General features: G+C 37.4%; 2 protein-coding genes across 9 annotated transcripts; both read right to left on the reverse strand.

Moving 5' to 3' along the window:
• Positions 1 to 14200: 14200 nt before the first annotated feature.
• LOC134536845 (trichohyalin) lies at positions 14201 to 41847 on the reverse strand. The gene is made up of 8 exons (XM_063376858.1): positions 41636 to 41847; positions 34180 to 34326; positions 32447 to 32582; positions 30769 to 30926; positions 23764 to 27295; positions 20759 to 20879; positions 16651 to 16736; positions 14201 to 15125 (listed from the first exon to the last, which is right to left on the reverse strand). Exons 1-8 carry the CDS (start codon positions 41693 to 41695, stop codon positions 15034 to 15036), a joined length of 4332 nt encoding a protein of 1443 aa, XP_063232928.1. The 5' UTR covers positions 41696 to 41847; the 3' UTR covers positions 14201 to 15033.
• Positions 41848 to 45620: 3773 nt separating this feature from the next.
• LOC134536848 (bromodomain-containing protein 8) lies at positions 45621 to 99129 on the reverse strand. 8 transcript variants are annotated; one of them, XM_063376868.1, is made up of 19 exons: positions 98971 to 99078; positions 96474 to 96685; positions 95920 to 96122; positions 94547 to 94679; positions 93723 to 93856; positions 88294 to 88427; positions 86746 to 86877; positions 85550 to 85745; positions 81611 to 81829; positions 78543 to 78679; positions 76976 to 77086; positions 73935 to 75391; positions 72584 to 72707; positions 71110 to 71264; positions 69725 to 69865; positions 57886 to 58063; positions 55124 to 55333; positions 49341 to 49406; positions 45621 to 45928 (listed from the first exon to the last, which is right to left on the reverse strand). In XM_063376868.1, exons 2-18 carry the CDS (start codon positions 96557 to 96559, stop codon positions 49395 to 49397), a joined length of 3762 nt encoding a protein of 1253 aa, XP_063232938.1. In that variant the 5' UTR covers positions 96560 to 96685; positions 98971 to 99078; the 3' UTR covers positions 45621 to 45928; positions 49341 to 49394. The 8 variants fall into 8 exon arrangements, with proteins under 8 accessions (XP_063232938.1, XP_063232940.1, XP_063232939.1 ...); XM_063376870.1 differs by lacking the exon at positions 49341 to 49406 and having other exon boundaries at positions 99053 to 99129; XM_063376869.1 differs by lacking the exon at positions 49341 to 49406 and having other exon boundaries at positions 98971 to 99114.
• Positions 99130 to 144179: the final 45050 nt, after the last annotated feature.

Consider the following 144179-nt stretch of genomic DNA (forward strand, 5'->3'; position numbering starts at 1 on the left):
AGAGTAAATTAGATGCGGTTTGGGTAATGGAATGAAAGATGCCATAATTTTTTTTATACTATATTGAAATGTTATGTTTGTTAAAAACAGGATCATACATGTTTATAGCAACCATACTCTGAAATTCAGGAATTCTATTAAATTATATACTTTGCTTTAATGGAAACATAAATTAACCAACATAAATAATGGCTTAAAAATGTTTTTGGTTTTTTTCTATCTTCAATAATTCATTGTGACATAGTTTATACTCTATGCATTTTTGGTGATTTTTACATCACAAGATATTGATTAAATGTGCTTGTTTAACTTTCCCACAGGCTAAACCTGTTGTCAACATTATAAAAATGTGAAGTTAAAAAAATACCTGGAACTGAAGATTTCAAAGTTAGTTTGAGGTCTGTTATTTGAAAAGAACCAAAACCACGTTTGAAATATCTTGGAACCGCAGGCCTAATTAAAATGTATGTAAATTTAATTGTTGTTAAAAAAGAATTTATCACGTTGAATTAAAGAATATCTAGTGATAATAAGTTTTAACAGTTTAGATCTATGGTACTTTGCACATAATAATTGATAGGAATACCAAAAGCGAAATGAAACTGAAAATACCAAAAGTATTAATGAAATAAGCTTGTTCCTAACTACAAAGTGGTAGAATATATTTAAGATTTGATTTTATGTTATGAAGAATGTTGTAAGTAGGTTTTTTTTTAAATTTTTAATTACAAAATGATATATTTCATAAATTCCAATGTGAAGTGATATAAAATATCTTGAGACAGCATTTTTTTACATTTACAAAATTCACACTTTCATGTTTTTTGTACCTTTTTTTATAATCCTGGTACATGATCGATTTTATTTTTTTACACTTTGCTGTGAATTAGATAAGTTCCGGGTAAGAACTGTAAAAAAAAGAATCTTTATTGTAATTTTGTTTAATAGAATAATAACTTTAATAATTGCAAAGAGTGATCATAAAAATGTATTTATTTTTTTGCAGTTTAAACATCTGCTGTATATTCCCAGCATCTATGTTGCAAAAATAAATATGAACCAAAATCCCCCCCCCCCCCCCCCCCCCAGTCCTGCCATATATCTTAAGTCTTACTTTAGCTCAAACCATAACTCTTTAGTACAAAATTACAGTGGAAAATTTATATTACTGTTAATGCAATACATACCCTCCTAACATTTTTCCACAATCATAAATTTTAATGCATACAAAGTACAAACAGTTATGAACAACTAAGCATGCGTGCTTTTCTCTCACATAGTTCACATGGGTTTGGAATAATAAAGGTTGTAATAATTAGAGACAATATATACGGTGAATCGCGATAAAGAAAAATTAAACATAAAATCACAGTCGATACATCGTATAACTAGGGCCTGGAAAATTTCGGTGTTTTCAATATGCAAAAAGCGGTAATTTCAAATTAGAAAAGCGGTGGTTTAAAGTCGGTATTTTCGTTATGCAATGGAAATTTTACCGGTATTTTAAATGTTGACTAAATTGTGCAGTTATTGAATATAATAGTTTACATATTTAATAAACAATCCATGTATACTAGGAATAGGCTAATATGCATAATAACAGCCAATTAAATCCAAAACAGTTACACAAAACAGACACGTTGCTATAGATGTTTGCAACTACAAATTTTCTTTCTTTTTTTTTTTTTTTTTTGGCTGCCAATGCCACATGCTTAGCCGACTTTAGGTGTTTGTCAATTAAATCTTTTCTATCCCATGAAACTTTACAGTTGCAAAATTTGCACATCACTGTGCTATTGTCAGTACAATAAAACCCATGTTTCTGATACTGATATGCTCGTATTTAATGGAGTGGAGGAACACGGGGTTGCCACTTGAACAAACCCCAGTGCACAAATGAGAAAAAACTTAGTGTGAACTATACCCCAGATCAATTTTGAGCATCAAAACCATACACGAACACGGCTTATGTAAAAATAAGGTAATTATGCTAAAACACAAGACTTGGGTTAAAGGATACTTTAACCTTGTGTGGATCAAGTAGAAAAAATTCGGCTATAAACGAAAGAAATAAGAACAATGCTATCCTGAAATGCTGTGACATGTTTTTGGAGTAGATAATCACAGCGACAGACCGACAGGATGCGCTCCCGCCCTTGCCGTCAGCGATGTTTATTTTGACAGCTCAAGCAATTAGTATCTTTTCCACGTCCCTTCGCAGCGTAAAAAAAAAAAAAAAGAGAAAAAAACACGCTGACAGTTTCTCACGCAGAAGGTTGAAATGTTAGCTGTTAAAAAAAAAAAGGGGGGGGGGGGTTGTTTTTACATGGTTTGTGGCTCTGGGAGGGATAAGCCTTGAAGAATTAGCAGGGGATGGGAGAGGTAAGCGTCGCGTCGCGTCACGTCACGTATGACGTCAAGCCGCCGGCGGGTAAGATAACATGACAGCTGAGACGGCTTTTCGTGCGATAGTGAAGGCGCCGAGCTCGTCTAGACACTGCCGCGTGGCCAGTCTAGAGGGTTGGTATCTATTTTTAGACGTCTTTTGTATGCCTGGCTGCTTACAGTACAGCTCTCGCCAAGATAAATGTGAACGCATAGAGCCCAACAAAGTGTAACAGACTTGTTTTTCAGCCGATTTTACTCAAATTTTCGACTTTCTCTGCTTAAATTTTTCATGTTTTCTCAAAAAACGGTCATATAAACGGAATGGACGCATCAAAGGGGGCTCGCATCGGCGGGATTCTACTGTAATGGTACTTTTCGGGGATATATTCGCAGTGTAATATAGAAATGTTGTGGTTTTCGCGAATGTACTTACTTTTCGCGTTTTCATGCGAATTTTCGCGCGAATTTTCGCAAAATTCGCAATCGCGAAAAATTCCAGGCCCTACGTATAACAAAATGTGTGTACTAAATAGATTCGGAGAAATTTTGCTTTTTTTTACATTGCAACTGTTGTTAGTGTTAGTAACATAGTAACCAATTACAGTACAGTACAGTACGACATTGTAACGTCGGAAAGCCAACGAACGTGGCCAGAATATGTAAGATATGAATAAATGATGCAGTCAAGCTTGTTTTCTGCTACCACCAGTTCTTATTCTAAGAATCTCTGTGTAAGTTGGCAAATTTTAAATGATTAATTATTAATCTTCAAACCAATAATCTCAGCCAGGTGAACTACTTTTTTTTTAGAATATGATGTGACATTTGAAAATGTTTAAATGTTATTTCTGATGTGGGCAGAAACACTATTTGCTAAACAGTGATGGGAAAACGTCTAAAATAATGCTTACTTGCCATTCTTATTTGATTATAAATTTTTGTAACTAACTGTAGTATGGATCCAAAAAAAAAAATATTGTTCATAGTATACTTCATGTTGTGTGTTTTTCATATGTCTTTTGTGAATAAATTGCGAAAATTACGGTTTTTCAACTGGAGAGAATACAAGAAAGACATGTAATTCATCATTCTAATACGTCCATTTTCAAAAGTGACTTTGAAAAATGTAATACGTAACTTCAATCATGCCAAATTTGTGTTAGAATAACAGTAAGTAAATGTGTTTTTAAACTTTTGCACTGCATTGTATTCAGTCTTCACCAGTCTTGTCTAACGGATTTATTGCCTTACTGTACTGATGTTCTATCTTTACATTTAGTTTCTACCAATGTTGATCAAATAGCATGATGAATTTTTTAAATATTTGGCAGCAGTGGTCTGAGTGAATGTTGCCATTACTGCAGTGAATGTGTGTGTTTAAAACTTTTCTCTTTAAATCGGGCAGAATTTAATGAATATTCTGTTGCTATTAGATCGAAGAAGTGAGACTTATCTGTTTTCAAGTGAGTGTGGCATATGGATACAAAATGTATGTTACCAATTTTTAAGGTAAAGACCATTCTATTCCCCCACATTGCTAATTATGTAATAATTAACATATTTTCCGTAGCCAAATAGAAATAGGAAATGTATTAAATTATAACTATGGGCATGAAGAAAAAGTTTTTTGTGTGTATAATATAAACAAACATACCTTTTTTTCATCTGAGTATAATTATTATAATATAATTCTCTAAGAAGTATCATTTCAGAATACTTAAAATCATACTTAATATTTTGTGGAGTTGAAAATGAAAAATTCTTTTGTAATGCATGTGCATACCCTCTAACTTCCTTTCCATAGTTAATTAATGGGGTTGTGGTCATAGTTATTGGCATCTAAAGATAAGAATATGTTAAATATTTCAATTTTAGTATTATATATTTTGATAAAATTTTGATTTTAAGCAAGATTAAGTGAAATGGGCAAGATCTCTGGTATTAATTAGGTGTAGATTTCGTTATCTTTGGTTAAGAAAAGGATTTTGTCTTGAACATGCATTAATTCATCCTAGTTGTTCTTGATACTAAAAAAAAGTTTATAAATTTATTTTTTTAAGATAAAGAATATTTTAAAATAAAATACAATTGGTATAGAGATATTTGTGTTCAACACCTTTCTGTTTCATCTGACTATAGGTACAAAATTTAAATGATTTTTGCTTTGGTGGATGGTGTTAGGTTTTTCAAAATGCTGTAAAAATGAAATGCACAAATAAAATGAGGGTTATCATTAAATAGTGAGCAGTGGAGACATCTGTTTGCAGTGATAAAGGCTGGTGAATATCACCTATGTTTTTACTTATGTTCTTAGTGCATTTTTTGTATTTAACTGAATTTTCCATTGAAAAATTATGTTGTGCAGTGATTAAAATTTTGTGATAGTAGACCTTTGGGGTAAATATTTCCATAATTTTAGGAAATTATTTCCTAATTTTTATGCAGTTTCTTCAGAAATATTTTGGTTCAATAAGTGTTGTTTACTATATATGTATTTAGTTGTGTGTATGATCTCAGCAGTGTTGTAAGGTACCTTAGGATGGCACGTGGGGGCTGAGAGGCAGGATAGACTAGCTTCAAAGTTTACCGGTCAAATGTTGCGTTGGTTTGCAAACCGAACGAACTTTTCTTTTACTATATATTATTTGTCTAATTTTCTAGAAGTCCTTACATGATGTGAAAAAAAAAAAAATTTAGTGGAATTTATCGTTCTTACTATTTGAATTCAGTATTTGTATTCGTGAATAATTTGGTATTCGATTCGAATTAAAAAAAACTTATATTGGCACCGGCCTACTTAAATAAATCTGTAAATTAGTACAGAGACTAATGCTGTCTTCGATATTATCTACATACACACAGCTAGGGAACAGTTGGTGCTAGATGGTGGGGATGATATAATGAATACTGGAGGTAGCTGGGTGTACGGCAGAACTATTCCGTCTCTTGTGTAAGATGTAGTGTTGGCAGCACAAGGCTCTTTGAGCTTCACACGAGGTTCCCACACTTCTACCAACCTCCCTGACTGTTCCATATCCCATCTTTTGTTTTCCACCCGATATCTTCAGTTCATCTGGAGGGTGTCTACTGGTCACGAAATAACATAAAATGTGCTGGAAGTCACAAAACTTTATAAAATTTCCAGTAGCCTGTCAATAACTTTCATTTTGTGTTTTGACTCCTCAGTTGAGTTTACAGTAGCTCGTTAAATACAACCAGTTAGAGCGTGGCCACTTGAATTGTGTGGAAATTATCTTTGAAAATGTTATAGCTAATTTTTAAAAATCTGTACGTTCTTAAGAATAATTGTAGATCAATTTCATAATACAATATTGATAATGTTACATTTTACTTGCAATCTAAATATAAAAATATATATAATGTTGAATACATTCCTGGAGTATTTGTAGACACCCTGATCAGGCAAGATAACAGATACGTATAATACAACAGACAGTTCGCACAGTTATCATTTTTTTTATGTACCCTACACTACTAGTCTGAAAAATATAGGAAATAATAGTTTATTTTCTTGTTTGATCAAACATTGATATTTTATTGGGTTTCACATCAAAACACAGTTAATTTTTTATCCTCTACCTTAAATTATTCTTTTACAGATTATTAATGGTTCATGAAAATGTAAAATTTCTGATAGCTAAGGACAACATTAAATGATGAATTATGATAAAATGAATTAACACATAAAAGAATGTCACTGCACTATATCACACCGAAATTAAAGTTAATGCACCACAAAGCACGGATATGCATTTAAAATCTTGAAAATAATCAGCATTTTTAATCAAAACATAATTCTGATAACAAATACATAATCTTTTAAGAATTAAATTCAATTAAAGTAATTTATTTAGCATGAAGTTTGTACCGAATTTTTATTCAAAGAAAATAGGAAAAGGTTCACTATGTTTTTAATTTTGCAACCTATATTAGTTACTCATTTACTTTATTTGTTCCAAATAATTATTACAAATTATTATAATGTAAAAGTGCACCATGTATCAGTAAAAATTACACTGTTTGGAGAAATTAGTACTATGGAAATGTCATTTTTGTTCAGTAATATGCTATATTTTTCAATAAATGGATACCATACTCTACTGATAGCTACTGTTTTGCAAATGAGATTTTTTTTTAGATTATCCAGGTTTTAAGACATCTTTTCAATTCCTTGAGATTTTCTTGGTTTCCGTTTTCTGGAATCCTGTATGTATAGACAATATTTTATGGTTAAATTTGGAGACAGATTTTGTTTTTAAAAGGGGGGGGGGGGGGGAGTTTGGTGTTATTGTTTTTATTTTTGTGAAAGCTGTTTTTTTTTTTAATACTTACTCCACCAAAATGTTGAGAATTTTACGATGAAATAATTTTTAATATAACGCTCTAAAACAGCTACATTCAGAATAAAAATACATTAGTGAGAATTTGTAGTTAAAAATTATTCAATAAAAGATGCACAGTAAAATAATTTAATTAATTTTTCTGATACATGCTATTTTGTTACAAATTTTTGTCTGTAAATACAGTCAAACCTCTCTGAAACGACCCCTCACGGTTCCCAGGAATAGGGTCGTAATAGAGGGGGGGTCGTAATAGATGTGTTCCAAAATTTTCAGTTGATTTCAACCCACCCACCAAAACCCCCCTCACAAACCGCTACTCGCTAAGAACCTCTCTGAAACGACCCCTCACGGTTCCCAGGAATAGGGTCGTAATACATGTGTTCCGAAATTTTCAGTTGATTACAACCCCCCCCCCCTCCCCCCCCCTCCCAAACCACTACTCGCTAAGAATCCAGCTGCACAATGGCAGGATGCTGTCACTCACAATGCTAGACGGCTTTGCTTTAAACCCACTTCAACCTTCATGACAAGTCCGTCGCCCTACATGCCACCTCTAAAGAAAATACGTCAAAAGACAGTTTATTTTTACTGGTTAGTTTACATGTACGTTTTCTGCTTGCCGTAGTTAAATACACTAGAACCCTGATGTCACGAACCCCGGATTTATCGAAGCAGTGATTTTACGAATACATTCTCGGGAACCGCCAAAAAATTGGACATTTTGACCAAAATGTGAAAATCAGAAAAAAAAATTTAAAAAAAAAAACGAAATGAAAGATTATTAAAATCTGTTAATTTTAACACACAGCGTATTTTTGTGTCGGATTTAATACTTCCAATAATGTTCATGTTAGAATAACAAAAAAATAATGGGAAATTTCCTTTTAAAATATGGCAGCGGTAGGTTCTGCGACGCGAGTGGGCGCACACTAAGCTCGCCCAGCTGGCTGGCGGCAGCGGCTTAATGACGCATAAGCTCACCCCTCCCTCCCCTAGGTAACATTCTTTAAGGCTAGCTCACACAAACCATCTAGTGTCCTCCCTTATAACACCCCAACTTCGCTCTCCTTTGAAAAACCTTTAGTGAGAAAATGCTCATTTCACCCTCCCTTCTCCCGTAAAATTGGGCTATTATGAATGGGGTACTAAAGCTGTGAGGGAGTAAGGGGGGGGGGGGGGGGGGGTGTAAGATCGTTGTAAATACTTTCGGACCCCTCCCTCCCCAAACAAACACGCCCAAAAAAAAAGTACCGTATGTCAAAATATGTCACTTTTCACACCAAGTTCGAGTTCAGTCATCTCTGGCAAGGAATTTACAAGCTTTCAAACTTAAATATAAATGTATTTTAATAGCAAGGGTCCTATGAAAATTAATATACCGAATAAAATCAAGCTGCTGTCACCAAACAAAGCATAAAACGGTCCAATGCGTGGTCGCTTCGTTATTGCTCGCGCGAGAGGCGAGACGTGGAATGCTAGAAGAAAGACGGCAGCCAGTGTGTTTCCTGCGTGGGCAATAATTGGCGTAGCCTTTTTTTTTATGCTGGGTGAAGCGACCTTTTTCTGTCAACCCACGGGGAAAAGATAATTGCTTGAGCTGTCAAAATAAACATCGCTGCGGCAGTTAAAACAAGTCGAGGCGAGCGTGTATCCAGTCGGTATTTGTGTATTGTCAACCGATAGTAATCAAAATCAAGAGAAATCCAGCAGGTAGCTTTGCCTTTAACTGCGTACCACACTAGACACTTGCAAAAAGCTATACGTAAACACGTTGCCACAAAAGCCTTTATCTGCACCCTGCCGGCAAAGGGACGTGGAATGGGGGTTGTTAAAGCCTGCCCCACACGACACCCATTTCCTTAGCAGTTTTCATGTAATTTTTATGCTAGCGCGCCTGCTCCCGTGTGGGTAACATTTCAGCACCCTTCCAAGGGGTCTGGCTCTGGGTATAAAAGTTTTCATAACCGAAGTCTTAGCCAAAACCGTAATAGAACGTGTTCTATTTTTCTGCTATACCCACGAGCTGGAGCCGTCAAGATGGCGGACCCACGTGTTGCAATATAACCCCGTATATAGTCTGTATTGTCAACATTAAGGGACGTAACAAATGTAATGGTATGCCAAATGAAACTTTATACAGACCTGCCAACTCTCACGATTTTGGTGTGAGGCTCACGATTTTAAGGTCCATCTCACACCCTCACGCCAAAATAGTGTTTCCTCACGATTTTTCGGGCCCCAAGATTTTGTTTGTAAAAGTTTCAAAACAAGTTATACGAAAGCTTACAGTAACGAATTTCCATCAATACTCGAGTCACGTAAAGGAAACAATTTTGCGTTTTGTAGCGTGTGCCGTGCTGATTTTTCTATCTCGCATAGTGGAAGAGGAGACATTGTGAAACATGTCGCTACAAAAAAACACAACTAACACATGAAGTGTATTGCTTCCAATAAAAAAAATAATTTGGCTGTGAACAGTGATAATAGTGTTACACGAGCAGAATGTTATTTTACATGTTTTTTAGTTGCGGCCCTGCATGATCACTACACGACAGCGCTAAATTATGTTCAACTAAATTAAATCTGCAACCTATAATTTGTTTAAATAAATTTTGAAGCAGAGACCATGTAACATGTGTACAGGTATGTCACTTAAATTTAAAGATTCTCATTTGTTGTTTTTTATATCTAATCTGTATTTATGGGCCTGAAAATTTTTATCGAGGACCTCATGATTTTTTAAATTTGAATGTTGGCAGGTCTGTTTATAATAGTAAAACTACTATGGAATATATTTGTTAAGCTGAAATTGCCACAGAAAGAAGTAATCGGAAATTTTAAAATACGTTATGAAAATACGTTGCATTCTATATTACCCATTATCTCCTATCACATTCGTAGAAGTTGCGGTAGCGTAGTGGCGAAGGGCACGATGGCAGCGGTAGAAGGGTGATTTTGAATGTGGTTCGAATCCTGATCAGTCCAATTTTTTTTTAGTTTTTTTTAAATAAGAGATAATTAAATTGTACATACTGTGCTTTCTGCAAATATAAATTATTAGAATTAATTTATGATATAATATTAACTACATTTAGGTGTCTCAGTCCATTGATTTTATTCATAGTACTACGTACCTAGATTTATTTTTACTTTTAAAAAAGTAAAGTAAAATCACATGTTCACAAATAATTTAAACCAAAAGTTAATTTTATAATTAAAACGCCAACGTTTATTAAGAAACGAGTGTCCATAAATTAATAATGAATAAACTGATACTTCATAGCGACACACCTGTGAGGGTAAAAAAAAAACATGCAAAATGTTTTTCTTCACCTAAGATTTAAATTTATTACGCGGTATCTGCGTGTTTAAAGTTGACTACGACAGGTTTATCCTCCCCTGATATGTTTGCTTTGGTCGGCAACTGCGTTGGCTGGTTTTCTGTTAGCATTCTAGGTATCGTGTGTATGGAGTTAAGAAATCTTTCTGCGGTTCTGCTATACAAATTTTTATGAAAATTTTTATACCCATGGGTATAACAGAAGTTATAGCAGAAAATGGGCATCGTGTGGGGTGGGCTTAAGCGCTGACAGCGGCCGACAGGAAGTAGTATCTATTTTTAGATATGCACTGCTTACGGCAGTACAGCACTCGGCAAGAGAAATGCAGTAACACGCTACTCACCACAAGAAACTTATTTTCTCTCCGATTTTCGGCAATTTTTTCACGGTTCCTCGAAATCGGGTTGTAATAGAGAGGTGGTCGCAATAAATGGGGTCGCAACAAAAAGGTTTTACTGTACCTACGTAACTACATTCCTTGAACCTAAAACATTTTTTTTTTAATGGTCTGAATTGGTTTTGGTTAAATGCTACTTAATTCCATGATACAACTTGGATGTCGGTGCTTTATGGTGCATTAACTTGCATTTTGGTGTAATTTTGGTTTTATTGGAATCCACCATATAATCTTGTCCCTTCATATTTGATACCATTCAGGGATATTGGGGAAGGAGTTGGCCATTGCATGAGGTGAAGAAGTATCCCGGAAACTGTTATAAACCTGAACCAGGTAGGCCAGCCCGGGACTCGAACCTGGGTCCTTTGGAGGATGGCAAGTCCGTTTCGCTTGTAAAATTCATAAGTTTCTGTAACTCTGTGATTGTAGAGGGTTCCAAACCACTTAAATTCCAATTTGGTGCTCGCAAAAAAAAAAAAAAAAAATTGACGAAAGTCTGGATGAAACTAACTAGCCATGTCACATAAGTACGTGGCTGAATGCTACATATTTGTTTTTTGAGGCAGTGATTTCCTTTCCTGAATGCTTTTGAAGTTATACTTATTTCGGTGTGCAAAGGGTGAAATTTGAGATTGAGATGAAATGCTCTTGCACCATGCGATGGGAATTTAAATTATGAAGTCCAATGCGCATGGTGTATTTTGAAATGAATGGAAAACAGTTGATGTAACTAACAATTTAAAAAAAAAAAATCTCTTTATATATTTTTAATATTGAGCTAATAGCTACAATTACTAGTACCTATTTTGTTTGATGATGAAACTAGTTAACACTGTTTCTGCAATTAGGTTATGAGGTTTACTTATAATATGTAAGCAGAGATAATTGTATCAAGACAAACATGGCATTGATTATATTTACAGCTTTTAACAAAAACTGTGTTACCTCTTCCTTTTGATGTTATTTTTATGTTTTATTTAATCATGTTGAAGAGTATAAACTCTCATGTGTATTAATGATATTTGTTACTTTGTTTGAGAACTGTAAAATCTGCTACAGCATGTGGTGTATGTACATACTTTTATAGTTTTGTTTATAATGGAGCCATGTCATTGTAACATTAGATTACAAAAAACAATTCCTCTTTACTGCATTTTATAAATGTTCTCATCCATTAATATGTTTAAATGCACCAAGCAATAAATGTATTAATTCAATCAGTATAGTACCTATTTCACATTTAGGAAATGTGATAAAAATGTTTCATTTCTTCAATGTATGAGATCTTGGGTATACAAATGATCACTAAAATCTTTATTTCTCAGTACCTGCAGTTAAATGCTGTGAGAAAAACTTATGACGAGAAGCACAAAAGATTTTGAGCATGTGATGATTTTCTTTTATATCTTACATTTATTTCACTAAATAGTTTTTTTATTACTTTTTATCACGACATACTATAAAGGAATATTTTACTGTTTTACATTATTATTTCTGTATTGGATAAGAAATTAATTTCATTTGTGTTGCAATTTTAAGCTGTTAGAAATAATCATCTAAGCCCTGAGTGAGTCATTGTAAAAAGAAGTGGTGTAATTCCAGGGGAAAAGTAAATACACTATGATTGGGCATTAACATACCTAATAGCTGATGTGATCAATAAATTTAATGGTAGATATGTTTTTGCATACATACTATGTGTGCATACAAATTTGAGACAATTTAAAAACTAAAGTATTTAGAATATACATTTGTTTTATTCTCTAGTACAGAAGTGTCTGTAATGCAGTTGACTAAAATTTTGAGCCAGGGTTGCAGTTAAAATAGTTTATTCATTGCATTATTAAACTTGTTGTAATGGGTCATTCATTCTACACAAAATCAACCAATAGTCAAAACATGTCTTCAAATTTTAATGATTGTATTACATGAGATAGTTTTAACTTAGCATATAACAAATAGTTTGAAATTTTTTTTCAGTTTTGGTATTTGAGTTAAAAAAATTTTTTTAAAATTGTGGAACTCAAATTTGTACCATTCTCTTCAGAATGACAAGGACTCTAATTTTATCAGTTGATTTGATATGGAATGTCCCTAATACAATGTTTTAGCTTAGCTGTATGATTTGAAATTAATACATCGATGTAAGGGTGGCTTATATGTGTGCTGCTATAACTCAACCACCTACTGCTGCAGTCCCATGGAGAATATATCCAGCAATTAAGGTTTGTGTTTGGAGTATGTCTTGTGGAAAGTCTGTGAAACAATATACAGTATGTGCCTAAATGGTGGAGATTGGACTGGATCCATTTTTAAATATAAATTACAAAAGATTTAATGTTTGACAAAACTCACAAATTTTTATGGATTCTTTGAATTTATATAAATATATATAAGGATCCAGAAAATGCCATACATTTCATGGAATATTCTAGAAGCTTCAAGAATTTCATGGAATGTTCTAGAAGGTTTGATAAAATTAAATTCCAGTAAATTATAATGTTATGGAATGTTCTAGAAAATTCTAGCTGGTTCAAGAATATTATGGAATGTTCTAGATAATTCTAGATGGTTCAATTATATTATGGAATGTTCTAGATAATTCTAGATGGTTCAATAATATTATGGAATGTTCTAGATAATTCTAGATGGTTCAATAATATAATGGAGTGTTCTAGAAATTTCAAGAATTTAATGAAGTTCTAGAAAATCAAAATTTTATGGAATGTACTATGTTTCAAGAATTTTATGGAATAATCTAGAAAATTTGAGAATTTCATTGGAACATTCTAGAAAATTTGAGAATTTCATTGGAACATTCTAGAAAATTTGAGAATTGTATGGAATGTTCTATGTTCGAAAATTTTCTGCAATTAAATTAATTTCCAGTAAATTATAATATTATGGAATTTTCTAGAAAATTCTAGATGGTTCAAGAATATTATGGAATGTTCTAGAAAATTCAAGAATTTAATGAAGTTCTAGAAAATATAGTTTTTATGGAATGTAATAGAAGGTTCAAGAATTTTATGGAATGTTCTAGAAAATTTGAGAATTTCATTGGAACATTCTAGATAATTTGAGAATTTTATGGAATGATCTAGGTTTGAGAATTTTCTAAAATTAAATTCCAGTAAATTATAATTTTATGGAGTGTTCTAGTTGGTTCAAGAAAATTATGGAATGTTCTAGAAATTTAAGAAATTTAATGAAGTTCTAGAAAATCAAAGTTTATGGAATGTACTAGAAGGTTCAAGAATTTTATGGAATGTTCTAGAAGGTTCGAGAATTTCATTGGATCATTCTAGAAAATTCATGAATTTTATGGAATGTTCTAGAAGGTTTAAGAATTTTCTAAAATTAATTTCCAGTAAATTATAATTTTTATGGAATGTTCTGGAAAATTCCAGATTGTTCAAGAATATTATCGAATGTTCTAGAAATGTCAATAATTGAATGATGTTCTGGAAAATCAAATTTTTATGGAATGTTCTACAAACTTCAATAATTTTATGAAAAGTTAAAAAAAAAAAATTAGACATTATTCCAGATTTTCATAGATATTTCATTACCTGCACTTTCATAAGTACTCACACTCTCTTCTCTTCCCCCCCCCCCCCCCCCTCAAAAAAAAAATATATTAAACAGATTGGCTAACAGGCTGTCTATTAAACAGGCATAAAACACACCCCGGTAAGAGGAACAATAAATCACCTGCATCTTATTAATATATATTTTTTTTTAACTGACCAGTAGTTTGATATATAAACTTTATACATGTATGAACTAAAATTACAGAAATCAATTTAAAAAATAATTGCTGAAACTGTACAAATAAATTACAAAATCTGTAAGCAAAAAATCTGCTGAGCAATAAATACTTTAAGGCAGAAAACCTGCATAAATGCCTGGCATTGGAATCTCACCAGAAATTTATAACCAAAATTCACACTCATATAAACTTTACCAACAAAAAAAATTCTTTACAGAAATGTACATAAATAAAATCTTGAGAGGTACACACATGCTATTTTAGTACACAAACCTGATATATCTATTGATAATACCAACAGCAAAATGATTACTCCTTAGTAAAGAATTCCGAGTTGAACAGCACGTATGCAGGAATTACATAGAGATTTTACTAGTCTCACAATATATGCTTGTACTTTTGAATCAAATACATATCAGTCTTGCATTAAATATAGTGCATGTATTAAAAACAAAAATTATATACCTATGGAAGTGCATGTTAGGGTTAGCACGTACTGTCAGATCATTCCAATACCAACATTTCTTATGATACAACGGTGTCTACCACCAATTGACCCCCCTAGAATAAGGTCTTTGAGTTCAGCTTAAAATCATGAATTAATAAACATGTAACTTACAACTTATTACAATAGTAACTGAAACAACTGTGATTGAAACTCACTGTTATGCATGAATTTAAGTTCACATCTTATAGTGTTATTTTTTTAAATATTGATTAAAAAAGCACCTTTATATATCTTATCAGTGAACACAAAATTTTAGCAGGTTGTTACTTTAGTCTCTTCTTTTTCATCATCATCATCTTCTTCCTCTTCTTCTCGTCTGCCTCTTTTTGGATGTCCTCCAAGTCTTCCATGATACCTGAAATTAGATAGTTCAACAGTGGTGCAAATTCTCAAGTAGAACTCATTGACATCAACCATCATTGAATTTGCATGTCATCATTTTGGTCCCAGAAAATTCCTAGATATGTTAACCTAAGTGCATGTTGCAAATTATGTAAAGTATTGTCTCATGTTTATAACTAAGGGTGTGGTAGAAAACAAATTAGATAAAAAGGCCTTTAATTCAGAAAGTTTGGGGCCACAGCCATGCCACAAGAGCGATTCTTCAGTAATATGCAACATCAAGTGTTTAACAGGGAATACCAAAGAAAAAATAATACATAGTACAATGATACCTATTTAAAATTAGTAATAAGCTGCTCTATTGACAAAAAAAAATGTATGTATTATATAGAAGTTGGCACATTTAAGTGTTTTTTCATGGAGAAGATTTTAGGTTTATTGTTACAATTTATGTGGGGAGAACTATAGATTTGTAAGAGATAGCCCAATTGAGTTTTATTTATTATTAATAGATAATTGTACTTAAAAATGACTGATCAATAATCACTCCCTATTAAAAATCTTTATTCACAAGCTACTCAAAGTCTGTCCAGTTCTACAGTTCGCAATCCTCACTGGAGCTAGGCTAAACAGTGGTTCGCCCCTTACCTCACGCCTGCCCACACACAGAGTCTGGCACCACTCTAGAGGGGGGGGTCTCTCACCCTCTTCGCCAATGTTGCCTTCTATCACGGAACTCTCCGAACTCCGCGGAGGCTGGCATCGCTGCTTTAATACCTGTGGCGCCCTACTCGAACTGACAAAAGTGGCTGTGACGAGTCACGTCATCCAGGGCCGACCAAATGCCAGAAAAGTCGAGAATGGCAATGCTTATTCAGGGCACTCCACACGGCGGCCTCCGTAAGTCCGGAATTCCCAGGCCGATAAAGGTGATAAATAGCCCGAGACAGGACGATGCGCGGGGAGCAAAAGGGAGGGTAGCGAGGACACTTGTAATCTGACATCAATGCACGGCGACGGCATGTGACAGCAGTGATGTGCACGGCTGCCAACTCTCTCCGAACCTGGCACACATTGCGGTCTTGTCTCTCGCCTTTGTAACAATATATTGAGTATATAAAAAAGTTGCTGTTTAATCATTTTTATAATCAGCATTATATTAAGAAGAATTTATATAACCTTTGAAAATTACTAATATTATTGACTAGACACAAATCCTTCTATGAACTGATGGTGTATAACATGGGCTTAAATTGCTGTTGAGGATAATGGTTCTACAAAGACTTTCTACAGCTACAATTTCTACCTGTGCAACTGTACTACAAAGAATTTTTGCAGTTACCATCTATACATTGTGTTGCTGCTCTACAAAGACTTTATGCAGCTGAGCTCCAATCTCTACTCTGTGTTACTGTTCTGCTTATACATTTCACTGTACTAAGTTGCTAGCCTGTATCACCTTCAACTTTGTGTAATGAATTCTCTTAACACTCATCATGATGTGGCAAGTAGAATATTAAAGTGATATAAACATTTACCTGTCTTTGTACTGATGAACTCTTCTTTCAGCTGCTGAGCAAAACTTGACTCCATACATTCATCGTCGTCATCCATGTCAGCATACCTACCACAGAAAACACATTTTACCGAATCATCCTTGATTTGACTTTTTTATGATCCAAAAAAATTAAAATTAAATGCTTTATTAAATTTGAGGCATTACAAATTGGTGCAATGATGTTTATATTAATTACAATGAATTGAAGTACCAACAATTGATAATAATGTAAATTGGATTACTGAAGCTCCATTCTACCAATATAAAAACCAGGAAATAGAGATGTGGCTCCTATTTGTGATTTATATTTCTATATCTGAAAATCCACACTTTATACTTTCCCAATGTTTGAATGCCAATTGCACCTCACTTTTAAACTTATTAGAACATAGTGACATAAAAATTATTTTGCATTATTGGTAATGACATTGCATCTCCTATGATAGTAAAGCCTGTCTTCACTCCACCAGTACCAGTCCCCACTGACGGAACACACCCTTGCATCACATCAGCAAGAGAAAAACTACGAAGTGCTCAGAGCTGTGTGTTAGGCACCTGTATGAGTACCAATGTATTTAATTCCTGTAAGAATTTATGTAAAGTCATAATATTCACAAAAGGAAGTGCATCGCTAAGTATGCGTGTGACCCCTTAAGCATACCTGATTTGATGAACGCCTTAATATCTTTTGCAACCCCAGGCCACAATTAATACATACTGCTCACTGAGCGTATTTAATAATATACGTATATAAATAGTCTGGCTACAGGTGATGGAGTAGTCCACAAGCAACAAAGTCTGGTTTGAATGGTAGTTTTCAAGTAAAAATTCATCATATAGACAGTATGCATATATTTAGACCTTCTGTCAGTCGTTTCCCGTATGGGGAATTTAACTAAGTAAATTGTAAGATGTTTGGACGTTAGTTTTACGTACAACATTTATTAGCGCTTTATGGTTGTGGCACGCGAGGGCACTGTCCCTCCTCTCTCCCGCGGCCCACCTCTTGCGGCAGTCTTCAGGTGTTCACAGTGCAAGGCGGACGTGACCACCACAAGCAGAAGCTGAAAAGCTTACATCTACGAGATCTGCGTGCCGGCAAATCTTATTAATCAACCGAAACCTTCGGTACTTAATTCACTACGAATACCTGGACTTAGTTTGTGGTGCAGGGTGTGACCCTCCCACCGTAATTGATCCTTCTCCGCGCGACAGCACCGTGGAGTTTTATAAGAGTACAGGGCCGACTGATTCGGATCGCAATCTTTCTATAGCAGGGTGGCCGTCAGAGGGCGTAGACGAGTAACGTGAAGTGCAACATGTGTTAACAGTGTTTCCAGTGTAATTTGTAGCATACCGACTCAGGCTTAGTACCTGTCCATCGGCTCGCGTAAATAGAACCACGCCCATCAAAACGTTTGATTTATTCAGTAGTTTGCCGCCCAACCTACTTAGAAATCAACTACCTATGTGGAGAAGGGAGCGCTCAAGGATGTCGTTAGTTAGTAAGGCCTTCACCAACTGGTGCAGCCACCGAGCTTAGTGAGCCACACTGGGACCGACGACCCACACCAACCCTTGGGTTATACGTCAGGGCTTCTGGACCAAGCTCATATTTAAATTATTGTAAATTACTTGTAATTGTAAATCGTACTTCTGCGTCACTAAGTGCAACCCGGTTCTCAGTCATGGGACTGTCCGGCGGTGGCAGTACATAAATAAGAAATAAGTAATGTGGTAAGTGTAGGGTATGTATATCTTGTATTTTGTGACATTAATGATATGGCACAAGAGTTACAGCCACTAACTGCCAAATTAAACACAAGAAATCATACAATTGTACCAATATGGACACAAGAAAAGAAGAAACTATAAATTTTTCTGTTAGTAAAAATTTAATTTTCCTTTCTTACAAACAGTTGAATGAAAACGATGCAAATTGCAACATATGTACCCTCTTTTATCGCATAATCGTCGCGCTCACATAATCATCGCACCTATATTTTAGGGTGTCAAAATTTGGAATAAAAAAACCTCTCTCACATAAACATTGCATGATGTTTTTGGTCCCACTATTAGATTCCGAGCGCTTTGTGTGGGTATTTTTCCATATAAAACTATGTATTTTAAAGTAGAAATCTAATATTTATTCAGACATTACCACTTATTTAATTAATGGAAATTTAGTGTAAATTTTCTTTTAAAGATGCTTTTAAACATAACCTTTATCTGTTCATTTGCATCGCCACACTTTTTGAGAAAATCAAAATTTTAAATTTGATTACGCAAAAACACTTTATATAACAAAGCCTGTTGTGTTGTACATAAAAAGAAAGAGCATTCAAACTGAGTAAAATGACACCACTCCCATCTTTCTAGCTTAATTAGGAGAAAAGCTATGGTGATCTCAAAATATTTTGGTTACATTTTGTTTTTTGCGGATTTTGGGAAACTTTACATAGCTGTAATTTGAAACAGTTTGAGATATTTAAGGAGGGAGTGGGGGGGGGGGGGGGGGGGAGAGAAAAAAACCATTTGGAATTTTTCTTAAACTCTATAAGGACAACCTTCATACCAAATTTCATCAAATTCAGAGGTGGTCAAGTAAATTTTTATTTTATTTTAGTGTGTTGATTTCACAATGGAATGATCCACTCATAAAATGTAACAGTTCTCATAAATATGTTATTTAATAAGTCTGTTGACAGGGTCAATCTGTCCATAGAGGGGAGATTGCATATACCGTGTTTTATCGCATAATCGTCGCACATTTTATACTAAAATCAAGTTGGAAAAGTAGAGGGGCGACATTTATTGGGGGGGGATTTTTGGTGAGGTAAAGTTATTCATAAAAATAAAAGCCATTAATGAAAAGTACGTTTATTTAAAAAGTGGAGTACCTTTACTAGAGCATGACAAACAATTTAAATTAATAATGGAACAAAAATCTTTCTTCAACTTTAAATATAAAAACAATATCTGTGACCAGAATGCGAGCCTGAATGAGCGCATAACTATCGACGTAGTAAACACTTACCACAAAAAGAGTGTGGGCCATCAAACGTAATTAACTCGGTACTCGACAGAGATTGCGCGTTGCATGCAATCGGCAAGATATCAGTACCAGATAAAGGTTATAACGTTTAAAAATGACTTTAAAAGAAAATTTACAAACCAGACAACTTTGTATTTCCGATAAATAAATAATCTAGTGGTAATGGCCGAATAAATATTAGATTTATACTTTAAAATACATTGTTTTATACTGAAAAAATACGCACACAAAGCGCTTGGATTCTAATATCGGGATCAAAAACATCATCCAACGATTATGTGAGAGGTTTTATTAAATCCAAATTTTGACGCCCTAAAATATAGGTGCGACAAATATGCGATAAAAGAGGGTATCTGTACTGGACCAGGATGATGCACAGAGTTCAGGCATCATAGATACGACTTAAGTTCATTGAAACACTACTGCTTTGAACGGAAAATGTTACTAATGCAACACATGTTAAAAATAAAAGTTGATAAAACCATACGTGAAACACATTTCAGCACAATGGGGTCCTTAGAAACAGTGAGAGATAAGAGAACACTGCACTAGAAAAATGAATAGGCAGGAGAAAAAGGAGTAACCAATGTCCAAAAAATTTCCCACTTGTGAAACATTCGGGTTGGTACCAACCTCTGAAAGCTGGACTGGACATTTATAACTTAAAAGATTTAATTAATATCCAGGAAAACATTATTTACATTTACAAAGTATGAGCTACTAAATTACTAAATACCAAATTAAGGTACCTACTATTGTGAATGTTTTGTCATTCCAACATTACAGATTCTGACACAAAAATTGATATTTTACACAGCAGATTTTTTGTTATTCTATAAAATATTGGTAACTTTGAATGTAAGTCATCATATACCTTCAATGTATACACATTATTTTTAATACTTTGAATGTCTAAGACCCAGCAGCTGAATGAAGAAAATAATTTACCCAACCCATAAATTACTATAATGAATAAAACAGTTGCGGTGTAGAGCAAAGAGAGGTACACCATTAGTCCACATAATTCACTTACTTGGACCTGTCGTAGCCCGTGATCTGCTTTATCAGCGATGAGTAGTCCTCCTCTTCCGGCTCGTCCACTATGAAGTCGTCCAGTTCCGAGTCGTGCTCTTCATCCGAGTCCAGAATGCGGCCTGCAAATCCACTACCATGTATTAACAAACGTGCAAGGTTAATTCAGCAACACTATTTAAGTATTGAGTATACATAATGGTAACTTTTTTTATACACCTGCCCCTCGAAGAAACGCCCTAATTTTCTCCAGGAAAACAGCGCTAATCAATACTTTTTTTTCCCATAAGAGAGTATGTTAATCTAATTAATTTGTTTTCCAATCAGGTAAGTGTGCTTGGTGACTACCATTTTCATCTAGATACTACGTCCTTGAAACTAATTTTCAGTGCTAATATACTTATGTCTAAATACACTTGAAGTACATTTAAATAAATGTTGAATAACATTTTTAGATTAAATAACCTAAAATTAAATGTTAAAACTCACATACTGCATTGTTTACATAATTGGGCTTCGGCATAACATTCCTTATTGGGTGCTAACATTTCTGAGTTACAAAATAATAATGTTATTAACACAGGAGATATATTTCAGTTTTAACACGATTTAAAAATTATGAACTTATTATTAGCAATATTATTTAACCTGTTAGTGTGATTCCAGACACTGTTCACTAAATGTGTTTCTGCCATGATTTGCAACTACCACATCCTAGCAAGTGCAAGATAAACTAGCCCTGAAAGCTTCCAGCTTTTCTCTCCAGAGCTGCTGCTGACATGCGGGATGGCGGAATATAAACTTGAAGCAAAATTAAAGAATTCTGCAAAAACACAACCGCATATGTTAACACCAGTACCAAGAATGCTCAATGTGCTGAAGTTACCTCTATCCACTGAATATATTTACCGCCCAATGCATCATTGTACACAGCTTGGGACGACAGCCTACGCGGTTCCACTCAACTAAGGCAAATTCTGTAGTTTTTAAGTGTTTTATATCAAAATGTGCAATGCTGCCAGTAGACGTACGGGTAGCATCAGCCCCTCTGAGAGCCTCCAATGTGTGGTTTTCAAGGTTTCTGTCACAAACATTAATTTAACGCTGTTGTCCCAAGCTCTCTGTCCTGGGCGGCCGGATAGAGCTAACTTCAGCTCAGTTTTTGAACACACGTTTAACGAAAAATTGTTCACAATTTACGGGCTAATCATGGCCCCCACAAGGGTGGGGCTGGGTAAACCCCTGGGTCCAGGGCCCGAGCCCAGCCCTGTTTATTTTTAAATGTTTAACTATTATAATTTTTTACATACTAGAAAAAACATACTAAATATTTTATAAATAAAGCTTAGTTTGGACTTATAAAATAGTAACCATAATTATACCCTGTATTTTCAAGTTAAATAGCAATCTAAAAAGAGTGTAGGTAAGTAACCATGAATTATAATGTAGCAAATGAATGTAAAATTGGGGCGGGGGAAGGGGGGGCCCGTCTCTGATCCTGGTTCCAGGGCCCATAATCAAATGTGGGGGCCATGGAGCACATACGGTATAAGTCCAGCCAAAAAATGAAATCATAGCAAGATGAGTAAACTAAAATGGTCCATCATTACGTCCACCATATAAAATTTTTACGACAGTGCTCAACAAACAATGAAACTGAATTAGCTCATCACATTGCTGTACCAGTTGCATCTAGTGTCACACAATCATGCCAACAAATGGCTAATGGTTTATTTTTGTTGTGTATTTGTCAGACATAACTCGAATGAGGGAAATGGTGAACAGATGGAACAGCCTCACAAAGAATATGAATGCAAGCAGATGATTGGTCGAAAAATAATTTGTACCAGCATGCTGCATGCGGCAAAGGTTTTGATGGTCATGTTTTTTGTTTTAAACAATTGTCTAAAAGTTTAACTATGAATAAAGTTTACGAGTATAAAGATAAACTTAATTACATTATTTTATTCCTGAAATGATGAACGTTATATGAAGGTAGCATCTATAAATGCAAAAGTTTTGAATGGAATAAATTAACATAGGGATATATGAAAATGATCAAGGGAACATTAATTTAAACATTATAAACTGAAAAAAACTTACTATGTGGGAACATCTTATGCGAGTTTTACTGTATTTTGTAAGTTTTTCGATCTGGATAATATAAATTTTACGCCATTAACCACCCATTATTTTTGATGCATTTGTATATTGCTAGTTTCATAAATATACCTATTTTCATATGTCAACACTGGAGTACACAAATTTTTTGCCCAGTTTCTAAATTATATTCTAGGGTCATCAAAGGGACTTTAGAAAACATATTGTAAAACCAAAATTAGGAATCATCTGAGATAACCTAAATAACACCATCTTTCTATATATTAATGTTACTGCACAAAACATTTTTTCCCTTAGTTTTGCCAGCACTTCTTTTGGTCATCCGAAGTTCAAAATAAAATTTTCTACCAAGAAAAAAAAAAGGGGGAGGAGTACGTGCAGACATTAGAAGTTATACTTCTATGGTATTAATACACACACACACACACACACACATAAAAACTAACGCTAAGTACATCTATGTATATTTGTTTTTGTTTAAACAACAGAAATCAAACTGTAAATACTTCCTACAAACAAACCTTAACCTTATTGCGCTAATTCAAAATTTAAGATTAAACAGTAAAAATTTTATCACAAAATTCTTTTACTCAATATGCATCAAATATATGTAGGCTACCAATACACTTAGAAAATCCTCAATGTTTGTGAAAGTTAGTATATACAGATGAGTACGTGGGTCTGCCATCTTTTCTAGATTTCTGAGACTTCCACATATGGCAGCACTGTTTTTACAGGACTTCAGGAAGTTTAAAAATTTGAACTCACAGAAAGGAACCTGGAACATCCCTAGAGATTGCTCCTGTTATGAAGAAAAGAAATCAGCAAAGTAATTACACATAATACCAGCACAAAACCAAATTCAAACAAAAGTGTAGGACTCACGTTTTGCAGGTTTCTGTGGTTTTCTCTTCACATCCGCCGGAGGGAACTGTCGACTCCTGACGTCCGAGGGAGGGAACTGTCGACTCTTGACGTCTGCTGGAGGGAACTGTCGACTTCTGACGTCCGAGGGAGGAAACTGCCGACTTCTGACATCGGACGGTGGATTTGGCCTTGGTCGTGCATCTGCTCTTGACGGCTGTTGACCCTTCATTTCCTTGGGATCTCTCGAGCTCTGAACCGGTGGTCTGCTCTTCACGTCCTTCACATCCAGTGGTTTTGAAAGCTTCTGTGGAGGACCATCTCTGGGCTTGGAAGACTCGGACCTCGAAAACGAGGGGCCGTGGGAAGTTGGTCCTTGCAGCCCACTGGAAGATTTTGTGTTTCCCACGGTAGATCTAGGCTGCTGCTTGTCTTGTGGTTTTGATGGCAAGTCTTTTCTGGGAGTGCTCTTTGGCAATGATGATCGGGACTGATCACTCTTACTTGTGGAAGAAACCCCAGCTGAACTTTTCTCTAGCCTTTCAACAGGCCTGACTGGCCCATTTTGACCTTTCACTGGAGCTGAACCCACCTTGTTGGCTGCTGACTGTTCAAGACGTTCCTTGTATTTGGCTAAAATTATGTCCTGAATTTTTCTGCTATAACCTGAGGGAGTGTTGCCACTTCCTGCACTAGAAGCTTTCTTACTGTCACTAACATTTAAGGCACTTGTATCTTTGGATGACGGTTTTTCAAGAGACCCACCTGTTCTAGCTACTTTCTGCTCCCTCCCATCATTCTTCCCCACTTTACCATCTACTTCTGTCCTCCTCATCCTGTTTTCTCCAGACCCATAACTACTCTTATAGCACTGACTATCCCTAACTTTATTACTATCATCAATTGGCTTCTTTCTATAATTCTCTTCAACAGACTTACTATTTGTGTTTTTATCATCAGGTTTCCAGCGTTCACCTTTCCTTTCTTGTGAATCATTCCTCTCTTTCACTTCCCTCTTATCTTGCACATCTACCCTCCTTTGTTGCAATTCACCTCGTCTCTCTTGGGTTTCCCTCTTCTCTTGCAATCCTCCTCTTTTCTCTTGTAACTCTCTTTTCCTTTCTTGAGCTTCCTTCCTCTCTTGGACTTCTTTCCTCTCTTGAGCTCCCTTCCTTTCTTGAGCTTCCTTCCTCTCTTGGACTTCCCTCCTCTCTTGAGCTCCTTTCCTTTCTTGGACTTCCCTCCTCTCTTGAGCTGCCTTCCTCTCTTGCACTTCTCTCCTCTCTTGGACTTCCCTCCTCTCTTGGACTTCTCTTCTCTCTTGAGCTCCCTTCCTCTCTTGCACTTCTCTCCTCTCTTGGACTTCCCTTCTCTCTTGCATAGCTTTCTTCTCTAGGACTTCACCACTCCTGTCATGAAATCCTCCCCTGTTGTCTTTTACTGCTACCCTCTTGTCTTTATTTTCTGGTTTTCTGTCTTGTTGTTCTACTCTCCTTTCATCCCTAAAGTTTCTTTCACTATTTTTAATTCCACTATTTTCATTTCGAGTGTTTCTACCCATAGTCCTGTTATTTCCATCATCCTTATTGATCTTATGAAATCTTTCCTCCTTTTTCACATATCTCTTTACATCATCTTCGGCACTGCTTTCTCTATAAGAATTGGTCCTGTCATTCCTATTCCCATTCTCAAATCTAGTCTCCCTTTTCCAGTTTCTTTTTTCATCACTCTCTACGCTGCTATCCCTATAAGAATGGTTTCTTTCATCCTTATTCTCATTTTTATTTTCATCACTCTCAGCACTGCTACCTCTGTAAGAATTGTTCCGGCCATCCCTATTCACCTTCTCATATCTTCCGTCCCTTTTCATGTTTATTTTTTCTTCATGCTCAGCACTGTTTTCTCTATAAGAATTTCTTCTCTCATCCCTTTTCACATTATTGTATTTTACCTCCCTTTTCGTAGACTTTTGTACATCACTCTCCGCACTGATTCCTCTATAAGAATTTTTCCTCTCATCCCTATTCTCCTTCTCAAATCTTCCCTCCTTTTTAACATTTCTCTTTTCATCCCCCTCAGCACTACTATCTCTATAAGGATTGGTCCTCTCATTCCTATTCCCCTCCTTAAATCTTCCCTCTCTTTTCTTGCTTCTCTCTTCTTCACTTTCTACACTGCTATCTCTTCTTTTATTTTTTCTACCTTCATCACTCTCTAAACTATCTCTATTAGAATTGTTCCTCTCATACTTATTTCCCTTCTCAAATCTTTCCTCTCTTTTCGTGCTTCTATCTTCATCACTTTCTACACTGCTAGCTCTTATTTTCTTTTTTCTATCTTCATCACTGTCTACACTATTTCTTCTTTTCTTTCTTCTATCTTCATCACTGTCAATGCTGCTAACTCTTCTTTTCTTTTTACTATTTTCATCACTCTCTGCACTGCTATCCCTATACGAATTTTTCCTCTCATTTCTATTTACCTTCTCGTATCTTTCATCCCGTTTCACAGATCTTTGTCTATCCTCCTCCGCACTGTTTTCTCTATAAAAATTCCTCCTCTCATCCCTTTTCAACTTCTCATATTTTCCCTCTCTTTTCATAGATTGCTGTCCATCACCCTCTGCACTGCTTCCTGAATAAGAATTGTTCCTCTCATTCCTATTTCCCTTCTCAAATCTTCCTTCCCTTCTCATTTTTCTCTTTTCATCATCCCCACTACTACCTTCTCTAAAGGCATTATTTCTCTCATTTCTATTTACATTCTCAACTCTTCCCTCCATTTTCATTCTCCTACTTTCCTCTTCCACCATTCGGTCATCTCTATTTGTTTTCTTTAATACCTTGCTGTTATTTATGGATTCTCTACTACTGTAGGATTTGTCGACATCATGTTTATAAGGCCTAGTATTTCTTTCCTCATATTTGCCATCTTTCACAATATTTCTATCATAACTATCATTCCTATTGGCATTGTTGCTGTGTGATTGTGATTTTCCATTATTCCTGTGCTCTAACACTCCTCTTTGCTCCTTGTTATCTTCCTGTCGTGGTTCCTTTTCTCGCGAGCTGATTTTTGGTATCCTCTGGATCAGACTGGCTGGTCTCAGCATGCCCTCCTGCACACTTTTGTCTGGTCTCACAAATGTATGCTGTGGCTTTTCTACTTCCGCTGTCCTTTTAGATAGATTAGCCTTCTCCGCTTCCACCTTCTCTTTCCTCATACGCCATTCCCTCTCACGTTCATACTCAAGTCTCTGTTTCTTTGTCATCGGCCGCTCGTCTTCTTCCGGTTCCTTGACTTTTGGTTCTATCTTCACGGGCTCGAACTGCTTCTTCTCTGCAAGTTTCAGAAGAGAATAGAAGTCTATGGGGGGAGGGGCAGGTCGCTTAGGTTTCACAAACTTCTCAGGTTTCCTTTCTTGTTCTTCCTCTACATCTGACTCTTCCTTCTCATCCGGCTCATCGGGCTTTTCCTCCTTTGCTTTCCGCTTCCGTTTATGAGGCATCATTTCCTCTTCCTCTTCCTTCAACAGAGCCATCCTGACACGATCCTGCAAAAACCAATATACTTAGTGCCCGTAGTTAGGAACCACAGGATAGACTTATGCTTAATAAAAATTGTGTGCATCATGGAGTCCCAGTGTGACAGAAGTGAAACTTCTAGCTCATTAGGTATAGATAAATTATTAGTATATTTTTTGTAGAACAAGAAATAATTGAAAATAGTATGGAAGCTAGTATGATCTCAAATGAAATATTTTATTCAGCAATTTCATATTCCATAAAGTAGTTTCAAATATTGTTGGGAAAGACAATAATTTTCTTACAATTTTCCATTTGAAACCTCACAACCTCTCTCTCTCTCTCTCTCTCTCTCTATATATATATATATATATATATATATATATATATATATATATAGACATAATCCTAAAAGAGGCTTATCGGAGGCTGTAGACATGGATGCTTAAGCCTATATCAGGAATTTCGTGGTTTTTTAGGCAAAACGACTTTTGTGGATTTTCGAAATCCTAATTTTCCCTAGAAACGGGAATTTTTTCCAAGAAAACGGGAAATTTTCCCTCAAAAACGGGAAATTTTGAGTCATTTTTGAGGAATTTTGAGTCAAAAATGGCCACCGTGACATCACAATCCAAGATGGCGGACACCGACACCACAGCCACAGCCTGTGCCAGAAAATACATTTACATACTATTTACATATATATATATATATAAAATTAAAGCTATATTTCCAAATTAACCCCTTATAGTCCACTGTAACATATTTAATATATAATTTGTTTAACCTTATAAATATTATTTTTTGTCCAAATATTCATTATATATCTTTGGTAATGTGTCTAGAAACACTTCAGTGATATTTTTTAGCCAAAAGTTTTTCATACTGTTGTTAGTGTAATCTATGGTACTGTTGTTTTCCATAGCAGCCATCTTGTGAAGAATACTCTCAAATTGACTGAGTTTATATTCGCCAAACAAAGGTAATTATAATATTTCTCCTACATAAAAAAATATCATCTTATAGCTTATACTTTTAGCTAACTGTGTATACCAAGAAGTTTATAATTTGATGCATTTTTATGTTCTGAAATAACAAAAATGTTTATGTATCAAATTAGTTACATTGGGCACCAATGGAAAATGTCCAATTTTAGGTTATGTAAATTTTTAAGATCTAAAATAATGAAATGTTCAAGATATGAGGCGTTAGTTTGATTTTGCATCAACTATTAAGTAATTTCAATGTATTGGTTGATATTTGAATGTAAAGTGTACTCTATTTTGGCTCAATAACTGAAAACTATTTAGTACCTACTGATAAGATCTTGAAACAGATGCATATATTTTCATTTGCTTATGTTATTGACTTGTTTATTTACAGATGAGTCGTGTGCCAGGGAAGATAAAGAACGTGGCAGTTCTGCCTGACAGTTCATAAGACGATAATTTGGACGATAGTGATGATGACAGAGACTGGATTGCTAACCACAGTGAATGTTCTACAGGCCACCAAAACTATTTGTTGTATTTTGACAGTTGGTTTTCATCACCGGGCTTACTTGTAACACTCGGAAAGCTTGGAATTGGATCTCTCAGTACTGTGAGACTAAACAGATACTCTGGTCTATCTTTTTTCCAGTGACAAGGAAATGAAAAAGATAGGAAGAGGTTGCATTGAAGAGAAAGAAACAAACATTGATGATATTGATATCAGAGCAGTAAAATGGTGCGATAATCGTTGTGTAGTAGTTTGCTAAACTTTCAAATCTGCATATTATCCTGTTAGCAATGTGAAAAGATATGACAGCAAACAGAAGGCTTCAACTGAAGTTTCATGTCCTAGAGCAGTTACCACATACAATAAATTCATGGGAGGTGTGGACCTAATGGCTGCTCTAATAGCATATTACAGAATTCAAATCCGCTCAAAGAAATTCAACTTGCGTTTCTTTTTTCACTTTATTGACCTTGTGCTTGTCAACTAATGGCTTTTGTACAGAAGTGACTGCGACTCCCAAAATCTTTGCAAAAATGACTGCCTGGATCTTCTGTACTTCAGAACTTATGTTGCTGAACTTCTCTGCAAGCGAGGCATCGATATGAAGAAGCTTGGCAGATCATCTTCTCAAGCTGCTGTAGACCATGAGTACATGAAGAAGAAGAAGAAGAAGAAGAAAAAATCATCCGCTGTCCTGCCATCATTTGTGTTGAAAAGGTATGGTATCTGTCACTGGCCCAAGGTCCAAGAGTACAGGCAAAGCTGTAAATATAACTTATGTAAATTCTCAAGCTGCAGTAGACCACGAGTACATGATGAAGAAGAAGAAAAAATCAGCCGCTGTCTTGCCATCATTTGTGTTGAAGAGAGATGGTTTCGGTCACTGGCCCAAGGTCCAAGAGTGCAGGAAAAGATGTAAATTTATGTTATGTAATGGCTTGACAAGTTTTTATTGTACCAAGTGTAAGGTGCACTTATGCATCACAAAACATAAAAATTGTTTTGTGGAACTTCATTCCTAAATGGGATTTCATACAAAACTTTTAGATTTGTTTTGTTACAATGAGCCAATGTATCATTTTTCATTTCATTGTGGACTATATTATTGCTGTGTTTCAAATTATGTCCAAGGGATGCCACAATGACATGTTCCTACTGTGCAATATTTTGTTTTCACTCTTAGCATTGTAATGACTTTTAAAAATCTGGGATGTCTTACTAATAAATGCCACAATGGCACGATCCTACTGTATTGTATAATATTTTATACTGTTAGCATTATAATGACCATAGATTTGTTATCATGTTCTTTCTGTTCAGCATTGTTTTTTCTACTATAAGCATTGTTATGACATAAGAAAATCATTGATGTAATACTAATAAATGCTACAACTAAATGTTCCTACTATACACAAATAATTTGCATTGTTAGCAACATTGGATGAATTACTAAGAAATGCTACAACAGTGTGTTCATATTGTACTGTATTATTTATTGTACTGTTAGCATTGTTACAACCATAGTAAATCTTAAAAGGCACACAAACCAAGTTATTCTTTTCAGTGTAATTCGGATTTATGAAAAAAATTATTTTGTGTATTTATTACAATACTTATCTGGACAATTTTAGGAATTTATCTGCCACTAAATATTTGGTGCAACATTTACCACTTGTTGACCAGTGTATCAAATTTGATACATAATTGAATTTTATATAATAAAGTAAGAATGAACTTTGAAATCATATTTTATGTAAATAATATCCCTATTTAACAATAAAAACACTAGTGAAAAATTTTTAACTTGATTTTTTATAATAGTGGTCTTTAAGGGGTTAATTGCTAGTAAAAAAATTGGATAAGCAGCTTAAAAAGGCTAAAAAAATATATAACTCTATCTGATACGAAATACCAAACTTTTATAAGCTTGATAATTATGAAAATTTCTAGTAAAGCCATACTGACTGTTTAGGAGAACGAGGCAAAAGTGACGAGGTTATACCTTGGTGCTGTTGAGATCCTTAACAGAGTGTTTCATGGTGGACTTGAACTTGGGCTCCTCTGGTGGCAGTGTGCTGTACTTATCCATGAGCTTGTTGTAGAACGCAGAGGCTTCCTGCGACACATAGCCGTAGTCATCCTCGTCTGGCTGCGACGGTCCTGGCAAACAAGACCAGCAAACCTAGCATTGGTGTCTTGACAACTGATGGTCAACCAACTTCAAGACTTATTTTCGTACATTTTTACATCACAGGGTCATTTTTATACACAACAAGCTGCAGTAACCGGCATTGCCCGGGCTGAACACAGGGTGATATATTGTGCACGAGTTAAAGCAAAATGGATAGCGCTATATGACAGTGTGGTGGACATAGAGATGTGACACACAATTGCTGTTTGTATGTCTATGATCTATGATTTTCATTTACTCTTGGCGATAGGTTGAATGGGATTGAAGTTGATGCACTGCAGCGCCATCTAGTGGCGAGTTATAGCAAAACGGATACATTGAAAATAAATATTCTCAGTGTTCAAATGTTTATGTATACCCATTCTCATGGAGATTGGTTGAACGGTTTAGAAAGTAATTCGCTGCAGCATCATCTAGTGGTGAGTTACAAAAAAAAATAGATAGCATAAAAACCTTCTCCATGAAAAACACTTTAAAGTGCCAACTTTATTGGCAATCAGCCATCGGTGTTGGAGTTTATCAATGTTATACATACCAAAATCCAACAAAACAAAACACCTCTAGGAACATGCTGATTTTTATGTTAGCAAGCTTTAACCATTTCAGAAATACTTTCCAATTGATTTAGGTGAACAGTTTTCAAATATAATTTTTTTTTCATTTCCACTATAAACTGAAGAGACAAATCAACAAACCGAATGCAAATTTAGTAAGAACTAAACTAAAGTTTCATGGCTTCCAGCACTTTTACTGCTTATTTAGAGATTTTTCCTTGCATTTAATGACAAGTTTTCCAGTTTTGTAACTCTTGTGAACTGCAGAAACCCGGTAAACTGAAAGGATGAATGATTGTCTCATAAGACATCAAGGCCATTAGAGACAGATGAGATGAGACAGTGAGATGTAGCAACTATGAAATCTACTGGTGGTACTTTGTACTTTGGGTGAACATTTGATAAGGCATATGTCATTCATGATGGCACAAAACAATGGCGAATGGAATCCACGCACACTGCCAGCCTGCCGATGACCCCAATGATTAAAGTGGCCATCTCGATACGCACAGCAGGCCAGAGTGACGTCCGGTACGATAAAATTTTAGACTCTGGTAGTATCACGTCTGAGGACCGTCCCATTGTACCAAGGCTTTAAATCGTTTTAGGCAACAACAAAAAAAAGTTTGAAATCTATAACGTAAATGGTGAAAAATATTTTTCATTATTGTTTTTTATCCCTCCATTGATAGAACCAGTTAATTACGCAATTAATTATTTGTGGTAAGAAATAAATTTATTTAAAATTTTCCCATGCAAACTGTAACATAATACTACTGACACCACAAAATCACTTATCCGGCATAGACGTGGCCACACTATTCCAGATTAAAGAACCTTCGCTGTCCAGAAATAATATACTTAAAAAAACTAGGCTTAACTTGTTTAAATTTTGTATGAATATTCATGCCACTGAGCACTCGAGAAAGTCTCACCTCCCAGAGTGACTGCGGTGTTGTTTTCATCCACAGCGTCTTCGATGACCGACTTGTTGGCCGCCTTGGTCCGCTTCAGCATAGCCTGCACTCGCTTCTTCGCCTTGGTGTCATGTGACCGCAGCTCCAGCAGTTCCTGCACAGGGAAACAACCCGACGCTACACGACAGCAACAACCTCCGACACAGCAACTCCTGAACCGCTTCCAAACCACGATTCTCAGCTCCATAATGACTCGACATAGGGTGTCTACTAATACCTAGTGAACAAATTTCACGATTTTTTTTTCAGAACCTTTCAACAAAATATTCTTACAATTTTTTTTAAATCCTAGGTTGATTTTTTTTTTTTTAGAAATTTTCTAAATTTCACAAAAATGTACCCATTTTTAAGTTAGAAAACTAAAAAAATTTCAGAGATAATTTTACATAAACTGAAGTGAGAAGCCAAAAAACAAAATGAAAGGCTGCTGGAAATTAAAAGTTTCGTGACTTTCAGCATCATTGCTGCATGCATATGAACTTTTTCTTAACTCTAGTCTACATTGAGATCTTCATAGACAATGGAAGGATATAAGATGAAGACGGGCATACTGACGGAATGAACGAGTGGTGAGAAAATGAAAGTACCCCAAGAAAACCGACAGGTTCACAGCAATTTCCATCACAAAATTCAGGTTTGACCTTGACGGGAATTGAACTTTGATCACCTTGTTAGAAGGCAAGTGATTTAACAGGTATGTAACCATGACACTTATGTAACCCAGTGAGCAGTTAAAGATAATAAAGAGACAAAATTTAATGGTTTTATTTCAAGCTCTATAATTTTTTCAATCCAAATTTTGATTAAACTATTTTTGGGATCGCAAAAATTTCCTTTATTCTAATTAAATTGAAAGTTCTTTAATCTGGCATAACACAAGTCTTCCAAAACTAACTGAGCTTCTCTAATTCAAATTTTTTTAGGTGGATTCAGCTGTCAAACTTGGCTGCCTGGTCGCGTTTCTGTGGTGCCGACATTTTTACATTGCACAGAATTTATTGTTAATGTTGTTTTCATTTTAGCAGTGTTTACTGTTTTATAGCAGGTTATGTTTCACATTTTAACATTCGGTATTCCTGTTAAAACTATATTCACGTTCAATAATCCGGCAAGGCAGTGGTCCAGAACATGGCCGACTATGCAACACTTACATTCATGTGACTAGATCATTTTACATTGTGAGAAGAATGGAAGGTTAAGACAAAATGTGAACTCATATATGCTATGCATTTCACAGCTATTCTCTTTCTCAGTTGTACAAGTATTTTATGTTGTGATTAGCTCAACACAAGTGCACAGGGCCTTCGAGAGAAACTAAGTGCCAGGGGGTAAATATTTTTATTGGAACCCTCTACCTATTATTAAATGTACATCTTTTCAAACCCCACAGTTAAAAAAAAAAAAAACCTGTAAATGTAATCATGATCAACTGCAAATGTGACTGCAAGTATCGCGTAACTTGTAAGATTTCCAATGGATTACATTAGCAACAGACTTGTGAGTTTTGCCATATCAAGGTAAACACAAGCATTAAAAAAAACATCTAAACTCATCCAAGCCCCTCCTGGTGCCCGGACTCCTGGGGAGTTTGCCCCCCCCCTTCCCTTTCCTATCGATACACCATGTGTGTGCCGTACCACCAATCACGGCATCGGAGACAAGTAGGTACAGAGGTAACAGAGTGCTCTCACGTCTCTTTTCTTCAAAGCATCCGTCTGTTTCCTCTTCTCCTCTTCCTCCTTCCGGGCCAGGAACTTCTGGATGTTTGCGGACAGGCATTTCTTCTCCTCTTTCTTTGGAGGGGCGAACTTTGTCTGGTAGCACTTCACGTTCTGGGACTGAAACAATCATAGACTTGCTGTGGGTTTGAAAAATATCACTTTTTGGACAGGAACTACACTATATTACATTTAACTACACAATGACTCAATAGGGAAAATAAACACTGATAGCCAATCACAATCAGTTTCAGAAAATCAATGGAGTTACATGCTATGTCTTTTAAGAATCCAATATTCAATACTGAAATTTTTGGTGATTTTATAAAATTTTAATTTGGTCATGAAATTCAGGAAAAACTTTCTGCACTAAATACAGTAAACTCATATTAATAACCAATTGTTGTTGTAAGACTGCCAAGCTATGTAAAAAGGTATTTTTTCATAACAAAGAGTTACTTTACGGTGCAGCTTTTCAACTTCCTGAAAACCTACCATTTTGTTGTACAAAATTTTGCATCTGCAGTGTCAAAATAATCATTATGATCAGAGCCATGAAATCAGAGTGCTAACAAGGTGACACAAATTTGACTCACCTAGCATATCTTTGAAGCTCTAAGAAGAAGGTATTCCATATTTACTGTTTATCACAATTAAAAATTACTTAGTTCATTGAATTACATTAGGTCACTGCATTGGGCTTGCAAAATACAGTTTCTTAATAGAAAATATACGTTAAAAATTCTTTTTACATAGGAAATATGTCCAATTTACAATTAATAGTATGTCCACAAAAATCTGTAATAAACTTTATCTGACTTTCCATGACCATAATTGCAACTGTCCTTGACTTATTTTACTTAAAATAATTTATATTTTTAAAATTTTCTGAAATAAATAAAATCCAGCCCCCATCATCTCCATAGCTGGCCTAGTTCAAACAGAACCATGAATATGTCTTTTATAATGAATATGACTATTCACTAACATACCAATAAAAAAAAACACATGCTTTCTGTGTGATGGCAGACTGGAGCAGGTTATTTTCCATTCAAAAACTATTACTGTGGAATTTACATTACTTTTCTAGAATTTCAATTAAATTCCCTGACTTTCCCTGACCAATTTAAACTTTTCTAACTTTTCCCTCATTTTCTCAAGAATGTGGACAAGTCTGATACATTATTCTCAACCCATATTCCTTAACAAAAAAAACTCTTTTTCATATGTCTTATTAATCTATTTTACAAGAGTACATAAATATATTAAACTAAAAATACTTATCAAAACTTGTTCTTGACAACATGCAGCATGTCAAAGTGACCTTAAAATCTCTTCCCAATACAAATTTTGCACTGTTATCATTTCTATCAATGATATGCAATCAATCAATGCTGCAAGTCTAGAATATGTACAAAACCACTAGGTACCATATTTGATAAAACTTTGAAACACAACATTGACTGTGAGCATGTGAATGAAATATTGACATTCGTGCTTCAAATCATTTAATTACTACGCAGTTGATTCAGTGGTTGTTTTTCTAACATTTAAGGGCGTATGTCCCGTTCCAGGTCATGATTTTAGATTTATATTAATCACTGATCAACTTTTAGACATTTTCAATCGTTTAACTTTCACGAAATGAAAAATATATATAGTTGGATATTTTTTGTATAATTAGCTGCCAAAGTTACATTTTTAACCTTTTTGGGTTGTACAAATAACGAGAATTTAATTTATTGCAGAACTGAAACTTTTTAGGATTAACTGCTATGCCACTGGCTACTTCAAGAAATGGTTTGCATTTCTTTCAGAAAATATTAATTAATATTACCTGACATTTCAAAATTCTCAAAATTTGTATGATCTTGACAGCCAAGAAACATGAAATGAGTTTTTGTGATAGAAATGCAAACCATTTCTTGAAGTAGCCAGTGGCATTGCAGTTAATCCTAAAAAGCTTCAGTTCTGCAATAAATTAAATTCTCGTTATTTGTACAACCCAAAAAGGTTAAAAATGTAACTTTGGCAGCTAATTATGCAAAAAGTATGCAACTATATATATTTTTCATTTCGTGAAAGTTAAACGATTGAAAATGTCTAAAAGTTGATCAGTGATTAATATAAATCTAAAATCATGACCTGGAACGGGTCATACGCCCTTAAATAATAATTATAACATATTGGTTTTCAACTACACATGAATTTGTGATTAAAACACATACTGGTTTAATGACATTAAAGAAATGCTAGAATTAAAAAGTAAGTAATCCAGTTTGGTAATCAACATATTTTTTTTCTCTTCATTTTCCCTGTATTTTGAAGGTTTGAAGACACCTTTCAGTTCCCTTAATTTTCCCTGGTTTCCAGGATTTCCCTGTCTGCAGGATACCCTGGATGAACTGAACTTAATTCTGCTCTAGGAACACCAGAAATTTCCAGGTTCTTTGAATGGGTCTTACATTGGGGGAGATTGGTGTACCATATGTCCAAAAACATCTTAAAAAAAATTTCTAGGACAAGCAGAACCTTAGTAGAAAGAAGCTCTGCTAAATATCATCTTCTGTAGTTGTGTGACTCATCAAGATGTATGCCGACGACAGCTAACACACACAGCGATGCAGATGTCGCGAAAGCTCCCATGGTGCCATATTTACAAAGTTGGGAGTGCATGAAAGTGCTTGTAGCATGCAGCACTCAATGTGTTGTGTATCGTGTTACTGAGCGGTCACTCCACACAATTCACTAGTGCTCGCATCACCAAAGTTTTAATAAAATTAATTTTTGGTTTTCACCAGTTGGTGAAATAAAAAGGAATTCTTTCACATCCTGAGCCTTCGCAAGGTTGAAAAATTTCTGCTGAAGTTGTTTAAAAAGTTACCAATTTTTATCAAGCAGATGAAAACAGCAGACTAATGCCAGGTGCCAAAGATAAGGTTAGTGTACACAAAAATGTTTATGAAAAAAGTGCCTAATATAGCATACAGAGAGAAATTTCCTTGTGATAAAGTAAGATTTTCTCAATTCTGTGAGCTGCGGCCAAAATGGTGTGTCACAGTTGGTCAGCCAGGTACACATTCTGTCTGTGTTTTCTCAATAATCCAGAATCCAATCATTTTAAGTGCTATAAATTTATAAAAATCAAGGTTAAATGACCTCATAAATTTACTGGTATGTGATAATGAAAACCGTGATTGCATGTTAAGAGTATGTCCTAACTGTCCAAATTCTGAAAAAATACAAGAATATGTACGAAACATTTTTAACTGACTTTGATGATGATGAAATTCAGTTTTCACAATGGGTAACTACTCATCACAGCCATTTACAAATGCTGGTCCTTCCTTTATGTGAATTTATTGATCTGCTTTTGAAGAAACTGGCGGCTTTAATACCACACTCATTCGTCTCCAAACAGCAGTCAAACTATGTGCAACAGAGGAAAAAAAAACATTCAGCCAAATGAAATAATAGTTTTCATGGACATTGCAGAAACCTATTCTTTTGTTATACAAGACGAAATTCAGTCATATCATTGGGTTCATTCTGCTTGCACATTATATTCCGTAATTCTGTACTTCAGAAATGCCTAACTCTGACTATTGTACTGATTATTTAATTTATATAAACTTATGTACTATATGTATGAACAGTTAACAAAAATTCTATCCACCAAAACAATTCTTTAGGTGGGGTGAGAGTGAAAAGGTAAATACCCACAAATTTTATTTCCCCAATGTGTAGCAAATTTTGTGCTCTTTCTAATGGTACCAAGCCCGAGATTGTAAAGATTAATAGAAAAAGTTATAATAATATTACTGAACTAATGTTTACAATCTTTGGTAATTCATTTTTTCTACTTCTAACATACTGTGCCGGAAATTAGGCATTTCGTCACCTTTTTTAATTTTTTATATAATTTTAAAATTTTTTGGGGTTTCTTATTTTTTTAATTTGTCTGGTTGTTAATGGGGGTGTTTACTTTTGTTAGGCCAGTGTACGCCACGGATTTAAACTTTGTGCCAGTGGACCGAAGCCCCTTCCCAGGGGGCCAATCTGATATTTTGCTGTCTAATGTGGACATGGTCAGTCCGGTTGAAATTTCTCTCGCCTGCAGTCACGTCCCGAGTTTGTAATTTTAATTCCCTGCATGACCAAAACTGCATAGAGCAGCTTCTGGGCTGCAAGCTGCTACTTCTCAGAGAGCTGCTGAGAGAAGTAAGTCTGGTCACGAATACGTATTAGGTTCTCTCCTCGAAAAGCACGTCATGGACGCTTGTTCTCAGCGTCGTTGCACTTTTGCTCCCCCCCTCCTCTTTCGGTTCTAAGAATTCGCCTAAGGCCAATGGCAGGTCAGAAACCCCAGCAGACAGCGACCGTCTCCCAGGATGCCTTGCATAAAAAAATGTGTGTGCCAAGATGGACCACCCCGCGACACCTAGCGTCAAACTCGCTAACCACCCAGCCAACTTACCCTGTAGGCCGCCAGAGTGTAGCACTAGACTGCGCCCTTTAACCCTGGGTTTAAGCAGACGCCTTGGGCGAGTCGATTCTTTTTTTATTTCAGACAGCCCCCAACAGGTAGCGCTAAAGTCGACGCAATGCTACCAGCTTCGAGACTTCAATCAGAGTTTTTTTTATGGCCCTCACTCGGGGAACTTCGGGACCTTTCGGTCCGGACTCGCAGTCCTCCCCTCCACTTTTGATTCAAGTTTTACTTTTAATTACGAGACGCGTTTCTCCGCGGGACACTTCGCGCCGCGACTGCAGACGGACCGTTTGATTATCGGCGAGTCGATGAGACACTGCAAGACTTCCATCCGGCCGCAACCGACTATGTAGTCGCTTAAATAAGGGATGATATCCCTATAATCTTTTTCAAGTAGTTTAGTCCGTCTGCGTAGTATAAAATGTAATAGTTATTTTTTTTATCTTTTAATTTTTTTTTGAAATTAGAAAACGACCGCGCCCAGCCGCGTATTCGCGGGATCCAGTTCCTGGCTGGCGACGCATCTGTAAATAGAAGTCAACTTCCCTGTCTGGTGAGTGACGATCCGGCCTTTTCTTTCCCCAATTTCCCGTTGTTGGCTTTCGTGCCAACTGTGTATGACTGTCTGGACGCAGGTCTAATTCGTTTTGAATTTGGGCTGTGTTTCAGACAGGGTCGAAGTTACGGAGGGAGAAATTGCCCCCGCATGATCTTCGGGACCTCCAGCTGATCCCCCCCCCCCCCCCCCCTTGTTAGAAGAGTTTGGCCCGCAGTCCGAGGTCATCCTGGAAAGACCCGGGTGATATGAGATATATATATATATATATATTTTTTACTTAACTAGAAGGAACTAAAACAAAGATACCAGCGAGCAGTGTTTTAAGGACGTCATCCTCAAGAATCTGGAAAATCGAGGAATCTCTTATATATATATGTAATCGTTGGGAGCTACATTTGAAATTTTGTTAATGTATTCATTTGATTGTTTGGTTGCAATATGAATTGTTTTAAATAATGCCGGGGCGCCCCTTTTAATTTTGTTAATTACTGAGATTTTTATTGTCATGTATACGAAATTCCTTAATAATAAACTAGGAAAACCTATAGACCAAGCTACCGATTTTGTGTATTTATTTATCAAATACCTTCTTCATTGTAACGATCCTCAAACTCCCAAGTTACTAGTGCGCAGGGAGTGTAAATTTTGTCTTGTTCACCGTCTCGTGCCCCCTCTGGTGATTTACTTAAAATTTTCTTAATATTTTGCCCAGCAGTTTCCAAGGACTTTTTGATTAATTAAAAATAATATAAAAATTGGGCACGAGGGGCATTTCAATACATTGCAAGTACTTCTGGGCAGTTAATTACAATTTACGAGTGATATTTTAAATCTACGTAAAATTCTGAGTATGGTGAATTTCACGATTCTACATTAATAACTGTTATTACAAATGTAAGTTGAAGCAAGATGTGTCACTCGACTTTGGTTGCGGAGTAAAAAAATTCCACCAAACAGGGGGAAACTTTAAACTAGAACCAATATTCCAAAAATGAAGATACCATGAATCAAATTTCATCCAAATCTGAGACGGTAGGGTGGACAATGTGTATCTTGGCTACATGATCTGGCATGGAATAAGCCTATTTCTAAAATTATAGTGAATTAGTTAACCCTTGCTGTGTAGCTCATTTCCCAATGTACTAATTTCATATTTTAGGCAAAAAAATAAAATTAATAGGTTCATAACACATAAGTTAACAAACCAACCAATGTAAAATGAATTTCCTCATTAGATAATAAAATTTAGGTCTACACCCAGGAGCATACACAGAATTTCAATTTTGATTTTGATATGCTATACTCGCAACTGGTCAAAAAAAAGGGGGGGGGATCTCTTGTCTGCTGTTTGCTTTCAAATTAATTCCTTTTGTTGGTGGGAATGATAGATTTTTTTTACTACTTCCTTAGTATTTCAGTGGGGATGGGAACACATCCCCTAAAACACCGTCCTCCTCCCCCCCCCCCCCCCCATCTTGAGCTGACCCCTGTCAATATTTAGAGTGAATTTTTCATTTGATGTTTGCAACTGAGGATAGCATTTGGATTCACAGTATGTGTTCCGTATCACGTAACCAAGTTTATCACCTTGATCAAGATGGTTGATCATGTGTGGTACATGATACTTGCTATTTTAATTTAGTACATAGAACGATCCTGGACCCAAACAAAAATATGACAATACAAACAATGTTAGAAAGTGAAAAAATTTCATTTTTTAATTTTTATTTGATTTGATAGTACGATCATAATTCCATGTTTCAACACAGTTTTTGTTATATTCAGGATATTTCGATGTACTAACTTAAACAAAAAAAACGTACCACAGGATCAACCAATGTGTTCAGGATCATGCTCTTAAGATCAAGGGTTATTTGTACTTGAATACATGATAGAAAACTTTTACAAACATAACACCTACCAATTCTTTATAAGGTAAATATACAATTTATCAGACAAGGCATAATAAGATAAAAAGACTATTGGTAGTTCAACATTACAGACTGGAAATACCAGGTGTAAAAACCAATCTGAAGTAGGACCTACTCAGACAATGAATGTATCGTTGGCCACAAATTAGCCAAATTTTAAGCAGTACACTTAAAATGCCATAAACACATACATAATTATTAATCCTATCTGACAATACTCAAGTTATACCAAATTCTAAATGAATTAAATAAAAATGTAATATAAACAAATAGGTACTACAGAATACAAGGCCAGTTAAAACTTCAAAACCTTGTCCGTGACGGAGAAATACAATCAACTCTATATAAAATGTGTTAAGGAAACTATCACCATTCATTACTGATATTCTTAACTTGTAAACTTGGACAAGTGTGTTAATGCATCTAAATTTGAGTGATGTATCTTACCTCCTTTTGTACACAATGCTCATTTCTTTTTGCAGCGTAAAGCAAACGCTCAAAATTCATTGTAAGGGTCAAAATTACATGTATTTATTATACACAAATAGGTACTTTATTCTCAGTGACAAGAACATACTTCCAAATTTATGTAAGTCTAATCTCAATATGTTTTCTTTTTAGGCCACGTCATAGAACATCGAAACAGTTGTAAAGATTGCCCTGACTGCAATACCATAGTTCATATTTTGAGGTTTGGAAGCACCTATTGGCGAAAATGAGTACTAATAAATGAACTTATGACACAAAATAATTTAAGTAAAATAAGACAACACTTAACAACAAAATAAAATACAAAAATAATAACTATTTTTTTATAACTGACGGTAAAACTGTTTCTGATCAGTGATAAATCATTATCAGCCTTTACTGTATTTACTTTTGGGAAAATGAAAGATAAGTCTTCGCAAACTCTAATCCTCCTTTTTTAAGCTTCCGTCATATATTTTTAAATATTTTGTGATTCTTTCCTCAACACATGCTGTCAAAAAGAATGTAAACCATTTTCATCACTTCTAATACTTAATTCTGTAAAACTTGAAAACAACTGTAAAACATTGTGGAAACAATTCATCACAATTTTGAAACATTTATGACAGTATTCCAAGATGTTAGGGTAAAGTAGCGAATATAAGCACTACCTTGCTGGGATAAAACCATAACCTAACCCACATGACAATGTCAGAACGTGTCCAAACTATATTCCAGTAAGGAATAAAATCAGCAGCCGTTTTAATAAATGTTGCCCGACATAAGGCTAGAAACTTTTTTCAACGCATTTTAGCGGACATTGGGCAACCATCGATACAGTTGTTACTGCGCAAAAATTCTAAAGGTAGCAGCACCATCGCGAGAATTAAATGGTATTATTCTAATTTTCTCAAATACTTTTAATATGCAATTGTTTCTTGCTATGATCATTAAAGTGTGCAAAATTTAGTCCAGGATAGTTTCGCTACCATAAACTTTCATTTGGCACACAAATAGGTATGGTACATCCCTCGATACTCACGAAATTAAATATTTACGAGTAAATGGTGCCAGTCACGAGTCAAAAATCACAACGAAATCAACAAGAAGCGAGATCTGCAAATGCGCGAAATTTTGAATATATATATATATATATATATATATATAAAAAATCACAGATATGACACCACAATCAATTCCCAAAAATATGGGACTGGCCATTTCTTATTGTGCATTAGGAATAGGGTTAATGTTCAAGATGATGTTGGTTCCGCTTGTCCCCCAGTGGTCGTCAATGTGGGTTGGGGCTTAGCTCTATCTCAGGGGTAGGTTTGGGCCTTAGTAGTGGGGTAAGGGGATGGCTTGGCTGATGAGGCTGTTCTCACCCTGTAGCTGCTTCTCCCTGTCGACATGAGCCAGCAGCTCTAGCTGTCGATGGCGCCTCCACTCGTCTGCCTCAAGCAACTGCCCTCTGGTCGTTCAGCACTCTGATCTGCAGGGCGACGTCTCGCTCAAAGTGGGTGTAGCGGTTGTCAGACTTCTCTGGTTGTCGGTCAGCACTCTCTACACTTGCTCTCATACTTGCACTGACTGCATTGCCGGTGGGCGTGCAGTAGAGGGCCCTACCCTCCCTCCATTGCCAGAGGAGTGGAACCGCGACAGACGCGCTCCACTGTCACTGTGCGGCAGTAGAGGAAACCTAGTTGCCACAACTTGTAAACAGGCGATTGTCACTTATCTGCACACACACACTGGGCCTCTGCACTGACACTCGCACACTCCCGGTGCACACGGACAAAAAGGACGACGATGGGCAACAACGATCTTAGCGACTTAAGAAGGCACAATGGATGTTGTAAAATGCCTCTTCACCGAGGCCGCTTTGTCAATTGCCACCGCCTAAGATGCACTGACACACGTGATACAGGGGCCCCGATGTTCTGGCATGCACTGGGTAGGGCTCTATAGGTACCACTCCTGAGTGACCCCGGGGTCTGGCGAAGGTTGGAAGGAGCTGTAAGACACAGCAATGAGGCCTGATAGTAGGACGGGTAGGGTTCCGCGGTGTGATTCGAACTGGGACTTGGCCCGCCCATCCGTAGTCGCGCAGGTAACCTGGGGCTTCACCGTGTTGTGAGGATCGGCACACCACCATCGGAGACCTAGGTGGGTCGAAACTCTGTTCCCTCAGCCCATGCTAATAGCGAATAGCTGCGCCTGACCTTTGCCCCCTTACCCACTAAGAAGCTGGATAGTAAGTGCCCCCCGCATCATTGTGTTTGCACCGACATAACGGCGGACTTAAGGTGTGACGGGGCATGGGACTGGCACCACTACCGGCTTCCCCGAGTTCACATCCACTGCTGCAGCTGCCTCCTTAATCAGTGAGGTCGTCGAGGGGAAACACCAATGGCTCAGTTCTAGCAAATGGAGTACCCGGTTCGTCGCCCTCCGAGACCTCGGTAATTTCCAGTCCCTTATTGATGATCGGGGCGTTTGAGACGTCCAGGTCGGGTCACGGGCCCTCGCTGGGCTCTGGGATGTTGTTCTCTGGAAAATGTCTGTTCATGAGCTGCTCGAGACCGGCGAGGGTTGCACCTCATGTCTCGTCCATAGCAGAAGCCTGGCTCCTGGTCCTATCTTGGTTTTTGGTACTGGGTGGAAAGTCCGCTTCACCTCCCGCAGTATTTGCTCAGCACCGGGGTGCCCGGCCAATGCGTGGTCATGGAGGTAATGGAGGATGGTGGGCCTCACCGCTGGGGGCCCGTACGCCTTCCATTCACCGTTCCGGTGAGGGCCCTTCATCTGGAGTAGCCCTTCCAGGCTACAGTGGTCCGGGACCACCTGTGCCCCACATTCGTCCAGGCAGACTTGTGTATTCGGATCGCGGTGCTGCTCGTCGCATACACGTACTATCAGCTTCGCCAGGGTGACAGGCTCTACTTCGGGAGGGGTTGCAGGAGAACTGCGCAATGCATACAAGGTATGTGACTGCAGCGCTGAATTTTTTTTGGTTAAATATTTAGTAGAAAATTCGCACCTTTGGTGGAAGATAGACTTTTCATACAAAAGTTTTTCTTACGACTGGATTTTAACGAATGTAATAATAGCTCATCGCAACAGTGTGCTCCTGTACACACTGCGATAGTAAATTTGAAATGAGGCCTGAACTGAGCTTAAAACAGCAACGGAAAGGATGGAAGAAAGTTATATTACTACCTAACATACTGTTTGTACTAAAGCTACGAGAGAAATGGTATGACTTTGTTGGTTGTGGATAAACACTGTGCAAGGGACTGGTTTTGTGGTGGTAAAAACTAAAACTGCATGCTGTAAACCCCTGGAGTGTATCGTCACCTGTCGCTGCTGCGTTTAACATTGTCCAAGGCTGCGTTCCTAGGCTAGAGCTGTGGACCGAGGACAGGGTGTCTTTGCAAACAATCTTAGTATGCGGACTATATAAGTTTTATGTTTGTCGATGTTGTGGTAACAAAAAGAATGATAGTTTTTGGCTAGCTTAGAAAAAAAAAAAAGAACACATACGGAACAAGTGCAGGGGCCAGCATTGCCACTTTTATACCCATTGGGTGTCTTTCTATAACTGACTGGAGTGGTTGTGACGTGTCGCGTCATCCTGAGTCGACCCGACACTTGAAGAATCTAGAACAGCAGTGCTTATTTACGCCACTAAACATAGTAGGCCTCTGTAAGCATGCAAAATTCCCAGGTCACTAACGAATAGATAACAGCAACAAGGAAGGAGGGCATGGGGGCAGGGAAGTAGCAAGGCCGGGCTGCACCTATCCCTGAAGGTAGCTTACATTAACAGCTGCATTTACACACAGATTATTCACACCTACTTAAGATATCATTTGATATCTTCATATACATTTAATAACTTCACCTTGGATGCAACCACAACCCAGAAGCCAAGCTACTTCAAATAATAAACCATGTCACAATATTCTTGTTTAACATTCTCCAGTTTATCACTTTCAATAATATTTAATTCCACATCAATATCTATACATATGATCAAATTACAGCTTCAGTAATGAACTTATGGTGTACAATAGTTGTTTTGTGTTTGTCAAAGAGAATCATTATTAGTCACTCATTTTTCAATCCCTCATTGGTTTATGATAGGATTGCAAGTTTTTATTCACATCCAACTGACACTGGAAGCTTGGCGTCTGCAGGCAGTAACGCTCGTCTGAAGTAGCGCTGGTTCTCTTGGACAGAGCTTCTAGACTTTGCAACGCACTAACCGACCTGTTGATGATTCACAATACATTACAACAAGCACCACTATCCTTCAAAACATCACAACACAGATTATTATTTAATATCTAAAGCAGTCTTGATTAGCAGAGTTAACATGAACAGCGGCAACCTCAGAGAAGGAAAATGTTGGGTAAAACAAATACACCGTAGCTCCAAAATTATCTGATAGTAGGTAGTTTTTGGAGTACCATTTTCCAAACTTTCATTCTGTGGAAATTCTTCCACGTCTTTTTCGTGACTCACTTGCCCGGTAAATTACATCTTATATGTTAATTTATTGATTATTTATTTATTTATTTATTTATTACTATTACAGCCACATATGCTCACACATCCTTTCAGAAATCATCTCTTGAGCCTATACCGACTATCTTAAAAATAAAAGCTTAAGCCAAATAAAAAGCTTACTTTCAAATTAAAATAAATTCGAATTTTGAAAAGAAAACTAGGTTATACAGAAAATAACTAACCCCTACCACAGATCAAAAGTGTCTTGAGAAAAAAAAATTTAGCTTCAAAACAATACAATAAAATTTTATTTGAAAACTATTTGATATGCAATTCAAATTTAAAAAATAAATCCACAGAAGCTTTCAAGTTTCAAGACTAGCAAACTATACAGTGTTTAGTCTGCCTGAATTTCAATGAGTAAAGTAATTACTTGCTCTAGAGATGAAACTTAGAATTTATGAACAAAAATACCTTCAAAAAAATATAATTTTTTTTTGGAAGTTTTAAATTGTTTAAAATATGTACATAAACAGTTTTAATGAGTGCTGTTAATTTATGAGTCAAGAGCTCAGAAACAGAAACAGCCTTTTTCATAATTTAGAGTTGGGTTGTTCTAAAGAATAAATTTTAACAATTTTATTTACTACATATAGTGAAGGCTCTTTAATCCTGGATGTCTCGGACCACAGCAGTGCCACACTAGCAATTTTTATGGTTCAAGAAAGTGAAATATGGCACGGTTAATCCGCAAAACAGGTAACCCGCACCCGGATAATCGCGAGTCTACTGTATTTTGAAGAAATAAGTATTAAGAAATATATTAGTTTCATATTTTCTGAATAATACATTATTTTTATGAATAAAGATATTGTACAAAAATAAGAACAATAACACCCAAAATTTACCGTTTTAAAAATGAAATTGACCTACAAATAAAACCATAAAATTTTGTCCCTACTCATGTAATCATCTACACGTACCCTCCGAGCCCTGTTCTTAAGGGGACCACCAATCCACTCCACCTCCCTCCTATACCTTACGACATCCTCCATCTTCTTCCTCAATGTCTATTGCCTTTTACAAGTTGATAAAACCGGCATCCCCTGCACCAAATCCTCTATGCCAAGAAAAGACACCCCTGAGAGTTACTGTTAAAACATCTCTGCCTTCACATAAAGCCAAGGTCAACAAAATGCATGAATGCCATTGAATCCACACAAAAAAAATTCTGAACGCGAGTTTCTAGATCGGCGCCAGATTAAAGAATATACCAAACTGTATCATGCTGGACTAAAGAGTGTCGCCTGTACTCCAAAACTAATGCATTGCTCTGAAGATCAGGGGGATAAAAAAGAAGACTAATTTACAGGGTGTCCAGCAAACCAGGATAGAAAAATTCCCTGACTTTTCCAGGTTTTCCAGACAAAAATGAAAATTTTTCCAGAAAAATTCAGACTTTTAGATTAATATCTTTCAGAGATTTCTTAAATGAAAGTAACAAATCATTTGCAGTTGTGCGACCCAGAAATGCAGAGTTGTAATATCGTGTAGCAACAGCTTCCTTTTCCTTGTCCCAGAATCTGACGTAAATATCCATTTGTTGCATTTGAGCAACTTTGTTTAAACTTTCATCAAAAGCAACAACAATATGATAACAGTCAACAACATTATTTAACATTTCCTTTTGAAAGTAAGGAGCAAGGCCTGACACAATTGTGTATGCTAATTTGGTTTTCTGTAATTGAATTCCTGCAGCTGTTTCACTATCTGGAAACATTATTTTGAATAAAGATACACTATTGGCAGCAAACCTAAGAGAAGAATGCTGCATAATGGCATTCAAACACCACAAAATTTTAGAATTTGTAACACTGTCTTTCCTGAAATATTGTTCAACACCTCGAGAACTCACAGACTGGGATCTGCTAGGCAAATCACTATTATGAGCTTTGAGATGATCTGACGTTACCTGACGAATGAAATTGTTCATTAGAGGCTTGTCCATCGAATTTGCTTGTGGTACGTAACTTTAGACACAGCAGTAACCGATTTGAAAAAAATACCAACTGACTTGGAAGAATTCACTGCATTATTTGCACGTTGGTGTTTTTGGCCTTTCATTTGGTTTGAAAGAGCTTGTTTGCCCATATTACAGTCTTGCATAATTTACAAAAAAAATTAAATTTATCACCCGGCACTTCCGCGCACCAACTAAATGCTGGATCAAGTAACCATGTAGGATTGAACGATGTTTTCTTGAATTTAGACATTATTCACCGAAATTGTAGAGGCCTAGTCATAGCTCCAGTAAAATCTAGCAGAAAGACCGCGAAAGATTCGCAATAAACAAAGCGTAAGTTAGTATGCACATCACAACAGTGTAAATAAATATGCTACATTTTATAACTTCCTAAGATCACAGCACTAAAATTCGTAAGTATTTTGGCTATGATTAGAGTACAAAAATTTCCAAAATAATATTTGTATCTTTCAAAGAAAATTATGTTTGGCAATTCGAGAGAACTGACGAAACGTGTAAACAAACGGAGGAAACTGCAGTAATAGCGCCGGTGGTCGGTTCGGCCAGCTTCGGTAACCTTTGGGTACACTCAAGAACCGCCAAAAGTATGGTATATTGTAACCCAAAATATGGTACAGTAGCAATATATTAGGCAGACTAACTATGAACAGTAGCTTACTAGTTTACAAACTATGGTATTATCTGCCCCCTTCCTAACGTTGGGTGCGGTATTATCATCAAAATACGATATGCATGTCATACATACAGTAGGTATTTATAGACTTCATGAAAGCAGCACGCTTGTATGTCGCAAGTCCAGATACGTAAAGGAAAACATTAGTTTAAATATTATTTGATTTGTCAAATAGTAAAACTAAAGAGTGTATTCTGTAAAACTTTGAGAAAAAACTTCATGATAAGTGAGTGGTTAGTGGTTTTGATCATTTCCAGAACTTTCACAATTTTCCCTGACTTTTCCCTGACCACCAAAATTCACTGACTTTTTCAGGTTTCCCAGGTTTTCCAGGTCGCTGGACACCCTGATTTAGTCAAAACAATGCATGGCCTTAGCTTTACGAAACTTTTTTTGTAGGTAAATATTAATTTGTATTTTCACACGTAAACCCATGAAAAATTTCACGCACTTGCCTTTCATTCAATATTAATACACAAAGTATTTTTCAATCCATTTCTCACACCCCATCAGTCTTCAGCCTGAGGACAAAAAAAATATACAGGATTTAATTTCATATCAGTCAATGTCACCATCAAAGAAACTAATTCAGCATCAAAGCACTTAACTGTATGCATCTATATTTGCGTTATGATTGCTTGCCGACGTTGGAAGTGAAAATATCATGTTTACGAGTGAAGAGAAAAGTTACGTTAATGTTGTATTTATTAAATATAGTTATTTTATTGAAATGCGGTTTCAATGTTTCCCCACAAGTACAGAAATATAAAATTACCTGGTTAGTACAGTGTTATGGTTATAGGTGATAAGTGATAAGGTATCAACTATCAAGTCTTTTGTATATTGGTGCTAGGCAAGTTTTGCAAACGTTGTCAGGTTACTGACCAAAAAAATACAGCAATTGCGGCAAGAATCACTTAATTCATGCGAATCTATAATTATCGACAATTCTTATAACCTACCATTCTAAATATAATACAATTCCTTATATGGTATGATTTCTTACAGCTTGTGAATCAATGGTTCTGATTTCAGGTAGAATCGGTGGAATCAAAGCATAGAAGACTCAACATGCTCATCCATACTAAATATTCATATTTAAAAATACCAACAAATGATACTCTATATATCAGTTTTTAAGAATAAAACAAATGTACATGCTTTTTATGATTAAAACCACAAAAAATAAAAATGCTTTTTTTACTTAAAAATAGTCAGTACTGAAATATGTTATCAAACATTAAGTTACAGACTTATTTATAGTAACTCACTAATCAACTGGATTTATCCAGTTGGGCTCATTTGTTAGAAGCTATCTCAGATGCACGTAACTTGGCTGAATCAAAAACGTGGTAACATGAAAAAGCATGCTGATATCAAAAACCACTGTAGAGATTAATCATCAGAAAATCACCACATGGTCAAGTGTAACATTTTGAGAACGCCAAGTACTGCTGTGGTCACTGCTGTGGTTTACATCACACGTCTGCTAAAGCAAAATGCAAGAGACGAGATAATATGCTGCAAAGATGGTGGACTTGTATTTGTGTTCTATCGGAGATGCTGATCATTCTTAGTGAAGAAAAAAGAAAAAAAAGACCTGCAAAGTATGAATAGAAGATGAATCAAGTCACTGAAAGTCTACAAGAAAAGGTTGTTTATTTATAAGTGTGAAACAATGCATTCTGTAAGACATTTTTGGAAACTTTATAAAAGTGTGACACTTGTGTGGCATTTTAACAAAGGATATCTTATAAACGAATGACATTTAAAACTAATTTAGTTAAAAATTTAAAATGAGCAAAATATAGCATTTAAAGAGCAAATAAGGAGGAAAAAAATTTTTGGGGGTTTCCTAGTGGTAATCACCGTTAAGATGTTCCACTTGTGAGGCACGGACCGTTCGTTTGATCTAACACCCAGCATATCAGAATTTATGAACACCAAGTTGATACCCAAAGAGCCCACTAAAAGTAAATAATTGATACACAAATGGCATGCATTTTTTTCCCTCTCAATACACTACTTGAGCATGGTATCAAAACATCACATTCATAAACTGCATGGTTAAATAAAGTAGCCAAAAGCAAAAACCTGTTGACATATTTCCCAAGGATCTAAAAATTTTAAGTTTATTCGTTTTTTTAAGCAGGAAAACTACTTTAAATAGTAAACAATTACAAGATGATTTTATTACCACATATAGAAAATCTTTAAATTTACTAGGCAGGTAAAAGTGGGAAATTAGTTATAGGATTTGACTACCTATACTAATTAAACTACACTAGTTATTAAATTATCCATTCACCCATAATCAGAGTCTTTAGAAAGTGGCAAATAAAATTGACCAAGAAGTCGTATTGAATAAGGTGAAAGTGGTGCAAAATATTAGTACAGTAAACTCCCTATTATCCGCGGGCAGATGATCCGAAAAAATACAGCAAATATGTAAATCTGTATTTTATTACAAGTGAGCAAATTTGAATTCTACTGACGAGTGTATTGTGTGCAGTATACAGTAAAACCCCACAGGCCTTCTTGGAACTCATGCAGTGTCTAATGAAGGCTCTGAGTACGTACAGTAATGTACCCTTATTACGAAGCAAGTACATACGGAGCACTTTTATGTTTACATTACTGAAATGTATTGTATGTTAATTATTCAGTAAAATATTAACATTTTAGCATCATTTAAAATTTTTTACTGTTAATTCTAACTTTTACTGTACAAATTTTTTTTAGATTTTTAAGTTGAAATTAATGTTTTCTTTTTTGTTTCCCATTTTCGGCTATTTTGCGGATTATCCGCGATTTTCACTATCCGTGGTGGCCCTGCCACTAAATTTCGCGGATAATCAGGAGTGTACTGTATTTAAAAAAAACAAGAGGTGCAAAATGTCTGTATAAAAATTTATGTTGGTTCCAAAATTCAATACCTTTTCATTTCTTTCTTCCATTCCCTTCAACTTTGTATTCTATAGTCAATGCACTAAAACTTAAGAAACTGTTTTTAGTGTAAAACATTTTAGGGTTCCAGAAACCATCCTAAAAAATCTACACATCTATAACTCTATAGCCTATAACATTCATTAAATTCAACCAAAAATGTAAAATATATTCCTGTTAAATCATGCAGACACATGGTAGGTACTAGATAAAGTAGCACACCCTTTTCTATTATTTTACATAAACAGGACAGATGACACACAATGTGTACATTTGCAAAAGTTATAAAACCAACAAAATTAAATGTAACCAAAATGTTTGGCTGTCTTCTTATACCATTAATAGGGACCCTGAAAAATGGTAAATAAAAACTACCAATAGCGGTGCAAAAAAACTAGTGAAAGCGGTGTAAAAAACTTAGTAAGAGCGGTGTAAAAAAACCAGTAGAAGCGGTGTAAAAAGTCAAAATTTTTAATAAAGCGGTAAATAAAATTTGTTTCACTTAACACGTAGTACATTTATGGGGAGGGGGGGGGGGGGGGAAAGAATACAGGAAAAGTGACAATAACTTAACTGTTAAATTTTAACTTTCATTATGAGATAATACTGAAAACATCTTGCTATTTTAAAAAATTGAACATTTACACATTTAAAATTGTTGGGAATTTGCAAAATTTGCACATCATTATTTTTTTCTTTGCATCAAATACATAAAATCCGTCAGTTGCAAATTCCTGCTGACGGTTGTGAATTGATACAATTTTCGGCATTTAGATATGGCGAATTGCAATTGTATAACTGATGTTTGAATTACATGCTTCATTCGAGGGCAAAATACTATTTAATTACTGTTTCAGATAAATGTATGAACATATAAATTTTAGAGTAACACTTAAATCCACTTTACAATTAAAAAAATATATATAAAAAGTGCATATTCAAAAATAAGCAACTTCAAAACAAACAAGCCCGGAGTTTCTGAGCCAAAGATGATAAATATGTTTCTCCGAACATCTCAGAGAAGACGAGATAAAGTGTGTAAGTTTTGTTCACAATACATCAAGGACGTTGTTTTGTATGGAAGGACGCCATGTTGGTAAAATTAATGTTCTTTTTGTAAATTACTGTAATTCTGCATTAACTTCAGATATATTGTGAATGTTCTAGAAAATTAAGACTTTTTTCCGTATAAATGGGTTTTGAAAGAAAAAAGTAAAGATTCACAGTGAAAAATTATAAAATTCAACATGGCGTCGCTCTGATAAAGTGTTTATGTACTTTCTTGTCTATTGCTTGCTATGGCCGTTAGGAAACCCGTTGGCCAACGAAAGGAAACAAAACAGTTGTAGTTATTGTTAGGTTAATAAACGTAATAAACCCGTTTCTTGAAAACCGAAGGCGTTAAAATATGAAGTTATTTATATTATCAAATTATAAAATGAAAAAATGATTTGCCTAGGCATCGTTCTGTAAAATATTTTCGTGTAGTGTGGAGTTTTATCTTTGACTTGTAAACATATTTGGCGCAAATCATAAAAATAGTGATTTTAAAAGGACTATTTCGTGCAAAATTTCGTGAAAGAGAGAAATTTAGCCCCATTTCGTGAGAACAAGAAAAATGGCAAATTTTGTGAAATTTCACGGAATTTAGCGACGAATAAACGGTTTGTAACACCATAAAAAATAACATAAATTGTTGGTATGTAGACCCTATGTGCTTGTATAAAAATTTCGTGAATAAACCATTCGCGAAATAAAAGGGTCCCTAACCATTAACAATTACAAAATTTTTTTTGGCATAATCAATATAATTACTAAAATGCAAAGTGCATTCAAATGAGCAGATAGGTTAGGTCCTAATTATTTTTCAGATTTGTTTGCATGTTTAACAGGTAAAAAAATTTACTCCATTTGAAAAAATTACATTTTTTTTTTTTTTGTTTTATGTCATCTAATAAAATAAAGTAATGTAATACCAGGTATAAATATAAAATGCATAATATGTATCTTCTCTTGTAAACAATGCCTTAGCTTTTTCTACTAAATAGTAAATAACCAAACACATGAAGATATAAGATGTCTGGATTTTGTGTTGTATGCACAGCAAAAAGAACACTGTATCATGTTAGTGTTGTTTATACTTTATTGACATTGTAGTAAAAAAAAAAAATACTACGCTTGAGATATTGAAATAAAGTTATTTAAATTTGTTTCTTGAGTTATAAATCACTAATGTACCATGTGCTATTTTCAGAAATGGTATTAATCAAATCATGGAAATAGTTGTGATTTGCGCCAAAATTAGCGTTTTAACAACAATTTTGACATTTTCTAAAAAAAAATTTGAAACCTAATAAATTGTTAATATTTCTTGAATTTTTGCTTCATTACTTTTTTGGTCCCAACCAGTAAATATTAAAATAGAGCATCTTTTCTTGAAGGAATGTATCCAAAATTATATTGTTTTTAATCAACCAACATTATTGTGAAAAATTTAATAAATTTTTGTTATTGCTTCTATTTGGTTATGCTGATGCCCTATACAGTGTGTGAACATAGTCAAACATACCGCAGAGTGCATGAAATGCACGCGCTCTGTCTAGTGCCCAGCAAACTACATTTGATAGCCTGCACTCTTTTGTGATTAGTGTGTACGACGAAAGTTACGTGTCAGTTCCGACTCACGTTCGGGTCATTGTTTTCGTTTGTCTATTTTAAGTTGAACAAAATATGTTTTTGTAGCATGACTTATTAATTTAAAATGTTTGGAGTGCTTTTGCATAATCTACTTTTAAATTAAATGTACTTTCCAGGCAACAGGTTTTGTTTTTATGAATAACTTCACCTGAAGAAAAATGCTTTTCTCGCATTAAAGTCGCACCCCTACTCTTCAAACTTGATTGATACCAACACGGTATGTTGGCAGTAATGAGGCAAGACAGGATCGGGAATGAGATGGTACAAGCAAGAGCAGGAGTACAGGAATTGAATGATATCATTGGAAAAGCGAGAATGAGATGGTATGGCCGTGTCCAGAAGATCAGAAAAGAGAGGCTGCATAGGAAAATTACGGCATTGAAGTATGCAGGGAAAAGTCCCAGGAAGACCAAAAAGGACGTGGGAAGAGCAGACAGTTAAACGAGTGCAGGAGAGAGGAGAATGGAACAGAGCGGAGGAGGAGGAGGAGGAGGAGGAATGGTTTGCGGGACAGAGGAATATGGAAGCATTTTCATTTTGCTGACACGGCTGCAAGGGCTGGAAACATATGTTTACAATGATGATGATGACTCACAGTCTTCCTCTTGGGCGTGTGGTCCGGTGTCTCGGAGGACGTGTCGTTCCTCTTCCTTTTGGAGGGCTTCGTCGGCTCAGCGTCCTCCTGGCTGGATGGGCGCGGCGAGCGCAGGAACTCCCGCTGCTTGTTGGCGTCCCAGGTGCGCGTCTCGCGGCGCGTCGGGGTCTCCCCGACCGAGGCCACCAGCATCTGCGTGGCCACAAACTCCTGGGACACACACCGAAAGATATGGCAGACGGAAACAGTCGCATTCCGGTGAACACACAATGACGCACGCCTACCGTATTTACTTTTATCTTTAAGACGCCTGTTCGGATGTGTAAATAGTGTTTAATTTAACGTGCAGTGTTAAGACACGTGTGGTTACTGAACTCCCCGCACTAAGTTTTGAAGGTGGCAGCCCTGCAGCTTTCGGTGAAGAATTATTAGTTGCTGTTCAACCATCATGGCGGTCTGCTGTGCTAATGTGCGCACTTGCTGCAAATCACATTGTTATCGTTATTAGCTGTTGAGTTTCACATGGATTTTTAACAGTCTTTTACACATCCAGACAAAACTATGCCACTAATATTTAAGTACTGGTGGACAGGAACTGAATTTTTATTTTGGGCGGGATTGGGCCGGGAAAGATATTGTATTTTTGGGATTGGGATTCGGATCAGGAGCAACAGCATTGAATTAATGAAACTTAATTTTCTATACAGAAAAAAAATTACTATTGAAATGTGCATATTTAAAGTCTCTGATAAGATTTCAAAGATTTCAAGATAACAAAAAATTGATTGACACACAAGGAAAAATAAGTAATAAATAATGTAAATAAAAACAAACATATTAAGCCTTATTCTACTTCCAATTATTTTTAAAGAAATAGTAATTATTCAACGTGTTCACGTGTTATTTTGTTATTGACAATATTGTCAGCACTAAACAAAAAACAATCACTGGCAACCTCCATTGCTGGTTTTTTTTCTTGAGGAATGACTAACTCATATTAAGCTTTAGGATGTAGTATTACAGGAAAGCTTCACTATAAAGAACATGAAGGGACCAAAAAATAGTTGAGTTTGTTATACTGAAGTTCTTTATACTGAAACATAAGCATTGTTATAAATATGTATACCGATAAACACATGAAACACCTTAAGTGTACTAAGGTTCAGTATCTCAGTCATTAGTCTATGGCCGCTTGAAGAACCTGTTCACATACTCTCTGCTGATGCTTTGTCTATGGTCAGAAGACATGTTGTAGGCAGAGCTGCCAACCTCAAATCACACCCATCAGTAATGACAATTATATGGAAAAAGTACATGTAAATCATGCACGATAAATTTTTCCTGAGGAATTATGACACACACAAGATAAAATAAGGACAATAATATGCAAAAAAAAAATGAAAAATGTAGGCCTATGCATATGAATACAATGATAATTAATGAATCAAAGAAAAAAAAAAAAAAAACGATTTGAACAATACAATCATCTGAATATGTAAGAAATGTCAATAATTTTACAGGAAATTTTCAACCTTCAATTCAAAGTATGCAAAGTTATACTTTTGAACAATTGTCTTTTTATTTGCTTCTTTTATCCTGGTTGGATAAGAACTGTCTTATAAACAAACAACACAACTTGTAAACAATAACTCTGAGTTAGTTACTTTCGTTTCTTCAGATGTAGCGAAAAAACTACGATATGGATTTATTGCTCGTCATGACTATAAAATATTCCGCATGTTTCTTTAATTCAATGTGCCCTCTACAGTCATCCCTTCCAACGTGTGCAATCAAAAAGTCACACGTGCATACATTACAAAATGCATGGTGTTCCAAAACATTTGAAGACGACAAGCATCGTCATTCTTTTGAATAGTTAGGTCTTAGGTCGAAAGTTTTGATGAATTGCATTTTTTTTTTCTCCCCCATATACACTTTTGTTCTGTCACACGCTTCATTTCTACAACTGGCACTGAAGAACACAACACTATTGAAAAACGTAAAAAATTTCACGCCTGTAGACACGACAAAAACACTATGGACTGTGATGAAAAAAATGACTTTCAAAAAATAAATTAAAACACAGGTTAGCCAAAGTACCGTACAAAAATTATCGTAATGTAAGTAGCCAAAAAACGAAAAATCCGAGAATATGTACTAGCTGTATCGTACAACGGACGTAATACCATTCCAATATTATTTCAAAACACGAGAATTAATCTACTAATTTCGATAGTACGTGCGCACACATACTAGTTCCGTTATTGTTTTTGTTTACGTACACACTGTTACGTTTGAATAAGAAAATTAAAAATAAAGAACAAGTTTTTGGATGGTAATTTTTTTCATAATTTGCCTCAAGGTTGTTCGTTCAAGTGAATATTTTTGTTTCACGAAGAAACGGACCGTCGTAAAATTAGTTAAGATGAAATAAAATTCAAGGTTATTATATACGTTTTTGGCGGGACCAAACAATGAGTTCGGTTAAGTGAAGTGTTCGTTTAACTGAAGTTCGTTGTACTGGTGCTTTCCTGTATGTGCCTGTGCATTCCTGTTGTTGAACCCAAATTTAGAAACTACACATTTTAATTTCATTAAATTTACTGTAAACAACTGTCAACAATTTGAATGTGTCCATTCCTTGGAAGTGTGAGGATTCATATATGTAGGATTCTATTATAAATTTAAATATTTACTTTACTTTTGAGAGATAAAATGTTATTTACATAAGCCAGTGGTAAATGAAAAAAGAAGTTACGTGCCTCAATATGTTGCAGACATTCCTCCTGCATTTCCAAAGCCATGAGGTGAACGTCGTGAAGGCTCTTGTTGTACATGATGGCGTTCTTGAACATACGCATCACCTCCTTCTGGAACTCTGTCGTCGTGCGGATCACGCCCGTCTCTATGTTCTTCTTGATCATCTGCAGGTCGATGGGCCTGCAAAGTACGCCGCAGTTCAAACACAAGCCCAACATGCAGTCATTACCGTCAGCACATATTCCTCACGTGAACTGAAAACTATGACCTCGATGAGGGCCGCCTAGTCATGGGTGTATTTTGTGTCAGTGAGGCGGGACGATAAAGTACAACGATCGCTGATGCTTCTAAGCGCGGTATTGCCTCATTGAGCACAGGGCAACTATGAGATTTGGGTGGTAATGAACAACACTGTATGGAAGAGAAATGAAGATAAAAGTGTAACAAAAGTCCCTTAATTACTTTCAAGAAACTGTACCGGGTGTTTTATGCTCAAAAATTATTCTGAACACACATTTTAGCCATTTTCAATCTTCTAAAAACACAGTTTGCAAACAAAATTCAGAAACAGAAATACTCGTCCGCCCTTTTTAAATGCTTTTCGTAAACAGACCCCACTCGGATATCTTTAACAGTTTTCAAATTGTGTGGTTTCTTCTGAAGCTGTTCAAACTGTGTGTGCCCAAGTATTCGGGGCCATTAATTTCTTAATTTATTTGTTCTTAATTTGTAGGCAGCAAGGTCATTAGATACGTTGCCACACAATGAAACAGACCAGTACTACTGGGCCAGAAATCAGCCCAGCATTTACCTGGAGTAATTACGGAAAACCTTTTAAGGGGCCCGCCTACATAGCCTTGAAATGACCTGCCGCGCTCAAAAATTGTGTTTCTTCCACCAAGTGCCGTGGTGGTTCGAAGAAACATTCAAGCTCCCCCCCCCCCCCCCCCCCCCCCTGCCCTGCTGTGTTCTTCCATATTTTACAACAGGAGGGGTAGGGGTGACTCGGCTTATCCCTCTTCTCCGGCCGTACACGACCTTCGTTCCGTACTGCGAAAGGAAAGGGGCAAGGGAATAACAAAAACTGGTGGCCAGCGTAGCGGGCCACGGCTGGAGTTCGCCTGTCTGCTTGCTACCCACGGCATTTAGTCCAGGAAACAAGGCACAAACATCGAAATTTTTTTTCAAAAACAGAATTTTTGCATAGTGGTAGAGTTGACTATGCTTAACAACAAACCGAAAGTTTACCGCATTAGACCTTGTGCGTATCACCGAAAAAGTGCATTTAAGTTCTAGATGACAGCGACTTTCAGCAGTCCATTAAAATACTTCTTTTTCATACAGTTTGAAACGTAGACTCTCCGTAAACTTATCAAAATAATCTAGAAACGCTATTTATACATTCGTGTTATAAATATTCCAAAGTATAATATTAAAGATAATATATGCATCGATTAAATCATAAAATACTTTTTTTATATCTGTCACCCTTGATAAAAATATGATTTACACAAAGCTGAAAAGCCTAATGCGAAACATTTTCTTATAAATGTTTTTGTGTATCCTTTTAGCTTTAAGGTAGTGTTTTTATAAAGAGTCTAGGTTAATAAGTTTGCGTTCTAGAGAGGCCCGAGTGTCACAGCGTGTATCGTTCTGTGGCGCGGCGGTTGTAACTCTCACAGCGGGCGCGACATAGCGTCACTAATTATAATTGGTCTTGTTTATCTATTTTATACGATAGAGTGTATTTAATTTACATCTATATATATATATATACTTCTATTGGTTTTCCTTTATGAACGAGTCTTTATACAATTTAAAAATCAACTCTTAAATTATTTCTGTTAGCAATGTTTCAGTCGAAAACACTAAGAGACATATGATTTCTATCTGTTGGTAGATATTATATTAAAAAATAGTATTTAAATTTAAAATTATATAAATACCAATTAATTATTGTTTATAATCCTAATTCATCATTTTATTTTCAACCAGACAATGCAAGATTTTTAACCAAGCCTTTATCCGAAAATGTGTTAAGATTTTGAAATATTAAAAAATTAGTTTGATGCTTCATAAAAAGTACGAAAATATAAATCGTTAAGTACCTACAAAGTCAGGTTTTATATCTTTTATTATATCATTACTATAATTCAATTATTTTATCTAAAATAAATAAATCAAGGGGTCTATTGTAAAATATTTAGCATAAATGATTAAGCTATTTTAAGTTGAATTGTGTGCTGGCTAGCAGCCTTCGTTAAATCTCTATAATTAGACCAGGAAACAAAGTATTCATCCTCAATACTTTTTCAAAAGCCGAATTTTTGTACAGTGGTAGATTATACTATGCTTAATAACATACCGAAAGTTTACCGCTGTAGACCTTGTGCGTATCACCAAAAACATGCATTTAAGACCTAAATAATAGCTTCTTGAACGATCCACAATATTTTCAACCCGTAAACGTTATTACTATTAATTATGTTTACTGCTGTCTACAAAAGCATCTTTTTACGTAATAAAATTAAAAGTTAAAAGTTTGTATATGTTTTACTACACATGCAATTCTTTAATAATATTAGGAAAAGATTTTTATCCGAATATATGAAGAATGGAATTATTTATTGCAGTTATATAAATTGACTGACATGAAAATTAAGATGAATAAATTTATGTATTTTTTAAGCTTTAAATTGGTATATTTGTTAAGATGGTTGTATAATTGATTGACTGCAGAAGTGTTCTGAGTGTGGTAGTGTGCATTGTACTGCGGCGATGTTGAAGTCGCTCGGGCCGGGACGATTTTCGTTCCTATGAATTGAAGCTTTTTAATGCATTGAAAAATTATTACAAAACTGAAATTTCGTACAGTGGAAGGATAAACACATCTTAGTAACATATTAAAAGTTTACCGCCGCAAACCTTGAACGTTACACCAAAAAGTGCATTTAAGCCCAAAATGGTAATATTTTACAATGATCTACAAAAAAGCATTTCATAAATGCAATTTATGTAGTGTACTCTCAACATGAACAACAAAATAATCTAAAGACATTGCTGTGCATGGCTATAGTGATAAAAATTACATTATTCTTAGATATTTTTTTGATAGACAAGTTAATAAAACCATAATTATACTATACTAAAGTTAATAAAACCATAATTATATTATTTAATGTAAAAATAAACACAAATTGTAAAATTTATAAGAGTTCAATGGGAAAAAACGCTTTTATAAACGTTGTTGCATATTTGTTTGCCTTTAAATTAGTGTATTTGTTTAGAGTCTGGTACAATTTATCTGGCCACTGAAGCGTTCTGAGCTGCGTAGTGTACCGCACTGCAGCGATGCTATGAGTCGCTGGCGTTGGAAACACTACGCAGCTCAGGACGCTCCAGCAGTCGGAAAAAATCATACCAGACTCATAAAATATATACCAATTTACGCTTATGAAATTCGCAACAACGTTTCATTAATCACTTTTTACGTCGGGCTGTTCATATTTATGTAATTTGTATTTATATTTCCATAAAATTGAGTAGAATATGTTTTCTTAACTTCAATGATTTTAATTGTCTATTAATGATAAGGTGTTACAAAATTTGTGATTTTTATCACTGTCATTATATATGGCAATGTTTTTCGATTATTTTGGTGTCCATACTGAGAGTTAACTATCTATATTACATCTATGAAAAGCATTTTTTTTGGATCGTTGCAGAAAATATCATTTAGGAATTAACTGCACGCTGTTGGTGTGACGCAAATGGTTAACGGCGGTGAACGTTTTATATGTCACTAAGAATACTTTTTAATGCTTCTGTACCAAATTTCATATTTGGAATAATCTTCCATACATTAAAAACCTTTGTTTTCTAACAGTGAAAATCGTCCCAGTCCGTGCGATTTTAGCACCGCCACAGTGCGGTACGCACACCACGCTCGGAACGCTTCTGCGGTCATGCCAGTTGTACCAGTATCTTACAAAATATGCCAATTCAAAGTTTACGAAATTTACAACCACGTCTTTTAAACAATTTTTACGTCAAAGTCAGCACGTTTATGTAATGTATATTTTCATTCCTTATACCTAAATTTTAATGACAAATACTTTTTCCTAATATTATTATAATATTGCATGTTCAGAAAAATATAAAGAGATGTTTTTCAATTAGGTTTATAATGTGGAATTTTTTTTATTTTAATATGGTTTTATTTACTGAATGTTTTATATAATAATGAAGTCTACGGAGTGCAATATTGTGGAACGCTCAAAAAATATTATTTAGGACTTTATTGCACGTTTTCGGTGTGACGCACAAGGATTACGGGGTAAACTTTTACATGTTATTAAAAAAGAATGGTATTACCACTTTACTCAATTTCTGTGTGGGTAAAAAATTCCAGAAATCTCTATTTCGTAAGAGCGAAATTCGTTCCTGCTCTTGCGACTCTAGCACCGTACCCACGCAACATTATTTCGCTCGGAACGCTCTAGAATTGTAATAATTTACGCTAGCGTTTTGCAAAGTATGTCATTTAAAAGCTTAAGTAATTCTCAAAAATTTTCAATTAAGTAGTTAGGTATTACGTCAGACCAGTCGTTAATATTATAATCAGTTTATTATGTCCTTGATTGAGATAAAAAAACTCATTAAATTAATTAATAGATTTATATCACACCTTTAATATTACCTTTCTGACTTTGTTTCAATGTGAATGTGGGTAATAGCATTTCCAGATTATTTTGATGATTTTACGGAGAGTCTACGTTTAAAACTATATGAATGGAAGGTATTTTAATGTATTGCTGCAAGTCGCTGTCATCTAGGACTTAACTGCACTTTTTCCGTAATATGCACAATAACTACAGCGGTAAACTTTCGGTATGTTATTAAGCATAGTTGACTCTACCACTGTGCAAAAATTCAGCTTTGAAAAAAAAATTTTGGAGGTTGAAACCGTTGTTTCCTGAACTGATTTACGCACTATGATGGACACTTAGTGAGCGTTCGTGTAATTAGATTTGACAGAAAAAATAAGTTTTTTTCCCAACGAACATTTTTTTTTGACGATTCATGTCACAGCTTTACTTTGTGAGAAATACAACTTTGCTTATATTATAAAGAAAATATGGTGGGGAAAAATGAACATGTTTACGCCAAACAATTTCTGTTTTATGTTTATGGCTTCTTTGGTTTTTTTGTATCATTTAGTTTTGTATAATATGTGAATATTTGCAATAGTTAATATACTCATGCTTGAATTATACATTTAAATAAGTTTTCCGAAAATCAGTATCTATAAATATGCTATTGAAAACAGCCGATTGCAAGAAATACAAGCAACAGGATATTACTGATTGTTCTAAACATTACCAACTACTTTCTTTAATTCGTTAAAAAATCTGCCTAAAAATAAGTTAAACTGCCTAACTATGTATCTAGATATTATGTATGATAAACCTGTCTGACAGAGAATTGGCTGGAAAACATAGAAATCCCAGCTACAAATCTTCGTGGCTACAAAATAAGTAACTGCTACTGCATTCAAGTATATAAATGCGGAGGAGCTAATTTTTGTCACTTCTATATATTATCGATTATAAAAAATGCACTTCATGTGTACAGAGTTTATAATAATAAAAATTCTATTAATGATCTCACAATAGTAACTTGCTTTTCTACAAATCTAGATGAATATTTGTTTTCTATTGATGTCATAGAAAATTGTCTCAGTGACAATACTACGCAGTTGCTAATTATGACATAGCAGCATAACTAGACAGTACATTAGTAAACAAATTTTTAATACACATAATCATATTCATTTTAACCGCCTTCTGTAAAATACAGTATGAACAACACCAAAGCATAATCATTTTATGGAAATTATGTTTACCGATTTCCATTGTCAGATTTGTTTACATTTTTAAGAATCTGTTCATTGAAAACTGTGAAACATGCACTACCAGAAACACAAGCTCAATTACTCAAGGTGTAAAAACGTCGCCTAGATCTCAAAAGACCTAACATACCAGGAAAGACATAAAAATAATCCAAACTCACTAAATTACGATAATCATTAGAATAATATATGCTAAAAGTGTTTGGAAGCTACAAAAAAATTTTATTTGAAAGATGCTTGCTTAAGCTAATAAAACAAAATAGTTTGGAAATAAATTAAAACTAATAAATGAGTAAAAAAACATTATCCATAAATAAAATTATCAATAACTTTTGTTTAAGCTGAGCTCATTGTATGGTCTGTAATAAAATAAAGAAACACAAAAAATGCCGTAATGACAGTCTGGGCCACTCATTACCAAACGTTTTCTTTTTCGTATTATATGTTTCTGATTGCGTCTTTTACGCCGCTTTGAAACTGAATTTTGTTTACTTAGAATGTTTTGTTTGCAAATTTTCCCTGGGCTGTGTCTTGTTAAACTCTTGTGAATTATACCCTGTGTTCTGCCATCGCTATTTACATTTATCACTGACAAATCACACCTTATATTGTATCCTCCACGAAGACAATGATTCACTCTCTTTCCACTTACATATTTGCAAATAATGGAATTGAAGGACTCTGCCCTGTTTGTTGAAACATTGTGAATGAGGCTAGCTGCGTGGGAAGCAACAATATTTCTGGCTGCTAAAATCTCATCCCAAATACCAACTACTTTCAAATCTGGAACTATATTATCCTCATCTTGCTTTGGACCTGTACAGAAATACCCTCGTTCCTGACACATGCTGTGGTCTCCAAAAGCATGGAATGGGCCATTTTGTATATCCTTCTTCAGTTCATTAATCTTTTGTTGTAAAGTTAAGTCTGCTTGACCAGCCCTGTACTTCATAGCACTTGTCACAGCAGACCGCAAACGAAGTTGCCTATCAACAGTAATAGCTCTTCTTGCACTCAGTGGAACTTGCCAAACAGGATTCTTAGTTTTCGTGCTTATGTCTCTTATTCGCCGAAGGTAATTTCTGAGTATGTGATTAGAACATTCAATTTTGGTTATGGTGAATTCTGGTCCATAAGGCTGGGCTTTTGTGAGTTGCGCCATAACACTGCTGTCTCCATCTCCTATAGGTAAATTAACACATATTTAATGTTAGCATTGAAAAAACATTCATTACGAACTACCCTAAAGAAAGTGATGTAATTGCAATCATGAGCCGTTCTGGTGTATGATTATATTATTATCAATACAGTACATATAGAACAGAAATGTTATTATATTCATGCTACGGATCATGCTTGTTGATAAATATTTTAAGTTATATCACTGAAAAAAGTCGTTAAGAAACTTAACCACTTGGACGAATTAAACAAATTAAACAAATTTAGGAATTGTGTTTGAATACGAAAATCTTCCTTTAACTTATAACTATTTTTTATCTCTTTTACTATGTTTCTTAAAGTATTCAAATGAATTTAATACCTAGAATAGGCAAGTAGCTCTAGCTTTTTAATAATAACATATTGGGTTACATAAAAATAACCACTGTTTCGTATCAGTTTAGTCGTCCGTTTTTAAACTTTCAAGTTCTGAGAAAGTACCTGTAAAAAGGATTGATGAGAATGTGTACTTGTTTTTAAGTAGCTAGGAAGGTTTCTTCAAACGAAGTAAAATAGAGATGTCAGTCGTGTTACGTGAAAAAAATGTAAAAGAATCACGATGCACGAAATAAAACCACATGATAAACGGAAATATTTATGTAAAAGAAGAGTATAGTAATGAAAAAGTGCGCATAACAATGTAACTCCTGTATTGAAAACAAATGACCACAACAAACCGTGTATCACAATTCGAAATATGTTAAAATTTTGAATTAACACAAACAGGTTGTAGAAATAAACTTTAAACAGTATCACAGTTTAAAACAAATTCTGACAAATTTAAAACTTTGGGTGCTCAATATAACGTGAAGCTAAAATATGAACTGTTCTTAAAGCGAAGTTTCGAACGTTAACTCAATATAAAAGTGGTTCGGTTACATGAATAATGAAATTAATGTAATAAAACTTACAGTTCTGCTTTAAATGTTTACCCATATTTTTCCAAAATAGTATATAGTTTTCACATGTTGATAATTGGTAACTGTCATTTTATAGCATATTGCCACTTCATTAAACCGTGCCAAATCTACCCGATTCAAAATTACATAAGATCATATTTTCCTGTTGGAAAGATAATATAAAAATCTAAAAATACATATATAAATTTATTTTTCAAAGTGCTAACTTATGTTCTGACCTTACCTATAATGTACCCATATTTCAAATTGTGCATTGACATGCTGTTTTTGAAACCTTCCACAATTATATCTGCTTCCATCGCTGTTGGTGTTTTTAACCAGTTTTTATAACAAATATGTTCATGTGATGGTTCGTTCTTAGTGGAAGATCGAGCGCATATGCAACAGTAGGAATTTCTAGTGCTTGCAAATAATACTTTTCTACTGCGCGCTCCAATAATACAAGCCTGTAAATAAGTACAAAGTAAGTTTTGACAACAAATGAAATGTTCGCTTAAACACACGCACATTCTCATACACACATATTCAAATGTAATTGTGTATTACTATTTACTCACCATTCCAGACAAGGCCCTGTAACTAGTTCCAAATTCCAAACGATCTTTTGCACCAAGTTCCATCAGTTATTATTTTAATAATGGGTGTGCCATTTTCGTCAACAGTACCTCCAGATATGGCCAAATAATATTTTTCCTTTCCTGCAGCTTCCATTTCCTCCCAAGCGGCATTGTTTATCACCGATGACAAACTCCTTTGGTGCCTCTGGAAAGTCTCTTTGGCCATGCATGGAATTTCTAATGTTGATGTTATGTCCCTCATTTGTGCATAACCTTGTCCCGTTATCAGCATGCCGGTAGTTCAAGCATCATTAATATTCATCTGAAATTGTTTTGATGGGTTCTCTGTATTTAGTGTTTCAACTGTTCCACACATTGAACACCGAAAGTAAAAAAATGCTCTGCATTCTTCGTCTTGCTTCTTTAAAGAATTCCATGTTGCTGAAAGAGCAGTTGGCATATTTTTGAAATTTGCGAAAACAGGCCTTTCACATCGAATATCCTGCGACCATGTAGTTCAGGTTCTAATATATCCATTGAGTCATTGGCTGTGCAATCAGGTTCCCCAGTCCCTATCTCCACTTCTTCTGAAACACCTCTATAGGGAGCCGAATCTTTATTTGGTGTTGGTGGTAATGATGTAATATCATTTGAAAATTCTGATCGCGAATTTAAGTCTGTTATTTCAGATGAACAAGAAGTTTCGGCAAATAATTCTATCAATTTTGTTGTCCCATGAGCACTTCTTTGTGGCGTAGAAAACCATTTAGAGCAGCCCACCCCATCTGCAGGTTTTGGACTTGCGGAATATATTGAAACAACGGGAATATCATGAGACCTAAAACAGAATATTTTTACATAGGTATAATATAAATATTTACATCATAATGTGTATTTCTATAAAACTAGCTGTACAAGAAATGAAAATTTAAAATTTAAATATGATTTAAGCTACAGTGAAAATATCTTTCACCTGGTTACTAAAAACAATGTTACTCGAAACGATGTAAATGAAGTATCTTGTAACTTTGAGTGTAAGGTATACGAGTCGTGTATTCGCTAGATTATACAGGACTTTAGCACAATGGGACGTGCTGTATGCTATGTACGTTGTACACTGTGTAGTTAGTTTTTTTGTTCACCTTCCCTTTCTCTCCCCCCCCCCCCCCAATTCACCCGATAAAATACCGAAGGGAAGGGCTGAAATGTTTGCTTTTTTATTTATTAGTATGTTTTAATGATGTTTACATATATTGTGTATTTATGTCTGCAGTTGGTTAGAATTAGTCTTGCCTGTGGAGATTTTCGCTACTAAAAGTTTATTCGTTTTTAAATTGTATTTGTTATTTTTTTTGTGGTAATGGTCAGTGTCACGAAGGTATTATATTAGTAAATGATGGCATGCCTATGGAGGGTGGAGCATTAAATAATGTTTTTATTCTTAGGATTGTGAAGATAAAAGTAACACATGCTGAGCTCATCAGAAAAGTATTCACAGCTTCCCCTGTAAATAAATAAGGCAACTGTTAATTGTATACTGTTAAAATCATCTCCTTTCTTGTCGTCGTAACACTATCGCGCTATAGCCTTCTTCCCTCGCCTTGGATCATGTGGAATTTTCATGGCAGTGAAATCAGCTGCAGTACTGAGCCTACACTGACAGGGCAGACCGTTCCTCCGTCAGACGAACCCCACCGGAGCTCGCGCACACAAACAACCCAGATCGCGAAGGGAACTAAAGAGGACGCCAAGAAGGGGCGGAAGCAGAAACAGCCCCCCACCCCTCACCCAGTAGAGTGAGAGGTAGTTCTCTCGCGCGCTTTGTCTGCGGGTACGGCGGGGTCTGGAGGGCGCCACATGCTGGTCAGCACATTGACACAAAACATGCGATAGGAAATCACAAATTTCTCGAAATTTAATGCTGTGACATGGTGCAAACTATACATGCGATGGATGACAAAAGAATGATACATGTTCCTGCGGTGGATTTCTTTAAAAATATTCAAAACCACGAGTTCTGTCGGCATCTTAAAATACGTTATTTTGCCGTTTTCAGCATGCAATATTATTATGACATATGTATTCTAGATCGATGCAGACACCGCAGTGACATAGAATGTATTTTAATCTCTTTTATTTATATAAAAAAAATTGCGCAGGTCAAACAGTTTCTTCATAAAACGTAAACTGCTGAACGTCTACAACACATTTGATGTAACATGTAGGCGGGCCCCTTTAAAATGGAAATTATGATGGTTGGACAGAGACAAATCTGGGCCTATCATTGCGAGTACATGATCTAACAACTGCGCCACTTTGCTCCGTACTAAGCAGTAGAGATTGATTCAGTTCTTGGGTTACTAGTTTCATAGATTTTAATAATGTGTAGCTGTTACTACTTTATAATTTGTTTTAGTATATTGGTATGGACAATTGTCTAATTGTCTACCTAATTGCCTGCCTGCCTGCCTAATTGCCTGCCTATTTGCCTGCCAGCCTGCCAATACACCATATAACATCAAAATGCAACTTAATATACCATAAAGAACCAAAATGCAACAAAAAAATCATGAAATTAATCAGCATATTTAATGAAAACACAACTCTCAACAAAAACATAATCTTTTAATAATTAAATTCAATGAATGTAAATTATTTAGCATGGAGTTAGTGTCAAAATGAATGTACTATATATATTTGGAATTTTTTTTGTATTGTAAATGTTATTAGTAATTTAGTTCCCCGAAGTTAGACACGCTTATTACAATTTAATTAAATTGTAAAAGTGCATCATGTATTAGTCAAAATGACACTGTTTGGCTGAAGTAAGTTTCATTGAACAAGGAAGTGTCGTATTTGTTGAAAATTTTGCTATCTTTGTGAATGAATAGAGTTCATAAAAAATAAAATCAAAACACATAAATCTCTTGTTTGGACAACAAAAATGGCATAAAATTAAATACATAAAATCTTGTCCATAATTATCAGTTAGTACATTCTTACGAGACCAAATTTTTTTTGTACGTGCATATAGAAGTTAAACGTATTTGCACATATTATACTAGCATTATGTGCATTTTAATATAGCAGTACTATTATAACATTGAACATCCTGCAACTGCTGCTTCATATTGGCTGGTGAAAAACAGATTCGAAGAAAATCGAAAGGATTGGAAAGTGCATGATTTTAAAACGCGACCTTGAGGCAACGTCATGCTCATTCCCGCACACTGACCTGTATATGTAGCTGCTGTACCCCGGTGCGAGGTCGTTGGTTATGGGTCGAAGGAACAGCGACGCGTACTTGTGAGTGGCCAGGCGATTGTAGAGCAGCATGATCGCCTTCTTCCAGGCCTTGTGTTCTCGCTCCTCATCCCTGCAACAGACAGCGGCCCGCTCTACTGCGCTACACCTTTATTGGTGGTGGGTGTTTGGCTGGAACCAACTAGGACTGTGCAGTTATTACAACAAATTTCTAAACAAAATCCATTATTAACTCACATGAGGTACTTGTTTGTGGGGGGCATTCAAATTATTGGATTCCCACTTTGTTAACATAAACAGTGATAGCTTCTACCATCCCTAGACTAGCCTGAAGAAGGAAACAGATTCTAGGCCCAGAAACACATTGAAATCTTGTGTTATATTTTCTTTTGTCCTACTTTGTTGTAGGCTTTTATTCTGTCCTCTGTATTTTAATTGTGTTATTTATGCGGTTTGTTTTTTTTCACTTGTTTGTCCCAGGTTATTTTTATCACAATCACTACATACAAAGTTGCTATTTTTCTTCATTTGCTGCTCTTTATTTGACAAGGATTTATTGCCCAAAGCTATTTTTTTTAAATTTATGTAGATGACGTCTGTGGTTTTGTGTTCATCAGTACAATTTGTTGAATGGATTTGACTGCTGGAGTATCCGCTGAATTTATAGGTATGAGTCTTTTTATTTTATCCTTGGGGTTTCCATTCAAATGTGTTGTTCTTTCCTTAATGCAAGTTAGGTGATGGAAACTATCTATTTAAATTCATATAGCAGTACAGTAGTACAATCATCATAGCCAGAAAACTTAACAACAGAAGAAAAAAAAGCATTTTTTTTCCTTTCCCCCCCCCCCCCCCCCCCCCAAATTATAACAGGATGTCCACAAATAACTGGTGAACCACTTTTGAAAACTTTTTCAGGACCTTTCAATAAAATTTCTAATAACTTAATTTTTATCACAGTGTCCCTGCTTACATAAGTTGACCAAAATTAAGAGTAATAAAAAAAATAAATGCAATACTCACAAAAAACCGTGCCAACATTTGATGTTAAAAACTAAAAAAACATTGTCAGGTATAGTTTCCCCAATTAAGACATGATTAAAAAAAATGCACAGTCTCCAACTACTTAAACTAAATATGTGACTATAAACTGAAGTTGGGCATAAAAAAAAAACAAATATCAAGTTAGTGTAAAAAAGATGCTGGAAAACAAATGAAAGTTTCAAGACTTCCAGCACAGTTGTTATTTATTTTTGGAACTCCTAATGACTTTTGTATTCTGCGGAGGTGCTGCATGATTTCCCGGGAATGTGACCCGTGAACACGACCGCCGGCAGCTGGGGAACGGACACTCACGTCGTGAAGGAGGCTGCCGGGCTGTTGGGCACGGAGTCTATCGGCGTGCTGGCAGCGGCGCGCTGCTTCTTGCTTGCGACTCTCGACGGCTCCGCGTCGCTCGCCTTGTCGTCCTCGCCGGACTGAGGCTCCGCGCCGCGAGCTGGCCTCTCCTCCTGCGGCCAGCCACAACCTCACGCTCGCCCCAACCCACGCATGGACCGGCAAAAAATTGTAATGCTTCTTTAAAACGATTCATGCAATGGGTAGATACCCGCGAATTTCGCGGATTCATTTCGTGTTATGCTAAAATTCAAATAATTATACCTTAGTGCTGCTTCTGTCATTGGTCCTCTGTTAATCTGGAGGACCGAGGGCCAATTAGAGACTCTCACTCATAGAAATATCGAATCACAGGCCACCCAGTCGAGACGACCCACAAGTCAGCGGCCGATGAACAGTTGGCATTCGCCCGAGTGTGTAGAGGATATTGGAGTCTATCCTGGAGGTCATTGAATCCGCAAAATTCACGGGTTTCTAGCAATGGGTTATTAGCTAGTATAAAATTATAGGTGAATCAAGACAAGTAATACTTTTAATTTACACAGAATTATGGACTTGTCAAGAATATTTACCCCGTTTTGCTTTTATTCATGCTGATGCATACTTGGGTTTTTATTTGTGCACAATACCAGGCTAACCCATGTTTTTTTGTGAGCGGTTTTAAAGAAAAAAAACCTCGGATTTTGTTCGGGTGCATACAGTTGTTAATCTTGCTTCCAGTGATTATCTTTCTGTCACATGAGGAATATTTACACTGAATAAAATTGGGATTTATTCTTCAAAAATCATTGCATCTCCAACAGAGCAAAAATAAAAGCAGCATCCATTTTTTTTGTATTGCTTTTGCCCAACTATAATTCATAAACTTTTTAAAACCAGCATCTGAAAAACTGTACACATTTTAACTCAGACATAGTTGCTATACACTAAAGTCTAGTTGACAGAAAACAAGGGAAAATAGTCCAAGGATTCACTTACACTAAAAGTCTAAACTGTTTTATGTGTGCTAGACAATTAAACATGTTGACAGATGACAGTTATGTGTTTTGTTTTTGCACCATTATAAAAGATAAGTTGAAAAGATACACACTACACCTAATCCATGTGTTGCAAGCAGGGGCTTAATATTTTAAGAACCAAGATGGCCGGGCCTAATCCCTCTTAAATTAGATTAATTATAATTTTTTTTCTAATCACATTTTAGATTAAAAATCCTCCCCTCAGAAGAAAAGTAAACTGGTGCCACTAAAACTGAACTACGAATAATACCAATAAAGTCTTGCTTACAATGTTACTGCATATTATCAGAGTTAAGTGGTTAAAGAGAGGAAAAAAGTTGCAAGGTTACAACCTATTCAAGGAATTATTCCCTAGTTATAATTTTTTTCAATTTTTTTTACAGAAAAAGATTTAACCGCTGCTGAAAACCTACCTTGGCTAAAATGTTTGAAACCAGTTGCAGTTTCTTCTCATCTGCTATCTCAGCAAGTGGTTTTTCGTCCTCTTCGTCGGTTGGTGCTGGAGTCGGTTCCTTCAAGAACCCAGAACCAGTCCCTCTGGGAGAGAGAAAATAAAAAAAAATTGTAATTAATTCAATTTATACTCATGCTAACAATATAGTTTACTTTAGCGAAATTTGGGCTGGTACTGCTTCACTAACATCAGTAAAAATTTTCTCCATCAATGATAGAAAAAAAAAAATGGATCCTGTAACCGCTCAATTTAATTTAAAAAAGTGTGAGAATACAAAAACTGATTTTAGTTTAAAAAAGGGTGGGAATACCAAAACCAGATGAACAATATGACAACACAAAATGACCCTTGTCCATCCATTCCCCCAGATTTCCCTTTTTACATGGTTCTCAGTCACTCCAGGAAATATCTGGGATGGTTACCAACTGCAGAAAATTCCTTCCAGTCACTAACAACCACATTGTCGAAGAGACTTAACACAATAAGGGAAACTCCTTATCCCCCCCCCCCCCCCTCCAAAAAAATACTCATTGTTATGTCTTGAATTACGTAGCTATTTTTATTAGCACAGATGATTTTCAAAACATTTAGTACCAAATCCATACAAAAAATTTTTTATATGCACTCTCACAGAGATTTTATTGCTAGTCAAGAAATGCTGAAATCTATTTCAACACTATTTTACTGATACAACTTACCTACCTATGATACAAAAATTTTTCACATCTATCATATCATGTTATGATGAGTTTAAGACTCTTTATAATTACAAGTGTTGTACAAGAAACTACATACTTCATTTATATATATAATTAATACAAGTTTGAGTGAATTCTTTTTTTATTTTTTTACAAAAGTGCTCTTTAAGTATCAAACAAAAATCAATTCTTAATTTGAGCAGTACGCAAGATTTTTACTGGTTGGCACTCTCGGTAAAGATAATTTTCGGGAAAACTTTTACTGGTAAGAACAGCTGCTAGCCCGAGGGTGAAGAGTGTGAGAGGTCAGCTGGCTAATACAAACAATAAGCTATTGGTTTTAATATTCGAAAATTAGAATAATCACACTTCATGAAGCCCTTAATATGGAAATGCATGTTGGATTCTATTTGTTTGCAGACAGCAAGTTCAGTATATATAAATAAATAAATATAACAAATACTTTCGGTAACCAGTGCTGAACAGTAGAAACTGGAATACAGCCTTTGCCTGCTTTTTAATGAATCAATTAATGATTAATTGATGGATGATTGACGAATGATGATTAGGATTATGAGATGATGATGATTGTGATGACAAAAAACAACTCACCCTTCACTGTCAGAGCTCTTATCAGATTTCTTATGAGCAACATCTTTCTTGTCCTTCTTATCTTTGCGTGGGACCTCCTCTTTGGCAGGAACATCCTCGTTTTTAACATCCTGTCCCTTGCGATGGCCCCGATACGGTTTTTCAATCACAGATCCTTTGTCTTTCTTGGAAGATTCTTTTGAATTGAGTAACTTATCTCTTGAAGAGTCAGTTTCATTTGAAACTGGTTTCATTTCCTTCATCGGTTCTTTCTCCTTCTTGTCAATGTTCAAATTTTTTGTCTGTTTTCCATCTTCCTTCCCACTTCTATTCTTCTGGATTAGATCAGACATATTTTTGCCTTCTTTAGAAGTTTTTACTTGTTCTGGTGAAACCTCTCTTATAATCCCTTTCTTTTCTTCTTTGGCAACCTCTTTCTTCTGAACTATTATTTCTGTTTTATCATCCTTCTTTTTTACACCAATTTTACCATCATTCTTAACTTTATCTTTTGTTACATCTTCAGCATTTTTTTCAACTTCTTTCTTTTCTGATGATTTTGAATCAGTCTTTGAATCAATCTCTTTCGACCTGCTTTTACTATCATTCCTCTTTTCTCTGGAATGTTTTTTCTTTTTTCCTTTTGAGTGTTTCTTCTTTCTGTATCTAACCTTATCATCATCATCTGTTTTTTGTTTACCACTTTGCTTTCCCGTCTCTGCTGCTTCGGAATCAAACCCATTTTTACTCTCCTCGGTTCCCAATTCTGACTTCTCAGGCACCAGTTCAAGTTTTGTGTCGGGCGTTTCGGACAGCCGGCTAGCCTCGACGTCGTTCACGATGACCTCTCGGACCTTCTTGTTCACATCACTGCTCAGAACTTCTTCATCAGACTCTTCGTCAGTATGTTTATCTTTGTCACCGCCTTTGACGTCGTCCTGCTTCTCCGCGAGCTCGACCGCCGGGTCCGGGCTCGAAGCCGGCAAGGCAGGCCCGACTATCACCTCCAAGACCTGCTGCTCCGAGATGTCTCCCATCACCGGAGCCAGGAGCTCGCTCTGGGACTCGTCCCCCATTATCTCGACCACCTCCGCAACAGTTTCGGACATGGGCACCTCGACTTCCTGGATGTTGAACACTTCCTGCTCCATGTCCGCCACGACCATTCCGCTCGGCTCCGCACCGTTCACGGCGTAGCCCTCCGTCAGATCCTGCTCGCCTTTCGTTGCGACTTCCACTTCGCTGCCGACCACCCCATTGTCCTCTTTCTCGCCCTCAGCATCTATGACTTCCACCAGAACCTCCTCATTCACTTGATGATCGCTCTCTGCTGTTTCTGGGGCATCTTCCACATTCTTCTCCTCAGGACTTGTCTCCTTCACAGGTTCGCTTATCACTTGTTCATGCATAGCTACGATGATTTTTCCATCGTGTTTCTGTACATTTTGACTGCCAACTTCTTCATATTGTTCCTTGACCTAAAAATAAACCAAAACCAAGTAATAGATGTTCAAATATACTTTACCAATAAAAAAAAAAAGAAATATTACAAAAATATTTCTAGCATGCTTTGCTGTATGAGTAAAAAGAAAATATGTAAAGTGCTTATGTTTATGAACTAGGCATATTAAATTAGCTGAAAAAAGGACGATCAGAAGACACAAAGATAAACAGCAAGTAGTGATTACTGTCACAACAAGGAAAAAAATAAAATTACAAACATCACGTTCACGTTCTAAGAAGCACTGCAGAACCACAATACTATGCTGTGGCATACCTATTACAGCCAAAGCTCAAAGTGTGGCAATACAAGTGTTGCACTTTCAAAGCATGAGCTCAGGTATGATGAAACATGTTGTATCAAAGATCACAGGCTATTTTCCCGGGAAGAAAAAAACAGCAGGAAAGGTGAGAGCAAGGGCCCCCACAATAAACTGGTGCACACTTTATTTACTTTATGGTGCACATATATACAATTGTAATTTTTATTTTTAAATTGCCTTTTGGAAAACTTGCCTTTGGTGTTAATAAAAATGTCTTATTGAAGCAGTTATGAATATTTGATTATGATTTGCTGAAAGTTTTTTTTTTTGCGGGTAGGTATAATACTTATTACCACAAAAATATAAGCAAAAATTTATCAACAATTCCGATAATTTTTTTTTGCCTCTAAATGAAGATTTTTTCCCTGTGCTGTTTATATCAAAAAGCATCCTAATTTTACTGTGGACATTACTCCAAAGCATGCATGTCTGGCACTGGCTAAGCATACGCGACATTCGTCAATTGTCCCCAGAAGCGAAGTGAAGCAATTCAAACACCCTGTGAATGGTTCACTTGGTTCATTGTCACTCCAGGAATCACATGTGGCAAAAATATGCTGCCTCCTGCCATTTTTCACTGTGTGCACACTTTCAGACTTTGCTGCACAGGGTTGCCATCATCACACATTATGCATTTCCAATGATTTGTTCAAAGTTCACACATCCCCCCCCCCCCCCCCCGAACTATGATCTTGCTAGCAATCACATTACAAAGTTCATCACTCCATAGTTTCTGGACATACTCTACATGCAAGGTCAATTTCACACAATATACGTAACACTTGAAAATTAGAAAGAAAGCTTAAAATTGGCCATTATTCAGATGAAATGATGGCAGCAAGGAACCAGGAATTAACTGAACCCATATAAGTATTTAATTGATGCTGAATATAACAAACAAGGCTTAGTGTTTACTTGATACACAAAATTATATAAGTTAAAAATGAGTAGGTACCATTTTTAATAATTTTGAATTATTGCTAATGATTTTCATGTGTAAAACAACCGATGTTTAAGTTGGATTTTGGGCTTCTGTTTGCTTTAGTTACTGACAGTAGACGATTCCAAAGTGTTCAGATTAGCCTGGAATGTACAATATACTCTCATTCTCATGCTCGTAATGAATAGAATGAATGCAACACAGATTAGATGATGATGATAATAATAAAAGCACCTAACGACAAAACCTATGCAAGCACGCATCTTCACGACTGTTCACATCACTGCTCTTCCACTCACCTCGTTTCCAAAGTCGAGAGCTCTCACCCAGCTGCCTTTCACGTCCACTGCCCCACTCGCGATGGTAACATTCGCCGGCTCCGTGCAGACTATATCCTCTGTGGCCAACACCTGGTGTCAGATCACAGTTTCTAAACTCCATCTCCTGCGTGCCATTTTAGTTATTACATTTTCTTGTCATTGCAATTATTACAAGGCTCTTCCTGTAAAACTGCTCTGAATAGCCTAGAATTTTATACTTCATCACAAATTCTTGCTACCTGTTGTTAGCTAATAACGAAAAATTAAAGCACGTGTTCATAATTAGGACAACAGCTTGCAAACAACATGTGATGAATCTTGCGACCAAAGAACAAAAACAAAGCAGCTAATACAAAGGATGACATAAAAATTACATAATTAAATACGGCGTGTGTTAAGAGGATTGAGTACACTAAATCAAGGGTTTTCTCTGAGAAAACAAATATATATTTTTTTTTGCTGTAGTAGCTACTGGTAGCTAGTGAATGTAATAATTATTATGAAAAGAGTTTACGAATGATTTCATTCTTTTTATAATAAATAAATAAAAAAAAATTGAAACCATATCTGTAAAGAAAATTTGACTATAATTAGTGATGAGCCGAGACTCAAAACCTCAAGCCGAGTTAAAAGAGTAGCTAAAGCTAGAGTAAACTCGAAAGTCCAGTTCTTTATACTCAACAGGACCAGACTCGAAAATATTTATAACTTGTTACATTTTTTACATGCGTAACGAGAATAACATTAAGTACCAAAATTTTGTAAACACTTCCCAATGTTATCTCCTATTTATTTTTGCACAGTTTTCTTTAAGTACAGTTAATTTTACATAATTACATTGCCCTAATAATTTTAAACATTTCTTCCGCTATTTACGTTTCCAAACACTGAAAAAGATGCCATTTTGGAATGGCATGATGTAAGTCAAGAGATTTGTAACACATCAGACAAACTATTACGAGAAAATATCTTAATGTCTCAAAATTACATTTTTTCTACTACATTAGCAATCAATAGTTTTGTTGTTCAGCACAAATAGGAAAGTGTTACACTACATAATTTTAAAATCTTTATCTATGAAAATGGGGGACGCCTAACCTCCATCAATGGTCAGACATAATTATTTTTGTAAACAATTTAAGTTATTACATATTTTACGTACCTATAGTTTAATGTCGTTTTTAAAATAAATATTTGATGTGATGTTTGAAAATGTTTGTGGGTTGCTGTTTTTGAAGTCTGGAAATTCATTTCCATCCAGAAAATGGTAGAAGAAAAGGAAAATTATACCAAAATTTTTTTCGGTTGTTTACATTTTTTCATACTTTATGCATAGGCAAATGTAAATTAAATAAACATTGGAATATTTGGTTATCTAGCATATTACTGTGGTGCAACGTGTTTAAATTACTGAATGAGTGCAATCACTGAATAATATGATGGGTGAAGGAAATGGGAACAAAAAAGAGAGAAAAAGACAGAGAAAGAAAAAATATTTTTTTTTGTAACCATTTTGATAGCAAAATTTGCTATTCATAAATATTACCATTTCCAAAACTGCTTCATCTGTCAGTTCATCACACTGCACAGTTTCCTTCAGATCTTCAAATTTCACTTCCACAAGCTCGCCATCATCTTCCTCATCTTTGTCTGTTTCTTGCTCTGTCTGCAACACTTCTTGGGCTGCAAACATTGAAAACAGCTTTTTGCACCTTCCAAGTTGCTGACTGTACCTCAAAATTGAAACATGCTTTTATGGTCAGATGATTAAAACTAAAAAGAAAAAAATATATATATATATCAAGAAATTATTTACCTAGAAACTTTATTCAACTCTGAAGTTCAGTTTAATTTAAAGCAACTTGTTATCTTTATTCTTGCAAGAACTAGATTTACCAGATTTTCATATGCATTACACATAGCAATGCATTTGGAATAATATTTTCACATACTTTTCTACAGCGTATGTACTTTGCTGAGAATGGAATCACAAACATTTTTATTATTTTTTTTTTGTTTTAAATAAAAACTCTACCAAACTTAAAAACTATTTTTAAGTACGTATCTACAACAGTAAGTATTGAAACGTCAAAAAAAAACGTAAATTATAAAAAATAAATAAAAAACCTAATACCACATTAGCAACACATGACAGCAATTGCAAGTTATGTATGTATTATAATGGCAAGGGATGTAACCCCCCAACTTACCAGAGGTCAGTGAAAATAGGATACACACACAGAGTTAAAAATGATAGGGTAGGGTGGGGCTATTTGGGCCATGGGGATTTTCGGACCAAAATAATAGCCATAAAAGCAACGACGGCATTTCCCGTGTGAGAGCTTGTGACTCGTGAGTGAAGTTGTTAATGGAAGCGCTAGAAGATTTAACTAAATATCTTAAACGTATTTCATGATGATATCAATTGAAAATTTGTGAGGTAACAATTTTCTGTGAATTAATGGTGGTGATGTAGTTTACAAAATTCTTTCATTAAGATCTGACGGGAAAATTAGGCGCAACTCTATGCATGTTAAGTTCGTATCACTGTATGCAAAGACCACTTCACTGTTCTATATGATGACTAGCGAGGCATATGTTACTTGGTCTTGGAACTATTAGAAGTTTAGAACTATGTTTCACATGGGGCTACTTGAACCACTTTTGGTGGGGTTATTTATATCACACTGAAATATTCTTTCGTTTTCGTTTATATTGCCTTTATATTTTAAATGTGTATGGTGAAGAAAACAAATTTAAAGAAATAAATAAAATATATAACAATTTTTAATATATTTTACCAGTAAAAATTGTTATAAATTAAACAGAAGTCAATTTTATTTGACTTAAGGTTTAATGTGAATTGATTAGTTGAAATATTGTTTGTAGTTAACATAAATTTGCATTTTTTAAAATTCTATAAACATTATCTTCAATAATTACTACTAATGCTTACAGATAAATTTAATTTTTGATTTTTTAAGAAGGTAGATTTATATATTTATTTCATATGGAGAGGAATTATAAGAGTAAGAATGTGTACTTGCAGTGGTCTGACGAAAGAATGAACTAACCAAAAATAAATGTCCATGGCCATTCATGTATGAGAGCTGCATCTACATGACCATTCAGGTACGAAAGCTGCAACATCACACTTCGATTTTCCATACACTACTCTGCAGAGGCAAGTCTGTGAAGCTCATCTTCAAACAGAGTTGATGAATGATCCTAACCATGCAAAAAATCCTCAAGAAAGAAAGGCTATTGGTCATCCCACAATATTTCCACCAGGGCAAGACTCTGATCTCGTGGGTAGACTCAAATGTATTTGTAACCAGGTTTTTGGTCACTCATCAAATTAACTTTTAATAAATCAGAACTAAAAACTAGCCAATAACATATTCTCATGCAAAGTTTAATAGAAAACAAAAGCGAAAGTGCAGAATGAGGAAACAAAGTGACACCTCTAAGAGCTCCAAAATGTTTTTGTCAGAATACACTATGTGGCCTCAGGGTTAATTTTTTAAATATTTGTAATTGTAAATTAACAAACACAAATAAGTAATTACATTTGTTGAATAATATAATGGTTTTTGTATGCAAGGACATAAATCAGAAATAGTTTGATAAAACACTATCCATTATGTAATTGGAATCAAAATCGAAGAGTTGATTCTAAGGCATCAGGATCAGTTCATTTCAGGAACTGACCAAACACTAAAAACCAGCCCTACACAATTTTCCCACTGTACTTTAGCATCAGGTGACACAATCTAAACCACCCCGGTAGAAATGACAGTGAATAATGCTAGGTTTTTTTTATAACATCTCCATATTCTGCTTCCAAAACATTTCTGCTTTTAACCTCCTCCTTTGGCCGCTCAAGTCATAGGTTCTAACTTCACTCAGCGAGAACCTGTCTGGTCACCCACCAACTGGCTTGTACAATTTTAGCTTCACAGCGTAATTTATTCCAGCACACCTCTTTTTCTTTCTGCAAAAAAATATGTTCAACTGCAAGTGAATACACCACAAAGTAGCAATTTTAATTGGACATTTCTATAAAAAGGTGTGTGTGTATATATATGTGTGTGTGTACAGGGCCGCAACTAGAGTCTCTGGCACCCGGGGAATGAATGGATTCATGCGCCCCCCCCCCCCTCCTCTTTTTTTTGCACATACCACGCCAATAAAGCGGGGGGGGGGGGGGGGGGATGGGGGGGGTCCGGGGCCCTCCGACGGAAAAAATGGGTGCTATGTTGAGACGTTATATTGTAAATCAGATTAGACATTCCTGGCATGCAAGTTAAAAAACTTTTTACCAGTTACCAGTTGTAGTAGGAAGGAATTAAGATGCAAGCAATTTCGGCGCCCCCACAGCTTTGCGCCCGGGGCGTATGCCCCCCCCCCCCCCCCCTAGTTGTGGCCCTGTGTGTGTGTGTGTGTATATGCACACACACATACATATACACACATAACATTTTCACTATGAATAAATTAAAAAAAAAAAAGAATACACGCAACACTATCAGTGGACAGTTTCATGCACGATGTACACACCCTGGGCGAAGGGAGGGAGGGGGAGCGCAGGGGCGGGTACAGGGGGGTGCTCACCTGGTGTGGTGCTGGGGCGTGGCGGTGGTGGTGGTGGTGGCGGTGGTGGTGTTGGGAGGGGCTGTGCTGGTGGAGCTGGTGGAGCTGGTGGCATGGATGGTGTCTGTGGTGCCTGGATCGGCTGCGGTGCGGGTTGCCTAGCGACGCTGGGCAGCTCGGGCAAGGGCTTGCCCGGCAGGCTGGGCGGCAGCTCAAGCAACATGGACAGCGTGGGGGCGCCTGGAGAGAGGGGGAATGGGGGGGGGGGGGACCCACAGGACATGACTCTGGGGGGCGTAACCGAACACAACCTGCCAACGTCAGAGATTAGGGAAATATACAGATGGAGCTTAAGGGCTCCGCCTACCTGGTCACACAGGCGGTGCGCAGAGCTTCTGGAAAAACAACGCGATTTCAAAACTACTCAAGATATCCGAGTGGGGTATGTTTACGAAAAGCATTTAAGAGTTCGCTGAGGCCCGAAAAGTACTTTTAATTTTGGATCATGTTTTTAAACTGTATTTCTAGAAGAGTTAAAATGGCTAAAACGCGTGTTTTCAGAGTAATTTTTTGTCGTGAAACAACCAGTACAGATTCTTAAAAGCACTTAAGGGACTTGCATTACACCTTTATCTTCATTCCTCCGCCATATAATGTTACGGTCACCGCTCAAATTTCACAGTTATCTTGTGACGACGAAAAGACTATGCGTCAATTCAGAGCCTTGCGCTTAGAGGCGATACCGCGCTAGAAATACCATCGAGCGTCGCACTTATCATCAGGCCTCACTAACACACATACACCCCTGACGAGGCGGGCCCCTTAAGGTCCGTGAAGGGGGTGAAGCCAAAACGAGTGAGGGATATCAGTGTACTACACATACCGATATGGTGGCCGTTTGATTACAAATGTATCAGCTGAAATTGTATTGGAGGTGACAATTGGAGAAAAATATCAACTCACATCATTACAATTGTGTTATGAAGATTTGTTTTGTATTTTTATTATATATATATAAACATATTAAACAGTAATATTTTGATATAATTTTCTCCCGAATAGCTTAACTACAGTCATTAATAAAAGCAGGCTAGAACAGCTGATACAAATATAAACAAACATCCTCCATATTGGTATGTACGTGAAAATCAGAAAAAAAAAAGCTTAATTTCTGACTGCTTATGGTACATCTGTATCCTTTCCTAATCTTAGATCCAATGTAGCCTTACTGGTAAACAATCTTCCATCAGCACAATAAGTAGCACCACTGATAATCCAACCACTATACAAACTACAATTGATTATTCATTTAATTGCTGCAAAAATAAATCATTTTGAGTTTCTTTTCAAGGCTAACCTGTCTAAGGAACTGAAATAGGAGAGTTGAAAACAATATTTTTGAAAGATATTTTCAATTCAAGCTGCTTTGATTCTGCAAAAATGTTCTTGCTGTTGAAAAAAATTGGCATAAACAACGAGTTTCATGCTACACGGTTTGTACTACTATGGGAGAAAAAAAAATTTGAAGAAAATTTAAGGATCTATCAAATACCACTGCATCAAAAATTTAATATACTCAACTGCATAATTTTAAGTAGAACATACCATACCCGGTTACAGTATTTCTGGAACAATAATAAAAACTGAAAATATTTACTTATGATTGCTTTTGACTTCACATAGCAGGTGTTTATTTTTGACAATTGTTTTTCTAATCACATTGAACTTGATAAAGTTAACTCAATAGTGAAAGACTACAGGTGCTTCAGATGCAGCAATGCCTGTATACAAATGGGCCTTCTTTCATTTCAAGTACCAACTTTGGCAACAATCCAAAATCTTTTTCCTTTTAATGTAATAGTTAATAAAAGTGAAGAACTTTCGGGGACCATAGCAGAATATAAGTAATTTTACGGGCCCTTGAATATCAATTAGGAAATTAAGGACTGTTAAGGTATTTTAAGGAACGTACACACCCTTTCCGATGTAACTTGATAATCGGCAACCACATTCAGTAATGATATTGGTACACCCCCACAAAACACATGGCAAGCAAACGTCTGCACACAGTATTCTGTAAGACCGTGTTTACCCGAATAGAACAACATGCTCCATTAAAATTTACACATACATACAAATATTTAGGATTTTATTATAATTGCCACCTGAAATTAGCAAAGTTGATTTTTTCTTATGTAGTACCATTAAGAAACATTCAACTGTTAACAGAATGTTAACATTTTACCTACACAAACTCTTATTTTAATATTCTTAACTTGCTTGAAATGCTACAATACCTTAGCTTTAATATTCAAATTGTTTGTTTTATTTACTTTTCACAAACTACACAGATATATGTATTTAAATGTACTGCTTCCCTAATTTGAATCAAACTGAAAATATATTATCTTTTAACTAATCAAAAATGAAATCATGTAGTCAAGTAAATACGATTAAGTAACCCTGCACAGCCCATAATATATACAACACAACTTACCACAACCACATATTGAAAACACAAGTTTGAAATACAATATGCGGATGAAAAAATAGTAAATACTACATACTACAACATAAGGCTACTTGCAAAATTTTGCATTTTGTAAAAAGTGCACATACATGCTGACTTTAGGTACCAATGCGAAAAATAACTGCAAGAATTACTATTATTATAAATTATTATTATTCTTTAGAAAACAGACCAAATATTTAAACTGAACTTTTTTTTTTAAATTTTAAAATAATTAATTTCAGTCTTTAAATATATTTATTTCACACAAAATATGGTAGAGGCATCAGGCAAAATTTGTTTGATTGTGATGGTAGTGTGAATGTTATATTAATATCTTTTCAAATTTATTTATGCTTAGGTCTATTTTTTTCCCAATCTATATCAATATATTTACAGGATTTAAAATAATTCCAGACAGGTATATTTAAAAATGAACAGTTTGTACCCAAGTGATTTGAAGCCCAATCAAAATCTCAGAGGTTCCATTGCCTTAGTTTCTGCATATGAACATGCGATGTAAAACAATATAAAAAAAACCCAATAGACTACAAGGCCAAGTCTATAAACCATGCCAGGAATGCAACGACACAACCAACAAAAGAAAACCATGGTCATTTATAAACCACGAAAGCCTGAAGACGTTATGAATCCTAGAACTTGAAATTGTTGAACATGAGAAAAAAAAAAAAAAAAAAAAAATTCTTCCCCACATTTCTTTTGAAAATTCATGTTCATCACTAAAACATATGAAATTTTGAACAATTTTATTTGTAAAGGGTATTTTCTTTCACTAAGCAAAAGTTTAACAAGTGAAAATGTGATACATACAATAAAACAAAAGTGTGTGCGTGGATTCCATGCATGACAGAAGTGAAACCTTCTTGCTTGTTAGGTACAGGGAGATAAATTATTAGTATTTATTTATAGAACAAGGGATAATAATTGAGAATAGTAAGGATGCGTATATCATAAAAAAAAAACTTAGGTGTAGAGAAACACAAGCAGCGTTACGAGAATTCCGCAGCATCACTGCCGCCTCCCCTTCCAACCGTTACAACTAGCATACAGAATGCTATGCTCCGTACCTATCCCCCCCATTCGACCGCTAGTGCACGCATTGTTGGAGCGGCGTCGCCGCTGATGCACTTTCCTCCTCTACTGATTCCCCCACAATGTACCTATGTGCGACTGGAGTTTTCGTTATGATTGAAAATTGTAGCCCTTCCAGCAAAGAAGTTTCACTACACAACAAAAATTGTGCCTTCTATATACACTTCATGTGTCTTTATTAGAAGTTTTTTGTACACTTCAGAAATAAGGAAGGCAGAAAGGCAAGCTGAAACGCAAGAAATTCAAAGCTGGCCCAATGCGCGGTTCGTAAACCGGGTGGGTCTAAGCCTTGCAGCGACCACGTGGGCGTGACACAGTAAGCGCTAGGCGGGACCCACCCGCGGACGGAGACGTGCCCTGGGGCTTCAGCTGCTCCTCGGAGGCGTGGGCGATGGCGCTGGACACCAGGTTCTTGAGGCTGGGCGACACGGCGCTGGGCGGGGGCGGCACGGCGCCCGGGGCGGAGCCCAGCAGGCTGGCGATGGTCGGCGAGGCCCCCCTCTGGGCCGTGATCGCCGAGTGGAGTATGGACGCCTGGCACGGCACACACGCACATCTCTCTCTCGGACCCAGCCGTTCGACAGGCTGTCTGCAAATACTACCTAGACCTACTTAGCAAACCAGTTATCACGACTTTTTTTTAAAACCATTATTAAAATTTCCTGACAAAAGTTTTTACATCACATCAAATTACTTTATATTAGAGACAATATTCCATGGTTTTATTTTAGTCCAATTTTGTTTTTATTTTTATAAATGCTGTTTTGTAATACTAACTCCACAATGTAATGTTAATATAATTTCCACTGGACAATCTCCAAATATTTATATTTAATATAATGTATACTTAATGAATTGACGTGAGTTGTGAAGCGAGAATGAGTCACTGTTGCATGGTGTAAACGTGTATGTCTCTAGTTAAAAAAAAATGAAAGGGCCTGACATAAAAGCAATACTTCATTATTTCGAAACATACACAGTTAACAGCAGAATGGCTACGGTTCAGAAAGTAAAAAATTCCGCAATCTGGAATGTTCCTGACAAGTTGAAAACAAGCATACAATCAACAGTTTGCAACCACTACAGAAATGACCCAAAAAATTGAAGAGACTACTTAGTTAATTAGTATATATATAATTTTTTGTTTTTATAACTAGTAACATGAAATATTTATTGCCATTGAAAAAAAACCACGTACAGTACCTAATTTCTTAAATAATGAATTTAAAACTCTCATAAAATAAAAAAAATCCCCACACCAATCCATTTTCATTTGAAATTTATTTTTTGAAATTTTTTTTTTCCCTTAAAATATTGAATCATTAGAACACTAAGGATTTGATGATATTTGAAGATTTGATCGGCACATCCATAATTTAAAGTCGATATTGATATCGAAGTGTATTTTAGAATTTGTATGAAAATTAAAATCAAATTTAAAAAAAGAAAAATGTTCACACAGTTATGAAAATCACACCAAGCTTTGCAAGCGTCTACAGAGAGAGAGAGAGAGATAGAGGGAAAAACGCCTCACCTGGGACGACGGGGCAGGCGACGGGCTCTTCAGCAGGCTGGTGAGGAGCGGGGAGGAGGGGGTGGGCGCGGAGCTCACCGGAGCGAGGACCCTCACCTTGGGCTGAGGGTCCACCGACTCCTCCCGCAAAACCTGCGACACAACGCCCAGGCTGTCCACAAGGGAAAAAATATTTCGTACCAACTTAGGCGAGAAAAAAGTACTAAATTATAATTTGTTATGGTTTTTTTAACAATTTAACAAGTTATTATGACATTGCAATGCTCGAACTTAAATATATCACACCACACACACGCATACATTCCATAGTTTTTTTTAAAAAAATAATTACGCTTAATAATAAAACATATCGGAGTTACAATAATATCATTATATTAAAGAAAAATGTACTAGATCTGTACTAAACCACTAAAAAAGTTATAAAAGTACTAGATCTAGTACGAAAGTACCAACTGTTGTCACCCTGCACACGCCCGGCACCGCTCCACAATAACCACACGCAGAGACAAGACTGCACGGTTTGAATTCCAGCTCAATCTCATTTTCAAAGCAGACTATTTCGGCGTTACTGCTTTCAGCATTTATCAGTGATAGGTCAAATCCTGATTTTCTCGAATCAGAATCTGGTATTTGAATCCCAGAGAGCACCTCTAATACACCCCTCTTGGGTCAAAAATAAAATAATGTACAATAGATGAAAAATATTAATTATGGTGTTGAAACATTCTACCCTTTAGATGGTTTGTTTCACAAATTAAGTTTCCAGAATCAATACATATTGTAATGTTATTTATATAGTTACATGTTAAAAGTGCAATATATTGGGGAATAGTAACAGGATAGGTATGAGGAAAAAAATTGGCCTAGTAAACTTCACAGGTTATCAGTTTTGAACTTTTGACGTGACGTCTAATAAATCGATGAACGCCGGCTGCACGCATGAAAAGGGATGACTCATTGTCCCGTTACGCTCATTGTACGCTTGTGCCGCATGTATCTCTCTTCCACTCGATTGGAACAACCATCAATTTGACTTTTTCGAGGCACATTAAACTTGAAACACTCCCATTCGTTTCCTACTTTTCCTATCATCGTCCTATCCTTATCAGAATAACACAGATTGGAAGAAGTTAAATTACAAACATGTATAAAGTTATAGTTAAAATAATCTGTTAGTTAAAGTAATAAACATATTTGAACTAATGAGTGCAAATAAAAGTAAATAAATCAATTAAATTGTAGATTTCATTTCACTCCTTCTTTGTATCCATACGAAATAGTGATAATTCAATAAAAGAATGATTCAATTTTATTCATAAAGGTATGCAATCATTTCATCAATGTTTTGTTATGACGTCACGTTAAACTATCGTCCGTAAACCAACTTTACAGACCAATTTTTTAATCTACTTTGAATCTTTTTCCTTAAATTTCGAATCCTTTAAATACCGAATTTAATCACGTATGGGTCGCATATTTAATGCCAATTTTTAGTGTAAAAAATGTAATGCAACCCACATGTGAATTTTGGGTGCCGCGTGGACTTACGTCCATCCTGAGGAGGTCCGGAGGGAGGGGGCTGTCAACGGTGGTGCTGTCTGGCTCGCTGCTGGGGCTGGACGGACTGCTGTTGCGTCGCCTGCCCGCTCGCTGGGCCTTCCGGCGCCTCTGGAGGCTCTGCACTGCAATGCCACAGCCCGGCCCGATTCACACACCACGGACCAGTGACTAGAGCAGTGGTTCCACGTCGCCCGGCCCGTTTCACACACCACGGACCAGTGACTAGAGCAGTGGGTCCATGTCGCCCGGCCTCACACACCACGGACCAGTGACTAGAGCAGTGGGTCCATATCGCCCGGCCCATTTCACTCACCACGGACCAGTGACTAGAGCAGTGGGTCTATATCGCCCGGCCCATTTCACACACCACGGACCAGTGACTAGAGCAGTGGTTCCACGTCGCCCGGCCCGTTTCACACACCACGGACCAGTGACTAGAGCAGTGGGTCCATGTCGCCCGGCCTCACACACCACGGACCAGTGACTAGAGCAGTGGTTCCACGTCGCCCGGCCCGTTTCACACACCACGGACCAGTGACTAGAGCATTGGGTCCATGTCACCCGGCCCGATTCACACACCACCGACCAGTGACTAGAGCAGTGGGTCCATATCGCCCGGCCCATTTCACTCACCACGGACCAGTGACTAGAGCAGTGGGTCTATATCGCCCGGCCCATTTCACACACCACGGACCAGTGACTAGAGCAGTGGTTCCACGTCGCCCGGCCCGTTCCACACACCACGGACCAGTGACTAGAGCAGTGGGTCCATGTCGCCCGGCCTCACACACCACGGACCAGTGACTAGAGCAGTGGTTCCACGTCGCCCGGCCCGTTTCACACACCACGGACCAGTGACTAGAGCAGTGGGTCCATGTCGCCCGGCCCGTTTCACACACAACGGACCAGTGACTAGAGCAGTGGGTCCATATCGCCCGGCCCGTTTCACACACAACGGACCAGTGACTAGAGCAGTGGGTCCATGTCGCCCGGCCCGTTTCACACACCACGGACCAGTGACTAGAGCAGTGGGTCCATGTCGCCCGGCCTCACACACCACGGACCAGTGACTAGAGCAGTGGGTCCATATCGCCCGGTACATTTCACTCACCACGGACCAGTGACTAGAGCAGTGGGTCTATATCGCCCGGCCCATTTCACACACCACGGACCAGTGACTAGAGCAGTGGGTCCATATCGCCCGGCGCGTTTCACACACCACGGACCAGTGACTAGAGCAGTGGGTCTATATCGCCCGGCCCATTTCACACACCACGGACCAGTGACTAGAGCAGTGGTTCCACGTCGCCCGGCCCGTTTCACACACCACGGACCAGTGACTAGAGCAGTAGTTCCATATCGCCTGGCCCGTTTCACACACCACGGACCAGTGACTAGAGCAGTGGGTCCATGTCGCCCGGCCTCACACACCACGGACCAGTGACTAGAGCAGTAGTTCCACGTCGCCCGGCCCGTTTCACACACCACGGACCAGTGACTAGAGCAGTGGGTCCATGTCGTCCGGCCTCACACACCACAGACCAGTGACTAGAGCAGTGGGTCCATGTCGCCCGGCCCGTTTCACACACCACGGACCAGTGACTAGAGCAGTGGGTCCATGTCGCCCGGCCCGTATCACACACCACGGACCAGTGACTAGAGCAGTAGTTCCATATCGCCTGGCCCGTTTCACACACCACGGACCAGTGACTAGAGCAGTAGTTCCATATCGCCTGGCCCGTTTCACACACCACGGACCAGTGACTAGAGCAGTGGGTCCATGTCGTCCGGCCTCACACACCACGGACCAGTGACTAGAGCAGTGGGTCCATATCGCCCGGCCCGTTTCACACACCACGGACCAGTGACTAGAGCAGTGGGTCCATGTCGCCCGGCCCGTTTCACATACCACGGACCAGTGACTAGAGCAGTGGGTCCATGTCGCCCGGCCCGTATCACACACCACGGACCAGTGACTAGAGCGTGGGTCCATGTCGCCCGGCCCATTTCACACACCATGGACCAGTGACTAGAGCAGTGGGTCCATATCGCCCGGCCCATTTCACTCACCATGGACCAGTGACTAGAGCAGTGGGTCCATGTTACCCGGCCCGATTCACACACCACGGACCAGTGACTAGAGCAGTGGGTCCATATCGCCCGGCCCGTTTCACACACCACGGACCAGTGACTAGAGCAGTGGGTCCATATCGCCCGGCCCGTTTCACACACCACGGACCAGTGACTAGAGCAGTGGGTCCATGTCGCCCGGCCCGTTTCACACACCACGGACCAGTGACTAGAGCAGTGGGTCCATATCGCCCGGCCCTTTTCACACACAACGGACCAGTGACTAGAGCAGTGGGTCCATGTCGCCCGGCCTTTTTCACACACAACGGACCAGTGACTAGAGCAGTGGGTCCATGTCGCCCGGCCAGTGACTAGAGCAGTGGGTCCATGTCGCCCGGCCCATTTCACACACCACGGACCAGTGACTAGAGCAGTGGGACCATAAAGCCCGGCGCGTTTCACACATCACGGACCAGTGACTAGAGCAGTAGTTCCACGTCGCCCGGCCCGTTTCACACACCACCGACCAGTGACTAGAGCAGTGGGTCCATATCGCCCGGCCCGTTTCACACACCACGTACCAGTGACTAGAGCAGTGGGTCCATGTCGCCCGGCCCGTTTCACACACAACGGACCAGTGACTAGAGCAGTGGGTCCATGTCGCCCGGCCCATTTCACACACCACGGACCAGTGACTAGAGCAGTGGGTCCATGTCGCCCGGCCCGTTTCACACACCACGGACCAGTGACTAGAGCAGTGGGTCCATGTCGCCTGGCCTGTTTCACACACAACGGACCGGTGACTAGAGCAGTGGGTCCATGTCGCCCGGCCCGTTTCATACACAACGGACCAGTGACTAGAGCAGTGGGTCCATGTCGCCCGGCCCGTTTCACATACCACGGACCAGTGACTAGAGCAGTGGGTCCATGTCGCCCGGCCCGTTTCACACACCACGGACCAGTGACTAGAGCAGTGGGTCCATTTCGCCCGGCCCGTTTCACACACAACGGACCAGTGACTAGAGCAGTGGGTACATGTCGCCCGGCCCATTTCACACACCACGGACCAGTAACTAGAGCAGTGGGTCTATATCGCCCGGCCCATTTCACACACCACGGACCAGTGACTAGAGCAGTGGGTCCATTTCGCCCGGCCCGTTTCACACACCACGGACCAGTGACTAGAGCAGTGGGTCTTTGTCGCCTGGCCCGTTTCACACACAACGGACCAGTGACTAGAGCAGTGGGTCCATGTCGCCCGGCCCGTTTCACACACAACGGACCAGTGACTAGAGCAGTGGGTCCATGTCGCCCGGCCCATTTCACACACCACGGACCAGTGACTAGAGCAGTGGGTCCATGTCGCCCGGCCCGTTTCACACACCACGGACCAGTGACTAGAGCAGTGGGTCCATGTCGCCCGGCCCGTTTCACACACCACGGACCAGTGACTAGAGCAGTGGGTCCATATTGCCTGGCCCGTTTCACACACCACGGACCAGTGACTAGAGCAGTGGTTCCATGTCGCCCGGCCCGTTTCACACACCACGGACCAGTGACTAGAGCAGTGGGTCCATATCGCCCGGCCCATTTCACTCACCACGGACCAGTGACTAGAGCAGTGGGTCCATGTCGCCCGGCCCGTATCACACACCATGGACCAGTGACTAGAGCAGTGGGTCCATGTCGCCCGGCCCGTTTCACACACCACGGACCAGTGACTAGAGCAGTGGGTCCATATCGCCTGGCCCGTTTCACACACCACGGACCAGTGACTAGAGCAGTGGTTCCATGTCGCCCGGCCCGTTTCACACACCACGGACCAGTGACTAGAGCAGTGGGTCCATGTCGCCCGGCCCGTTTCACACACCACGGACCAGTGACTAGAGCAGTGGGTCCATGTCGCCCGGCCCGTTTCACACACCACGGTCCAGTGACTAGAGCAGTGGGTCCATGTCGCCCGGTCCGTTTCACACACCACGGACCAGTGACTAGAGCAGTGGTTCTATATCTCATACTGTAGGCACACCATGTATATATTTCTGTGAAATATAACAATTATTAAGTATTGTTCGAGCTAAACCTGTAGACTAAATCAAACACATAATAATGACGTAACAAAATAGAAGTAGTATATTCGTAATGAAATGGTATAACAAAGTAACTTTATTTAATTTTTGCATCCGGACACATATTTCTTTGATATTCCAGGCACACCAGGAAATTTTCTAGGGTACACCAGTAAGCCCTGGGAGACACTTTGAGAACCACTGAATTAGAGGGAAATTTTTAAGGTTTCATTTTATAAAATTTTTTATTAATAAAGGGAGTGTGTTATAAACAAATATGGCATCAAAATTATTCTTAACATTTATTTCACTAGTACCTAAACAAACACTATTTGTGCTATAAATAATTTTTGAAAGCATATGTAGGAAAATTTACTCAGAATAATAAAAATAAGTTATTAAGTGATGTAAGATTGAAGGAAAGTTGATATTTTTGTATCTATTTGGTCTATACATTTTTATACAAACTTTGTGCATTCTTCGAATGATTCTTGCAACTGGGAAGTTTGAATTTCTTGGACAACACCATTACTGGCATATAACAAAGGAATTGTTTGAAAACAAATTTTTAACTAAATAAACGACTTTCATAGACTTTCATACATTGAAATATTATGTTTTTGTGATTTGAGTTCAGTTTCATTAAAATGCTAATTAAATTCCTGATTCTGATTGAATTTCAGTGTTATATGGTTTTCATGTTATTTTGGTTTTATCAAAATTCACCATAAAATATTGTCTCTCCACTCAACTGGCTCGGACTCCTATAAATTCTCAGCAGAAATATTGTGAAGCAACCATTCCCTATTAACTTCAGACATTTAACTTAATTATATATTATGCTTTTAAAAAAGCTTCTTTTGAAAACTAAACAATAGACAATGGTCAAGATTCAAAAGCTGTTGAAAATAAGATGTTGATTTTCGGTTCCTATAGTTTACCACACAGTCCAACAAAAAAAAGCACTTATTGAACTTCACATTATGATACTCAAATGAACAGAACATAGAAGATATATTTTATTACATGATGATTAATCTTCCAGACACCATCATGCATATAGTGTAATTATCGTTTAAAACGGCACAATTTGATAAGCAATTTTGCCTAATTATTTAACTTGAAAATAAAACAAACACCATAAATATATACTAGTATTACAGGTTTCATAACTAATTATATTGTGATAGCAATAATTCAAGGCACAAAGAAATTTTTCTTATATACATATTGTAGGAAAATAATTGAACTGTGAAAAATGCAAATGCATCAAATTACTCTTTTCCTGGACTCTTCCCATCACAATTGGTGGCTTCCATTCTTGTTCTGTCTCTATCTTCCTTTGTCTTTCTTCTCGCTCTTTGAGCCACTGAGCATGCAGTTTGGCTTTATGCTCCTTTTGTTGTTTCTCCCTGGGGGAAAAAAAATAGTGCACAATGCAATTATGTATTAAATGTACCTACAGAAATGCAAAAAAACACATTGCAGATATTTCACATGTACTGTAAGTAAATTAAAACTGATTTCACTATCATTACACAACATTATTACTGTAACTTTCGCGAACATAAAATTGTCACAAAAGCACAGTGAATTAGCAAACAAAACTGCTCTAAATAGCATTTATTAACTAAATGAAACTGAAACTAAATAAAAAATAAAATAAAATATATGTATATCATATAGAAGGATTCATTTTACAATTGGCATTTCTCCAATCCGCAGCAGGTTATTTGGGGGACCCTGAGCTGAAGTAACAACTCTCATCAAAAGATGCACCGAAGGACAGACATCCAAGTAAACCCATCGCACAAGTCAGTTGCCTATGAGCAGATGGCTCTCGTAGTTATCAAGAAATTCTTTAGATTGTGAAGTCCATCCAAGAGATCGTTTGAAATGAAAATTTTTGCAGTTCATAATCTACATTTTCTGTATTTCTCAATACGTTATCACGTAGTATGAAATCCTGATCTTTTAGTGACAAAGCCAAAAAGGTAATTTGGCTTGAAGACACAGGTGTGATAACTTGAGATAAACAAACCTTATAAAATGTAATGCAGGTGAAACCAAGAGCTACAACATCACAGGCTTTTGACACTTACTCTTGAATCTCCGCCCACATGACTGGAAGCTGATCGTCTAAGTACCCACAGTTTATAAGCACAATTTCTTCTTTGTCTTTCAAATACTGCTCTTTTTCCAACTGCATAAGTCTCTTCAGTTCCTCGATGCGTTCTGAAATACAACAACTGCAATGCAATTCTGGCTCTACACTGGACAGGCATGTACTGACTTGGAGAAAACATTTACATGTATCTCTGGGAACTAAAAATGCACTAAACTTTGTGAATATTCCAATGACATATTACACTTGCTTTGGCAATCATTAAGTTCAAAGGTCAGAATAGTGTCTTGAGTAAAACTGAAACACATATTTACTTGTTATGTCCCTGAAAACATGCATGTTTCTAAAAAAAAAAAACAATTTTGTAACAGAATCATTGCTTCACAAAGACAATAAATTTTGTGTTTGTATTTTCACACCCCACTGAATGAAAGAAAGAATGAATGAATGAAGACAGAACCAGGGCTTTTAAGGGTCCCGCCTACCTAACCACACATGCAGTGTACAGAGCTTCAATAAGAAACCATGCAACTTGTAAACTGCTTAAGATATTAGAATGGGGTCTAGTCACAACAAGCATTAAAGAATTCGCTGTAGGCGGATGAGTGGTTCTGTTTGCGTATTTTGTTTATGAATTGTATTTACAGTAATGTTCAAATGGCTAGAACATATGTTTTCAGAGAAACATTTATACACAAGGAACTAATGTAATGGTTACCACCCAGGTCTCATAGTTGTAACATGCACGTCGAGAAGACTGCGCACCAGTTCAGAGGAAATACCGCCCTGGAAGCACCAGTGAGTGTCACACTCATCATCCCGCCCTGACACAAATACAGCTATGACTAGGCGAGCATCTCAGGCTAAGAGCCTGAGTTTCTGCCGAGCGCGAAAAGGAAAGAACACAGCATGCGTAGTTCCTTATGTCCTCAATACATAGCACTAGCTGTACGGTTGAGTGCTGGAGTGGTTTCGTTTTGGAAAGAAGGGGGGAGGCTTTTCCTAGAATTTCTTGTCGCCCAGCGGGGTGACTTGTTTACAAAGTGTTGGAAAAAAAGGGGATGGGGGAAGAACTCAGAGAGCAGTTATCTTTCCGCTGCGACTGTATAAACTAATCCCCTACCTATTTTACCTTCGTAAATTCCTCTATTTTGCCTTCGCTGACTAAGCTATAGCTTGATTTTAATTATTTTGTGTGAGTTAACTTAGTTGTCTAGCAGTAATAAAACTAAAAATTATTTCAGAATAAAGTAAAAAAAAAAAAAAAAATTATATAACCTTTCAATGCCACGACACCCTAGTACACGTTTGGAAATAAAATTACATAAAGCCAAAATATCACACACAAACCATCTGTAAGCTTTTTCTTGATGATCTCTCCCGGAGATTCTATTTTCGCATCTCCTTTATCAGGACCAGAACGCTTTTTGCGTCGCGGCACCTCGACTTTCTCCAACAGAGCATTGTACTGCAGGGCACAGTTACTTTCAGAAAACCAATCAGGCGGCCGGTTCGGTTCTAAAAATGGCTGCAGCAAACGGCTTACAGCTGACCTGTAAAATAGAGCAAGTTAGCAAGTCATTACTGTATGGATTTTTATTGTCCACTTTTATACACACACACACACACACACAAATACATACATACATAAACAGAAAATTGAGGTAAATATTGGCTAATATGAACAAACCAACATGAAATACAAGGAAGAAGTGGTAGAAAAACAACTGAAAATGAGAAAGTAGTAAATGCAAAACTTCCAGAGGGTCTGGTATCATTTATTAACTTCATTACTGTTATATAACTATTGTTTTTACTTCGACACTCCAGCATTTTATTTTTGTCACAATGGAACAAGGATTTTTGCCGAGTGCACTAAATGATGTGGTAAAAAAATTATTTACCAATCCTGTTCGCCTTCCTGCACGACGGCCGATGCAAGGCATAGTTTCTCCTTTATCGACCACAAGTCCATGTGAACTGCCTTCATTGCGGCACCTGCATTCAGAATTAAATTGTGCCTCTTTATATCACTCTCAGGATAGCAACACTATTAGCTGATGGCAGCTGGTAATAGTGTAGATATATGTAGCAGCTGTGACAAATTGCGTTGTAGCTGAAACACAAAGGTTGAAAGACAATCACACAAACAGTACTTACCTACCTAGTTTTAAGATTTACAAAAAAAATACGTAAATAATAAAAAAACACAATAATTTTTTTCCAAAACAGGTCAACTTTAAAAGCTTTTGATACAAAAATAGAATTGTAAGGAAAAAATACATAAAATATAGCAATTAACTACATAATCAAAATAAAATGTTGAGTCAGAATACCATAGAGTATTGTTGAGACATTATTATCATTAGAAACAGTTATCCTGGCTATCAAAGGCCAAATAAAAAACAAGCAAATATGTAACCTGTCAACAATGCAAGAGCAATTTCAGGGCCAAGGATATCAGGATATAATCTAACTCCCCTAAAAAATTCTGCAAAATGGAGATATATTTTCGTTTTCTTGTCACACTTAAAATAACTAAGGTAATTTTTTACTTTAGTGGTGCCACCAGAAAATATCAAACACCAGAAATTAATTAATAATATCTATACTTACAATATTTAGGAAATAGATCCATTTAGATTGTGGGGTGAAAACCAAATGAGACAAATAATAAAAAATACAGTAAAATATGGTTTAGTTATGTCAGCTACAGTAATTACATATTACTTATTCAATATGTATTAAAAAGTTTTATTTTTAATGCAGGTAGCTCAATCAATCCAAAAACATTTCATTTTGCAACCATCAGTAACAAGTGTGATAACCTAACCTCATACACTAAGAACCATAAGACAAGTATAGAAATGAGACAAATGATAACAAAGGTGAAAGGTTGGTTAAGTTAGGACAGTTACATTTATTACATTCAACTAAGGCCGGAATCATAATAGCCCATCAGCCGCCGAGCGATTTAGAACATTCCACTCATCAGTCATGATATTTTTCCATTCAAATGGTGCCAACTATTGAGAATTAAATTCAATCAATTAATTCACTCTAGTATTTATTTGAACATGTTAACAGCTACTTGTACAATGTATAATTAATTAGTTGATTCTGACAATTTTTGTTTGAAATAAAAGCTTTACAATGTAGTCAAAAGTCGGTTAAAAATAGTTATGGAAGCAGCTAAATAATTAAACAAAGATCAAAATCTTTTATTATAAAAAAGAATTGGCCTGAAAAAACCTTGGAGAGTATAATATTTTGTCCATGGTTGCAGATATCCCCCCCCCCCCCCCAAAAAAAAAAAAGCCTTTTCTTTTGATGTGGATCCACTTGCACTTGCAAAATCGTAGTTATGAAATGGGAACGATAAACATTATCCCTAGAGCCCCTCATTCCACTTGGAATCCTACAAAATTTTGCACATGACTTCATCCATCTCTCAAACTTACAAAGTTACCAAACTTTAGACAGATGGACAGATTAATTTTTTCAAGCCATCAGTAAAAGTTCCATATCACATATTCAAATTCATCTCTTGATCCTGATGGCATGATCCCTTCCCTTATATAGTGATCCTGTGGTACATATTTATTTATGTTTTAATTTATTATGTTGACAGATCTTGACCAAATGAAGGTTCAACAATCACAATAGAAACAAATAATGTCATGTATCTAAGTTTATTCCTTAATTTTGATGGTATCATCCTATACACATAGATACTGTGATATAAAATTAATTAAGATCTTAAGTTTGATACCAAAATAAAAATTTCCACAAGAATTGACTTGATAGGTTGATATTTTGTTATTCATTTTTTTTTGTAATGTCCAGGATCTTCTGACGTACTAAATTAAAACAGTCAGCAACATGTACCACAAGTTCAATATATAAAGGTTTATGCCATCGGGATGAAGGGAAGAATTTGTATACATGATACGGAACAATTACTCAGGATCTTTCGACATACTAAATTAAAACCGAAAGCCTTATACACCACAGGATCAATATATACAGGATCATACACTTGGATACTTGATAGAAAAAAATACCCACAAAAATAACATTTTCGGATCAGCACGACTTTTCAAAATCATCGAAAATACCATGCGCAGATGCAATAAAAATTTACGATTGGCAGTCTTAAAATATCCTTCGCGATATGAAAACCTGGCTACACCCCATGCAAGTGTAGCTATTTGTTTTCATTATTGCATTGCATCGAAGACCGTAATTACATCGTAACAAGTCTTTTCTAAAGAGGGTGAATGTTCTTCAACACCTGTCCAAAATCATAATTAGTTGTGGAAAAATTAATTAAAGACGTAATATAAGACCAATACATGAGAAGCCTAATAAATAAAGAAACATAACATTCGTGATTTCTACCTGTTGTTACCAAATAAATGTAGCTTTTAACTTTACATCTTCTTTATTGTCTATAAAAACTAATAAAATTGTCAATACCTACATAAACAAACAATATTTGTTTTCTCTTTCTCTCTCTCTTTTTTCGTACATGTATGCCAACCACGGTCTTAGAAAGTTCTAAGGCCGTGATGCCAACCATGAAATGACCACGTTCCGATATTTTATAATAATACCCACCAATTTCACTTCTTTGTGAACGACACGTAATGATAACAAAAAATTGCCCATTTAAAAGTTGTCTGTATTAAATATATTTTTTCAAAAATAAAGACTCATAATAAGTAACATGAGTCAGTTTATGCTACTGTACAGCAAAACAATATACAATAACATTTGGATAAAAAAAAGAACTAATCAAAATTACATTTTATTCGTAATTTTTCATTCTTCTCTGTGATGCACAAAGAAAAAAATTATTTTGACGTCGTACCTCCTATGGTTACTAAGCCCGGTCCCTAAACCGCTAATATCCATCCCCGCTGGTGGCACACACCCTTGTAGGGCCCGTGGATGACGGTAGGGAGGGCCCAGTGAATGTAAGGAAGTATTTATAATTTTAATCTGGTTGAAAAACTCCAAATAGAAAAGTGCACTGTAAGGATGTGCGTGGCCCCTTCAGGGCATTATAGTAAATCAACACTAGTTATTTGTGGGTACCACCTTCATTGTTATTTTATGGGGGAAGTATAAGTATGTACCTAATATTCAGTGGAATAATCCAAGTGACGAACATGCTTCCATTTGGCTCTAGCAGCCAATAATTATTCACAAACATAAATAATCATGTAAACCATAATACCTGTTAAATTGATTTTCAATGCCATTTAATTATAAAAGAATGCTGTAGGACTCTTATAGTCTACGTAAGAATAGTCAAGATTTGTTTGCATGAAATTGGCGCGAGAGGATGCTCCCGCCCATCTCGTGGCCCTTCACCGTCTCCGGCATTATGCATCCAACCGCGGTCAGTAGCGCATGAGGTTTGTGCCGCGGGAGAGACCTCGGTGTTGCAACTTAGATCTAGTTATTATGTTCAGTGAGTAATTAAGCGGGAGCCTTGGTCTACACTAACCATCGTGGCTCCGGCTGCAGCTCAACTGCCGGGTGACCCTCCTGCGCGCAGTTTGCTTAGATACTTATTCTGGCGGATCGGCACCCCACCAGGGCGTGTGTGTGGCCGAGCGTACGTGTCAGTTTCACCCATAACATGTCCTGGTTTGTGAACCAGTGATAAAAGAGTGTTAAGTGCAACCTAATCTTTGCGCATGGGTTATAACCGACAAAAGACATCTCTGAATAAGGTGCTTGTACGTTGTGTACTGCCCATATTTTAGCCTATATGTGTATGCACGCGATAAACAAAAAAAAATAATGCACAGAAAGTTTTTTATAATGTCTAGGTTTGACATGTACGTTTATCAATTCCGTTTCACAGTCAAGAATTTTCAAGCACAAGAGGGTCCCCTCAGAAAGGGGCTTTTTAATTCCAGGTGGGGCTGGCCCTTCTGCCCATCCCCCCCCTCCTCATGATGTACATCCAAGCTTCAGGAGAATTCAGACACGGCCCTACCATTCTCCATTCATTTGGAATAAGTGTTCTTATATTTATTTAAATTTGTTTTAGTTTTGAATTTGTTTTATGAAATATGAAATGCTATTATAAAGTTTAAAGCCACTGCAGAAACACTCGCTGGTGTGTATTTTGGGGTTTGTTCTGGTTTGATAATGAAAGCAATCGAAATTTATTGCAATTTTTCTGGTTGTTTTGTTATATAAAATGGATATAAACATAAAAATAAAATAAATGGGTTGGATCTTTATTGATTTAAACAGTTCTCTGAAGTGACTCTGTGGTGTTTGTTCATTAAAATCCTTACTGTTAATTTTTTTTCTGTTTAAGTTGGATTTGTTTAGAACTCAAAAATATATGCCTTAGCTAAAAGCAGAGTGAATAAAAATTTCTGTTCGCATGCCATTGTACTGGCTTAATTTTGCCAGCCTTGAAATCATGAAAATAATAGTAATAAATATTTTTCTCTAGTTAGGTAGATTTCAAAGAAAGACAACCTATTTCAGCTGTTACATTGTGCGTCTTCCGAAAAAGTGTCACATTTTTTTTTTCGTTTCATGATCCATTGACCCCGAAATTATCGTCATTACGGCATAATTTTGCACGAATCAATTACAAACTGATACATGAAATAAAGTATTGGGAAATCTCGGCCGACCATCATACTTTACTCTCATTAGCTGTTGTGAAATGTGTTCGTAAAATAAATAAAAAAAAAGTTCATTTCCCTCTCATGCACACGACCGTTAAGTGCGTTACTGTGAATAATTAGGTTCGAAAAATTGGCGACCAAATCTTGTGCACACGACGTACTGTTTCTGCTAATTTTTTTGAAGTGAAACTTCTTTGCTGAGGGAGCTAAAATTTTGGAGCGTTACGAAAATCAGATCACATGAGGGGAATATTTAGGTACGTGGGGGGGGGGGGGGGGGAAACATGTAGAGGAGGAGACGGCAGGGGAGAGGTAGAAATGACGCATCATACTTGCATACTTGTACATTTGCATACTTGTACACATGCACACTTGCACATATGCACACTTGCATTCCGTGGGAGGAACTGGTAAGAAAAATTTCGCATCACAGACAAACACAGCGGGCTGAAATCATCGAGACAGTTGCGACAAGAACAGTAAACACAGACAAACAACAGTCTTGGGCAACACAACGACAAACAGAGGAACCCGGACGATGAGTCAAAAATAATTTGGACAAACACAATGACAATACAACAACGCACACTTAAACCCCAAATCTCTTATTTGATCACTGAATGATGTGGTATATTGAATAGTTTAAATATGTTACATACCGAAAGACACCATTTTTTTTAAAAAAATATTTTGGTGTTATCAAATTTATATAGTTTGATTTTTTAAAATTTGGTTTCATTAAAGTATAGTTTATGGTATTATGGAATGCCAGAAGTTAATGCACACTTGCATTTTTGCCTACTTGCAAAACTGTATACTGCACACTTGCACATATGCACACTTGCATTTTTGCCCACTTGCACAATTTATTGTATACTGCACACTTGCAAAAGACACTCTCGCATACTTGTACTCTTGCATTCTTGCACACTTGAATGATTGCGCACTATCATACTTTACATTTGCACACTTTACACCCGTACACTCGCCTAGTGTGCATGCTTGCATATTTGTATACTTCTACACTTTCAGACTTGCGCAATAGCATATTGTAGCACTCCCATACGTGAACATAATTTTTTTTTTGATCTGCGACCTCAACCAAAGAGAATTAATTGTGTTTCCTATAACTAATAATCAAGGGCGTCGTCAGCCGATGGCCAGCCGATGGCCTGGGGGGGGGGGGGGGGGGGGGGGGGCGGCAAGTTGTGGGAAAAGTATGTATTTTTTTTGCATTTGGCTACATTTTTTTGAATCTCTAGGGCTCTAGGAGGAGGAAACTGCCCCCCCCCCCCCCCCCCCCGTACCACTCTGGCGACACCCTTGCTAATAATATAATAAACAAGAAGTTTCACTTCCATCGAGCGTGGACTCCACGCACGCACATACATATATATATATATATATTTTTTAAACTGAGCACCTAGCTTTAGTGTATGGCGAGGCGGAAGGAAGACGTTTTCCTCGGAAGGGGATAAAGGTGACTTCAACACCCGAAGAGCTGCTGCGACGACCCCTATTGCACGTCAAGCCGCCGCTCTCCCGGGCACCGCGTGGCCGGCTAATTGCCATGCTAATCAACCCTCTCTCGGACGCAGCAGAAGTTTGTGAAGGACCCCTCCCCCCTCCCCGCGCCCTCCTTGGGCCTGCACACCTGGGAAGACAAGTAGGGAGGGTATCTGAAATGCAGATGGCAGGGACGGGAAATTGGTTGGCTCCCTGGAGTCGCGCGAAAATCCCGTCGTGTTCTCAGCGTGGAATTATCACACAAATCAGCCGCCGTAGGTTATAGTCGGTGCCAGGTAACGTTGTCTCAAATTTGACAGCTCTTGAAAAATAGAACATTTGATAAGTGTCATATTTTAGTAAATTTAAACGACACTAGGTGTCTCGAAGTAGGCAGATCAAAAGCACGTACCTATAAATATCCATTAAATAAAAAAAATGTATCCTTCATTTTTAGTTAAAAAAAACATAATGTGAAAACGTGATATTTAATTACAATTTTTGGAAACTGTACACTGTAAGTGAGGTTATTAAAAAAATAATGTGCATACGTATATGTACAGCTCTAATAAAGAAAATGTCAGTAGTATAATCATGGGGAGTCTGCCGCAGTATTCAGTCGAGTGCAGGGTGCGGGTGAATGACTGGCCGCCATCTTGAAAATCGTCAACCTTGACCTCAATCGTTGATCACTTCCTTTTACTTTGGCCTTGAAAGTAATACGATACTTTGAATGAAATGGAACACTTCGAGAGATGAAATTTTTACATATAAATTAAAAAAAATTAGGTTAATATTTTAAATAAAATCATTTTATATTGAAGCGTTAGGATCGCCGCTTCTTTCAAACACCGCGCGTCTGCGCGGGCGGCGGCTCGTCGTCCCCTGCTTCCTTCCCCCTCCTAGTGTATGCCTGCTTGCTTCTCCCCTCTCCTCCTCCGTTCGGCGCATGCGCGCTGCGCGGCACATATGTTATAAAAGCAGACGTTTTCAATTTATTCGGTCTTGTTCTTCTAGTTCTACTTGTATCAACTAGCTCGTCTGATCTCGTTTAGTCTCTTTTGAGAGCTCGAGTAATTGTTAGCCAGCATGTAGTCAGTCAGTTAGTCTTTAACTTTGTACGACGTGCGCGACCTCGGGGGAAAGAAAATGTAAGTTGGAGTAAGGCGGTGGCCCTTGCCATAATGTAAACGTTTATTGAATTTTGTGTGTTTTGTCTAAATTCCCTTTCGATAGCCACCTGGAAAATTTCTTTTGGATTTCATGTAACTTGATTTAATTTAACTTCATTGGTTTGTAACTGTTCTCCCCTGAGTCGTCGACGTACGTAAAACGTATAGTAAATTTTCATTTTAAGATGATGTAACTTACTTTTGTAACGCACGTAATGCGCATAAGGCAGTGGGTTTTCCCTGCATTTTGGCAATCTAGTAATTTGGCAGTTTCAAATGCGTCTACCTTGCGACGCCCTCTTTCGAGGCCCCTTAATGGGACCGCGCATGTTTTGTACTACGTTTCGCCGGCGTAAAATCTAACCTTTTGTAGCCTTGATAATGGCTCGTTAACTTTTGCTGTGTGTGTCAAACTCTTGTTACGTAATGATCACCTTGTTATTTATTTTTGTTAAGTTTTATTAAACCTTTATTATTGTTTAAAAATTGTTGTTGTGTTACAAATACCCGTTCGCAATCCTTGCCATGCTATGGCGTTCCACCCCGTCCTTATGCCTGTAGGCATTACAATATAATAAAAATTAAATGTGAACCAGTGGTCCACAGTTCGAGAAACAGCGAGAGTAAACGTGAAATATTGGTGTGAAAATTAAAAACATTCTTACAATAATAAAGAGTTCACATTACCGACCATATCACATGATGAAACAACCAAAGTGAAAATTTTCAAAAAATACTTGAATTCTTAAGAGGCCACTCCAGTGTTTCAGGGGCACTACGCAACCCGCGTTAACCTCATAAGATTCAATGCTATTTTCATTTTGCTTATAACTTATTAACTAATATAGATTTCGAAATGATGCTTGCTTGATATGTAAGACAACGATGCTCTTATCAAAACCCCTTTCTTCAAAAACGTGCATAAATTATGGTTCAAACCTAGACAATACACTTATGCATATTAGTAAAAATTAGAATAAAACCATAATTTATGCACGTTTTTGAAGAAAGGGGCTTTGATAAGAGCATCGTTGTCTTACATATCAAGCAAGCATCATTTCGAAATCTATATTAGTTAATAAGTTATAAGCAAAATGAAAATAGCATTGAATCTTATGAGGTTAACACGGGTTGCGTAGTGCCCCTGAAACACTGGAGTGGCCTCTTAAGGTCCTGACACTATCAAAATTTCGCCTCCAAACCCTCCAATAAAGTAATGGTCGAATAATGCTAGAGGTTTATCACAACACCGAAAACGTCACTGACGTAGCCATGCTTGTTTCGCAAGTTCGATGGCTTAAGTTTCCATACAAAATATTTTGTATGGTTATAGGACTGGTTCTAAAATATGTTTGAATGTCTGATGAAATCAACCAATCAGAATCGTGCCAAGCGAAAACGGAAATGCAAGCTTTTCCGTCACGACTAATCTCTGAAACGGCGAATAACACATGGGAGGTCAAAGAGGTTATAAAGGTAAAATAATGTTAGTGTGGATGTTGCATGTAACGAAATTTATCTGGAAAAGCGAATCTTGTGTCTGTATCTTTAAAAGATATTCATTTTAATATGCAGTGATTGTTAATGTGGTCATAAATTACAATTGTTTTACAAGTTAAGGCTAGGCATAAGGATCGAAATTTTTCATCCACCTCTGTAATTTTCAAATACTAATAAACTAAAAATAAAACAAAATTTCATTAGTACAATAATAAACTTTGATAGTGTGAAAGAATTGAAAACTTAACCCGTATCACATTGTTTGATGGAGTAAATGGGTAGACATTTATTTATTAAATTTTTCTCCCTTCAAACTTTGTTTTCAAACACACATGTAGACGAAAATTAGACAAGTGCGACATAAAATATTGTAATACAGTATTTGGTGACAATGCCTTAACGAAAATTCAAATTTTTCGACGCGTAATATAGGTGCCTTTACTTAAATACTTTCGCGCGACAGGATCTGCACGTAGAACATTTCGCATTCGCATGTGGGACATGTGATTATTCCAAGACCACCGCAGGACTGCCGAGAGAGTAACGAATCTTAACCCAAGCAGAACAAGGCTAGTTCTTCTCTCTCTTTCATAAGCGTCTCAATTTGCAGTCCGGATTGTTCCGCCCCGAATCACATTTTCTCTTCACATCTCCTCTTGGGATTAAAAATTTCCGAATGCTATGGTTTGCCTGGTTTACTTTTATCGCAGGGCCTTTTCGGCGAGATAACTGTCCTTCTGAAGTAGCTTGTAATATTATACCGCAAAAGCTTACTTTTGTTTCTATCTAGAAACACTCCACGTTTTATAAGCACACCGATAGAAATGTTCACCTTACAATTACAGAAAGAAAAAAACAACCCTGATTACAAACTATCCAAGTATCTTTGAAAATCTATGGATATTTTCGGTGATTTCCGGCCACGGAGTGTAGGCACTTACTTTCAACACTGCGCCCCTGGTATTGCAACCCAGTATTGCGAAACCAAATTAATGACGGCTGAAAGGGCTACTTATACCCAAACCTGCTGGCATGGATGCTTCATATGGTCCGTCCAGCTCTTCTCCCATGGACCTTCTCTTCTAACATAGTAGTAACAATCCTTGCTTTAATTCCATCCCATTAAAATATAAATGTGAAGATTTGGATGTTTTTTCCTCAACCACGTCTTTAATACTAAAACTAATTTGGACAAATATTTGAACACAACTAGTCCATGTCCGGGATTAACACGTAGGCTCCATAAAATTACGTAATTCTACCCCTAAGCCGAAGCCAAATATTTATCTGCGCTGGTAGCAATGTTTGTTTACATTTTAAATACGTTAAAAATTTTTTTCAAGTACAATCAGCAGATATAGTGTTTTTTCATTACTTTGTGGTTATTTTGGGTTTATATGTAAATCCTGTCAGTGTTATGTTCTCGTGACTCAAAATTTTTTAAATTTTTTATTAATTTTTCGAAACTGTGATATTTAATTTTCATTGGTAGCATTTTTGTTATGTTTATGTGAATTGCGGACACGGCAGACGGACAGTAAAATGTTCCGCCTCCGTTTCCATGTCTTGGTAAAACAGGCCTAATGGTACTAATGCGGCTAAGAAAAAAAATTCTTTAGCACGAATTCACAAGAAATCTCTGGAAATATCAGCAACATCTTTAAAGATTGGTTAACGTGCCTCTGTTTTTACCCTGATTACGACAGAACTCAAAAAATGAAAGATCCATTTTTTTGGGGGCTACGAAGAACCCTTAGTTTATTTTAGGCGCATTCTTCTTCGAAAAATCTGTGAATTTACCGTAATTTCTAACAGTGTATAGTTTGCCTGAAAATCTCAGGGGGAGGCGGAAGAAGGGGAAGGAGTGCGATAATCATCACTCCTGAAATACACCCTACCGTTAACGATTTGTATGCAAATGAGAAATGTTCTCCAAGGCGGGTAGAAATGTTTCGTGAGAGCACTCTTTCTTTATCCAGTCCTTATTTATTCCAGTCGATGAAAAATCAGCGTTAAAAATAATGGTAGCTAATATGACTATCCAATTTGAAACACAGAATTAGCTTCGTTTGGAAAATATTAGTGAATTATTTCGTCTCACTTACTACACGAGGGAGCTTACATCCCCGTTATACCGCTACGACGACCACAAATAACCGATAGTAACAGGGAGTGTTAGCGTTGTGTGTGTGTTTTTTTTTTTGTTTAGTAGAAGGAATGTGTCATGTCACCCACCGCTAACGAAAATCAATGGACGTATACTGTGAAATTGTAAGCTAAATTCATCACTGAAGCGGGGAAACGCGAGCTCGCCGTCATAAAACCAATCGGCCCACGGAAACGTCCGCCAAGTTCCCCACGGCCCGCGGCGGAGTCTGCCGGGAGTAAAACCTGCGACCTGACTGCTCTACCGCCGTGCCCACATAACTGGAGACCGGAGGAATTATCGTTATAATGGGCAATGCTGCCAAGCATTACGAATGTATTTTTTATTTATATTTTCGTCTTATTTTTACATGCGGCAAAGTTAAGACGTGGACACCGCTTTGTATGGGTTATTTCCCCCCATGAGTTAGTTCCAAATATTGCCATGTGTTATGAAATCACATTAAAAAAATAATACAGAGAATTAAAAAAAAAAGGTTATTTAAATGGCAAAAATATATTCTTTCATGCCTTGTTCAAGGTTAGTCACGCCAGTCTCCAAATTCTGGTATCTCATGCGTAAGGGCAGGCATTTTGCGCGAAAAGATCTGAACACTTATTAGACTGCAACATGGTATACCCGCACCTGTGGTTTCTTCCTTGTGACTGGCGGCCGTCTGCGAGACAAGTCGTTGCCTTATTTTACCGAGCCACTCAGGACGCGTTTGCTTCCGCACTGAATCACTGTGATTGGTGATCTAACAATCGACATGTACCTGGAAGAAACTCGCCCAATCTCAAAACACAGACGATGCTATAGTGTTTTAACCTTCATCTAGTCTCGAAATCTTTTCGCGAAATCTGCATGCCCCTACTCATGCGGAATGTCCGCCCTGCATTTTATTCTTGCATGTGTTGCGCGCTGCATATCCCAGAGATGCCTACGGTTCATTGATCCCCGATCAGTCCCAAACACATCCATGATTCAAAGCTCGTCCGTGAAACTTAGCTGTCGGAATAATAATAGTAATATCACCATTTAGAGAGTTTTCATACATTTAAATATTTTGGAGTATTTTAAATGACTGATCTAACGGAACCAAACCTTCGTTTTAGTAACGCTCACCTAGACGTTCAAAAACCTTCCATCCCGAGAATTTTGTTAATGTAACGCTCTTAACCTAACCTCACTTTTATTTGACAGTGTAAATTTTTTTTATGTAAATGGAACAGAAACATTCATTTAAAATTACAGATGTTTGTAAATTTGTACATTTACACGAAAACAACTGTACCGCTACAAAATAATGTTCGCAGTATAATACTGGGTTCGGATTCTTAACCGGGAATTTATGCTTCGCGTTGTCCTAGTAACTCCAATAGTTAAATCCGTTCCCTGTATAGCTTTCCAGTATTAACTGCGCACATTAATAAGCACAATAATCGATTATTTTTTTCGATGGATTGAAAAAAAAAAACGAATGAAACATCAATTAAAGATAAAAATTATGCGCCAATTTTCGTGTCGAGTTGGGTGAATCTTGAGTTTCACCCTCTCCCATGGCCTGCCAATCGCAGGTGTCAAAGTGCGGAGGGGGGGGGGGGGTTGTGGGGGTTGCTGGAAAGGGGCAGGAGAGATGGTGCTGTGTAATTACCAGGCCACACAATCTCCGGCTGCGCTTCACGTGACAAGTTTGGGAGGGGGGGGGGGAGGAGGGTTCGGGGAGAGATGCGGTCTGCACCGCAAACAGTCGCCGGGGTCAGACGGTACCTCTCTCCCCCCCCCACACACACAATCACATGCACCCACCCCCTTCCCGCTACGAGGGGGTGCAGTGTCGAGTCTTTCTCACCCCCTCTCCCCATCTCCTCAAATAGTGGCTAGCGGAGGGGGGAGGGCGCATCAGCCCCACCACCATTCCCCCTACTGACACAGTGATGCCAACTGCCAGAAATTCTTTCCCCCAAAACTATTTTAAAATCCCCTAAATTCATACTAAAATCCCCTAACTTCGAACGTGATAATTTTTTAAAACCAATTTAAATGTTTATTATAATTGATTAATTAAATGGAAAAAAATATAATTACAAATTTTTTAAAAAAACTTATTTAGTTAAATGACCCGCATAATTTTTATTTTGACATTATTGAAATGACACTATTAAGTTCAGCAATCGAATCATAGACGGCGGCACGCTTCTTTTTTGTCATATTAATTTTTCTTATGACGCCAATGTCTAGCTCGTCAAGTTGGAGACCATGGGGAACAGAGACCTCCGCAGAAGTCTCGATTTTACATGAGTCAGACGAAAAAAAATTCTGAGTCAAAAATTATTCATTTCCTCCCTAAAAAAAATATACCCTCACGAATATTTCCCCTCATAAAATCATCTTTCTAAAATTTTTTCAACATTTGGCGGGGAAAAAAAACCAAGTTGGCATCACTGCTTGGCGGTTAAGACAGCCGATGTCTGGCAAATCACCGCGAGTGCGTCGCTGCGATCACGCGCTTCTCTCCTCGGCCATGAATCCAGTCACTGCTGTAGGAGGAAAGGATAAGGTCCCCTCTGGTTATAAGAAGCCCCTCACTCAAAAAGGCCCGCTTGCTCTTGCAGAATCGTGATTGTGAAACGGGGTTAATAAACGTAAACATCGAAACTATGTTTAAGGGAAACTTTTTCTGTACACATTTTTTAAAATTTTCTGGTAATTGTATGCATGCACGTGGGCAGCACACAACGTGCTGAGCGCCAAATCCAGAGACGTCTAGTGTCGGTTGAAAACCCACGCTTGTGAATCATGCAGAGTCCAGTGACGTCATCCGTGGTATTATGACAAGCTCGCGTCGAGTTGGAATCACGCCGGCCAGTCCCCACACGACCAGCTTGAAACCAGCTTGCCATTGCGAGCTCGAAAGCTTGAAGACCAGTTAGACTGCAAGCATCACAGCAATCCTATAACATTGTGGGCTAAAAACGTTGTTCAGTCCCGAATTTAAATTGTTATGACATGTTAAAGTTATTTCAATAGTTTTGACAATTGTTAAAGTTAAGTACAAAAATTAAAATTTAGAGGGGCAAACCCATATTTCAATTTTTTTTTCGTATGTTGATTGAAGAAAGAAAATTATTGTATGCTATTTGTATATTCGTGCCTGTGCGTGCGGTTGTGTTTCTGGTTATTTAAACTGAAACCCCGCCGTTATCGAACACCACGCGATATTCCGCTAATAAAAAAGTAAAAGCAACCCTTAAGTTTTTTTTTTTTAAATTTCATTCTCTTCCCACCCCTCGCTTCCGAACGTACAACTAGACTGCGGAAATGAATAATTCATGGACCGTGAGTTTGGCAACACTGCCGGGTGGTGGGGGGGAAGGGGGGGGACCACACTCTCACACAATGTTCGCAGTTCGAGGAACACGCTATTGTTTCTGCTGTGCGCCGACTCATTTGTCAGACGTCCGTCCGCCATTGTGCAAAGCGTGCAGACCTTCAAATGAAAAAAATAAAAAAAAAATATGTCAAGCCCTCCCCCAACTCAGTTCATTAAATACACTGACCCGTATTTTTTTATGGATGATGTTCGCACTCGAAGAGTCGCATAACCACAATTATTCACCAGCGGGCGGATTAATGCACCGTTTAAAGAACGGCCTACACGATCATAAATTTAATGCAGCCACCACAATTACATGTTATCCTGGATTAAACTGGCATAAATAAACATTCTACGTATGCATGAATTTAATTGTTACGGTGTTACGCATGCCATTACTTATTCAATTTGTAGTTCGGACATACGCAGTTGTTGATTACACTGTATGTCATAAGAAATCTCAATAACGGACAAGGAAGATAAATTTGCAAACACACAAAATGCTCCTGATAATCGGAGGCCAATACCATTGCACCCTTCCCTCGCAGCGTGGAGAGGACACTAAATTTTTTTTTTATAAATATTTGCCTTTGGAGTAGGTACTTATGATTTTACATGAAGAATATTAAGGCAGAATAGATTTTAGTTTCATATCTCGTTTGTGTAAAAATTTTTTATTCCATAATATACAGCTCATAATACTATAACTATGTTCAGGTAAAATGTTATTTAACTGACATGTTTACTTATTTGTCTATTGAAAATTGCATTTGAACGATATTTTATTATATTCAGGACTTACCTCATGAAGCATTAAACAGCACAGAAAATTCCGTGGAAGGACTAGGTCAAAATTTATTTCAGCACAGACGGACACAGTAGCAACAAGAATGGCAAATAAAGACAAAAAATACCGACCTTGGAAATCACAAAAAATAAGGCACCTCGCGGACAATGCAAATGTATAGGGGCATACATATTTCGCGAAAAGATTCCGAGACCAGTTGAACGTTAAAACACTGTAGCATCATCTGTGTTTCGTGATTGAGTGAGTTTTTTCCCCCCCCCGATTTATGTCGATCGTTTTATAACCAATCACAGTAACTCAGTGCGGAAGTAAACGCGTCCTGAGTGGGTTTGGTCAAATATGGCAATGACTTCTCTCGCAGACGGCCGCCAATCACAAGTAAGAACTCGTTGGTGCGGGTACACCTTTTTTCAGTCTATTTAGCGTTCAGATTTTTTTCGCGAATTTTTCTTGCCCCTACTAATGTATTTTGCTGTAACCACAAAATGTTTTAGAGGGTCGTTGTATGTGGGCCACAAAACTGTAATCTGAAGTAGGTACAGCGAAATCCCGAGGGAATGTGATTCTATACGCACTAGCCACAACCAAAAGACGACCTTCGAATGTGCGATCGTGAGGCATACACACGAAGTTGCGCCAAACCACGGATGTGTAAATCTCAGCGAAAAAAAAATTGCAGCTCTCGTAAACGTGTTTCCCGTCATCCCTGAACGAAATAAAATAGAAGGTGTGTGGAGGGGGGGATAGGGGGGAAAATACGGCTTAGAATCGAAACCTTTTGCAAAACGAAGGGGGAGGGGAACGCAAAACTAAAATAACCAACGACTTGACAAAAAAAAAATGTCTGGCAGAAACTTGGAATCATTTCACCACGTCATCATATTTCAGTTCAGAGTTTAACGTTTCTAAAGTCGCAACTAGAAAAGCTCAAGCAAAAAAATTCACACACAAAAAAAGAAGAAGAATAAATTAACTGAAAAAAAAATTGAATTATGCGGGGATTATATGATAGTGGAGCGAGCTGATTTTGTTTCTACATGAAAATACAGTAATTAATTCAGAAAAAAATTATTCCACGGCTGAGACCACGTGCATTTTTTCGCTAAAAGACTTCCAGACCAGCTGTGTGTTGGAACTTTGTGGCATTGTCCGTGTTTCGTGGATGGCCGGGTTTATCTCAGGTAGGCATACGTCTGCTGTCAGCACACCAATCATATCATCCAGCGCGGAAGCAAGTGCGTCCTGATTGGCCCGGCGAAACAGGGCAGTGGTGGACGGCCCGCCAATCACAAGGGAACAATTGCTAGCGCGGGCATACCTTGTTGCAATCTAATGAGTGATCGGATTATTTCACGAAAATCACATGCCCTTAGTTGTGGCCGACTAATTTGATAGTCTTCCTGTTCTGCGTCTCTACGCAGGATGGGGAAAAAAAACAACCTTTTTCTGTACTTTTACAAAAGCTTCCTTTGGAAAACATTTGCCAAGAAATAGTTTGTAATATGAAAGATATCGTAACTCGGTACAACACCTGACTATGGTTGTATTTACACATACGAAATACGTTTTCAAGACAGGAGTATTTATTACGAAAATTGGCGCGTAATTTAAACATTTAATTGATGTTTCATTCAAACAAAATCAATTATACCTTAGGAAAATAATAGAATATAAAAAAATGACTTTATTTTGTTGTATCATGCTTATTATTTGCGCAGATAAGCTATTCAGGGAACGGTTTACAAATAATAACTTTAACTGTTGGAGGTACTGGGGCAGCACAAAGCACAAATGCCCCGGTAAGAATCCGAACCCAGTATTACTGCGAACACTATTTTGCAGTGATACAGTTTTTTATTAATGCAAATGTACAAATATATGTAATTTAAAATTAATATTTCTGTTCCATTTGCAAAAAAAAAAAATCAGTTTAATGACATAGATTTCAGCGAGAAATTAAGCCCAGTTAAAACGCCATGATAACAGCAGAACTTCATGTACACGTAAATAGTTATCGCCTGGCCGATCGCACGAGCTGTACGAGCGCGGGGGTCGCTAAGGGCGACACTGAATCGCGCACCACACGCCTCTTCGCCTCTACGCGCCAAGCACAGGACTGGCGCGCTGTCTTGTCGACGGCTTACATACCTCTAATAGATTTCAAGTGGTAACTGCGTAATTTGAGATTGGAATGTTGAATATTCAAACTTATTGCACGTACGTATACATTTCACTTATAATACTATGTAGAAAATTTCTTACAAATAAAATGGGCCGTGAAAACATTCGTTTTTTTAGCCTATCTTAGCTGTAAAAAAAAGTGTTAAAATGTAAACAATGAAATGAAAAGTGCAATGACTCTTACATGTTAATCGCAATCAAACACCTCTAAGAGGATAATATCGTGCACGAATAACGAGAATATACAAATAATAATAGTATTTGATAGACCTGACAATTCGATGTTGTTTGTTTTGTCGGCTAGATATTTTCAATACGGAGATCTTATGTAAAAAAATAGACAAAAGAGTGTATAGTTAAAAAAAAATTGCAAGCGTTTTTCATTAAATAAAAGCTTGAAACAAAATAAAAATTGCTGTAAAATTATTAAAGTCACAAAAGAAAAACTTTTATCATAAAAAAATTAGAGAACCAAATATATTTCAATGATTTTCTTTTACATTTGCTTAATAGTTTTTTATGTATTTAAATTACCTTAAAATGGTAAAAAAAAATAGTCCGGAGATTTGGTTACTATAGAGGTTTTCAACATGTGGTTGTAATATTTTTACAGCCGATGTTGTTTCATATTGGTTTTTTTATTTTTTGGTTTCAAGACCTTATTTATGAAAAGCATTTTTATGGACTATTTCTGTCCATTCAGGTCTCCGTAATGAAAATATCTAGCAGAAAAAAACCCCATCCAATTATGTCAAGTCGTTCAGATTCTGTTGTTTTTATATTCTCGTCATTTGTGCCCAATGCGACCTTTCCTATCTTAATAATCCGTGAACAGTTTCTAATTGACACGTACAATTTAGAGCTCTTCACGCCATCTGGTGGCGACCGCCTTAAATGTCTAGTTATGACGCCCCTGCCGAAGCTTCTGTCGAATCACGAGGTGATCTGAGGAAACGTTTCCTTTGCGATACCACATAGTCGTATTTTGCACAGGGCGATCATGAAAAGACTTCAAGCAGGCCCCTTACCATCATGGTGATGCAACCCGCCCATCTCAGTTTCACAGCGGGTGGCTTCTTACAGGCGTTTCTCAGACGCCCTCCGACTGGCTTGAATATGGCAAAAATGCGGTAGATAGGCCCGAAAACTAGCTGCCCACAAGGAAATGCGGTAGATAGGCCCGAAAACTAGCTGCCCACAAGGAAATGCGGTAGATAGGCCCGAAAACTAGCTGCCCACAAGGAAATGCGGTAGATAGGCCCGAAAACTAGCTGCCCACAAGGAAATGCGGTAGATAGGCCCGAAAACTAGCTGCCCACAAGGAAATGCGGTAGATAGGCCCGAAAACTAGCTGCCCACAAGGAAATGCGGTAGATAGGCCCGAAAACTAGCTGCCCACAAGGAAATGCGGTAGATAGGCCCGAAAACTACCTGCCCACAAGGAAATGCGGTAGATAGGCCCGAAAACTAGCTGCCCACAAGGAAATGCGGTAGATAGGCCCGAAAACTAGCTGCCCACAAGGAAATGCGGTAGATAGGCCCGAAAACTAGCTGCCCACAAGGAAATGCGGTAGATAGGCCCGAAAACTAGCTGCCCACAAGGAAATGCGGTAGATAGGCCCGAAAACTAGCTGCCCACAAGGAAATGCGGTAGATAGGCCCGAAAACTAGCTGCCCACAAGGAAATGCGGTAGATAGGCCCGAAAACTAGCTGCCCACAAGGAAATGCGGTAGATAGGCCCGAAAACTAGCTGCCCACAAGGAAATGCGGTAGATAGGCCCGAAAACTAGCTGCCCACAAGGAAATGCGGTAGATAGGCCCGAAAACTAGCTGCCCACAAGGAAATGCGGTAGATAGGCCCGAAAACTAGCTGCCCACAAGGAAATGCGGTAGATAGGCCCGAAAACTAGCTGCCCACAAGGAAATGCGGTAGATAGGCCCGAAAACTAGCTGCCCACAAGGAAATGCGGTAGATAGGCCCGAAAACTAGCTGCCCACAAGGAAATGCGGTAGATAGGCCCGAAAACTAGCTGCCCACAAGGAAATGCGGTAGATAGGCCCGAAAACTAGCTGCCCACAAGGAAATGCGGTAGATAGGCCCGAAAACTAGCTGCCCACAAGGAAATGCGGTAGATAGGCCCGAAAACTAGCTGCCCACAAGGAAATGCGGTAGATAGGCCCGAAAACTAGCTGCCCACAAGGAAATGCGGTAGATAGGCCCGAAAACTAGCTGCCCACAAGGAAATGCGGTAGATAGGCCCGAAAACTAGCTGCCCACAAGGAAATGCGGTAGATAGGCCCGAAAACTAGCTGCCCACAAGGAAATGCGGTAGATAGGCCCGAAAACTAGCTGCCCACAAGGAAATGCGGTAGATAGGCCCGAAAACTAGCTGCCCACAAGGAAATGCGGTAGATAGGCCCGAAAACTAGCTGCCCACAAGGAAATGCGGTAGATAGGCCCGAAAACTAGCTGCCCACAAGGAAATGCGGTAGATAGGCCCGAAAACTAGCTGCCCACAAGGAAATGCGGTAGATAGGCCCGAAAACTAGCTGCCCACAAGGAAATGCGGTAGATAGGCCCGAAAACTAGCTGCCCACAAGGAAATGCGGTAGATAGGCCCGAAAACTAGCTGCCCACAAGGAAATGCGGTAGATAGGCCCGAAAACTAGCTGCCCACAAGGAAATGCGGTAGATAGGCCCGAAAACTAGCTGCCCACAAGGAAATGCGGTAGATAGGCCCGAAAACTAGCTGCCCACAAGGAAATGCGGTAGATAGGCCCGAAAACTAGCTGCCCACAAGGAAATGCGGTAGATAGGCCCGAAAACTAGCTGCCCACAAGGAAATGCGGTAGATAGGCCCGAAAACTAGCTGCCCACAAGGAAATGCGGTAGATAGGCCCGAAAACTAGCTGCCCACAAGGAAATGCGGTAGATAGGACCGAAAACTAGCTGCCCACAAGGAAATGCGGTAGATAGGCCCGAAAACTAGCTGCCCACAAGGAAATGCGGTAGATAGGCCCGAAAACTAGCTGCCCACAAGGAAATGCGGTAGATAGGCCCGAAAACTAGCTGCCCACAAGGAAATGCGGTAGATAGGCCCGAAAACTAGCTGCCCACAAGGAAATGCGGTAGATAGGCCCGAAAACTAGCTGCCCACAAGGAAATGCGGTAGATAGGCCCGAAAACTAGCTGCCCACAAGGAAATGGACCCGAGGTCCGTTACTAAAGTAAAAGTTTGTAGCCAACAAGTAACTTTTAAAATTGGTTAAAATATACAGTTATAAGCTTTTCGAAATAGCACTTTTGTAAACTTGTAATCACAAGTGATTTTCACTAGTTGTTTACTTGTAGGCTACCTAAAAAGTCTGATTTATTGAGAATTATTTGCCTTCCACCCCCCAAGATCAGTCCCAGAAAATATACGAAGTCCATCGCTCGATCGAGCAACTTCGTGGTCGGAATAGAAAACAATATTTTGCGGGGATTCACACATTAGTTCTGATTTAGACTTTTTTAACTGTCGCTGACTTAATCAAACCAAAAAAAAAATCATTTTAATTACGATTGCTTGGACGTGTGAAAACTACTCTTCACGGGGGGGGGGGGGGGGGGGGGAGGGGGGGAAAGGGGGCAGAGAGCACGTATTTTTGGCGAAACTGAAACAAGTTATACGAACATGGATTTGTAAATGGGTCTGACTCGGGGTTCCATAAATCTTAGCTTCCTCATTTCTGCAGAAACCTCGTGTGGCCATTTGCATAACTAACCGCAGCGGACCACCGGGAGGTCCATCTCGTTCGCGCACGTTCGTTCTGAGGAGTGCGGCAGGAGAGGGGGGTAGAGAGGTAATGGAGAGGGGTTGAGGGAAGGGAGTTTGATGTGTTAAGGTTTGAACCGCGTAGGAGGGGGGGGGGGATGAAGAGAGGTTGTTTGGTCAGGGGCCGAGGGAAGGGAGTGGGGTGTGTGAAATGGAGGGGAAATGGAAGAGGGAGGGGGAAAGAGGATGAGACACAGGTGGGAAGGGAAGGGAGTGGGGTGTGTAAGGTTTATATGGGGAGTTTGGTAGGCCTGCGCGCGCACGCGCCGCCCGCCTGCGCTAATCGAGTAACGGACCACAAACGTCCGCAACGCTGGCAGCGCAGGGTTTCTGTTGTGCCAGACGGCATCTAACTGGCAAAGTACCTTCTGCAAAATTGTAGATGTTTGACGTGACAACGTCTAATAAATCGATGAACGCCGGCTGCACGCACGAAAAAGTGTCCCGTTACGCACATTGTTACGTTACGCTGTATCCCGTTACGCACATTGTTCCGATACGCTGTGTCCCGTTACGCTCATTGTACGCTTGCGCCGCATCTATCTCTCTTCCACTCGACTGTTTATAAAGTGAAGTGAAAAGTTAATGTGGTTTTTATTGATTATTACAACAACAATTTAGGCAATAAAGGTTAATTATTCTTGCATTTTAAAAATCTGATTACTAGCATAATTTCAAGTATTTATTATTTTATTATTAAAATAAAAATGATTCAATTATATTCATAAAGTATGGAATCATTTCATCAATGTTTTGTTATGACGTTGTCACGGTAAACTATCGTCCGTAAATCGACTTTACAGACTACCAATTTATTACAAACGTCTTTGCAGTTGCTCTTGGCAATCGGAGAAGTTCCTACGCTAAGCTGGATTTTTTTTTTTTTTGATATTTGAAATCTTAGCTCTCGGTATACGGCATTTAGTAGGAGTAATTTCGTGAATGAAACGGAAGTCGAATGGGACGGAAATATTTGTAACCGCGGCGGTGTCATCTGTGGCCGATGGCGGGAGCCAAAGTTCACCAAAAAATGGGAAAATGTATGAATTGAATTATTAAATTAAATTATTATATACTAATTGTAACTGTTGAATGAATTTTAACAAGTTGGGCAGTATTTTAATAAAATTCATTGTCGAAAATCAGATACAAAACAGGGGTTCAGTATTTTTTCAAGTTTTTTTTCTTTTTTTTCTTTCGCTTTTATGATTATATAGTTTAAAAATTCGGTCTGCAAATGGAATGATTCGATAGTCGACGTAGCTGTTCCGGCTACGAATTCTAACGACGCGTAGTAATGTAGTTGAAAACTATATTATATATATGTATATTAATCTCGCTCGGCCTTATTTTAAAGAATTCTACATTCAATGTCGTGTGCAAGTTTCGTACTTTCACACGAGAACACATTAACTTTCTCGTTACAGAGGTTAGATGTTACACATCTATAGCTAGTACTGAAACACTCGCTCACATTTATTTTTCTCCCAAAATGCCTTCCCGTAAGATTTCCAGTCTGCAGCGAACACGTTTGTTGCACACGTCGACCAGAAGATTTCCTTGGCCAGGGAGGAAGTTATTCCAAAACGCATTGCAAGTGCTTGAGTTGGAAGTTAACCAACTCAGAAAAAAAAATTGACCATCTATATAAAATAATGGCTGCCAACGGCGATTAACCAGTTAGAAGGAAATGCTGTAATATCCATACTAATATTATAAATGTGAAAATGTGCTTGTCTTTCTGTCCTTTCACACAGAAACGTGATCGACATGATGTTTTTGCATATACATAGTTTATGGGCTGGAGAGTGACATAGACTACATTTAGTAATGATTCTATCCATATGGGAGAGAAAAAGGGGTTAATTCAGTTCAAAATAGAAACTCACAGGAAGTAGGCCATAGACACACAAACAGTGAGTTCGTGTCATTTCTATGTTTCTTCCACACGCGCTTATAGAAATGTCTGGCAACTTCTTATTTTTCTCCTTGGCGAAACCCATCCGCTTAGTGATGCTGCTAGCGAAATAAAGACGCTAACCACAGTTTAGCTTAGAACTTCTATATATAGCGTTGCCTAGAATTTATAACGCGATATCGTTTGGTGCGTCCGTCATGTCTTTCCTAGGGGTTACCTGCCTTCCCACAAAATGAAGCTGAAGATTGGCGTACCGGTTTTGCTGATGCGTAGCCTTGATGCGCCGAGATTGAGCAATCAATGGGACTTTAAAATCAAAATTTCCCGTTTTTCAAGTGTTATGTCCTACAGACTTCAAACTCGGCAGTGGTTTTCCTTATATTAATATGTCTTTAGCCCGGGCAACGCTGGGTACTTAAGCTAGTTTACATACCTATATGTTATTATTATATACTAATTGATTGGTTGTTACGAAACGACGGTGGAAAATTCTGGTGGATTAGAGGGCTTAATTAGAACTCGCCTACTTATTCACAGCAGCAGGCTTACATTCTAGCGTTATTGTTATTCGCATTTAAAATAATTGTAACCTACCATTCATGCGGCGTTAATCCTGCAGTTACGTGATACATCCATTAATCAAGCACAACCGAAGCGCCACCTTTGCACGGTGTTTAAAATTCATCCGACGAGTGTTTGCAGTAACAGAAATATTTCATTTTGTCTGCGTGATGATAAATACTACTATTATATTTGGTGGAACGGTATGCAAACGTGATCCCAGGATTACAGGAATACCCAGTTAAAAAGGAAACCTAAAATTCACTGACCCCGAGTCAAGAGCCCGAATAATCCGCCTTCGTGCATCTTCGGATTTTATTTGCTGCTGTGCTGCCATAAGATTGCTTGTTTCTCAATTCGCCCGTGACTTCTATACGCCGACAGTTCCCTTGTAACTGTCATCATTATGGTAGTATTTGGAGTTGTGTATATTAGTATCTGAACCCTAGTTACTGGGTAATATCATTAAGGAAAAAAAATATAAAAAATTACAAAAATATACAAAATCAATAAATTCAGTTTTGGTATATTGTGTTACGTCTATTTTCAAGCAATCGGCTGTGAGATGTGCATGTCATACAAACTAATTATTCAAGTCTCTAGTATGTAAGTTTGTCTGCTTTTATTTCTACACTAGTTCTAGGCGCTGACTGGCAGCGGAGTGAGTGGCCAGTGTAAGCCGCTCACCGCCAGGGTGAGAGCGCCATTGGTCATAAATAGGGACAGGAAAAATTCGCGGGTTCAATGACCTGCAGGATGAACTCCATAGTTCTACGTACACTCGGTAAAATATCACCCACTCATTGGCTGCTGTCTTGTGAGACGTCCCAACGTAACAGCCTGTGATTCGATAAAGCTTTGGTCGGGCGTTTCTCATTGGCCCAGAGTCATCCAGGTGAGTTGTGAACCAATAGCAGAGGCAGCACTGAGGTATAACTATTTGTATTTTAGCCTGTCGCGAAAGGAATCCGCGAATTTTTCCGGTCTCCAGTTATAAAATCAGCAATGGATACACAATATGAAAGCGGACCACGAGTCTAAATTACCAACTCCCCGCATGATAGACTCTTTACTACTCTGCCCAACTCTTCATCCATGCCAACCTCTGTATCCTGTACACTCCTACCAATCTATGCTTGCCCTTGCATCCCGCATGTCTTTGTTCGTGCAGGTTTTACCTGGGCTCGACTTAGCATAGGTTTAAGCTGGTTTTAAGATAGGGGAGTTAGTCACGGCTTCAATCGCGGCTATGGCCGGCCAATCACCTCTCAAAGCACACGATGCATGCGACCCTCTTCTTGTATCTCCAATCCCCAGCATGAACAGGCGTATATGCTTCGCTCTGAGACGCACCTAGATGCCTCCATTACCCGGACCACTCCTACAAATAAACTTTGTTTGGAGTTGGGTTAGGGGAAAAAATAAACTGAAAGGAAGGTTAGGTTATGTGTGTTTCATTAACATTAACACTAGTAGTTCGCCCTACACTTAAAAACTCGGATGTTCCGTTTTTTTGTACGTATGTAGTGACCAAAGTTAGTGTGCCTACTTACTTATTATCAGAAGAAACCAAGGAAACGATTTGAAGTAAAATACTACCAACCTACTAAATAATATCTACAGATTAAATCAGAAATATTTCCGAGACACTGCATATAAATGTAGGAACTTTGCTATTCGGCCTTAAGAATTTACATATTGTACTGCAACAATAGTCTAGTTCAGATTTTATATTTATTTGTTTATTTTAATTATAGTTGTGTCACCTAATATTTTATTTATGTTAATTACATGCTCTTTGGTTTAATTAATGCGTATTTATGAAATACAAACTCTATGGTATAATATGAACATTAAAATCCAACAATATGAGAGACCCCTCTAGAGACAATTGAGTTTTACAACGGTAAAGTAATATTTTGGTGAATGTTTTAATTATGTAACATTTTATGGTCAGTAATTGTTATTTTTAATTTAATGTGAATATTATGTTTTGGTGTTATTGTTGAGCACCTGATTGAAAAAATAAATGTAAATTAAGTGTAACTGTCACTAGATTCCGGCCAATGAGGAGCCGCCTTGCCACCAAAGGCATAAGTTTTAAATAATTTTAAAATAAGAGTTTTTTATGATGGCTTCGATGGGACTTGCATGCAGAATATCAAAGAGATAAATATCAACAAGAATGTAAGCTGGAAATAGGCATCCGCACAAATGGACGATAAGGATTGATTGAATTAAAGTGTATAATTATTGGTAGGGCTTTATCAAAACGATAAAGTAATTAGCAGTGCATATTTTTATGTGAGTAACATATGCCCTATTTTCCACCATTCATCTTTGGTATGGAATAATTGTAAAATACACTACCTAACATTAAATTGGATCTATTGTTGTGATTTGAGACTTTGAAAAGACTGTAAAGTATTTTTGAACACACAAAATCTATAAAAATTATTATTTTTGTTAAATACCCATTAACATACGACTTGGTGATCTAGAGGTCCAGGGAGACGTTTCTCTGTGTATCTACCGACCAATCAATAAGAAAACTGAGAACTAGCCGAGGTAAAAATACAAAACTGTGTAAAAATAATAAATCCTAGACTTTGAGAGACATTTGTTAATTTGGAGTAAATGTGCGCAACCTAAATCCAGACTTTTTTTTTAAAACTACATGTGTTCTGGAGTGCCAACATCTTTGTAGGTTTTATTATAATAACATTAACAGTAATTCTTGTGCTGACAGAGATAGAGCTATGTATTTTAATTAATTCAATTTATGATTTTGGATTCCTTTTGTTCCCTAGAATAAAAAAATTATGTGTGAGCTAAATCTTAATGTTTGAGAGTAATTTGTTTTATAATAATAGAAATACCCATGTCCTATGGTATTATCACACTCAAGCTTAATAAGGGAAGAATCCTGGTGCCCACAAATAGTAATAATATTCAGCACAATAAATAATGACACTACACCAGTAAAAGCAAAAGTAGTGGAGAAACATATTTACCAGTTTCATATTAACAGTGGTTAACACAAACACTGTGCACACAAGCAGAGACCCAACCAACCACAGCCCTAGGACAGTGGCTACCCAATGGTGGCTATATCCTCGACAATATAGACAAAACATAAATAAAAAACCCAGGAAACCGCTTACCTACTGACAAAATAATACGAAACGTGGATAAATTTGCAAACTTCTTCAAAGTTAACGCAACGAATACATTCTTCATTAGTACTAGAAGATATAATTTTGGTTAAATTTAATTGCTTATTGTTTTCTTTACTTCTCTTTGAAACATGCAGTATCCTGATCTCTATGACCACTACCCTTTTGTACTTCAAGCCAGAAATTAATGTGTTTGATATTAAAAGATTTAAGTGTAATTATTAAATACATCCCAAACCCACCGACCATTTTTGGCACACACGAACTTAACAATTCCACTGGCCATAACTGCCGTCTTACCAAATTTAATGAAAATACAATCTACGGTTCGAAAGTTATAGTCGGACAAAGTCACATACAAACATAACTCTAGTTTTTCACTTGGTCGAAAAATCTCGCAAAAATTCAATTTTTTTTGGGGAGGATAGGTTTTTGCACGTCTAGGTGATCGTAACTAAAACGAAATGTTGTTATTTTAGGGCAATTACATAAACAATAAATTATTACTTTTTTAAATTACCACTAAAATTCTCGCAAATTTATACCTTATTTTGTCGCCACTAAAATGAGAGATATGTTATGTTAGGTTAGCGACGTTTAAAATACTCTAAAATCCTGAAAATATACGATTTCTTGTACAGTTTTATTTGTTTTTAAAATTCCTACCACTAAGCTACATGAGCGAGTGGCGAACTTCATATATGTTTGGGGAATGATCGGGGTTCAATGAAACGTAGAATTTCACTCACAGAACAAAACGTGGCTGGCTATATTGAAATGCATAGTGTTTTAATCGCTAAATAAACAAAATAAAACCACAATCTGGATACTATCAGAGCATTGATTGAGAGAAAAGGGATTGTTATTGTATTGTTGAAAAAAATCCGGACATAATCGCTAAGAGAGCTAAATGTTTCTAGTTTTATATATACATATATACATATATATACATATAAACTGGTATTGCACTTCCATCAGAATCACAGATCTAAACCGATCATATCGTTTCGTTGGTTAAGCAAAATATTAGTACGAACGTTTCCAGCAAGCAACCGTCATTGAATTTGTAAATGGTACTAAAAAAAAAAATCAAATAATGGCTACGCCAGCCATTGTTTACTCTAAGGGTTACCGCGCAGCAAATTCTGGTTTCCAGTTTAAAAAAAAGTACAGATTAAAATCGTTTTACATTACAACACGGGGAATTTTCCCCTCCACCCCAATCCTGTCTTAAGCTCAATTCTAGGGTCGGCGGGAAAAATCACACAAGTCCAATTTTGCATTGGATGTTATCACATAAGTCATGGTTTTGTATTAATTCACAAGCGATGTAATTAACGTTATTATGTGTGTGTATGTTCCTCAAAATAAATTCCGTTCATTTACATATCCATAATTTCTGTGATTGTTAGCTGCCTCTAAAAGCCCTTGAGCTAAGAATCTTCCGAACCGGGGCAGCTACTTGATAGTGGCGCCATCTCTCCTCCAGCGTTTGCGATAAATAATTTTAAAACAAATCTTACAAATATATACTGGGTGGGATTTCTTTGTGACCGGGAAAATAATAACCCTTCAATAAATTTGCACTCTTTATTACCTATTAGCTGATAAACCTTCTCTTTTGTTTTACGTAAAATTAAATATAAGAAACACTCAACCAGTAAACACAACAGAAAAGCAAGACAGTATTTTTTTTTTTTTTTCAATCTTTAGCTCCCAGCATTTTTCTCTCTCTCTAATCTTGCGACAGCTTTAACGGCGTGCTTTCCTTTCTGCTAAATTTGTTGATAGCTATAGCTATTTTTTTCTAAAATGGGCGTGACCAGGGGAGTATATAGCAAATAAATGTTGCGCAACCTTTTAATTGTTATTAACTTAACTTCATTAAGTAGATCCGGGCTGTCCATCCTACCCTGAGCAAGACTGAGGAGGAATTTTATGTCCAAAATATTGCGTCTTACATACAAAATCATGATCATGTGTGTGTATATGTATAATATGTCTTTCATGTTAATTTCAAACAAGCACTTTTTATTTTAGTCTAATTAATAGTGTAGTTCACTTTATTTGCTACATTTATGTCATTTTGGGACTATTTGACTGGACTATTACACCAATTATGTATTATTTCGTACTTATTATTCCTTTTAATCGTTTATTTCCACAACGGTAGTTTAAATCTATGGTTTTCGCTAATAATTATAATAACGCTGATTACTCGCACACCCAGTCAACCACATGGACGAACTATGATCGTCGCTTGACGTTCGACCGTTCGGGTTTATTCGGCTCAGGTCGTGTAACCCCGCCCACTTTTGCCTGCGGGAAAGATTTTATCATCCTCTGTCTCCTGTAAATTCCTACATCCCGCATGAATGTGCTCAGGGTTTTCCCTGTGTCTATGCAGGTTTTACCTGGGCCCAACCTATCTCTAGTTATAGTCTAGATTTAAGAGTGAGGGGAGTTAGTCATGGCGCCAATCGCTGCCATGGCTGGCCAATCCCCCCCTAGCACATGATGCATGCGACCCTCTCCCTGCATGGCTAATCCCAGCATGACTAGGCGTATAGGCTTCGGCCTGAGACGCACCTAGGTCCCTCCCTAACCCGGACCCCTCCAAAATACACTTAGTTTTAGTTAGGTTAGGGAAAAAAAAATAGAATGATTTTATCTTTTCTAGATGCGACGGACATTCACCTGAGACATCACGTACAGTATCCACGCGTTAAAAAAAAAACCAAATTAGGATGCGTTCACAAACCAACTTAGGATGCGTTCAGAAACCAACTTAGGATGTGTTCAAAAACCCACTGGGATGCGTTTCAAAATCAAATGAACAATCGAAAGGACAACTTGCCTGGATTATAAGTGATTTGTGAAACAAGTTTTCTCCCCACCCCCTTTAAAGCATAAAAATTTGGCGCCCCCTGAAATTGCTATCCGGGCCAGATACCTCGGTTACCCCCCTTCCCCTTTTCCAGATCTGGGGCTGGCCGCTAAACAAATATATCAATCTTCTGTAAAATATGGCGGTTTTGTTTCCCCGCCGATCCTGGAAATTTTTCTCCCCAACCAGGGTACAGTCTGCGACGGTGCAAAACCGGACAAAGAGACGGCATATTCACCAGTGACGGGGCGGGTAGCAAAAATGGCTATTATATTTTTTTCGTGGGAGAATTTGGGGGGGGGGGGGGGTTGCCATGCTTGATGGTAGGTGGTTGAGATATATTGTCTGCGGGTGGCCCCAGGTGGTTGATGTGCAGTATGGCTGGTGATTTGATGGCATGGCTTGGGGAGGGGGTTATAGTAGTTGATAGCGGTACTCGATCACTATTGGCATCCGCCGTGAAAAGGGGGTAAAGAGGGTGGATATGGAGGGGGAAGGGGGAAGGGGTGACTCCGACAATCACGTTGTTTAAGAGGTAGTGCGGATTTGTGGAAGGGGGGGGGGGGTAAAGTGTCACCGTTGGTAATTGATTGCTATCCCGTACGCGTTGTTGCTATTGCAATTGAGCCTCAGAAAATCTGTATTTCCCGAACTCCCCCATAAACCACAAGGCTCAATATCACACTACATGCTGTTTAGTTTATGGCCAATACTATCATCGAAGAGCTACTACTTCAATATTTATCAGCGCGCTGTTACAATGGACTGTGAACTACTTCAGATAAACATTGTTAATTTTTGCGTGCGGTTACACACATTCTGAACATGTTTCGTTCGAGGCCTTTCGTCACTCAACCAAAACATTTTGGCGAAGTAGTTCAGAACGACTTCTATTATGCATAAGCCTCTGATTGGCTGTTTAGTGTTGAGAGCATGAACAGTCCTTTTAGAAAAACGTAAGATGGACAATGTTCCTGGCACAAGTTCGTGTGATATTTTAGCGAATGCAACAAATCAGATCAAAATGGATGCTTACGGCAATTCTCTAACAGTGGCACACCTGTTTAAATAAATAGGATACTCAACACATTCACTCGATGACGGTAGACGAATGGTTTTGGAGTTGAACATACTTTATGACAACTACAGTGTAACCGAACAATTTTCTTTTGTAAACATGTTTACTTTAACCTGTTCATCTGAAGTACTTCGGGGTACAGTGTAAACGCGCCCTCGTTGTGTGTTTTGTTACTAATTTGGTCCCCAGATATTTACTAAACGCTTTCCCTATCTGTGAAAATTCATAATAATTGCAAACACTTGTGTGACGTCAATGGTATTTGAAAATACTTCGTACATATCTGGTGGTAAAAGCTGTCGTGTTAAATATACAGGATTGGCTTTGTCCGCGAGTTAAAGCAAAATGGATAGCGCTATATGGCAGTATGGTGGACATAGAGAAATATCACACAATTGCTGTTTGTATGTATACGACCTATGCTTTTCTGCTTACCCATGGCGATCGGTTGAACGGTTTAGAAGTTGATGCGCTGCAGCGCCATCTAGCGGCGAGTTGTAGCAAAATGGATATCGCGAAAATATTCTCCGCGTTCAAATATCTTTGTATAACAATTTTTGTGGAGTTCAATCAAACAGTGTCGGTGTTTATTGACGTCATACATACATACATACATACATACCAACATCCAATTATATATATATATATATATATATATATATATATATAGAGAGAGAGAGAGAGAGAGAGAAAGGATAGGTTGTTTCGCGACACGGCCGCAAGTATTTAACGAGAATACGTCGTGAAAATGGGAAGTTCAAAACTACATATGTCGGGGGGACGTCAGCCATTTTATCTTTCTTCCTCTCTCTGCAGAGTTTGTTCCGTTCGGCACCGGAGAATGGCACCTGTTTGGAACCGTTACAATCTGTTCTTTTCTCTTATCTTCGTTCTTGCAGTTCCGATTGTAGGAATTCGTCACATTTCTCGACATTGTGACTATTCTGAATTTCTTCTCATAAATGTTATACCGTATTTTTTTTTCAAACGTGGTTTAAAAATTTACTATTTTCACACCAAAAATAACTTTATTTGATTCGATTTGGTTGAACGCGAGTGTCCAATATCTGCTCTCAAAGTAGATGAGTCACCCGGAATAGAATGTTCAAGAGATTTTCCCATTGCCTTCTCGTACTGACCTGCAAACATTCAAAATAACTGTTTATAATGGCGCCAGAGTAAACCATTTTGTGTATGAGAAACTTGAATATACGAGAGCTATTTGCAAAGAAAGCTCCGTTTGGTCATTAAAAAAAATAAACTCGCAAGAAAAAGTATTTATTGACAGTTTTAGTTTACTATATATACAATTTTAATTTTCACTTAACCACTATTCAGTTCCAAACACTTTTCGTTACGCTGCGCCAGTTTATTCAAACCCTCTGCATATGTGTTCTCCGCCTGGCAATGAAATAGGACGCCTTGGCCATAGGCATCACGGACTTCGAATACGCAATGCGTGTAGCCTAAGTACAAGCGCTCAATAAACATCTCCGGAAAACTTTTAAGCAATCTCCGTACTCAAGTCGAAAATTGTTGGCTACATTTTTTTTTTGGGACGAAAAGGGCGTCATTTTGGTTGAATTAATGAAACATGGGTCACAATCACAGAAAAATTTACAAAATTACGTTTGTCAACTGGTTTAATTTCCAGGCGGCGAACTTCTATGCAGAGGGGTTAAAGAAACTGGCACAGCATTGTGAGAAGTGCTTTGGAACTGATTGAAGATTACGTGGAAATGTAAAGTAGGTCTGTAGTAAACTAAAACTGCCAATAAAAACTTTTTCTCACTAGTTTATTTTTTTTAATGACCAAACGGAGTTTTCTTTACCAATAGCCCTCGTGGTAAGCCATGTTTCAGACCCCCCACATCATTCTGTGGACCCCGTTTCTAGAACAGAGATAAAAAAATGTTTTTTCCTTTATGTATATTGTTTTAGTTATATTTTTTAACCTTTTCACAATTATTTTTGAAACATATTAAAACTAGTTTTAAGTCAGTGTTTCGATTGTCAACGTAAATTTATTTTGAATAATGGCAAATAAATGAGTGTAAGTGTCCTGCACTGTCAACATGGTGTCACGTCAATTAGTGGTGGTTTTGTTACTCACAGTTGTAGATTCAGACACGTTGTGTACGCACAGCATATTCCGAATAATATTACTCTGGTGTAATATTTCATCGGTAACTAAATTTAGGCCTTACTGTTTAATTGTTTTCTATGATTTATTTTAAATTGTCTCCTTTTTTGTTTTAAGTTTTCTTTCTCTTTCATTCGCAGGCCCCCTAGACCAATGGGTCCCGTTGCCATAGCAACGGCAGCACCGGCCATGTGGGGGCCCTGCCCTGTTTATAGTGTATACCGTTTCAAAATCTATCCTATATTTTTACACTCCTTTTTTTGAGCTTGCATCCCGATTTATAAGACGCATTCACGTAAAAACAAAACTGAAGCAACTGACATGGCGCGTGGTAAAAACCACGGTGCGGGCATCTGTGGCGAATGACGTGAACGAAAATGCACAAATACAAAGAGAAACTTTATGGTATTAAATGTAAAGAGTTTTAACAAGATGGGCATAGTTTTAATAAAATACCTTGTTGAAAATTCAAGTGCAAAGCCAGAGTTTAGTATTTCTTAAAGTTTTTTTTCTTTTCGCTTTTATCGGGCCTGTTCCATTATATAGTTTAAAAATTTGATCTGCTTATCAAATGCTTCAATAGTCAACGAAGCTGCTACGGTAGATTTGGTTTGCTGAAACTACGTGTTGTTCCGCGTCTACAAATGTAGTTTTTTAAAACACAATTTGAGTATATTTATCACGCTCGGCAATATTTTTAAAGAATTCTACGTTACGTTTCGTGTCCGAGTTTCGTGTCACAAGTGCTATCTGCGACACGAGAACACACGGATTGTCTCGTTACCGAGGTTAGATGTTACCACGTCGCTGGCGAGATAGTGAAAGACTCGCTGACATTCCCCCACTCCTCCGGACGCTTGTATGTATCAGTCTGGCCTTTGAATATATATATACTGTATAGAAGTCGCGAGAGGATAGGATTTACTCTACGTTTTTCAGGAGCGTATGATGAACAGCTTGGGAACTTCACCGCTGCAGTGCGCTGCCGTAACGCCCTGTATCGTCTTAGGTTGTTATTTGCACGTTAGAGCGCAGCACTGTCGCCCGCCTGTCATTCCCCCGCACCCCCCACCAAACATTCACTGCAGCTCAAGGTCGTTCAACGGGAGGGGGAAGGGGTGTTTGAAGAGTTCGACACCTGTCCGCCAGGGACCACCACAAGTCGATGCCCTAGAGATGGTGGCGATCGCGGCGGTGAATTAACCAACTACCTCAAAACCATATTAGAAATTTTAACCTGGGCTGGCGACTTCTACACGGTATATATATTCAAATGTCTGGCTGAGGTCGCTGAGGCGCGCTGGACGCACACGGGGAAGATTGATTGATAGCCGTCGGGGCGAAAGCGCGAAATCTCGGTCATCAAACTTCGGGGCCGGTCCTGCCGATGTCGCGTCACGGACTCTACGTTCGCCCGATTAGTTCGGCCCTCGCCCGCAGCCCGGGGATGGTCCACTGATTCGATTGGACGAGAACCGAGACGTGACACGGGGGGGTCAGGACACTGGAAGCCTTGACATCCTTCTCGGAGGGGCCGTAGAGCAGTAGCGTCCCGTAACAGCCCTCTAAGGACCGCTCTACACTGCACAGAGAAAAAAAAAGGTTTGTTTGAATCAAACAAATATTTGTTTATATATGGCGAAACAGATATTTACCCGGTGGAAAAAAAAAATATTTTGTTAGTTTATTCAAACTCGGTAAGTAATAAAAAAATAATTTGCTACACCTAACCAAATATACATTTGAGTTCACAAAATCATTTTGTTGGGTCAACGGAATCTCTCCTACTACAAAGTATTTGTTTGAATTAACAAAAAAAATATTTATTTCACCATATATAAACAAATATTTTGTTGAGGCAAACAAACCTTGCTCTTAGTGTGGCACGGAAACGGAGATGGATCACATGGAACATTTTCACCGTCGCGTCAGCTGTTCCCACAATGCACGGGAACGTGAACAAATATGGCAAACCGATTAGATTCCATTTCATGATTACGATATGTTAATAAAATTTAAAAAAATGTTTCGAGATCATGGTACGGGATAAATTTGTATATTAAATTAAAAATAAACCTCAAGTAATAATAGTACACTAGACATTCTTGTGCTTGAAACAATTTTTAACGTATTTAGAACATAAATACAAATGGCTACCACCGCAGCCAAATACTCGGATTCTATTGGTCTCATATAGCAACGTATAAGGGAGCGCTCAGCATTGCCGAGCTAATCCACACGGGTCCGTGCTGTTGTACAGACTCTGTTCCGTGAGATCCGTCTCCGTTTACGTGATCCGTCTCCGTTTCCGTGATATTGTAGAACGGGCCTAAGTACCGTACTATAATTATACTGAAGTTTACACGGAACACGTAAACAGAACCGTAAATCACGTAACATATTATCTTCTACAACTACACCCGTGTGGACACGGAAATGTACGGATCAGCTGGGCAACTCCCATCTCTTCCGTTTACGTTCCCACGTGTGACCGATAGAAGCTGAGTATGAAACTACGGAGGTATCTACGTTTTAAGTACGCTTAAACTTGTTCTAGGTCAATGATATCTCTATACGATCAGTACTTTGTCATTAGTTCGTGGTTTATTTATTATTGTACACGTTAATCCTAATCGTGTTATGTTCCTGTTTCTATATAATAAAAAAAAGTGTGCTAGTCATTCAGTACTCGCCAGAGATCTGTAACATATAACCTCGGTAATGAGAAAATTAATATGTTCTGATGTTGCAAATATACTTATAATACGAAATTCAGACACGTAATTTAACGCACAATTCCTTGAAATAATGCCAAGCGTGATACATACATGCAAAATGTGTTTTTAACTACATTCTTGACGCGAAACACTCAGAGTTTTCGCACTAGCCGCTAGAATTCGTTGCTAAACCGCTACGTCAAGTATCGATTTCTTCAATTTGTAGAACGAAATTTTGAACTATCTAAAAAAATAGAAAAGGCTCCGATAAAAGCGAAAAACACTTGAAAAAAATACTAAAACACGATTTTGCACCCGATATTCGAACATAAATTTTATGAAAATACTGCCCATCTTGTAAATATTAATTAAAAAGTTAATACTATAAAGTTTATTTTGTGAAGATCGGTTCGCGCCACCCGCCACAGATAACAGCATCGCGGTTACACATTTCAGTTCCAAGCGACTTCCGTTCATGAAATTACTCCCACCAAAATTTCGTACAACGAGAGGCCAGATGTTACACGTCAAAAAATTTATTTGAATTTGTATTTGGGAACCGCGACTGTCAATTTCATGGGCTTGAAGTTCTTTACGTTTTCCGTGTAATGTGGAAGCGGCAGACGGTTGGGGGAACGTAAAAATCTTGGGCTTCCGCGATCTGTTCCAGTATTTTACGTTTAAGCGACCATGTGGGGAGATCCCCTTTTCCCATCGAGTCTGTCCGGGTTTAATTCCCGGCGTCACATCCTCGTATTCCTCCACAAGAGGGGAAACGTAGCGGTGGGATGTTTAATTCGGGGTGCTTCCGTTTCAACTCCTCCGGAACGCTCAGTCACTGCTCTATCTTACACTGTTGCAAATTTTCACTCTCAATTAACAAAGAACACTGGTTAGAAATTAATCCAGGGATCTTCGTGAATTTAGTGCTATCTTCGTTGATTTACGGATACCGAGTATTCTTACTCTGGACATGAATCCGAAAGAATATCTTCAGTATTTTAAGAAAACTTAAAAAAAAAATAATTACTGGTTAGGTCTGCAGTAAGAACATCTTCTTTCGCCCACGTGTGTGTTTTTACTTTTGTTGAGAACGAAAAACCCAACTCGGAAGTCGAAATACGGCGCATTTGCTAGTAATATTCAGTAATTTAAAATTACGAAGGTCTCTTCTCTTGTTTGAGTTAAATTATTCGATAAAAAAATCTCATAATTTACTGTAAACAGTGAACAGTTTTCACATCCTCGCCCGTTGCCAACGTCCTCGAAAACTGACGTTATTTTATTCATTTTATCCAGCGCCAAGAAATGCTGGCAATAACAACACCTTCGCCATAGACTGACCACACATTTCAATGAAAGAGAGGTGTTCCTACAGCGGGTATAACTAGCCAAATTTATTTCATTTTCTTTTTAATGCATCTGTAGTCTCGTGTATTTTTATCACCAGATATTTACTAAACTTTTATTGAGAGATCTGAGTATGATCATAATTATGAACAATTTTCGTTACTTTTAATCGCTCCACAGTTTAAAGTTTTCACCTTTAATTTAAGAAGAACGCTGGTTGCAAACTATCTAGGGATCTCCGTTTATTTACGTTTATCTTCGTTAATTTACATAAATTAATAATATTCTTTGTATATTAAGAAAACATTAAAAATATAGTTGTATGAACATGTTGTTTTGTCCAAAATGTGTTTAACTTTATTAAGAACGAAACACACAACTTGGAAGTCGAAATACGACGCATTTTCTAAGAATGTTCAGTGATTTAAAAATATGAATATCTCTTCGTTTATTTGAGTTAAATTTTTCGGTAATAAATCTGAAAAGTTACTGAAATTTCCAACAGTGTACTAGCTAACGATCAGTAAATATATGGAAAAATAATTTGCGACGAAAGGCCAAATGCAAGCTGAGCTATTACGATACATTCATAGGTATAACCCTCAGATAATAGGAAGGAGGGCGAAACTTAACCCTAAAGACATGTGAGACCCGTGCCTAAAGACTTGAACGAGTGAATTTAAAGGGACCGAAATAGACCACATTTTTAAATACATTCTTGTGCCACAACAATATTTTAACATATTAAAACTGAAAGTTAATTCCATCCACTGTAATTTTTTTTGTAAATGAAACAGAAATATTCTTGTAATATCACATAAATTTTTAAATTTGTACATTTACACGAAAACAACTGTCTCACTACAAAATAATGTTCGCAGTAAAAGGTGCTGGGTTCAGATTCTTACCCGGGCCTTGATGCCGTGTGTTGTCCGAGTACCTCCAAAAGTTAAAGTTATATGTAAATCTTTCCTTGAATATCTTTCAAATATTAACTGCGTACATTTAATAAGCCTGGTAAAACATTATTTTTATCTTTTACATGATTTTGAAAAAAAAAATCATGCTTGAATGAAACATAAATTAAAATATAAAATTACTGGCCAATTTTGTAATAAAACGTATATCATGCATGAAAAAACAACCGTAACCATGTGTTGTACAGAGTTACAGTATCTTCGTTGTAGTATTGCAAACTATTTCTTGGAAACTGGCTCCAAAAAAAAATCTTTTGTGTAAAAGAAAATATATTTTTTTTTTGTGAAAAGGTCAGGTCTCCATGGAAACGCCATTAAGGAGCTGCTGTCGTTCGTTACGTCCTTAGGAGAGCACTAACAGGAGCAGGCTCGCTCGGGCGCGGGCCAGAGTGTGTGGTGACTCGTTTCGGGCGCGAGAGCGGTAAATGTTTCAAGGAGGTCCTGTGTGGAGGCGGGCATCCTTCAGCCACCTGCAGCGGGCGAGGTTAGATGTTACCTTTGAATATATATACTGTATAGAAGTCGCGAGTGGACAGGAATTACTCTATGTTTTTCAGGAGCGTATGATGAGCAGCTTGGGAACTTCACCGCTGCAGTGCGCCGCCGCCGTGACGCCCTGTATCGTCTTAGGTTGTTATTTACACGTTAGAGCGCAGCACTGTCGCCCGCTGTCATTCCCACCGCACCCCCCCCAATCCATCATTCACTGCAGCTCAAGGTCGTTCAACGGGAGGGGGAAGGGGTGTTTGAAGAGTTCGACACTTGTCCGCTAGGGACCACCACAAGTCGAAGCCCTAGAGATGGTGGCGATTGCGGCGGTGAATTAACCAACTACCTCAAACCTTATTAGAAATTTTAACCTGGGCTGGCGACTTCTATACAGTATATATATTCAAAGGCTGGACCAAGCCTCGCAAGAAAGAAACCAAGCATTAAATAAAATAAAAATAAACCCTCAGGTGCTGAGCCGCCACGCGCCGTTGGAAGCGAAACTTCACACATGACAGAGCTTCGAGAATGCATAATAATGTGTGCAAGTGTGCGAGTACACAAGTGCGCGAACGTGCAAGAGTGTAAGGTATTCACTTGCAAGTTGCGCGAATATGCGAGTGTGTGCAAGTATTCATTTATGCAAGTGCGTGAATATATGCACGTATGTACAAACAAGTATTTTTATATGCAAGTGCGAAATAACACAAGTGTACCAAGAATTCATTGTCGAGTGCGCACATACGCAAGTGATCAAGTATTCATATGCAAATGCGCGAATATTAAAGCGATTGTAAGTATTTATATGTAAGTTTGGAAATATGCGAGTGCACGACTATTCATAAGCAAGTGCGCGAATATACACGTGTGCAAGTATTCATATGCAAGGTTACGAATATGCAAGTTTGCAAGTATTCTATACAATGGCGCAAATATGCAGTATGCGAGTATTCATATGCAAGTGTGCAAGTATTCACACGAAAGTGCGCAAACACGTAAGTGTACAAGAATTAATTGGAGAGTACGCAAATACGCAAGTGTTCAAGTATTCATATACAAGTGCGCGAATATTAAAGTGTATAAGTGTATACATGTAATTGTTCAAAATTAGGAGTGCACAAGTATTCATATGCAAGTGAGCGAATATGCAAGTTTGCTATAATGACATAGAGCGTTCCATTTCTGTGCTCCCTTCCTCACTTTCGTTACGCTTTTGATAATGTCATCGTCTCCACTTACCCTACTGGTTGTAACCAATATTTAAATTAAATATGCCATCTGTGGCAGATAGCGCGAACCAACGTTCACAAATACAAAATAAATATTTAAAGTACCAACTGTTTCATAAATTTTAACAAGATGGGCAGTATTTTAATAAATTTAAATCAGGTCCATGGCCAAGGTGTAGTATTTTTTTCAAGTCTTTTCTTTTTCTTTTATAGAAGCCGTTTCATTATATCGTGGAAATATTTATCTGCAAATGGAAAGATTCGATAATCACCGTAGCTGATCCGGTAGCGAAATATAGTGGCGGGTGCGAAAAATACGCGTGGTTGACGTCAAGAAATGTAGTTTAAAACACAGTTTGCGTACATGCCTACTTATTACACTCGAAATTATTTTGAAGGATTCTATTTTCAATTTCGTGTCCGAGTTACCGAGTTTATATGTTTTACATCCCTGGTGAGTACCGGTACACTCTTCCACTTTTATTTTTGAAGTCTTTGGTTTGGTTAGCAATTTTCACCCAACAAACCAATAATTGGTTTGGTTTGTCATTTATATCGACTTTGACACATACATTTTTGTGACACCTATTCTTTACCCGGGCATTCGAATCCACAACCCCTCGCACCGAAAGTCGGCATGCATGTAACTGCAACGCGGAGAAATGATGTAGGCTATAAGTATCGACTTCGTGTTAGGGCATCTCTCTGTAGTTCATTTCGTAAATGTTTGTTGCCACCCTGACCTCCGAACCAAAGGTCCATGACGACAATCAATACTAGCTTCCAAAAAGGCGAAAAAAAAAAAAAAAAAAAAAATTATGGTCAAGATAATTTAAATCTGGAAAATAGTAGATATTTCTCATAAATTCTCCTCCTTGATAGTGGTGTTTCAAATATATGTTAAATTCAACTATACCAGAGAAAAAAAATTATTAGGAGACGAAAGAGAATATAGATAAAAGAGTATACTTTTTCCAAGATGATTGCATGTGTATTTACCTTAACAAATATTATTAACAAACGATGGCAATAGGCTGGTATGCCCTTAAAAAAAAACCTTTCTTACACCGCAATGATATAAAATGCTTCCATAAAATTCTACCAAAAATAATAATATATGTAACGAAATAATATGCACGCCGCTACACAAACATATAATAATCAAACATTAAAAACTAGTGATTTTACAAAATAGCTAAAAATACCTTGCATCACTAAAATTATTTGAATAAATTAAAATAAAACTAAAGTTAAAACAAATATTAAAAATGTTTCTGCATATCTATTCCACCAAAAACTATAATAATACTAAGAAAGAATTTTTAATATTAATGTGTAAGTTTTTACAGTACCTTAAAGTTTGCACAGTAACTAAAACACTTTCCATACTTTTCCAGCAATATCAGCAACTGCTACCAGTTATTTAATGGGAAGTTGCTTGAAAATGAAAGTTTCACCTGTGTAGCTTAATTTTTCTTACGGTTCACTCGAGTGCATATAAAACAACTCCTTCCCGTCCCAACTACACCGCTGACTAGCAAGCTCCGAAATGAAGACATAATAAAGATAGGGAAAATGAAAGTATTCATTACGCGTTTAAGTAGACGCAACAAACAACCATTTAATGAAAAAAAATGAATGTAATTTTAAAAATATTTACGTAGCATAAACAGAAAAAAAAACAGTTCGCTTTTTCTTAGGATTTTTTATATCATACTTTAGCAACTCACACTGAGCACTACAAAGCACCTTTAATTAAATTATTTTCCCCTCTTCATGAATTCCTTTAAAACAATATGAGTGCCTGGCACCTACGTGCGTTAGAAGTGAACATTCACAGATAAGAGGGGTCGGAATTGTTAAGGGTACTCTATCTAATATTTGAAACACCTGTAATCATGCGTTGGAAATATATAATTTTTTATTATAGTGTCCGTCCATTTTCAAATGGAATCCAAGAATGAATTAATGGGTTTATGGTACCTAAAATATGACATAACCCTATTGGAAATGTATACAAAAATTGTCACAATCTTAATGCTACCACCGAATACAACCTAAGAGTTGAGAGTTTGTATTTGCGAATTACGAGTTGCGAAAATATGCAAAAGTATGCAAACGTATGCAAACGTGCGCAAAAGAATGCAAACATATGCGAACTTATGCAGACATAGATATGTAAACGTATGAAAACGTATGCGAAAGTATACAGAGTATGGAAAGTATGCGAAAGTATGAGAAAGTAATGCGAAATTATGCAAATTTTTACAAAAGTATTGGAAATTACTCGAAATAATGCGCTGCTATGCCATCTGTAACCGGCTGTAATTATTTTTTAATTCTAAACTTTTTTCAAACCCTGCACCATTGACCAATATTCCTTACATACGTTACACACGTTAACTGCTTTACCTACTCACTCCCTTTACCCCGTGATTCTGATATTATTCTATCAGCTGTAAAAGAAATGTTTCACTTCAAAAAACTTAACTTTCTTCAAATATAATATATTTTTTTTGAAACTGTTTCAAACTAGCGCATTGTGGTCTAAGCCATTATTCACGGTTCGTTTTTCTGAACAGTGTTTGTTACGAAAACCTCGATATAGCTTTACTATCATCCAATCTCGCAATTTCGATTCAGTCTTAATTTTTACGAGGAAGAGGACAACGGTTTACGAACGGTCCATTAAACTGGCATATAAAATGGTTTTTACAAGCTGGTTAACTAGGAAGACGACGGCGACATATTCCCAAGTATATGGCACGACTCTTGAATTTATGCTGTGCTTGACGGTACAAGTTAATTGAGCGACAAAAAAAAAAGTTTTTAGGTCAGCAAAATGCTTTCCCAAACAGTATCGAACATATGTACCGTCTTTTTTCCGAGTTAACAAGGATGTTTTTCTCCAACGTCACCACTTGAGTCAGTCAACCGATTTGCACTGTAATTATTGTTTGCAAAAGGAACGGAAATACTTATGTAAGATTACATTTTCTTTAAATATGTACTTTTAAATAAAAACAACTGCATGATTACAAAAGAGTTTCCAGCAACATTGAGTTTGGATTCTTAATCGGGTATTTAGCTTTGTGTTGTAAAATATTTGGAGTTATTTGTCAACCGTTCCCTGAATAACTTTCCAGTATTAACTGCGCACATTAATAAGCATAATAAAACAAAATAAAGTCCAATAGTTGAATATTCAATTATCTTCTCCATGTTTATAAAAATTATGCTTGATTGAAATATCAGTTAAAATATAAAATTTTTGCCAATTTTCGTAATACATTCTCAGTATTATCTAGAAAAAAAATATTTTACATGTGCAAAAATGATCATAACCTTGTGTTGTACAAAGTTACCATATTCTTATTGTAGCATTCCAAACTATTTCTTGGCAAATGGATTGCAAAAAAAAAAAATCTAATTTCATGGCTTCATGGCTATAAAAGTTGACTTGAAGCACATACACTTATGGTTCACATTGATTGGACTACAGTGCTCTTGACACTTTCTTGACAACCCCGAGCCAGTTATAAACAAGGGGGTGAAGTGATCCAGTTATAAACAAGGAGGAGAAGTGATCCAGTTATAAACAAGGAGGAGAAGTGATCCAGTTATAAATAAGGAGGATAAGTTATCCAGTTATAAACAAGGGGGAATAGTGATCCAGTTATAAACATGGAGGATAAGTGAAAAAGTTATAAATAAGGAGAAGTGATCCAGTTATAAACAAGGAGAAGTAAGCCAGTTATAAACAACAGAGAGTAGTGATCCAGTTATAAACAAGGAGAAGTGAGCCAGTTATAAATAAGGAAGAGAAGTTATCCAGTTATAAACAAGAAGAAGTGGTGATACAGTTATAAACAATGAGAAGTGAGCCAGTTATAAACAAGGGAGAGTAGTGATCCAGTCATAAACAAGGATAAATGACCAGTTATAAACAAGGAGGAGAAGTTATTCAGTTATAAATAAGGAGAAGTAATCCAGTTATAAACAAGGAGAAGTGAGCCAGTTATGAAAAAGAGAGAGTAGTGATCAAGTTATAAACAAGGACAAGTGAGCCAGTTATAAACAAGGAGGAGAAGTTATCCCGTTATAAACAAGGAGGAGTAGTGATCCAGTTATAAACAAGGAGGAGTAGTGATCCAGTTATAAACAAGGAGAAATGAGCCAGTTATAAACAAGGGAGAGTAGTGATCCAGTTATAAACAAGAGGAAGTGAGCCAGTTATGAACAAGGGAGAGTAGTGATCAAGTTATAAACAAGGAGAAGTGAGCCAGTTATAAACAAGGAGAAATGAGCCAGTTATTAACAAGGGAGAGTAGTGATCCAGTTATAAACAAGGAGAAGTGAGCCAGTTATAAATAAGGAGGAGAAGTTATCCAGTTATAAACAAGAAGGAGAAGTGAGCCAGTTATAAACAAGGAGAAGTGAGCCAGTTATAAACAAGGGAGAGTAGTGGTCCAGTTATAAACAAGGAGGAGAAGTGAGTCAGTTATAAACAAGGAGAAATGAGCCAGTTATAAACAAGGGAGAGTAGTGATCCAGTTATAAACAAGGGGAAGTGAGCCAGTTATGAACAAGGGAGAGTAGTGATCAAGTTATAAACAAGGAGAAGTGAGCCAGTTATAAACAAGGAGGAGAAGTTATCCAGTTATAAACATTAAGGAGAAGTGAGCCAGTTATAAACAAGGAGGAGAAGTGGTTACCCAATCTCGTGTAACCCGCCAAAGGATGTGAAATCGTTAACGAAATGAGCATTCTAAAATAGTTTTGATTATATATAGACGATTGGAGATTATTCAGAAGTGAAATGAGTTAGCGAATAAATCGTGTCTCTGACTGTCGCTAGGCATCGTCCAATTCCTTTTAGGATGGAATGTACACTGCGATTATTATATGCGTTGTCGCCTTTGTCTTGCGTTACCGAGTTCCCCATGGTGAGTCTCTGTCACGTACGCATCTACATATGCAACACATTCGCATCACTTGTATGTGTTTCTTTTTGCCTCCGGGTAATTTTTGCACGGATACTTTACTATCTTTTCCAACATCGAGTCTATGTCCCATTGAATTCTAAATGTCTCCTTCAACACATGAATATAATTATGCTCATACCTTGTCTGACGGAAGGAAACATGGTTGACATATATTCTCCTGGAAATCTAAAAATGTATTTATTTGTAGAGCTTCAGAGCTAAATTAGTAAATTGAAAACAAAAATTCGTTTTACTGGGAAAGATGGCAAGCTGAGACGGAATACCGTATTTGTCTCTCGCTTGATAATCAGAAAATTTCCGTTACAGTCAAAATAGTAGCTATCGGAAACAGTCAAGTGTCAACAGCAACTAACAGAAAATACTAAACATTAACATAAAAACTGTACCTTACAAACATTTTTTTAAAGTCTGAAGCATCCATAGGAAATACGTTTTGCACAGATCTATCCGACTTGGGTATTCCAAAACAATGGATTCCAGAAACTGTGTCTACAAATTTTTTTTTCCCAATTAACTTCACGAAGTGTAAATAGCTTCAAAACACCGTTACCCCACTCTCCTCACCAAGGAACACGTACCTGCGGCAAAACTGTTAGGCGACACGACATTTCGTTCCCTTGCCTTCTGATCTGTGCTCGCGAGTGGTTGCCGAGTCTGATGTGAATCATACTCAATTCAAATTCTTCCGCTCACACGCACGACCAGCTCGGTCGTCGCGTGATACGTCCGCGCTAATACATCAAGCCCTTATCGAATACTTTGCCGCGCTCTCATTCGTCACGATCCTGTCGCGTGAGATCCACTAGGAAATTCCCCTTCCCCCTACTTCAAACCCGGCATTACTTCACATTTTTTTCCCGAAGGCGTTTCGCCCGACTCACCTGCGTCACTATCGTGAGCGAATCTTCTAGTCCTCGCCAGTGATGTATAACATCGAACCTCGGTAACGAGCAAATTCATGTGTTCTCATGTTGGAAAATACATGTATAATATAAAAATCGTACACGAAATTTAATGTGGAATTATTAAAAATAATACTGAGCGAAATAAAAATACGCTAATTGTGTTTTCGACTACATTTCTGGACGCGAATGACACGTAGTTTCAGCACCCGCCGCTAGGAATCGCTGCCGAAGCAGCTAAGTTAACTATTGAATCACGTTTGATTAGCAGACCGAAATTTTAAAAATAATTTGAAAAAAATACGAAACCCCGGCTTTGGACCTGAATTTTGACTAGGAATTTTATTAAAAAATTGCCTATATTGTTAAAATTTACTAAACAGTTGATACTGCAAAGTTTCCCTTTGTCTTGTGACCTTTGGTTCTCGCCATCGTTGTATTTTACACTATTCCTGTATTTGCATTCCATCGCATTCACGATATTACTCCTACCAAATGCCGTGCAACAAAAGCTAAAATGTTTTGGATAAAAAATGGATGCATGGCCGTTACGCGCGTTAAAAGTGAAACTTCACACTCACAGGATAGGTACAGAAATGCGGAAATTTCGCGGATGAATTTGGTCACAAGCTAGAATTAAAACCTCTACACTCATACACTGTGTTCATGAGTGGGTCACAGTTATTTGGACAGTCCGCTACACGTACATGAGACAAAGATTTTCAGCTATGAGAGACGTAAAGTGAATCATGTAGTGCCCGATTAATAAGGACAAAACCGTTTCTCACTAAGAAATCAGCCAATGGGAAAGTAAAAATGGGAACTTGAATTCTACCCTGAGGCCAGACAAATCCGCAAAATTCCCTGGTCTATAGGGATGGGAAATTTGTAGGGACCGAAAAAAATTAGCTAATTCATTTTGTAAAAAGATAAAATTCAAATGAGTACACCTCTAAGCTTTTTCCGCAATTGGCACACACTTTATACGGTATAAACCCTCAACCGAATCACACGCTACCAAGATGAGACGTCTCGCCAGTCAGTCAGCAGCCAGTGAACATGTATCATTTTCCCGAGTGTACAGAGGACTATGGAGTATATCCTAGAGGTAATCGAAAACGCGAATTTCTCCGGTCCCTAGATTTTTGTAGCGTACACAAGTATTCGAAACACACGTGCATTTGTACAAGTGTGCAAGTGTTCACAAGCGTACAGGCGAGAATGTGCACAAGTATCCGAGTGTGTAAGTACACGAGTGAGCAAGTATGCGATTTACCGAGTATGCAAGGGTGCAAGTATACTGGTGTATGCCCTAGAATTGAAACTCGGTAGTAGAGACCTGAAAAATTTGCGGATTCATTTCGTGATATGCTACAATTCAAATAATTATACCTTAGTGCTGCTTCTACCACGGTTTCACTGTTAATCTGGAGCAATGAGGGCCAATCAGAGACCCTGACTCATAGAAGTGTCGAATCACAGACACCCAGTCGAGACGACTCACAAGTCAGCAGCCAATGAACAGTGTGCCGTTGTGCACTTGTTGTGTGGGCATGCGCCCATTATTGCTTATATGTTGTTTAATTAAATGCAAACTGGGAGGCTACTTTTTTAATTTTTTTTTAATACCTAATTGTTTTTAACTTTTTGATTATTTGAAGAATAATGAAATAATTATTATTTTAAGTATCAAGTTGTAAGAAATAATTGTTTTTGTATAAAAATCTTTTTTTTTGTTAAAATATATTTATGTCTTTGTTAAGCTTTGTGGATTTAAAAGAAAAACATATGGACGTTAAAAGACTTTAAAAGACTTTAAACATCATAAATTCCTTTTTCCTTTTGTTTATATTAATATTGTGGTTAAGATTAATTATTGAGTTATTGCACTTAAGTGCAGGAAAGTGTAACTTTTTAAGTTTCTCATCTCTATGTATTGTCATATCTATGGTCATCTTCATATTGGAAAGGAAAAGGTAGTACTTCCCTTTCTGTTTTTGTCAG

Source organism: Bacillus rossius, chromosome 11 (genome assembly GCF_032445375.1).
Source record: "Bacillus rossius redtenbacheri isolate Brsri chromosome 11, Brsri_v3, whole genome shotgun sequence".
NCBI lineage: Eukaryota > Metazoa > Arthropoda > Insecta > Phasmatodea > Bacillidae > Bacillus > Bacillus rossius.

What these genes read in the sequence shown, in the direction of transcription:
- LOC134536845 (XM_063376858.1), bottom strand. Translation starts at nt 41,695, where the DNA reads ATGAATTTTGAGCGTTTGCTTTACGCTGCAAAAAGAAATGAGCATTGT. An exon ending in CACCGCAGTCACTCTGGGAG is followed by an intron (nt 30,927 to 32,446) that starts GTGAGACTTTCT and finishes CTTGTTTGCCAG; the next exon opens with GACCGTCGCAGCCAGACGAG. An exon ending in ACCACAGAAACCTGCAAAAC is followed by an intron (nt 20,880 to 23,763) that starts GTGAGTCCTACA and finishes GTGGATTTGCAG; the next exon opens with GCCGCATTCTGGACTCGGAT.
- LOC134536848 (XM_063376866.1), bottom strand. Translation starts at nt 96,559, where the DNA reads ATGAAGGCAGTTCACATGGACTTGTGGTCGATAAAGGAGAAACTATGC. An exon ending in ATGTGGGCGGAGATTCAAGA is followed by an intron (nt 93,857 to 94,546) that starts GTAAGTGTCAAA and finishes TTTTTCCCCCAG; the next exon opens with GGAGAAACAACAAAAGGAGC. An exon ending in CTCTCGACTTTGGAAACGAG is followed by an intron (nt 75,392 to 76,975) that starts GTGAGTGGAAGA and finishes GTTTATTTTTAG; the next exon opens with GTCAAGGAACAATATGAAGA.